Source organism: Hibiscus syriacus, unplaced genomic scaffold, assembly GCF_006381635.1.
Source record: "Hibiscus syriacus cultivar Baekdansim isolate YM2019G1 unplaced genomic scaffold, ASM638163v2 tig00111741_pilon, whole genome shotgun sequence".
NCBI lineage: Eukaryota > Viridiplantae > Streptophyta > Magnoliopsida > Malvales > Malvaceae > Hibiscus > Hibiscus syriacus.
The window spans coordinates 3,025,580-3,169,758 of NW_024063166.1; the positions used below are offsets into that span (position 1 = coordinate 3,025,580).

At 33.0% G+C, this 144,179-nt stretch overlaps 2 protein-coding genes and 1 long non-coding RNA gene across 3 annotated transcripts; all 3 read left to right on the forward strand.

Moving 5' to 3' along the window:
- Window positions 1-17,621: 17,621 nt before the first annotated feature.
- On the forward strand, window positions 17,622-96,524 carry LOC120168956. The gene is made up of 3 exons (XR_005520623.1): window positions 17,622-17,750; window positions 59,709-59,712; window positions 96,491-96,524. It is a non-coding gene; the product is annotated as an uncharacterized LOC120168956 (long non-coding RNA).
- Window positions 88,359-89,567, forward strand: LOC120168954 (F-box protein At3g07870-like). Its single transcript, XM_039177197.1, has one exon. The coding sequence runs from the start codon at window positions 88,383-88,385 to the stop codon at window positions 89,556-89,558; it is 1,176 nt and encodes a 391-aa protein (XP_039033128.1). The 5' UTR covers window positions 88,359-88,382; the 3' UTR covers window positions 89,559-89,567.
- Window positions 96,525-142,143: 45,619 nt separating the features above from the next.
- Window positions 142,144-143,347, forward strand: LOC120168946 (F-box protein At3g07870-like). Its single transcript, XM_039177193.1, has one exon. It carries the CDS (start codon window positions 142,166-142,168, stop codon window positions 143,333-143,335), a length of 1,170 nt encoding a protein of 389 aa, XP_039033124.1. The 5' UTR covers window positions 142,144-142,165; the 3' UTR covers window positions 143,336-143,347.
- The last annotated feature ends 832 nt before the right edge of the window (window positions 143,348-144,179 follow it).

The following is a 144,179-nucleotide window of genomic DNA, read 5'->3' on the forward strand; positions in this document are numbered from 1 at the left end:
AACGAGCAAAGATGTACAATTGTTGAAGGTTACTTAAATATATCTAGAGTTAATATATGTATGTTTGATATACATATGTTTTAATAATCCCGAATATTTATTTCCAATTAATTAAATAAAGATATAATTAATTTAAAATAATAAAAATCCCTAATATGATTAGGGTTAACTCGGATAATAAAGGATGTGTTAGGCCTAACATCCGTTTAGAACACAAAAAATCTTCTGTCGTTTTTCTCAAAAACAGTTTTTACAAAAAACAAATATTGCACTTAATCGGGTGAACTGGGTAGAGGCTGAGACGTGATTTCGTGGAGGCTTACGATTCGAACCAATCGACACCACCATTAGACGGTGTTGTCCTAGTTGTTTTTCAAGGAACCCACTATAAGTATTCACATCCCTTCCTCCCGATTTCGGTTTTACGTACTTGGATAGCTGGTGAGACCTTCGAGTTTTACTTCTGTTGCACCATGGGGTACATCGATGGTCCCAACAGTGGTATCAGAGCCACTTGTACGATATGAATTCGGGTTAAATTCTTGGTTGATGTGATATGTATGAGATGCATGTTCTACTTTTATCATTTTCGACAAATATGCATGATATCATTGTTCGATTCAATAACTAAAACGATAAATATATATTAACTTGTTAATATGTTTTTACAATCTATGTGTTGCTGCAAGGATTTTATGAAATATATATGCCAATTGTTGACATTATGATCCGTGGGTATGCGATAGCAGATCGTGTTTGGTAGTAGAACAATGGTTGTTCCGATATAGAAAACCTTCGAGATTGAAAATCCCAAAAACACACTTTTGTTGATATGTGTTATCAAATCGTGAGGTTTTTCTATAGAAACGAAAGTATTGTTTTTCAAAAATAATCTAACCATGTATATATATATATATATGATATTTTTGTTTTGCACGGTGTTTGACATGTATGGTTATAGCCCTTGTTCAATTTTACAATGGTTTAATTTGAATTACGGTATGCGAGCCGTGCCTTTTCTATATCTCATTTGTATTTCTCTTCTCATCTTACTCCCTAGAATGTAAAACGAGTTTCTTTTAAAATTGTAATCCTTTGAAGATTCACAAAGAGAAGAAGAATGGTGAGAAGATACCTAGATAGCAGTCTTAGGCTTTAGGGTTTTTGGTTCTCCCATTGGCTTGGGATGGGCCACCTTAGTCATTGATTTTGGGCTATAACCATTGCATCTTATTTATTGTTATATCTGTTATGTAGGCAATGCATCAAATGATAAAATAAGAATGAATATTAATGAGATCAATAAGGCCATAATATTAAAATGAACAATGATGAGATAATTATGCAAATCCCTCTTTATAATCTAAGTTAACTTAACTGTCCAATATTTACCCTCGTTAAAGTTTCAATCCATATTGTGTGGGCTTTGCGAAAGCATTGGTACATAAATCTATCTTGGTTAAACACGAAGGATAAGCAAGTGATATTCACCGGTTGAGATATTGGTAAAAACTTAGCTAGGTTATTCTAATAGAATTACAAACCTATAGATTTAATATTTGGATAAGTCATTAGATGACTTGAACAAGAGTTGTTCACCAAAAGAAGGCGTTACATGAGATATAACTAGTAAAGTGTTACTTACCTAAATAATCACTATCCAAAAAGAAAAGCCAAAGCTGATTTAGGAAATTGATGTATTATGGATCCTCACCCACTATAAAAAATTTCGTTGAATTTTTTCGAAATTAAAATAGAGAGGGTTTTTAATTTTGAATAAAATAGTGGGAGTAATTTGAAAATAAATACGTAATTATAAATTTTAATTCAGTAAATCGACTTACTTTAATATTTCCATTGTTGTAGATTTAGTGGAAAACAACACTTTATCACTACGATCACTCCTTGAGAAGGATAAACTTAATGGCCTAAACTTCCTTAACTGGTCAATTTAAAAATTGTTCTCAAAGAGGAAATAAAGGAATATGTCATTGAAGAACATGTTCCTGATGAACCGACAGCTACTGCTTCAAGATTTGATAAAGACAAATTCAAGAAACATATGGATGATATGTTAGATGTTGGATGTCTAATGCTTGCCACCATGATTCCTGTGCTTCAGAAGCAATACGAGGATATGAGACCTATAAAGCTCTATTTAAATGAAAAATGGTAGAGGGAACTCCTGTATGAGCTTATGTCATTAAGATGATGGGCTACATCCAAATGTTGGAAAAGTTAAGTTTTCCTCTCAAAGATAAATTAGCTACCGATGTTATCCTGTAATCGTTGCCAGATAGCTTTAGCCAATTTGTTCTTAATTTCAACATGAATGAAATTAACAAGACTTTGCCACAGTTACTTGGCATGTTATAAACTGTCGAAAGTAACATAAAAAAGGTTGGACCTAAGCCCATTCTGATGGTCCACAAGGACAAAGGAAAGGGAAACAAAAAGGTAGTGGCAAAGTCTAAAGGAAATGGCAAGGCCAAACCAAAAGGGAAAAATGAATTGAAACTCAAAGGGGGAGTTAGCAATGAAGGAAAATGTTTTCATTGCAATAAGATCGAACACTAGAAGAGAAACTGCCATGTTTACCTTGAAGAGGTCAAGAAGGAAAAAGCAAACAGAACGTTTTGTTTCAGTTGTTTATATTATTAATGTTAATTTATCAACATCTACTTCTTGGGATTAGATATCGGTTGTGGTTATCATATTTGTACTTTCGTACAGGGACTGAAAAAGAGAAGAAATCTGGCTAAAGGAGACGTAGACCTACGAGTTGGAAATGGAGCAAGAGTTGCTGCATTAGCTATAGGCACATATGTTTTATATTTTCCTAGTGGACTTGATTTAAATTTAGAGGATTGTTATTTTAGGCCTAGTTTGACTAAGAACATTATTTCTATTTCTTGTTTGGACAAGATTGGTTTTGAGATTATTATTAAGAATAATTGTTGTTCTTTTATCTCGATAGTGTTTTTTATGTTTGACACTATTGGTTAATGGTCTCTATATTTTAGATCAACAAAACACCATTTATAACATAAGTACTAAGAGATCAAAAACAAATGACTCAAATTAAACTTATCTTTGGCATTGTCGTTTAGGCCATATAAGTGAGAAACACATATAAAAACTCCATAAAGATGGATTTTTATATTCATTTGTTTTCGAACAATATGATGTATGCGAATCTTTCTTGTTGGGAAATATGACTAAAGCTCCTTTTAATAGTAAAGGTGAGCAAGAAAGTGATTTATTGGGGTTAATACATAATGATGTATGTGGACCGATGAATACACAAGTCAGAGGTGGATTTCATTACTTCATTACTTTCACTGATGACTTCAGTCGGTATGGGTATATTTATCTTATGCGCCATAAATCTAAAACCCTTGAAAAGTTTAAGGAATTTAAAATTGAAGTAAAAAATCAACTAGGCAAGAGTATTAAGGCACTTCGATTAGATCGAGGTAGAGAATACTTAAGCATAGAGTTTGATGAACTCCTGAAAGAATGTGGGACTGTGTCACAACTTACACAACCTGGTATACCACAGTGGAATGGAGTTTCTGAAAGAATGAATCAAACACTGTTAGACATGGTTTGATCTATATGATGAGTCATAGTGATCTTCTGACTTCTTTTTGGGGACATACACTTGAAACAACCGCTTTCACACTAAATCATGTTCTATCTAAATCGGTTCAAAAGACACCATACGAGATATGGATTGTAAAGAGTCCTAGTATGCCTTTTATGAAGATTTGGGGTTGTGAAGCTTATGTAAACTAGCATATGTTTACAAATATTGAACCTAAATATCATAAGTTTATATTTGTTGGATATCCTAAAGAAATTAAGAGATATTATTTCTTCAACCCTAATGAGAACAAAGTTTTTGTTGCTCGAACATGAGTTTTCTCGATAGAAAATTTCTCTCAAAGAATGGGAAGGGAAGAAATATTGAACTTGGAGAAGTTCAAGAACAACAGATCAATGAACCTGAAGTTGAGCATGTTTCACAAGTTATTGAGGAACAATTAACAAATTTAGAAACACAATTACTGCGCAGATCCACAAGAGAACGTTGTGTACCTGAGAGATTTGGATTTCTCGTTACTGCACATGGAGATGTTCTTCTTATGGCATTGCCCAAAGACCAAAGGCATTACCGCTATTATTTTCAATTATATGATGATTATAATAGTACTTTCATTTATCAAGTTTATTAACTAAAGGCATTGCCGCTATTATTTTCAATTATATATATGTGTTTAACATAAACTAAAAGATAATAAAATCCATATAATGACATAATTGAAATTATTAAAAGATCCATAGTCAAATATTTTTATGGGCATGGACAATAATAATATGCTTTAGACTAACATGTTATTGATTGATGACAATGAGTTGTCATTGACATAGAGATTTCAGAATTGATACACGATTACATTATTAGATAACAATGTATTGGATTGACCCACAGTGAGCATATGTCTTGGATTATTATGTGACAATCATAAAATTGCTCATGGTGATGACTATATGTATGATCCTCAGACTTGAGATCAATACTATCCCAACATATATTGTTGTATGTTTTGATGTAGTTAAACAAGCTCCGTAACTGGTTGCTATATAAAGACTGTTATTGAATATATCTCAATATATGTAGTGGGTGTGTATGATTAAGATAGGATTTATCATTCCTACATAATATGAAATATATCAGAGGCCACTTAATTGAGTGAGACTAGAAACGCATGACCATGCTCGAATAAGTTGTTATGAGATATCACAAACTATTTGTTAATTAAAGTCTACTCTAGATATCAAGAAACAATAGATGGACTATACAAGTGAGACTATTCCAAGACTTATGCTTATTATAGTTATAAAGGACATAATGATATAATACATAAAAGAGTTAATCACTAAGATCATATGTCGAATCATATTTTCTTGTAACTTAGGTGACAATGATATATTGCTAGATGTCACTCATTGTATGTATGATTAGAATTGTTCTAAAAATTATTTCTAACGTTACAAGAACCTACAGGGTCACACTCTAGGATTGAATCGAGCAAAGATGTACAATTGTTGTACGTTACTGAAATATATCTAGAGTTAATATATGTATGTTTGATATACATATGTTTTAATAATCTTGAATATTTAATTCTAATTAATTAAATAAAGATTTAATTAATTTAAAATAATAAAAATCCCTAATATGATTAGGGTAACACGGATAAAAAAGGATGTGTTAGGTCTAGCAGCCGTTTAGAACACAAAAAATCTTCTCCCGTTTTTCTCAAAATCAGTTTTTGCGAAAAACAAATATTGCTCCTAATAGGGTGAACTGAGTGGAGGTTGAGACGTGATTTCGTGGAGGCTTACGATTCAAACCAATCGACACCACCATTAGACGGTGTTGTCCTTGTTGTTTTTCAAGGAACACACTATAAGTATTCGCATCCCTTCCTCCCGATTTCGATTTTACGTACTTGGATCGCTGATGAGACCTTTGAGTTTTATTTCTGTTGTGCCATGGGGTACATAGACGGTCCCAACAGTGGTATCAGAGCCACTTGTACGATCTGAATTCGGGTTAAATTCCTGGTTGATGCGATATATATGAGATGCATGTTCTACTTTTATCATTTTTAACAAATATGCATGATATCATTGTTCGATTTGATAACCACAACGATAAATATATATTAACTTGTTAATCTATTTTTATAACCTATCTGTTGCTGCAAGGATTTTACGAAATATATATGCCAGTTGTTGATATTATGATCTGTGGGTGTGCGATAGCAGATCGCGTTTGGTAGTAGAACAATGGTTATTCCGATATAGAAAACCTTCGGGATTGAAAAATCCCAAAAACACTATTTTGTTGATATGTGTTATCAAATCCTAAGGTTTTTCTATAGAAACGAAAGTATTATTTTTCAAAAATAATCCCACCCTGTATATATATATGATATGTTTGTTTGGCATTGTGTTTGACATGCATGGTTATAGCCCTTGTTCAATTTTACAATGGTTTAATTTGAAATACGATATGCGAGACGAGCCTTTTCTATATCTCAGTTGTATTTTTATTCTCATATTACTCCCTAGAATGTAAAACGAGTTTCTTTTAAAATTGTAACCTTTGAAGATTCACAAAGAGAAGAAGAATGGTGAAAAGATACCTAGATAGCAGTCTTAGGCTTTAGGGTTTTTTGGTTCTCCCATTGGCTTGGGATGGGCCACCTTAGTCATTGATTTTGGGCTATAACCATTTCATCTTATTTATTGCTATATCTGTTATGTATGCAATGCATCAAATGATAAAAAAAGAATGAATATTAATGATATCAATAAGGGCATAATATTAAAACAAACAATGATGAGATAATTATGCAAATCCCTCTTTATAATCTAAGTTAACTTAACCGTCCAATATTTACCCTCATTAAAGCTTCAATCCATAATGTGTGGGCTTTGAGAAAGCATTGGTACATAAATCTATCTTGGTTAAATGCGAAGAATAAGCAAGCGATATTCACCCGTTGAGATATTGGTAATAACCTAGCTAGATTATTCTAATAGGATTAGAAACCTATAGGTTTAATATTTGGATAAGTCATGAGATGACTTGAACAAGAGTTGTTCACCAAAAGGAGGAGTTATATGAGAAATAACTAGTAAAGTGTTACTTACCTAAATAATCAGTACCCTAAAAGAAAATCCAAAGCTGATTTAGGAAATTGATGTATTATGGATCCTCACCCACTAGAAAAATTTTCGTTGAATTTTTCTGAAATTAAAATAGAGAGGGTTTTTAATTTTGAATAAAATAGTCAGAGTAATTTGTAAATAAATACCTAATTATAAATTTTAATTCAATAAATTTACTTACTTTAATATTTCCATTGTTGTAGATTTAGTGGAAAATAACACTTTATCACCACGATCACTCCTTGAGAAGGATAAACTTAATGGCATAAACTTCCTTAACTGGTCAATTTAAAAATTGTTCTCAAAGAGGAAATAAAGGAATATGTCATTGAAGAACATTTTCCTGATGAATCGAAATCTAATGCTTCAAGAGATGATAAAGACAAATTTAAGAAACATATGGATGATATGTTAGATGTTGGATGTCTAACGCTTACCACCATGATTCCTAAGCTTCAGAAGCAATATGAGGACATGGTTGCATATGAGATGATTCAAAATATCAAAGAAATATATGGAGGGCAAGCACGACAAGAGAGATATGAGACCTCTAAAGCTCTATTTCAATGAAAAATGTCAGAGGGAACTCCTGTAGGAGCTCATGTCATCAAGATGATGGGCTACATCCAAACGTTGGAAAAGTTAAGATTTCCTCTCAAAGATAAAATAGCTACTGATGTTATTCTGCAATCGTTGCCAGATAGCTTTAGCCAATTTGTTCTTAATTTCAACATGAATGAAATTAACAAGACTTTACCACAGTTACTTGGCATGTTATGAACTGTTGAAAGTAACATAAAAAAGGTTGGACCTTAGCCCATTCTGATGGTCCACAAGGATAAAGGAAAGGGAAACAAAAAGGTAGTGGCAAAGTCTAAGGGCAATGGTAAAGCCAAACCAAAAGGGAAAAATTCATTGAAACCCAAAGGGGGAGTTAGCAATGAAGGAAAATGTTTTCATTGCAATAAGATCGGGCACTGGAAGAGAAACTGCCCTGTTTACCTTGACGAGGTTAAGAAGGAAAAAGAAAACAGAACGCTTGTTTCAGTTATTTATGTTATTAATGTTAATTTATCAACATCTACTTCTTGGTTATTAGATATCGGTTATGGTTATCATATTTGTACTTCCGTACAGGGACTGAAAAAGAGAAGAAATCTGGCTAAAGGAGACGTAGACCTACGTGTAGGAAATGGAGCAAGAGTTGCTGCATTAGCTATAGGGACATATGTTTTATATTTTCCTAGTGGACTTGATTTAAATTTAGAGGATTGTTATTTTAGGCCTAGTTTGACTAAGAACATTATTTCTATTTCTTGTTTGGACAAGATTGGTTTTGAGATTATTATTAAGCATAATTGTTGTTCTTTTATCTCGATAGTGTTTTTCCTGTTCTGCACTATTGGTTAATGGTCTCTATATTTTAGATCAACAAAACACCAATTATAACATAAATACTAAGAGATCAAAAACAAATGACTCAAATTAAACTTATTTTTGGCATTGTCGTTTAGGCCATATAAGTGAGAAACACATATCAAAACTCCATAAAGATGGATTCTTAGATTCATTTGTTTTCGAACAATATGATGTATGTGAATCTTGCTTGTCGGAAAATATGACTAAAGCTCCTTTTAATAGTAAAGGTGAGCGAGAAAGTGATTTATTGGGGTTAATACATAATGATGTATGTGGACCGATGAATACACAAGTCAGAGGTGGATTTTATTACTTCATTACTTTCACTGATGACTTCAGTCACTATGGGTATATTTATCTTATGTGCCATAAATCTGAAGCCCTTGAAAAGTTTAAGGAATTTAAAAATGAAGTAAAAAATCAACTGGGAAAGAGTATTAAGGCACTTCTATTAGATCGAGGTGGAGAATACGTAAGTATAGAGTCTGATGAACTCCTGAAAGAATGTGGGAATGTCTCACAACTTACACAACCTGGTACACCACAGTGGAATGGAGTTTCTGAAAGAATGAATCAAACACTGTTAGATATGGTTTGATCTATGATGAGTCATTGTGATCTTCTAACTTCGTTTTAGGGATATACACTTGAAACAATCTATTTTACACTAAATCATGTTCTATCTAAGTCGGTTCAAAAGATACCATACGAGATATGGATTAGGAAGCGTCCTAGTATGCCTTTTATGAAGATTTAGGGTTGTTAAGCTTACGTAAAACATCAGATGTCTACAAATATCGAACCTAAATCTCATAAGTTTATTTGTTGGATGTCCTAAAGAAATTAAGGGATACTATTTATTCAACCCTAATGAGAACAAAGTTTTTATTGCTCGAACAGGAGTTTTTCTCGATAGAAAATTTCTCTCAAAGAATGGGAAGGGTAGAAATATTGAACTTGGAGAAGTTCAAGAACAACAGATCAATGAACCTGAAGTTGAGCATGTTTCACAAGTTGTTGAGGAACAATTAACAGATTTAGAAACACAACTACTGCGCAGATCCACAAGAGAACGTTGTGCACCTGAGAGATTTGGATTTCTTGTTACTGTACATGGAAATGTTCTTCTTATGGATCAAGATGAGCCTAGGACTTATCAAGACGTAGATTCTAGCCCATACCATGAGAAATGGCTTGAAGCCATGAGATCTGAGATGGATTCCATGTTAGTAAACCAAGTGTGGACTTTGGTTGAAACACCTGAAGGGGTTAAACCTATAGGGTGTAAATGGGTTTTCAAGAGGAAAACTGACATGGATGGTAATGTAAAAACATACAAGGGGCGATTAGTCGCTAAAGGTTTTCGACAAGTTCATGGTGTAGACTATAACAAAACATTCTCTCCTGTAGCTATCTTTAAGTCCATCTGGATCTTGCTAACAATAGTTGTATTCCATGATTATGAATTCTGAAAAATGGACGTCAAAACTATTTTGCTTAATGGAAAACTTGAAGAGGATGTGTATATGACACAACCAGAAGGTTTTGTCGCTCCAGGAAATACATGAAAGGTTTGTAAGTTATAGAGGTCTATTTATGGACTAAATAAAGCTTCTCGAAGTTGGAATCTTTATTTCAATGATGCAATCAAAGAATTTGGTTTTATCATAAATGAAGATAATCCTTGTGTTTATAAGAAGGCTAGTGGGAGCATTATTTTTTTCCTGATCTTGTATGTAGACGACATACTCATTATAGGAAATTATATACCTACTTTATAGTCTTTTAAGACTTGGTTAGGTAGTTGTTTCTCTATGAAATATTTGGGTATCTTAGTAGTTAAGATCTATAGTGATAGATCAAGACGACTTATAGGTCTGAGTTAAAGTACATATATAGACAAAGTGTTGAAAAGGTTCAGTTTGTAAGAATCCAAGAAAGGATTTTTGCATATAAGACATGTTATTTCACTTTCGAAGAAAATGTGTCCTTCAACTCCACAAGAATGAGAAAGGATGAATAAGATTCCATATACTTTGGCTATTGGTTCTATAATGTATGCCATAATATGTACTCGACTAGAAGTATTGTATGCTCTAAGCATGACAAGTCGATATCAAGCAAACCCTGGTGACAATCGCTGGGTTACTGCTAAAAATGTCCTTAAGTACTTAAGAATAACTAAGGATAAATTTCTTGTCTATGGAGGGGAGGAAGAGCTTAGTATAAAAGGTTATACTAATGCCAGCTTCCAAACTGATAAGGATGACTCATGGTCGCAATTGGGTTTTGTGTTTTGTCTTAATGGAGGTGTTGTGAGCTGGAAAAGTTCAAAGAAAGACACACTAGCTGATTCTACAACAGAGGCTGAATACATTGCAGCCAGTGAGGCAAGAAAAGAGGTTGTTTGGATCAAAAAGTTCATATTGGAATCAGGAGTTGTTCCTAGTATATCATATGTTGTAGAACTCCATTGTGACAATAATGGAGCCATTGCACAAGTAAAGGAACCCAGATCTCATCAACGATCCAAACATATTCTTAGGCACTTTCATTTCATTCGAGAGATCATAGATCAAGGAGATGTGGAAATATATAAAGTAAACATGGATGACAACATTGTTGATCCCTTGATGAAACCTTTTACATAGTAGAGGCATCATGGTCGCACTAAGTCACTTAGTATTAGATATGTGAGTGATTGGTCTTAGTGCTAGTGAGAGATTGTTAGAGTATGCCCAAAGACCAATCATATGATGATTATAATAATACTTTCATTTATTAAGTTTATAAAATAAAGATATTGTCGTTATTATTTTCAATTATATATATGTGTTTAACATAAACTAGAAGATAATAAAATCCATATAATGACATAATTGATATTATTAAAAGATCCATAGTCAAGTATTATTATGGGCATGGACAATAATAAAATGCTTTAGACTAACATGTTATTGATTGATGACAATGAGTTGACATTGACATAGAGATGTCAGAATTGATACACGATTACATTATTAGATAACAATGTATTGGATTGACCACCATGAGTATATGTCTTGGATTATTATGTGACAGTCATAACATTGCTCATGGTGATGACTATATGTATGATCCTCAGACTTGATATCAATACTATCCCAACATATATTGTTGTATGTTTTGATGGAGTTAAACAAGCTCCGTAACTGGTTGCTATATAAAGACTGTTATTGAATATATCTCAATATACGTAGTGGGTGTGTATGATTAAGATAGGATTTGTCCTTCCTACATAATATGAAATATATCACAAGCCACTTGATTGAGTGAGACTAGAAACGCATGGCCATGCTAGAATAAGTTGATATGAGTTATCACAAACAATTCGTTAATTAAAGTCTACTCTAGATACCAAGAAACAATAGATGGGATATACAAGTGTGACTATACAAGTGTGCCTATTCTATATATAAATGACATAAGGATGTAATACATAAAAGATTTAATCACCAAGATGATATGTCGAATCATATTTTCTTGTAACTTGGGTGACAATGATATATTGCTAGATGTCAGTCATTGTATGTAATATTAGAATTATTCTAATAATTACTGCTAACGTTCAAGAACCTATACACATCCTGGGATTGAAACGATCAAAGATGTATAATTGTTGTACGTTACTAAAATATATCTGGAGTTAATATATGTATCTTTGATATACATATGTTTTAATAATCTCAAATATTTAATTATAATTAATTAAATAAAGATATAATTAATTTAAAATAATAAAAATACCTAATAAGATTAGGGTAACTTGGATATAAAAGGATGTGTTAGTTATAGCAGTCGTTTAGAACACACACAAAATCTTCAATAGTTTTTCTCAAAAACAGTTTTGGGGAAAAATAAATATTGCTCTCAATCGGGTGGACTGAGTAGAGGCCGAGACGTGATTTCGTGGATGCTTACGATTCGAATCGATCGACACCACCATTAGCCGCTACTGTCCTTGCTGTTTTCAAGGAACCCACCGTAAGTATTCACATCCCTTCATCCCGATTTCAGTTTTACGTACTTGGATCGCTAGTGAGACCGTCGAGTTTTGTTTCCGTTGGGGTGCACCAACAGTCCCAACAATTACCACAAGACATGCTGCCAGAATTACACACAGCAAGAGGCCATTGGAGGCTGAGTTTATAAAAATGTATGGGGTTGGGCTGAAACTAGAACTATGAAACAAATCACCAAAACAACCACCAACTTATAATTCAACAACGTTGTTACAATCAATACTCTCACAATCAACATTCACGATGTGTATAATATTTATAAGGAGTGATCAGTTTGTTACAAATTAATAATGTTAGTGACTATTGTGTTACAAATAGATAATGTTAGTGACCAATTTGTTACTCTAGAAACTTTAGTGGAGAAATTTAAAACTTACTAAAACTTTAGTAACCATTGGTATAGTTTACCCGAAAATAAATCCATAGGAAAACAACAAAATGTTTGTTACAACAATAAATAGATCTGGAGCAAGCAAGAGTTAACATGGTTGATATTAAAAAAACGGGTAAACTATATATTTAGTATCTCAATTATCACTTTCGTTATGTTTCGGTTACCCAATTATTTCTTTCCAAAATCATACCTAATGTTACGTTTTGATTTTATTTTAGTCATCCATTGTAAAAATATTAAAAGAACTCAGTGGCAGAGCCACATAGTGTCTATCATGAAATATGGATTTTATTTTGTTAGTTATTTATTTGTACTAATAATGCCCACCCTGAAATTTTATTTGAGTTCATCCCCGTTCAAAATATTTGTGTTGTTAACATATGTGTGTTCACCCTAAAAAATATTTCTGGATCAACCACTAACAGAATTGTTGATGTGATATTTTTTTATTTTTTTATTTTTTCAATGATGATATGGTCAGGGGAGAAACCATGAAATTTTTAAGGCGGGGTTAAATTATTATTTTTTTCAAAAATACAATTTTTTAATTGAGGGGGTTAGGTAGGATTTTCTTTATTTATTTTTAAAAAATATATATTTTTCAATATTAATTAATAATTAAAAAATTGGTGGGGGCAAGGCTCCTGTTGGCTCCATGAAGTTCTGCCCATGGACGTGGTATTACCTTCTAGCGACACACAACATCACCATTAATACTTTTAACGATGGGTGACTAAAATGAAACCAAAACTGAATATTGGATATAACTTTAAAAAAAATAACTGAGTGACCAAAACAGAATAAAAGTCAGTTAGATAATAAACATGGTGCTTGCCCTAAAAAATGGAAAAACGACATCATTAAAGAGAAAATCTCGGATTTCAATATTGATAAAATTTTCTCCTATTATTTTATATGATTGTTGTCCAAATCAAATTTTCAAATTAATATAAACTACAATCTCGTTAAGAAAGCTAAATGTATACCTAAAATAATTTACATAAAGATAAAAAAGAGTTTGTTATAACAATAAGCACATGACAAAAATAATTTACATAAAGATAAAAAAGAGTTTGTTATAACAATAAGCACATGACAAAAACATAAAGGCAAAAAAAGAATTTGTTGCAACAATAAGAACATGACAAATAACATAAAGACAAAAAAGTTAGTTACAACAATAAGCAAATGAAGAATAAATAATGGAACTTATCATTCTGACATGTAAAGCTCCAATGGATTTTAAATTGAAGACCGTTAGAAATTTTAAAATGAGAATTGTTATACTTTTTCATTTTTGAAACTCGACATATCAACCTGACGAATTTCAACAGACATATTGGGTTGTTCTTTTTAATTTTTTTTTGCATATATATAAATAGGAGTTGTTGTTTATATGTATATATGAGCAGAGGAAAATAGATAGATATAGTGTTGAGATTGAAAAAATGCATACATGGGAAAAATTTGCGAATGATTTATATGGATTCTACTACTCGACAATTCTGATGATTCAAGCTCATCTTCAGTTTATGAATTGGTCTATAGCTCAATTATTTCAAAGCTTCGAGGGGAAAATAAATTTAAGGAAATTGAAGAAGAGTTTCAAAAATCGAAGGAACTTAACGAAAATCTTCAATTATCAAATAAAGTTGTAGAAAATCGTGAGAAATCGGTGAAGACAAAAGATTTTTGTAATAGGAATAGTAAAAGTTTGAAAAATTATTATTACGACGTAGCAAACGACTTATACATATAGGTGAAAAAAATAAAGAGAATTGTACGCAAAAAATATATTATCAGGTGTAGTGAAAGAATAAGCAGAAGAAAAGAGATTTGAAGGATTTGATGTTTAGGTCTTAATTAATGTATGAAATTGTCATATTTCTATCCAAGGCCTTAGTCATGTATCTACAAATAATGTTTGAAAATTAATTATATGTATGACGAAGTATTTTTGTTTATTTTATTTTATCAAAAAATTAAAAATTTTGATGCGAAAAAAAGAATTATATATTTTATTTTTATATGCATATTTTGAATTGAATTTCGACTAAAATAAAAGGTCAAATGAATGTGTTGCAATTTTAAGTAATTCAATTATTGTTATTTATATAGGTTATCCACACTTGAGGTTAAAAGTACAAGCTTAAATGATTAAGTTATATGATTAAATCTTTAAATTATCTCATGTGAAATTTAAATTGATAGCTGAAATAGTCGAAAGAAATTATTATGATAAATCTTTATATATATTGATATTGTTTCGTCACACAAACTCTTAACGATAAAATATAATAATTTAAAATTAGACTTATAATTCAAATAGATATTGTATTAGACTTTCTTAATGAAAATTTCACACCGAATATATTCAGAAAAGTGAGTTATTGAAACAAGGAGAAATTTGATTTAAATGAGGACAAGTTTTTAATTGGTAGAATAAATTATTAAGGATTTGAATGAAGGGATCAAATTGAATGGAACACAAAGATGAGAGATTAAATAATAAAAAAAAGCAATATTTGTTTTGGGAAGAAGATATTTCAAGGAGGTTAATAAGCATTGGATTCAAACATTATGTCATTGTGGTTATGTGTGTTCACACATCAAGTTTAGTAAAATTAATCGATTAAATCGAAATATTGGATCCACTGGTACTATATGAGACTCATATACTAGCAATACTTCAAATGTGATTTTCTTTATTATTTAAAATTTATTAACAATGCAAATATATTTAGATATGTTTTATGTATTTTCATTTGTTAAAATTTCTGATTTTTTTTAAATATTTGTTCGAATTATTTCTTATAAATATTGGAAAAGATATCAAGATAAAAAGTTAGTTACAATTGAGAGGCCAAATAATATGTTTCTCGTTAATTTAGCATTCAATGTCATCCCTTTGACGGCAATTAACGATGAACTGATCATTTTGTAATTGAATCAAAAGTTTAGTGGCTATTTTATAATTTTTGAAGGCTTAGTAGTAAAAATATTATTTTAACATAATTTAGTTATTATTTATACATTATATCTATCAGAAAAACACATATTTTTTTTAAAGAAAAGGTAAATGATATTTTGATACTAAAGTTGTATTTTATTATCACTTTGGTACATATTTTTTATTTAACACTTAACGTTTCAATCTTGGTACAAATTACTCCAATCTATTTTTATGTTACAAAAAAAAAACAAAATCATGACGACACTCTTAGAGCATGATACGATGCACAAAATACATATTAAATTTATAAACCTTCAATAAAATTATAAAATCCCAAAATATCCTTATTTTTAAAAAAAAATATACTAATATGATATATACTTTCATATTATTTTTTAACAAATTTAACATTTAATTTGATAGTATAATTGCATTCAACCTGTTTTCAATCAAGTCAATACATTTTTATATATAATTGATAGTTATTAAGCCAATAATTATTCATTTTTAATAATTTAATTCTAAGATTAAATTAGTTTTTCTTTATGCAAGAACATTGTGATTTGTCCATCCACACCTTTAACAAGAGCCCGTTGTCCTTTTCTTGTTAAACAAATAAACAAAAATGTGTGATTTGTCCTCTTCCTTGTTTTCTTTCATTTAAGTCCTCATTTATCTTCCCCAAGATAAAATCTTTGAACAAAAACCAAAGGAAACAGAGAAGGTAAAAAAGGAAAGGAAGAATATGCAAGGATTGAGAAAAACTAGAACCGAGTTACCAGAGATATTGGTGTTGGAGATACTATCGAAGCTTTTCGTTAAATCTTTGACATGTTTCAGGTGCGTTTGAAAGCCTTGGGCTTCATAATATTAAACACCTTATTTCATCGCCAAACTTCAGCAGAACAGCCTAAAAAACAACAACCTTAATCTCCTCATCAAACGCTGTCACTGTAACACCCATGATGATATCCATTATTTCTCTCAACTTTCGACCGAGAAAGGCCAAAACTTTATACTGGAACACAATATTCACTTACCCTTTTCCATTGGTATGCACCTTTAGTTGATGGTCCTTGTAATGGGATCTTGTGTTTACATTATGCTGAAAAGGGTGCCCTTTGGAAACCATCTACCAGAGAGTTCAAAATCCTTCCTCAATCCACAGTCCAGCATCCTCCTGAAGTAGATTCCACTAATTTTTACTACCTTGGTTTTGGGTATGATTATCAAACTGATGACTATAAAGTTTTTAGATTTGTTACTAATTACTTAGAAGAGAATCTGGATGAAGAGGAAGATTGGATCCACCAAGTTGAGTTATATTCCCTTAAAAGTGATTCATGGAAGGAAATTTCAGTTCCTAGCGTTCATGCTTATGGTTGTCCGTTGTTTAATAATTATATCAATGGGTTTTATTATTGGCAGACATTTGGGAATATTGATCACCTTATTCTTTCTTTTGATATGGTTACTGAAACTTTTTCAACTTTACCATCGCCTGAATTTGGTGGGACTTCAATGGACTGCTTGGTGCTATTTTTTATCCAAGGGAAGCAACTGATAAATCTTTTGATTTATGGGTTATGAATGGATCATGGACTAAACAATTCAGTGTTGAATATGTTCCTATTGTTTATAGGCTTTGGGGTTTTGAAAAAATGACGAATCGTTTCTTGAGAGCTCTAATGATGAACTGGTGTTGTTTGATCCCTCCACATGGGAGCTTAAAAATCTTGATATCCATGCTTATCGGGAAACAATGCAAACTATTGCTTATGTTGAGAGCTTGGTTCCAATAAATGGAAGACAAGAGCACGAGGGACAAATAATACATAGGCTAGCGAAGGTTCATCAAATTGATATTGAACACTAAGATAGATGGGGAGCTACAACAAAAGAGGTAATATTTAATGGGAGTTGGTCTCTTCCTATGCACTTCTTGTCAACCATATTGTCTATTGATGTTCTCAATTAATGTTGTTATTATTTGGATTGTATATGCATGTCCTAGATGTTGAATTGTTTAAGTTTCTATTTGCCTTTTGTTGTTTCAGTGGATGCGTGTAACTACCTCGTACGGATTTGCATAGTTGTTAACTCTTATCTGCAGTTCTATTGACCTGCATATCATGATTTGCAGGTGCATATATATGACAGACACGGAGTACTTTTCGTACTTGAATTTGTTTCAGAGAGCTCAACATCCCCAATAGTTGAATGTAATTTAAAGTCGAATGCATGAACTATTGTTATCATTATTGTTATAATCATGTCCTATTGTCTCTACTTTAGATCCAATGAAACAATGTCAATGGTTTGGACTTGTTTTCTTTGTGTAATATTTATGGAAATTGTTCTCTTTTTTCTGTATGAGACTTATACATATCATTAGTAATTCACATGAGTTTCTCTGTTTTCTTATAGAGATGGTTTGGTATTGTTTCTTTTAAATCTCTTATTCCTATAATTTGACAATGAATGTTTAAATGCCCTGATATATCTAGTGCTCGAATTTGAGACCTCTAGGAATTATAATTATTCCTTTAACCATTGAGGTCGTTTGGTTTATGCTTAAGGATGTTTATTTAGGGGATCTAAAAAATGATATTATTCATTAGTAATGTAGCCTGTTGTGATTCACTCACACTGACTCCTATATTGGCAATACATCAACTTTGATTTTTTATCATTTAAAATTTGTGATTCCCATAAATGGATGTTCATTCTACAACAATGACAACGAAATTGGATATTTAGTTGAATGGATGTTTGTCGATGGAAATGGTGGCAAAGAATGGCGGTTGATGTAGGCAAAAGGATTTGGAATTAGAGTTTTCAAAGTTTTGAGTTTTTTTAAGATTTGAGAAAAATTTCAGTTTTTTATTAAAAAATATAATTTTAAGTTTTTATTTTATTTTAAAAACAAGTTTAAAAAATATTAAAAATGCGAAAAAATTTAATAATGGATTTTTTAATGACCGAGAAGAATAAGACACCTAAATGATAACATTAAACATTTAAATTAATTCAAAAAAGTTTAAACAATTAAATAAAAATATATATAATTTTAATTATTTTTTCATATTAAGCATAATAAAATGCAAAGAAACAAATATTGATAAAATTATCTTGTTGTTTTATATAAATTTTGGTCAAGTAATAATTTTCAAATCATTATAATATATAGCCATGTTAAAAAAGCTAAATTTATACATAAAATAAGTTTACATAAAGACAAAAAGGTTAGATCCAACAGTTTGGCAGGGGACAACACTAATACTGATACTGATGTTGATCGTTGATCATTGGTATTATTTATTTTTTATCATATCTTTATTTTTTTTATTTCTTTATTTTTCTGTTGTTTCTTTATTTTTCAGTAATTCAGCCTTTATGACATACTTTTCCTTGCAATTTGTCACGTTTTCAGTCTTGTTTATCTATTGTTTGGTTGTTCTTTTTGTTTAATTTTCCAAGAGTTGAATTTGATGTAGTCTCGACTGATCAAGATGTCGTCTATTTGTTATTCGGCTGATGTCAGACTGATGCGGGTGACCCGATCCGATATGAGGTGTCACATTAGGGCCACCAAAGTGACCCACTATAAAAATCCGAGAAAAATTAAAATTTTTGTTAAAACGTGTAAAATCATAAAAGAATTTATAAATACATACAAGTTTCAAACTCAGTATAAAAATCAAATGTGACCTACACGCCCCCTAATTACACTTGTATCGTACTCTACAAATAAAGCTGAATTGAACTCCCAATATTGAAATTGATATTTGCATTGATCGATTCTTTTAACCTGAAATAGAGAATAAAAGAGTGAGCTTTAGAAAGCTCAGTTATACAGAACTACCAAGTGATGCTGAAGGACATGCATATAATAGGCAATCATAAAAATTTCCTTATCGATTCAGATATCTACAGGTTTTCGGGATGAGCTATGGTTCCACTGATATTTGTTCGAGTAAAAGACATGAAGATTTAAGTTCAGAGCAAACATTTAGAGGAGCAAGTTCAGGAGATAGGAATAGGATGTCTAGTGTGTTCCAACAAAACAGAGTAATGTATATAGATCCTTTAAAAATGTTAGTAGTTTAAAACATATTTTAAAACCTTAGTAATACCCTCCAACCGAACACCTTTATGTGGTTTCCCCAGAACTGTATTTGTAACCCCATCAGACCAATACGGGTGGCTCGATCCGATCCGGGGTGTCACATTAGGGCCATCGGAGTGACCCACCGTAAAAATCTCAGAAATTAATTTTTTTTTATTAAAACATGTAAAATCATAAAATGATTTATAAATACAAAAGTAAACTTTACCAGTATTCAGAAATAAACAAATTTCAGACTCATATGTAAAATAAATTTCAAACTCATATATAAAACAAATTACAACCTACATACCCCCTAATCACAAGCACCGTACTTCGCAAGAAATACTGGTGGAACTCCCCTACTGAAGTCTATAGCTGCACTGGTACACCTTAACCTGAAATGGTTAGTAGAAGAGAGTGAGCTTTAGGAAGTTCAGTAATACAATACTACTAGTTGATGCTACAAGACATGCAGATAAAAGTAGAACAATAAAATTTTCTTATTGAATAAGACGTATACAGGTTTTTAGAATAAGTTGGGGTTCCACTGGTAGTTCATCAAGTAGAAGCCATGAGTTCTCAGTTAATAGGAAACATTCCTAGTATCAAGAGATCGAATAGGATGTCTAGTGTGTTCCAACTAAAACCAGTGAAAATATATAAATATTTATAAAACATGAATTGTTTATAACATATTTTCAAAACCATAGTAGAACCCTCCAACCAAACACTGTTATGTAGTTCCCCAGAACTGCATCCATAAGGGCTTACCATAAGCACACAACAAAGGGAGTCAGTAAATCATTAAATCAGTTATTTCAGAAAATCACGTTCTAAAACAAGTAAAACATTTACATGTCACATAAGGAACACACTAGAGTATCCATAAATTCTTAAGAGCTACTTGAAGATCATGAAGGTATTCGTAATATTTTTATATCAGAGTTACTTAATATTTCAAGTATGACTTGAGTGATTCAATTACTCAACAATCAAAGGTATTCAGGACTATTAATTGAATTATCAGGATTTTAAGTCCAATTGAATCAAATGGGCTATTTAGGATCCTTTGCATCTGAGTAACTTATGTGCTCAGTTATGACCGGAGTGATTTGAGCTGAAAAGAGAGAAATAAAGGTTCATAACATTTATAATCTGTTTTGATCTATTGGATTATCGAAATAACTTGAGTTTAATAACCCCAAAACTATTACATGTCAACTTGTAAATGCATTGCCCTTCCAGGGTATTCCCCCTTTAATACCATAAGTTTTTATCCATAGTTCATCTTCAGGATCATCGCTAAAAATATCTTAAAGAGACGAACAGATATTCCAATGGTCTTTACTTTATTCCCAAGCTGCAACACTATAAGGAAATGCTGACATACTTGATTCGTACTTTACAACCCATTGGGATAATATATCATACAAGATCATTAGTGTTTCCAGATTTATCCAAGTTATTCACTTAATTCAAGATCATCAGAGTACTTAATTTAATTATTATTCAAATTTATCCTTGTCGCTTAGGAGTTTCCTGAGTAATTTGATCGTTTTCACAAATTCGAATACATACAATAATTTTATTCTGATTAACTTGGTCAAATAATATAGTCGTATAGGTATTCGAGGTTGATTTATTCAATTTGGAGCTTGAGGGCATTAATCATTCCAAGTCCTGTAAATACTTTAAGTCATTACACTTTAGGGGTATTTTGGTCATTTAAACTTTAGGGTAATTATATAATTCCAATATAGATCTGGAATTCAATTCAATGATTCCAGAGCTTAAGTAAATCAAGATATGCATTCTAGGTCTTCTCCATTATCATATCCATCCATTATGCTTAACACTTAAGCGTATCATCCTCATTTCCATCAAATATGTTAGTGACATAATTTCCGATAAACTAAGCTTGAATGCATTATAGTTCCTTTAGTGTTCAGGATATTTTTCTCCTTTGATCATTATAGTTATTAGGAAGCTAGAGGACATTTCAGTAATTACTTTCAATTTGATCATATGAAATTTTTCTCATAATTAGTCAAGTTTATCAATTCAAAGTTATTCTTCGCCATCCGAAGAATTCTTGTTCTTTTTCCATTATAATGGCATTTTCATAATTTTATTTCGTTTTGCTATTTTCAATAACTTCTTATCCAGTTAATCTCGATATTTAACCTTTTAAGATAATTTATTAAACTTCATGGATCTTGAAACTGATTCATTTATTATTGGATTACTGAACTTATTCTTACTTTTAATTAATCTTCCAATTTCTCTTTATCAAACCGTCTGAGTCTTATACCGTTTTCTGTCCTTATTCAAATTTTACATATGAGTCCACTAATAATTAAATACATCTAATTTATCAATCTATTCCATTTATGTAATTACTATCCATAAATGAGTCTGAGAAGCATACAAAAGGTAATAGAGTATTACCTCGATTTTTGTCCCATACTGATTGACCATTTAAACTCCATTCGATCACCCTCGAACTTGAATTCAACATCAAATAATTCCTCGGATACAAAGCAACCAAATTTAAGTCAGAAACTGGACTTAATTTAAAACCATATTGAATCTGAGGGTAAATCTCTGAAAGACGGCTTACCGGGCGTGAATTTGGTAAAACAGACTTCAGATTCAGACTCAGGATGTCGAAAAACATAAAATAGGTGTGTTTTTGAAAAAGTTAACTTTTTTGTCAAAGTTAACGGGTTGACTCAGACCAGACCAGACGGGTCAGGTTTAGCCGATTCTAGAAAATTCCTTGGACCCAAAACAAGCCCCACACGCACCCGGCTACACGTGTGGCAGCGACAAATGTCGTTTTGGACAGCCGATCACTCCCTGCTCATATACACACTTGAATTAATCAATACCAACCCAAAATCAGAACAAAGATACTCCAAATCTCACTAGAAATAAATCGAAAACTTACCCTAATCGACGATCAATGAAAACCATGATAACTCGGTAACTTTCCGATTGGGTTTTGAGCGCACGGCTAAAGGGAGGTTAGCTAAGGTGGCGGTGATGCAAAACGATCATCGTATCGGCTGAAATTTGCAATAACTCAAGGTATGACCCATTTTTCTCTATCGATCTTTGAATGGTTCTCCAAGGATAACATTGGCTCCCCTCGACAAATTGAAAGAAGGTTTTTCTCCTTGGCCGATGCTGCTCCAAACGGTGGTGCCGACTTGAGAAGAGGTGACCGGACGATGGGGAGTCATGGAGGGGTCGACGAAGATGGGGTTAGGGGAATTTAGGGATTACACTCCCTCTTTGACCATGAACTGGGGTAAAATAATCAGGTTAAACAAACCCAATAATAAAAAAGGTTAATTAGGGGTTGGGTTACTTAATTAACGACAAGTTTGCAATTAGCCATTATATTTCAAAATATTATAATTTGACCCTAAATTATGGTGTTACAATTCTTCCCTCCTTAAAAGAATTTTATCCTCGAAATTCATTAAAGTCAAAGAAATGCCGAAATGAGACATCAATCAGTTCTTCCATATCTTCAAGTAGCTTTTGCAGAAGTACGGGTCATCTACTAATCCTTAACCAGATGAGTGTACATTATCATCAAATTCTCCCTTATTCCTAATAAAAGAATCAGAATGGAATTATCCTTGTGAAATTAATTCAAACTTGGTTACGAAATTTGGTTAATAAAGTGGTAAAATATTTAATTTTATTTTTGGAGTCGGGTCAGAATTTCTCAAATGATTGACTCTCATATAACTCATGAGGCACCCTACATAATTTAGACAAATGTTACTGATATTCCTTTATGCATAGGTCAAGCCCTAACAAAAATAAAACTTAGGTTAGCTCGTTACAGAGAGGGACTCGACCTTGGAGTTCTGATTTAGAGAAGTACGGTTGTAGTCTAGGGGTATGTACTGACCATACATTTTTTGACATTCGACTGGCCGGTATATGTAGAACAATTTGACAAAACCTAGGCTCTGATATCACAAAATGTAACCACCTTAGACCGATGCAGGTGGCCCAATCCGATCCGGAGTGTCATATTAGGGCCACCGCAGCGACCAATCGTAAATATTTCAGAAAAATTAAAATTTTATTAAAACATGTAAAATCATAAAATCATTTATTAATAAAAAAGTAAACTTTACCAGTATTCAGAAATAAAATAAATTCCAGACTCATATGTAAAACAAATTACAACCTACATACCACCAACTCACAAGCACCGTACTTCGCAAGAAATACAGGTGGAACTCCCCTACTAAAGTCTATAGTTGCACTGGTACAATTCTTTAACCTGAAATGGTGAGTAGCAGAGAGTGAGCTTTGGGAAGCTCAGTAATACAATACTACCATTTGATGCTACAAGACATGCAGATAAAAGTAGAACAATAAATTTTCCTTATTGAATCAGACGTATACAGGTTTTCAGAATAAACTAGGGTTCCATTGGTAGTTCATCAAGTAGAAGCAATGAGATTTTATTTAATAGGAAACATTCATAGTATCAAGTTTTCAGGAGAATGAATAGGATGTATAGTGTGTTCCAACTAAAAACAGTGAAAAGATATAAATCATTTTAAAACAAGAATTATTTATAAATATTTTATAAACCATAGTAGAACCCTCCAACCGAACACCGTTATGCAGTTCCCCAGAACTACATCCATAAGGGCTTACCCTAAGCACATAATAAAATGATCTAACCTAAGGGAATGCCTTGGAGCCCGTGAGCCTACCCAAGGTTCACCTTAGGTCCATAAAGAATTACCAACTGGATCAGGGCTGAACCTCAACACACCAGAATCCTATCCTTTTAAAAATCAAGTAGAAATCAATTTTAATAGTACATCGTAATAACTGGATCGTGATCCAGTCATATGTCATAATCGTGATAATGAAATAAACCTTATAAGTGATCTCCACCTGTACACCATAAGTAGTCCCATGATTAACCCAAAGGAGTGTCTTGGTGCCTGAGAGCCTACACAGTGATCACCTTAGGTTCATAAGGATTTACCAGCTTGATCAGAGCTATACCTTAATACTCCAGTCTACCCATATAATATCCCAATAAAACAGTTCGAGTATAACCCGTGAAAACATGAAACCATAGTTCAGAAACTAATAAATTCCATGATTCCATAAATCAGGAGCAATTTATACCTTTCAATGAAAACAGATAACTAAAGAACAGATACCATGTAGTCATAGTTCATAAGCCAGTAAATCATTAAATCAGTGATTTCAGAAAATCATGTTCTAAAACAAGTAAAACATTTAAATGTCACATAAGGAACACATTATATGATCCAGATATTCTTAAGAGCTACTTGGAGATCTGGAAGGTATTCATAATGTTTTTATATCAGAGTTACTTAATATTTCATGTATGACATGAGTTATTCAATTACTCAATAATCAGAGGTATTTAGGATTATGAATTGAATTATTAGGATTTTAAGTCCAACTGAATCAAATGGGGTATTCATGATCTTTTGCATCTGAGTAACTTATGTGAACAATTGTGACCGGAATAATTTGAGCTGAAAAGAGAGAAATAAAGGTTCATAACATTTATAATCTGTTTCAATCTATCGGATTATTAAAATAACTTGAGTTGAATAACTCCCAAAATTGTTGCATTTCGACTTGTAAATTCATTGCCCTTCCAGGGTATTTCCCCTTTAATACATGAAATTCTTATCCATAGTTCATCTTCAAGATCATCCTTGAATATATCTTAATGAGACGAACAAATATTCCAATGGTCTTTACATCATTCCCACGTTGCAACACTATCAGGAAATGCTAACATACTTGATTCGTGCTTTAGAACCCATGGGGATAATATATCATATAAGATCATCAGTGTTTCCAGACTTCTCCAAGTTATTCACTTAATTCAAGTTTGGAGTACTTAATTCAATTATTATTCAAATTTATCTTGGTCACTTATGAGTTTCCTGAGTAATTCGGTTATTTCCGCAAATTCGAATACATACAATACTTCCATTCCGATTAACTTGGTCAAATAATATAGTCATATAAGTTTTTGAGATTGATTTATTGATTTCAGAGCATGAGGGCATTAATCATTCCAAGTCTTGGAAATACTTTAAGTCATTACACTTTAGGGGCATTTTAGTCATTTACACTTTAGGGGTAATTCTATAATTCCAATATAGATCCTGAATTTAATTCAATGATTCAATAGCTCAAGTAAATCAAGATATGCATTCTTAGGTCTTCTCCATTATCATAACCATCCATTATGCTTAATACTTATGCGTATCATCCTCATTTCCTTCAAAATTGTTAGTGACATAATTTTCGATAAACTAAGCTTCAATGCATTATAGTTCCTTTAGTGTTCAGGGTATTTTGCTCATTTGATCATTATTGTTATTACGAAGCTCGAGGACATTTCTGTAATTACTTTCAATTCAATCATATGAAATTTTTCTCATAAATAGTCAAGTTTATCCTTTCAGAGTTATTCTTTGCCATCCGGAGAAGTCTTGTTTTTTTTCTATTACAATGATATTTTCGTAATTTTATCATGTTTTGCTCTTTTCGATAACTTCTTATCCAGTTAATCTAGTATTTAACCTTTTAAGAGAATTTATCAAACTTCATGGATCTTGAAACTGATTAATTTATTAAGGAATCACTGAACTTATTATTATTTTCGATTGATCTTCTAATGAGTCTTATACCATTTTCTGTCCTTATTCAAATATTACGTCTGAGTCCACTGATAATTAAATACATCTAATGTATCAATCCATTCCATTCATGCAATTACTATCCATCAATGAGTCCGAGAAGCATACAAAAGGTAGTAGAGTATTACCTCAATTTTCATGCCATACCAATAGACTATTTAAACTCCATTCGATCACCTTGGAACGTGAATTCAACGTCAAATAATTCCTCAGATACAAAGCAACCTAATTTACATCAGAAATTAGACTTAATTTAAAAATCATATTGAATCCGAAGGTAAATCTCTGAAAAATAACTTACCGGGTGCGAATATGGTAAAACGAAATTCAGATTAGGACTCAGGACGTCGAAAAACATAAAATAGGGCTTCTTCGAAAAAAGTTAACTTTTTGCTCAATGTCAACGGGTTAACTCGGGCCAGACTAGATGAGTGGGGTATAGCCGGTTCTAGAAAATTCCTTGGACCCAAAACAAGCCCCACATGCACCCGATGGAAAGTGTGGCGGTGACAAATGTCGTTTTGGACGGGCAATCACTCCCTGCTCATATACACACTTGATTTAATCAATACCAACCCAAAATCACAACAAAGGTACTCCAAATCTCACAATAAATAAATTGAAAACTCACTCTAAGTGACGATCGGTGAAAACGATGATAACTCAGTGATCTTCCGATTGGGTTTTGACCTTATGGCAAAGGGGAGGTTAGCTAAGGTGGCGGTGATGTAGAACGATCGCTGTATCGGCCAAAATTTGTAATAACCAATGGAGTGACCTATTTTTCTATGGTGATCTTTGAATGGTTATCCAAGGTAACAGTGGCTCCTCTTGAGGAATTGAAAGAGGGGTTTTGCTCCTTGGTCGATGGCGCTTCAAACGGCGGTGGAGGCATGAGCTAAGGTGGTCGGACGGTGGGGAGTCATGGAAGAGCTGATGAAAATGGGGTTAGAGGAATTCAGGGATTTACTCTCCCTCTTTAAACCATGAATCAGGGTAAAATAATCAGGTTAAACAAACCCAATAATAAAAAATGGTTTAATTCGAGGTTGGGTCACTTAATTAATGACACATTTGCACATTAGCCATTATATTTAAAAATCTTATAATTTGACCCCTAAATTACGGTGTAATAGTATCCTTAAGGACTTACCCTAATGCTCAACAAACGAGCCACCCTAAGGGAGTACATTGGGGCCTATAGGTACACCTAAGGGTCTCATTAGGTTCGTAAGGAATTACCAGCTCGATCGGTCTGAATCTATATAAGAAATTACCAGTTTGATCGAGCTGAACCTGCATACTCTAGCATGAACATATAGTATCCAGTAGAAATCAAATTTAGCAGTACCCTATAGTATCAAAATCATGATCCATTAGTCTATTGAAAAAATGATCATATAGTTATTTAAAACACATGAATGCCCTCCACCCATACACTATATGTAGTCCCATGATTTACCCAACAAAGTGCCTTGGGGCTTGAGAGCCTACCCAAAAAAAGTTTCTCATGTCCTCAGAGCCTGCCCAAGGGTCACCTTAGGTCCGTAAAGAATTACCGACTCGATCAGTCTAAACCTATATAAGGAATTACTAGTTTGACCGAGCTAAACCTCCTAACTCCAACCTACCTAGATAATGTCCCAATAAAACAATTCAAGTGGTAACCAGTAGATCCCCTAATACATAAATCAGGAATGATTATATTTTCCAGTGAAAACAAGTAATCAAAGGACACATATCATGTAGCCATAGTTAATTTAAAAGTAAATCAAAACATCAGTAAATCCGAGATTTTGAAAAATAATGTTTTAAAACATGTAAAGCATTTACATGTCATATAAGGAACACACTAGAGGATCCAGATATTCTTCGGAGGTACTTGGTATTTATCTGGTGGGGGAAACATGAAACTTCTGCAAACTAATTAAATTTAGAAATGATATCCCTATAAAAAGGGGTTTGATAGCTGACATAATCATCAGTCAATCGGGAAGTGATATATCAAGATCATATAGTGTTGGAATTTTTTGGAAGCACTAACTAATCAGTAAGGTATTCAAAATATTTTGTATCAGAGTTACTTAAGATTTCAAGTATGTCAGGAGTGATTCCATTATTCAAACAAATAGGGGTATTTCAGACATTTTGATTCTTGGAGTATTCTCAGTAATTTAACTCAATAAGGGTAGAACAATAGTTTGTGATATTCAAGATTGTACATTGAATTATCTAGATTTCAAGTCCAATTGAACTACAGATCCTAACACTGCGATACTTGTCAATCATTCAGACCGTGATACTTCCCTATTATTCACTTCTTAATATCGGCTGCACTAGTTGAACTGATCAATATCATAATCATCATTGATCAGTTCTTGAGGAGACGAATAGGTATTTATTTCATTCTATATTGTAATAGCGTCCAAAATGTTCGACGACTTGGGTCATACTGCATAACCTTTAGGGGAATACATTATTTAGGTTCATCGGTGTTCCCATATTCTATCTAAAGACATTCACTTAATCCAAGTCATGAAGGTATTTAAGTCATCTCGATATTCAAGGTTATTTTAGTCATTTTGAGGTCATGCCCATTATTTATTTCAAAACATGAGGATAATCCATCATTTAAATACTTCAGTGACGTGTCGCACTTTGAGTAATCAAGACTTTAAATGATCATTCAAAAACAAGGAGATTGTCGTCTAAAGAATTCCAAAAATAGAAGTTTATTTTTGGGTTTTTCAAATAGATCGATAATTTAATCGGTGATTCCAAGGTTTAAGTGGATCAAAATATAAGTTCTCAGGTCGTCTCCATTATCATAGCCATCCATATAATCCTTTCTACACTTTAAGGGTATTATCGACATCCCATTCAAGTATTTCAATTGCATTTCTTCCGATAAATTAGGCTTCAAGTGTTTATTCAAGAATCATAATTTATAGCTCTTGTGTTTTCTCTGAAGTTTAAAATTGATTATTAGATATTTTCCAAATAAATTTGGAATTAACAGGATCGTCATAAATTTTTATCAGGTCAAAATATAGATTCTTGGGATAATTCCACTATCAGGGTCTATGCATACCATTTTTACAACTTAAGGGTATTTTTCATAATTTTTTAATCATGTATATCCGACATTTAACCTATAACGAAAATATTTAAATTTTAAGGATCTTGAATTTAATTTATTTTCTGATTAATTATTAAACTTGAATTTATTTCTTATCTATCTTTTAATTCCTTACTTGAGTCATTTGAGTCTTATACAGTTTACTACCTTCTTATTGTAATCATACCAGGTTTACCCTAATCAACGGTATCAATAAGATCAATCAAACTAATTCATGCATTTACCAACTATCAATGTGTACCATAAAGCATACAAAAGGTAGTAGAGTATTACCTCGATTTTTTTGTTCCACCGATCGAACATTCAAACACCATTTGATTCCTCTCGATCTTGAATCCAACATCCAATATTATCTAGGATACATGTAAACAAAAATTGCATCAAAAATGGGCCTTAATTGCAAAAAATGGATCGAATGAGAATGTAAAATACTAAAAACAACTTACCAGGTTTGAATTTGGGGAAACATACTTCAGATTCAGACGCAGGACGCTGGAAAACATAAAACATAACTTTTCCAAAAATTTGACTTTTTAGTCAAAGTCAATTATCAAAGTTAACGGTTAATGGGTCAGGTGAAAGTCAATGGGTTAGGTCAAAGTCAACAGGTCGGGTCAAAGTCAACAGGTCAGGTTAACTCAATTTGGGTCAAACAAACTCGTTTCAGGCAGGGTTGGGTCGGTTCAGACCGACTAGACCAGTCTAGAAGGCTCCTTGGAGCGTAGGAGAGTCCCATGTGCACACAATGGTGCATGGGGGCACGTGGCAACGATGAAGAGTTTCGCAGCGATTGTCGATTACTCCACAAAAGACCAAACACACCATATGATAACGGTGACCGGCGTGAGGCTCACCAGTGGCTGGAGTAACCGAATTGCATCCAAAATATGACGGTGTCGAAATGGGTTTTCCTCCCATAATTTACGATGATTGGAGATCAAATCGGGGTCGCCAATAGTTGGGTGGAGGTCACTGGAGGTTGCTGGTTCAATTGGTAGCGATAGAGCGTGACAAAGGAGGCCGGATTGAAGTGAATCGTGATGGAGAGGCGATGACTAGGGTTGGGGTATGAAATTTGGGGTTTTCTAATTTGGGATTTTGGGGGTTAACCTGGTTTTAACTTACCATGAAAATTTGGGAAAATTCATGGCTAATTTCCTAAACTTCCTACAGGTTCCAAAATGAGCTACAAACTTTTAAAATTTATAATTTGGTCCTCAACTATCTTTTAGTTAAATTTTGGGTTATTACAATTCTCCCTTCCTTAAAAGAAATTTCGTCCTCGAAATTTACTCAAGTCATAGAAATGTAGAAACTGAGCTTCCATCCAGTCTTCATTCTCTCAGGTATCCTTTACAGGTATATGATTCCTCTACTAGACCTTAACCAGTTGAATAAGAGATCTAGCCAAAACTTTTCCTTATCAAAATTCCAAAACTTGAATAGAATTCTCCTTGTAGAACCAAACATACCTTAATTACCAATCCTTAATTAGAATAACACTTGCTTACGTTCAATGCAACATGCAAACATAATTGTTTTCTTTTATACGAGCATCATCACCTCGAAATTTACACTTTTACCAAGTATTCGAACATTTATTTTAATCTCATACAGGTCAAATCATTGAGGTACATGACTTGACACCTATTGAGTTTCAATCTCATAAAATTAGAACAAGAATTATTCTATAAATTCTTCAATTAAGTTCATCAACAAAGAACTTTATGGAGAAAACACATTGTCAAAGCTTGGACCAAATACCTTACTCTTCAATCCACTTGGGTAATAGTTCTTAATCTCATAACTTCACTTATAAAGTTTGGCTACAAGCTTATCATCACAGAACATTTGAGAAGTAAAAAAACTCAAATTCACGTCAGAAATCATGTCAAAATTCTCGAATGAATAATCTCCCACGTTCCTCGCGAGGTAACTTCCAAGATTAGGATGAATGCTGACATTATTCCCTTTTTGCACAGATTGAGTCATAACAGATAAAATACTTTGGTATAATTATTATAAAATGATTTCTTAACAATAGAGTTTCAGCTCAGAGAGTACGACCATAATCTAGGGGCATGTACAGACTAGACATCCTATGACAGACGATTGGTCGATCTATCCAGAAGACTCGACTCAACCTAATCGTTGATACCACTAAATGTAACACCCTCAGACCGATGTAGGTGACCCAATATGATCTAAGGTGTCACATTAGGGCCACCGAAGTGACCCAAAATAAAAATTCGAGAAAAATTAAATTTGTTATTAAAACGTGTAAAATTATAAAACAATTTTTAAATATATACAAGTTCTAGACTCAATATAAAAATCAAATATGGCCTACATGCTCCTAATTACACTTGTACCATATTTTTCTAGAAAAGTTGAATGCAACGCCTAATATTGAAGTTGATAGCTGCACTGGATCGATTCGTTTAACCTGAAATAGAGAGTAAAAGAGTGAGATTTGGGAAACTCAATAATACATAACTACTAATTGATGGTGAAGGACATCCAGATAATAGGTAAGCATAAAAATTCCCTTATTGATTCAGAAATCTATAGGTTTTTGGGATAAGATTTGGTTCTACTGATATTTCTTCGAGTAAAAGACAAAAAGATTTCAGTTCAGAGGAAACATTCAAAGGACCAAGTTCAATAGATCAAAATAGGATGTCTAGTGTGTTCCAACGAAAAAGGGTAATGTATATAGATCCTTTAAAAATATTAGTAGTTCAAAACATATTTTAAAACCTCAGTAATACTCTCGAACCAAACATCGTTATACAGTTTCCCTAGAACTACATCCATAAGTACTTAACCTAAGCACACAACAAAGGAGCCACACTAATGGAGTACCTTGGGGCCTATGGGCATACCCAAGGGTCTCCTTAGGTCCATAAGGAATTAACTGCTATATTGGTCTGAACCTATATAAGGAATTACCAGTTTGATCGAGTTGAACCTACATACTCCAGCCTACCAATAGAGTACCCAGTAGAAATCAGATTTAGCAGTACCCTATAATATCAAAATCATGATCCAATAGTATATTGTAAAAATGATCATGTAGTTATTTAAAACTCTTGAATGCCCTCCACCCATACACCATATGTAGTCCCATGATTTACCCAATGGAGTGTCTTCGGGCCTTAGAGCCTACCCAAAAAGGTTTCTCGGGGCCTCAAAGCCTATTCAAGGGTCACCTTAGGTTCATTAGGAATTACCAGCTCGATTGGTTTGATCCTATATAAAGAACTACCAATTTGACCGAGCTGAACCACCATACTCCAGCCTACCAAGATAATGTCCCAATAAAACAGTTCAAGTGGTAACCAGTAGATCCCATGTTCCATAAATCATGAAAGATTATATTTTTAGTGAAAATAGATAATCAAAGGAAACATATCATGTAGCCATAATTACATTTAAAAGTAAATCAAAGCATCAGTGAATTCGAGATTTCAAAAAATAACATTTTAAAACATGTAAAACATTTACATGTCACATAAGGAACACATTAGAGGATCCAAATATTCTTCAGAGGTACTTGGTATTTATCAGGTGGGGCAAACATGAAACTTCTACAAACTGATTAAATTCATAAATGAGATCCCTATAAAAAAGGGTTTGATAGCTAACGGAATCATCATTCATTCGGGAAGTGATTTATCAAGATCATATAGTATCTAGATATTTTTCAGAGACCCTAAGTCATCAAGAAGATATTCAGAATCTTTTGTATCAGAGTTACTTAAATTTTCAAGTATGGAATGAGTGATTTCATTATTCAGACAAACAGGGGTATTCTAGACATTTTGATTCTTTGAGGATTCTTAGTAATTTAACTCAATAAGGGTAGAGTGATGATTTGTGGTATTTAAGATTATATAATGAATTACAAGGATTTCAAGTGCAATTGAACTATAGATCCCAACACTACGATACTTGTTAATCATTCAGACTGTGATACTTCGCTATTATTCACTTCTTAATACTGATTGTACTACCTGAACTAATCAATATTAGAATCATTATTGATCAGTTCTTGAGGATACAAATATTTATTACGTTGGTATTTATTTTATTCTATATTGTAACAGTATCCAAAATGTATGATGACTTGGGTCGTGCTCCATAACCTTTAGGGGCAGTTTACCATTTAGGTTCATTTGTGTTTCCATATTCTATCCAAATATATTCACTTAATCCAAGTCATATAGGTATTTAAGTCATCTTGGTATTCATGGTTATTTTAATCACTTTGGGGTCGAGGCACATTAGTTATTTCAAAGTTGAGGATAATCCATCATTTAAATACTTTAGTAACGTGTCGCACTTCTAGTAATCTAGTCTTCAAATGATCATTCAAAAACAAGGAAATCGTCGTATAAAGAATTCCAAATGTAGAAGTTTACTTTTAGGTTTTTCAAATAGATCTAGAATTTAATCGGTGATTCCAAGGTTGGGGTGGGTGAAAATATGAGTTCGCAGGTTGTCTCCATTATCATAGCCATCCATAGTCATTTTTACACTTTAAGGGTATTATCATCATTCCATTCAATTTTGTCAGTTTCATTACTTCTGATAAACTAGGCTTCAAGTGTTTATTTATGAATCATAATTTATAGGTCTTGTGCTTTCTCTGAGGTCTAAAATTTATTATATGATATTTTCCAAATAAATTAGAAATTAACAAGTGTGCCATAAATTTTATCAGGTTAAAATATAGATTCTCGGGGTAATTCCACTATCAAGGTCAATACATACCATTTTTCCAACTTAAGGGTATTTTCATAATTTTTTATGCATGTATATCTGACATTTAACCTTTAACGAAAATATTCAAAGTTTAAGTACCTTGAATTCAGTTGATTTAGTTATTAATCATTAGACTTGAATTTATTTCTTATTTATCTTCTAATTCCTTATGTGAGTCATTCGAGTCTAACACACTTTACTACCTTTTTATCGTAATCATACTGGGTTTACCTTAATCAATGATACATAAGATCAATCAAATTCATTGATGTATTTACCAACTAGCAATGTGTACCATGTGTTTACCAACTATCAATGTGTACCACACATTTACCAACTATCAATATGTACCATAATGCATACAAAAGGTAGTAGAGTATTACCTCAATTTTCATGCTCCACTGATCGAACATTCAAACTTCATTCGATTCCCCTCGATATTGAATCCAACATCCAATAATATATTGGATACATATAAAAAGAAATTACATCATAAACGGGGCTTAAATATGTAAAATGAATTGAATCAAAAGGTAAAATGTTGACAAAAAAAACTTCTCGGGTTTGAATTTGGAGAAATGAACTTCGGATTCAGACTCATGATGTCAAAAAACATAAAATATAACTTTTCAGAAAATTTGACTTTTTTGTCAAAGTTAACTGTCAATGGGTCAGGTTGACTCAGTTTTTGGTCAAACAGACCTAGTTCAGGGCAGATTGGGCAGGTCCAGACCGACTGGACTGGTCAAGAAGGCTCCCTAGAGTGTGGGAGAGCCTCATGTGCACACGACTGTGCGTGGTGGTGCATGGCAACGAGGACGAGGTCTGGGGCAACTGTCGATTACGCCACGAGAGACCAAACGCACCAAATGATCCAATTCATCATCAAATCAATCCAAAACCATGATAAAATTTAACCGAAAAACATTCAAAGCCTACCCCCAATGATGGATTATGACGGCGTAACACTGGGTGAAGGGCTCGATCAAGTTATGATAAAAATCTCACGGGGAAAGTTGTGGTGCCCGGCATGAGGCTTACTGACTGCTGGAACTACTGAATCGCACCGAAAATGCGGTGGTGTTGAAATGGGTTTTCTTCCCTCGATTTATGATGATCTACGATCGAATCAAGGTCTTCGAAAGTTGGGTGGAGGTCATCGGATGATGCGTGTTCGACTGGTGGCAACGAAGCGTGACAAAGGTGGCCAAAACTGAGTGAATCGCGGTGGAGAGGAGACGACTAGGGTTTGGATATGAAATTTAGGGTTTTTTAATTTAAGGTTTTAGAGGGTTAACCAGGTTTTAACTTATTAGGAAAAATAAAGAAAAATTAGGGCTAAGTCCCTGAAGTTACTAAATGTACCAAAACCAGTTGCAAACTTTTAAAAATTTATAATTTGATCCTCAACTTTCTTTTATTTAAATTTTGGGGTGTTACACTCCCTGCTTTGGACCCTTATATTGGATTTGAATATACAATTTGCGTTTAGAGATAGTTTTCTCACGACAATAAACTCTGATTCATAATTTTCGATGGTATTTAAATAGTTTGATCCCCTATTATGGTTCTTTTACGAATGCAATAAGTTATTTTCGTATCTATTTTTTTGTTTGAGTTTTTGGTTGAATTTTTAATCTTTTCTTTGTACGGTTGTTGTATGATTTAAGTGACTAATTTTTTTATGTCAAAGATTATAAGAATGTACCATAATTATATGTATAGTTTACGTTCATGTTTGTAAAGTTTTATTATAATTTTGAATATTCTTTTTTTAAATAATACTAATCGCTTTTATTTCCATAGAAAAATTAATTACAACGATAAGAAAATGACAAAAAAAGTAGCTACAAGAATAAGCCAATGAAAAAAAGCATGTTTATTATATATATAAAAAAAATTATATACACCATGGTACCTGCATGCAACATTTGTGAGAGTATTTGCAAGAGAGCTCCGTCACAGTATCCTTCACAAACTCATCTTTGAGTCGAGGACAAAGAATCGGCCGAATAAAATTAATTAATTTTAAAACAAGTGTTCTATCAACAGCCAAATTTCTTTGTTAACGTTGAGGGGGTTCGAATATAGTGGATGTGGTGGGATGTTAAGAAAAAAATTAGAAAGCTTTTGGAGATAAATTAGATATAAAATTATTTTTAAAGACCTATTTGATGTTTTAGCAGTAGTTTAGGAGTAAAACTAAATATCTTTCTATTAACGTTGCCACGTCATGAATTTAATGGGATGACAATGAAGTGATCATTTTTGTTACAAAATAATAATGTTAATGACTATTTTGTTACAAATCGATAACACTAGTGACCCGTACTTTAGAAATTTCAGTGCAGTAATAAAACACTTACTGAAACTATAGTTCCATTGGTATAGTTTACCCTAAAATAAATTCATAGGAAGACAAAAAAAGTTTGTTACAACAATAACCTTGACAAACTTCAATAGGCATATTGGTTTATTTTATTTTTTATTTTTGTGTGTGTATAAATAGTAATTGTTGTTAGATGTTTATATGAGAAGAGAAAAAACAGATAGATATAGTCTTAAGATTGAAAAAATGCATTCATGAGAAAATTTTGCAAATGATTTTAGGAATTGTTTATATGGATTCTACTACTCTGACGATTTCGATGATTCAAGCTCATCTTCAGATGATGATTTGGTCTATTTCTCGATTATTTTGAAGCTTTGAGAGAAAAAAATTGAAGAAAGTTGAAGAATAGCTTAAAAATCGAAGGAACTTGACGAGAATCTCCAGTTAATAAAGGAAGTAATAGAAGATCGTGAGAAATCAGAGAAGACAATATATTTGTAAAAGAAATAGTGAGAAGTTTGAAAACTTATTATAACGTAGCAGACAACTTATAGAGAGAAGAGAAATAAATAAAGACAAGCATACACGAAAAATATGCTACGGGTGTAGTGAAAAAATAAGTAGAAAAAAATAAATTTGAAGGATTTGACGTTTAGGTTTTAATTAATATCATAAGAAATTGTCATATTTCTATCCCAAGGACTTTGTGCCCGCATCTACAAATAATGTTTGAAAATGAATTCTATTTATGACAAATTATTTTTGTTTATTTTGCTTCATCAAAAAACTGAAAATTTTGATGAGAGAAAATAATTATATATATATTATGTTTTTATATGTATCTTTTGAATTAAATTTCGACAAAATTCAAAAGTCAAATGAATATTTTGTAATTTTAAACAATTCAATTATTGTCATTTATATAGGTTATCCACACTTGAGGTTAAAAGTATAAGTTAAAATGATTAAGTTATATGAATAAATATTAAAGTTATCTCATGTGAAATTTAAATTGATTGTAGAAATCGTCGAAATAAATTATTATGATAATTTTTTATGTTGATATTATTTCATCATACAAGCTCTTAATGATAAAATATAATGATAAAAAATTAGAGTTATAATTTGAAAAGATATTGTATTAGATTTTTTAATGAAAATTTCCTATAGATATATATTCAAAAAAGTGAATTCTTGAAACAATGAGAAATTTAATTTATATGAGGACAAGTTATTGAGTGGTAGAATATATTTTTAAGGATTTGAATCAAGGGATCAAACTGAATGGAACACAAAGATGAGAGATTAAATAATAAAAAAAGCAAAATTTGTTTTGGAAAAAAGGTATTTCAAGGAGGTTGATAAGCATTGGGTTCAAAATTTTTGTTATTGTGGTTATGTGTGTTCACACTTTAGTTTTAATCAAATTAATCGATCAAATCAAAATATTGGATTCACTCGCACTATATGAGACTCATATAATGGCAATACTTCAAATGTGATTTTCTTTATCATTTAAAATTTATTAACAATACAAATATATTTACGGTGATGGTTGAATTAAGATCTTAGTTGGTTAAGATTGTATCTTGTCCCCAAAAGGAAGAGAGGAGAAGAAAAACCCTTTCTCAATCTTGCATGAGGGATTTTATATTGATATTTAGTGTTTGTAAGAGATCTAATTTTATGATTATTATCCATAATTTTACAAGGCAGATAAATATATCGTCTAACAAAAATTTGGCTTTGATAGATCATGTGGGTCTATCAAAGGATTGTGATTGATATGAGCATATGAGTAGTCAAAATATTCTAACTGTCACACCCTAATTTAGGAGCTAAATGTTAGAAATTATACAGCATTGAATTTAAGTAGTATTTTGGAAGAAATTGAGGATTAAAGTGTAAAATTGAAAAGTTGGCAGGCCATTTTAGGAAGTGTAGGAAATTTAGGGACCCAATCTTGAATTTATTCATTTTTCTTATGTGTTGAAAATAAATTCCTCCCCGTGCTTAGTTTTCCCAGATTTTCCCCCAATTTCCTCTCCCCCTTCAATCCCTTTTGTAACTCTGATTTCTTCACCTTCTGGTCACCGTTCGTCAATCCGAAACCACCACTAGACTCACCATTGAACGGATAACAAAACCTAATATTTATCTCGTCGTTAATCAGCGTCGTTCACTGTAATTCTCAATCGAAAGCTTCGTCAGTTTTAACTCGATCGTCACTGGTTTTTCGTCGATTTTGGTCGATTCGGTCACCTGTGCTCGAAACCCGACCAAAATCATCTCGCCATTATTGTTTTGTCGTCGTCACTCACCGACCACCGTCCAATAAGTTGGTATGTTTTAAAATTCTACAATATATTATGTTTTGATTAAAAGTAACACTTGCACAAGACTCTCTAGGTCTCGGTCTACAAATCTGGAAACTTTCACGCCAAACCGATTACTGGAGTCGCCGCACGCGCCGCCCCTTGAGAGTGGGTGTCGTCAATCATCCAGGGGAGCCGTTTGAGCTGAGCCAAACTGCCTGGAATGAGCCATTGATTGTTTACTACCGTTTACCGTTGACTTTGACCAAAAATTCAAATTTTTTTAAAAGTAATATTTTTTGTTTTTTGACATCCTGAGTCCGATTCCGAAGTCCATTTCGCCAAATTCGGACCCAGTAAGTTGTTTTTCACTGATTAATCACCTGATTCGACCTATTTTTTACAATTAAGCTGCGTTTTTTATGAAATTTCTGTTGATATGTATTTGAGGGATTATTGGAAGTTGAATTAAAGATCGAGGGCGTTTGAATGGAATTTAAGTGGTCAATCAGTATGGCACAGAAATCGATGTAATACATTACTACCTTTTCATGCTTTATTGAACATGTTGGTATTGGTAAATGCAGGAATGGAAATGTTTGGTCTCATCTTTGTAGTTAATTAATTTCTACACTCGATCTGAATTCGGTAAAAATTCAATAACTGAATATGGCTCAGATGATTAATATAAAAAACTAGAGGATCGTTGGAATTAAATTACAATTTTTGTGATTAAGTGATAAATAAATCAGCCCCTGGATATGTAAATTATAATTTATATCTTTAAAGGTTAAATGCCAAAGGTACTTGGATGAGAAATTAAGAGAATACTTCAATTAGGTGAAATTAAGAAAATACCCTTATGTTGTAAAAAGGCAGGAATTGACCTTGGAAGTTGGATAAGAACTTTGTAAAGACATATTGACCTGATGAAACTACTGTTGTGCATAGAAAATGCTAGTTTTATTTATAAAATCTGGATAACCGATTTCTAAACCCAAGATGGCTTGTACAAGATACTAGAAGTTTGAATTAAATAATAAGATCGGACGGAAGGAAAAGATTGAAATACATTGGATTTATAAAATGACCAAAATACCCCTATAATGTAAATGACCCAAGAATATCACCAAGCCCAAGAATGAATGGATATCCTCAAGCTTTGAAATGACTGGAATAACATCGAGCACCAAAATGACCAAAATACCCTTATAGACTAGACTAAGTAAATGTCTTGGATTAATTAAGGAATCTAAATAAACATGGGTGTTGTACTACCCTTAAAAGTTATAGAACTCAACTTAAGTGAGTTGACCAACGTTAATACTATATGAGTACCTGAATAGCATAGATACCACTCGAATCCTTGTTCGTCTCTTCAAGTTTGGATCGATGATAATTTTGGAAGTACTCAGCTCAGCTCAACTCTAGATCGTATTCGGTACTAAGAAGTGGATATTCTTTAGACAAACCAACCATGAAGACCATATTGAACTGAACGGGAGTACAATATGTATCCAAAATTTAAAAACATTCGAATTACTTTGGAAAACTTTGAAGTAATCGGGATAGACTAGACTACTAAGTAAACTAAGTAAGCTCAATGACTGAGGATTAAATAAGTGATTTGGAAGAGTATGTGAATGTTAATGAACTTACATGAAATACTGTCCTTATGGGTCATTGACTACAAATCAAGCATGTCAGCATTTTCTAATATCTTTGAAACGTGGAAATGAAATGAAGAAAATTGGAAGATCTATTCAGCGATGATTCTGGAGATGATTTATGGATAAGAATTTTTTTGTATTTAAGAGTAAATACCCTAGAATGGCAATGAATTAACCAGTCAACAAGTATCAGTTCTGGGAGTTGTTCAACTCGAGTTGTTCGATAATCCGATCAATTGACATAGATTGAATCTTTGTTTCTTTCTTATCAGCTGAAATCATATTATGAATAACTGATAATTTTGTCAGTTAATGAACTTTTCAAATAGTGATTCTAACTTCTGGTATTTTATCGGTATACTGAAGATCTGTGTTTCTCTACCTGAAAAGATTATCCAATATCTCTAAATAATATATGGAAACTCTAATGTGTTCCCTAATCACATGAATATTTTATATTATTTCTGATTTGAATTCTGTTATGATACCTGTAACACCCCAATTTAAGGGCTAAATTTTTTGGAATTATAAAGAGGTGGATTTGATTGGTATTTTGGGATAGAAAAATGAGGATTAAATTTGAAATATTTCAAAGTTGTCAGACCATTTTAAGAAGTGCAGGAAATTTAGTGACTAAACTCATGGTTTACCTATTTTTTATAGGATGAATTATAAACCCCATTTCCCTGTATGTTCTGCAGATTATTTTCCCAGTTTTCCTCCCCTTCAACCTTCCTTTCAACTCCGATCTACTCGTCGTCCGACCTCCGTTAGATGAACCAAAACCACCATCGTGTTTGTTGTCGACCGATGAACAAATCCCCTCAAACCTCTCATCGTGAATCGTCGTCGATTGTCATTAATTTCAATTGGAAGTATCGTCGGTTTTAACTCAATTTCCGTTGGTTTTTCATCGATTCACGTCGATCTGGCCATCTATTTTTGACACCTCCCACACCATTGTGTTCCTTGTATCGTTCTGAGTCCACTGATGTCATGCGCGTCTCTGTCATCGCCTGGAGCATGGAGGGGTAAGAAAGTTAAAGTTTTTTATGTTCTAAATTGAGCTCTCTATCGTTCAAAATTGTGAACTAAGCTTGGTATGTGTCTTAAAATGCCTTAAAATAATTTTTAAGAATTTTTCTTGGAAGTTTTGGACACTCCACGGCATCGCACGTGCCCCACGCATCGTCCCTGCGCGTGGGGAAGTCATGGCAGCAGATAAAAAAAACTCGGGTGCTAGTTTTGTAAATATTTTTAGATGGATGCCTAATATGTAATTAATTTTTGTTAGGGTGATATTTGTATAAAGCTGTTGATTGTTGACCGTTGACCGGCGTTGACCACCGTTGACCAAAACTTTAGCCGACGTTGATTGGACATTGACTGTCTGTTTACTTTTTCTGGTACGCCTATCCTGACATTTTTCGACGTCCTGAGTTCTATTCTGCAGTCTGTTTTGCCAAATTTGGACCCAAAAGCCTCAAAATTGACAGTCAAACCCATTGACTTTGACTTTAACTTTGACTGAAAAGTAAATTTTTTTGAAAAGTTATATTTCATGTTTTTTGACGTCCTGAATCCGAATTCGAAGTCTGTTTCATCAAATTAGAATCCGATAAGGTGGTTTTCATTGATTTATCATTGATTCGATCCGTTTTTCGAAAATTAAGTCCCGTTTTTTATGAAATTTATATTGTTATGTATTTGAGGAATTATTAGAAGTTGAATTAAAGATCGAGGGTGTTAGAATGGAATTTAAATGGTCGATCAGTATGGAAAAAAAATCGAGATGATACATTACTACCTTTTCATGCGTTATGGAATATGTTGATATTGGTAAATGCATGAATAAGATAATATTGGTCTTATTTGTGTAGTTAATTAAATTCTACACTCGATCCGAATACGGTTTAAATTCAGTAACTGATTATGGTCCATATGACTTTTATAAGAAATTGAGTGATTGTTATAATTAAATTACAAGTTATGTGTTTAGTGATAAGGATTCAGGCTGGATCTGTAACTTATAAATTATATCATCAAAGGTTAAATGTTAAAGGTACAAGCATGAGAAATTATGAGAATACTCCGGTAGGGTAAAATTATGAAAATACCCTTATGTTGTAAGATGACAAGAATTGTCACTGGAAGTTGGTTAATAACTCTGAAAAGACTTATTGATCCGATAAAATTACAGATGTGCATAAAAAATGCTAGTTTTGCTTAGAAAATTTGGATAACTGGTTTTTAACACCAAGAGGGTTTGTGCAAGATACTAGAAGTCTGTTAAGAAATCATTTCAAGATCAAAGAATATTTGGCAAAGCAATTAACAATGGGATCTCTAAATTATAATTATTTTCGTTAAGAGTTAATATCGAAATTATATGGTTAAGAAATAACAAAAATGCCCTTAAGAGGTAAAAATAGTTTTAGTTTACCCTGAATGAGAAAGTATTTTGAGGATTCGTACTTAACTCGATAAATTACGGATTTAATTATTAAGATCCTGTCTTTGTACAGAAAGTTCCTGATAACCTGTTAGTCATTTCTGAGAAGACAATTGACCTGAAAATCTCTGAGTTAAGAATAAATTATCGAGGGTGCTATTTGGACAGAATTATTTGAAATGACTGAAATAAATGATAAGTTTAAATTCGATAATAAGGTCGGAATGAAGAAAATGATTGTAATACACTGGATCTATAAAATGACCAGAATAGCTCTAGAATGGAAATAACTCAATAATATCACCAAGCTCAGGAATGATTGGATATCCTCGAGCTCTAAAATGAATAGAATAAAACTGAACACCAAAATACCCTTATGGCCTAGACTAAGTAAATGTTTTGGATTAATTAAGGAGTCCAAGTAAATATGGGTGTTGTAATACCCTTAAAAGTTATGGAACACAACTTAAGTGAGCCGATCAACCTTAATGACATGTCAGTACCTGAATAACGTAGATATCACTTGAATGTGTGTTTGTCTCCTCAAGTTTGGATTGATGTTAATTTTGGAAGTACTCAGCTCAGCTCAACTCTAGATCACATCCGGTTCTAGGAAATAAATATTTGTTAGAGAAATCAAACACGAATATCGAATTGAATTGAACAAAAGTACAATATTTATCTGAAATTCAGAAACGTTTGTCTTACTATGGAAAATACTGAAGTAACTGGAATGGACTTGAATGCTAAATGAATTAAGTAATCTCAAGGACTGAGGATTAAGTAAGTGATTAGGATAAGCCTGGAAACTCAGATGAACTTACATTATGTATTATCCCTATGGATTATGAACCACAAATCAAGTACATCGGCATTTCCTACTATAGTGGAAACATGGAAATGAAATAAAGACATTAGAATATTTGTTCGTCTCCTTAAGATCTGTTCAGTGGTGACTCAGAAGATGATCTATGGACAAGAATATTTGGTATTAAAGTGTAAATACTCTGTAAGGACAATGAATTGACCAGTCGACAAGCATTAGTTCTGGGAGTTATTCATCTGGAGTTATTCGATAATCAATCAATCGACATAGATTGTAAAGGTTCTGAATCTTCGTTCTCCCTTTTCAGCTCAAACCACTCTGGGCATATCTGAAAAAAAACAACTCATTTGTAAAGTATTCTGAATACTCTTATGATTATGTTGAGCTTCCGAAAAATGTCCGAATAAGATATGATCCTGATAAATCATATTTTGATTACCTGATGATTCTGTCAGCTAATAAACTCTTCCAACATCGATTTTAACTTCTGACATACTATCGATAAACTGAAGATCCGGGTTTATCTGGCCGATATGATTATCCAGTGCCTCTAAATAATATATGTAAACTTTGGTGTGTTCCCTAATCACATGAATATTTTATCTGATTTCTGACTTGAATTCTGATATAATACATGACCTGGATTCTGATCTGATACTTGACCTAGATTCTGATTTGATGCTTGACTTGAATTATGTTTTGATTTTTGATATATCCATTTACGGACGGAACAAGTTTTATTTGGGGCGTAATGTTGGAGGAAGTATACCTGGAGGCTCCTCTGCTTTGTGCTCAGGGCCTTACTTACAGGCTGCTCGGCTTTGTTCTCAATGCCTTACTGGACTTGACGGTGGGTGTATGGTTCTAGGGAACCTACACATTTTGGACTTGCCAGATGGGGGTAGTGTTCATGTTTTTAAAACATGTTAAATAAACCGATTTTACTAAAATATTTTATCTGTATCTTTTTATCTGTATCTTTTCACTGGTTTTCCGGGAACACACTAGATAACATATTTCGATCTCCTAAACCTAGACATCGGAATTATTTCCATCTGAAATGAATATTATCTATTACTACCTGAGATATCAATGGGATCTTAGCTCAGCCAAAAAAAATATATAAATATCTGAACCAATAAAGAAATATATGTTTATCTGTATCTGCACGTTCTTCAGTATCATCTGGTAGTTATGTATTACTGAGCTTTCAAAGCTAATTCTATTACTCAACATTACAGGTTAAAAGAATTGTACCAGTGCAGTTATCGACTTCAGTAAGGGAGTTCTTTCGGCATTTTTTACAGAGTATGATACATGTGATTAGGGGCATGTAATTGCATTTTGTTTTATATATAAGTCTGAAAGTCTGTTTTATCTCTACGTACTGATAAATGATTTTATGAGTTACATGTTTTAAATAAAAGTTTTAAATTTCCGTTATTTTTACAATTGGTTGCTCTGTTGGCCCTAATGTGACACTCCATATCGGATCAGGTTATCCGCATCGGTCTGAGGGGGTTACAATACCTTACATGGATTCTGTTCTAATACCTGACCGGGATTCTATTATGATATCTGACATGTATTATGTTATGATTTTTGATACATCTGTTTACAGACGAAACATGTTTTACTTGGGGTATTGTTGGAGGAAGAATACTTGAAGGCTCGTCGGCTTTGTGCTCAGGGCCTTACTAGACTTGACGGTGGGTGTATGGTTCTGGGGAACCTACACATTTGGACTTGCCGGTTGGAGGGATTACTATAGTTTTTAAAAATATGTTTTAAAAAGATCTGTATCTTTTCACTAGTTTTGCGGGAACACACTAGATAACCTACCTTGATCTCCTGAACCCAGTCATCTGAAATATTTCCCTCTGAACTGGAAGCTTATTGTCTGTTACTACCTGAGATATTAGTGGGACCTCAGCTTAAACTAAAAATATGTAGATGTATGAACCAATAAGGAAATATATGCTTATTTGTTATCTACACGTTCTTCAGCATCATCTGGTAGTTCTATATTACTAAGCTTTCCAAAGCTCTCTAAGTTACTCACCTTTTCAGGTCACAAGAATCGTATTAGTGCATCTATCAACATCAGTAAGGGAATTCTTTCGGCGTTGCTTGCAGAGTATGAAACATGTGATTAGGGGGCAATTAGGTTGTATTTTATTTTATATACGAGTCTAAAAATCTGTTTTATTTCTGAATATTGATAAATCATTTTATGAGTTTACATTTTTTTAATAAAAGTTTTAAATTTTCCACTATTTTTACGGTGGGTCATTCAGGTGGCCTTAATGTGACTCCCTAGATCGGATCAAGTTAACCGCGTCAGTCTGAGAGGGTTACACAAACAATGGAGGAACTCTTCCGGAGGCATTGGTAGGCAGAGGAATGAAAATAAAGTTGCAACTAACAAAGAAGATTCAGATGAGGTATAAAACTTGTATAAAAGTTTGTTACGAGAATAAACTGATATGGAAGAAAGTAAACCCGATTGATAATAATAGTAATGATAATAAAAAAGTTTAATATTAAAAAATTATTCAAATTATATTTCTTTTTCTATTTATGTGTCAAACTTTTTTATCAGTCAATTAAAGCACCTAGCGTTACCAATGTTATTATTGAGATACTTCGGTCAAAACAAATGTTAAAGAAATTATTATCTTATATGTTTAGCGTTTATAAAATTTTTAAAGTTTTATTAAAAGAAACATAAAAATATTATTCTATTTTATAAAATTAAAAGAAGAAATATAAAATTAAAAGGGAAAAATAAAAGAAAAATCAACGAAAATTATGGATAATAAAATATGAAATATACGAAACCAAATTCTAATGACATAGCTAATTTTATGTAATAAATTATAGGAAAAAATTACATTATATTTAATACAAGAATATCAATATAGAGATCAAAACAAACATAATATATATATATATTAACACAGACACATGATAAAAAAGGAATAAAAGACACTTGTTATATATATATATATATTATTTAAATATTATAACATATATTTATAATGTAACGTATATGCACGTATATATACATACATAATGTATACTTATAAAAGACCTCAATCTAACAAGTGCAAACATAGCCACTAAAATGTAAAATACAACAAATAAAGGGACACAATGTAAATAATGAAAAATTAAAGTACATTAAATTGTAGGACTAAAACAAAATAAAACAGTAAGTAAAATGCATATATAAAACATAAGGGAAATTAAATTTTAGAATTTTAAAGATTAAAGGATCAAAATGAAATAAAACAAAATTGATATGCCGAATTCAAAATAAAAATAGAAAATTAGTGACCAAACAATAAATTAGGGAAAAGATAGGGGATCAAAGAGGAAATGACCCTTAAAAAGGGGAAAATTACAAAATCAGTCCACACAAATTAAAACAAAATTTAAAAAGTCACTACACATGACCAAAGTGTAAAAACACACTAAACTTAGAATGACCAAACAATAAATTTACCAAAAATATATATAACATACAAAGAATAGGGAAAATAACAGTTTTGGTCCCCTCAGGTGACCGAAATATAAAAAAGCTAAACTTAGAGGGACTAAAATACAAATAACCCAAAAATTACAAAGGACACAAGGAAAAGGAAAAATAGTAGTTTTGGTCCCTACAGATGACCAAGCTGTAAAAACATGCTAAAACTAGTGGGACCTAAGCGTGATTTTAACATAAACTTTCTCTATAAATAACACTTTTTTCTTCTTCTTTTTTTATTTGAAACCAAAAAAAAGCGGAGAGCGCTCTCCCCTATCTCCTGGGCTGGCCCATTGTCGGCCACCACGAACTCATTCTGGCCGCCGTTTCGACCACCCCAAAATATCTGAAAATCCTATATTTACTAATCTAGGTTCTTTTTAGGGGTAAAAACATGGAAAATACTCTAAAATCACTTGAAACTCCACCAAACCTTTTGGTTTCCCCTCATTTTGGCAACCTCCGACGAAGCCTCCCCGATTCAAGTAAAACCCCAATATATTATTCCATTTATTTTTTAGTGTTTTACTATTGAAAATGGTTTATTGTAAATATTAGACAAAAAAGACTATTTTTTGTTATTTGATGACCATACAAGTTATCATTCATTCATTTTTTGCACAACTAAACAACATTTTTTTCGAAAGCTAAATAAAAACAACTCCCCCTTTTACAGAGATTCATGTACAAAAGTAGTAAAAAAAGGCTATTCGAATATTAAAAACCGAAAATAAATAAACTTGAAGGGTTCAATTTATTGCTTCTGGAAAATGAAAATCGCCAGAGAGATTTACAGCATTTTTGTTCAGGTTTTATAAAATCATTGCTTTTTTCTGTCTTCTTTGTTGTTTTTTGTAGGTAACGTGGAGTGTTGGAGTGGCCCTCCTTTGGTTGGTGCATAGATCAGCAACAACTAATAAGGGATTGGGGGTGGCTACCCTAGGGTTTAGGTTTAGGTAAGGTTTAGGCTTGGTTTTGGCCCCAGGTCGGGTCTCGGTTTGTGTTCCGGTCAGGTTCAGTTTGGTCTTCGAGTTTTTCAGGTCTGGGTATTATTTTGTAAAGGGGTTGGTTTGGGTTGGGCTTGATGCCCGTTTTTAAATGATTTATTGGTTTAATAATAATTATATTTAAAATATAATATATTAATAATAATATATGTAGAAAAATGGTGATTACATTCATGGTTCGGAAGGGACCTATAATAGCACTATTTTTCACTGGCAATGTGAACAGTTTTGAATCATCTGAACCTGATTCGTAGGCGTTGGTCTAGCATAACATAAACATATCTCCCACAATTACATTGATCCATAGTTTTTATTTGTGTTGCAAGCAATCTCAGGTAAAGCTTGGGCAAGGTTTTGAACTTTACTTATATCCTATAGAACTAGGGTTGTAAAATCAGGTAACCGTTCAGGTTTCAGTCAGATCCTGTCAGGTCGAGTCTAGGTCAAATCTAGTCGAGTCATTTTCTGGTTGATTTGAAACTAGGTAAAGCTCGAGTTCAGGTCAGGTTACTTTCAGTTCTGATCGATGTTAGTTCAGGTCAAAATAGTTCAGGTCTGGAGCAGATAAAGACCAGGTTAATTAAGGTTTGGATGAACTTAAGGCGGATATCGTTCAGACTGGGTGACATCATTGGTATATAAAATTAAAGTCGGATCTTTATCAGATATGGATTGAGTTCAAATTGGGTCAATTTTTATTTTTGGATTAATTATTTTCGCCTTTCACGAACGTTGAATTGCAATTTGTAATTGTATATGATTTAGAGTAAATTACTAAGAATATAAATAATCATGGATCAATTTTATGAAAAATATAAAAATAAGGACTAAATTGAACAAATATGAAATTACAAGTAAAAATTTAAATAAATTAAACAACATGCATTGATGAGGGACCAAATCAAAATAATTTTAAAATGTGAGGTTGAAATTAATATAAAAAGTACAAAATTATACATATTTAAAAAGTTATGGGCCAATTAAAAAATATAAATAAGTAATAAGTATTGGTCAATTTTAGATGAAAATATAATTTTAAGGACTAAATTGAACAAATATGAAATTACAAATAAACATTTAAATAAATTAAACAACACAAAGGGATAAAATCAAAATAATTGTAAAATGTGAATAAAATCTATAAAATGGATTAAATCGCACTCATTTCAAAAATTGAAAAAAATTGAAACAATATATATATATATATATTACATATGAACTATATATATTATGTATAAATTATAGTTTATATATGAAGTATATATATTATATATATAAACTATATAGTTTATATTTATATTATTATATACTATATATAAATTATATATAAACTATATAGTGTATATATAAAGTATATAAACTATATATATAAACTATAAATTATATATATATAAAGAATAAGTATATTATATATATATATATATAAAGTATAATTATAAAGACTAAAGTATATAACCATATAATATAAAGTATATGAGTATATAACTTAAAGTATATATACATATAAAGTATAAGTATGTATGTAATACCCCAAAAATTTAGATATTGACCAAAATACAAATTTTGAAAGTTTGATGGTCAAAGTAGAAAATTGGGAAAAGTTTATGGAATTAAGTGGTGATTTTTACCAAAAAGAATTTTATTTCATAAATGGATTTATTTAATGACCAAATTATAAATTTGGTAAAGTTTGGTGATCAAAGTATAAACTTTGGAAAGTTTAGGGACCAAAATGTAATTTTGGAAAAATTACAAATAGGTCACGAAAATAAGGAATAAAAATATTATTTTCACATTTTAAAAATGTTGAAAAATAATATTTAATGGTTTAATTTCATATTTAAATTGAATTGTTTGATTAAAATTGATTGAATTGCAATGGCAAAACAGTAAAGTGGAAAACTAATTTGTTCATCTTTGACTATTAAAATATGACAAGGCTGATATTTATCTGATTTTGAAGATGATAATGATATGTATCTTGGTTTTATGGTAATTATAAAGTTATATTAAGGGTATATTGGTATTTTCTCAAGTTAATGATTTAAGTATGATTTTAAAAGATGATAAGCATGATATCAATCTAAAATATCATGCTAAATGTTCATCTTCTCCAGCATCTTCACGTGAGGAAGCTTGAAGGTAAGAAAATATTTTATTTTCAATTTTTAAGCTAATTCTTTTGGAATTGAAGTTATGTCGTGAGATAGGAAAGTGATCTAAGCGAAAAATGCTATCATTTGGTACCAATATTGCTTTCTAATTTTGCTGGATTTTAAAGATCCTAAATCTAAGGGTTTGTGTTCATAAAAGGGATCATGAAATTGATGATGAATCTTGATGTTTTAGAGGTTGTAGATTCATTTTCAAGTTTGATTGATGGTTATAACATGCTCAATCTTCCTAGAATTAATTCTTCAAAATTCGGCCAAATCATAAGTTGGAGAAATTTGTGTTTTGATGAGAGTTAATTAAAGACTTGATTGTAGAGATGTTAAATGATTAACTTCTTGTGTTTTATGTATTTTGAAGAGTTAAGTGATTTGAAATAATTGGTTGTAAGAATTGATGAAGAACCTAAGAATGAAATTAAAGAAAACAGTTTGGATTTTGAATCTGGCAGTAGGTTTGAAAATTCACCAGAAATTATATAAAAATAATTTCGAGTTTATTTTTATATATTTGTGTTCATATATTGATATAGTTTCGTTTAAAATAAACAGGGATCAATTTCAAGGTGTATACAAAAAGATATGAATTTTTAACCGAGGAAAGGTCAGAAAATTGGGACAGCAGATTCTGCAAAACAGATTCTTTTGATCAACTTTGAAAATTCACCATAAATTGTACAGAATGAATTAGAAGAATTTATTTATATGGATAGATTCGTATTCGAGTCTAGTTTTCAAAGGAATAAACGGAATTGAATTCCAGTGTGCATATCAATACAGAATACGGATTCTTTAAAGGTAGTACGAGTTGTCTGAATATGGAAAATTGATGGGTTATTGTGTAAGTGTTGTATAATTGATGTACTATGCTGGAATTATTGGTATTAAGAATATAAGTGGTAAAATAGTGAAGGAACATTTTGGGTAAATTGGAAAAATTGGTTACAAGGTTAAAAGGAATTATTACGAGTTAAATATTTTGATAGAGAATGAGTTTCAAATATAGTATGGAGTTATTATGGGATGTATTTATGTTAGTACAATACTAACATATGTATTGTTATGAAATTGTGATTTATACATATCCTGTTTGATTTGTGATCGAAGCAAATCAAATAGAAAAGGGTATACTGTGGATCACTAGTGAGGCTCATATATATTTTGAAAGACAAAGTGTCAAGGTGAGTGTAATACATGCATGAAATTATACATGGATGTTTATACATCATAAGGAAGACTTGCGATAAATCGACCTTGTTTATATCAGCATGATAGTATGTCCTTTTTATAAATAGACATGGCATTGAGATGTCATTGTATCAAATTATAATGCATTGATTATGAAAATGTGGTATTTTACCATGAATGTTTTTGGGTATGAACTGCCCGATTGTTAAAAATTCTGATAATATATTTTGCCATGGATGGATCAAATAAAATTGACTATATGCCCAAGTATGTTATTGAGGATCAGTTGTATTAATGGCGTGCCATAGAGTCTAGCAGCTGCAATATTAGGTTGTACTAGAGTGTCTAGAGAAGACACATAGTGCAGGCCTCAGTGTCTAATGAAGACACGGTATAAGCACTACGGTGCATTACTAGGTGAGCAATGTTCGACCTCAGCACTTCGGTGCAATATTTGACTCCTATATCGGGTTCCTCATACAGTTATACTATGGGCTATGAGTTATGGTTTAATGGTTAATAAATGGTAAGTATGCAAATAAGCTTACGAGCTTATGAATAATAGCAAGTATATTGATAAAATAAGCTTACGAGCTTATGAATAATGGCAAGTATATTGATAAAATAAGCTTACGAGCTTATGGAATTTAAATGGCAAGTATTTTGGTAAAATAAGCTTACGAGAGGTTATGGGATAAATAGTAAGAGATTTTATATTATTTTGATCATGGTAAAATATTTGATATGTCATAAAATGATTTTATGAAAATTTGATTTTTGACATTGAAAATCATGCATGAATTGTATTGCAATGTTAAATGTTTTAATTGCCTCACTAAGTTTATACTTAGCGTGTGATGATTTTCATGCATAGGTAAAAGGCCAATAGTGGAATAAAGAGTTCAAAGTGATTCAAACATCGAGGATAATATAGCAATATCAGTAAGACATCCTATGAGGGAATTTGAATTAGATAGTGGCATGTAATTAATAATATAGAATTTGTTTTGTTGAACAAATTTTGGGGGGGAAATGGTAATTTTAAGAGATTTGTATAATGTAGAAATTACTGTAGTAGTTACTGTAGCGTATCGATGCATGCACTATAGCAGTACTACGTATGGATGCATATTTTAGGTTCGATGTTTTACGCATCGATGCACTGTTTACGTCACTGTAGCAGTACATTGGTACAGTCACTATTCACGGGTACAATCTATCATTGTTCACGGTACTGTTCATCACTATTCATAAAAAATCTTTTGTTTTAAATTTGTTATAATGAAACATAATTTATATGATATGATATTTTTATAATATCAATTACCATTTTAAGAAAATAAATTTTAAATCACTTGTAAAAGTGGAAAATGGTTTTAGAAAATACGGTTGACATCCGTAATTTGTATAGGTATAAATATACGGGTTACAAGTGTTACAATGTATATATATATATATATATATAAACTATATAGTTTATATTTATATTATTATTATTATTATATATATATATATATATATATATTATGTAAAAACTATATATACCATGTATAAAATATAGATTTTTATATATGAACTATTGAACTATATATAAATTATATATACTATGTATAAATTATATAGTTTAATATAAAGTATATAAGTATATAAAGTATAATTATAAAGACTAAAATATATTTGCATATAATACAAAGTATATAAGTATATAATAGAAAACGTATAAGTATTAAATATAAAGTATAATTATAAAGACTAAAGTATATAATATAAAGTATATAAGTATATATATACTTATATACTTTATATTATATACTTATATACTTTACATTATATATATATGTATGTATGTATACATATGTATACTTTATATTTAATAATTATATACTTATATTTAATTCTTATATACTTCATATTATATATTTATATACTTTATATTATTATATACATATATATACATTATATTTATATACTTATATACTTTAGTCTTTATAATTATACTTTTCATATATATAATATACTTATGCTTATACTTTATACTAAAACTTTACATATATGCTTATACTTTATAGTTTATATATATATATATATATATATATATATACTTACTTTATATTATATGCTTATATACTTTAGTCTTTATAATTATACTTTATATATATATAATATACATACATATACTTTATATTTAATACTTATATACTTTATATTTAATACTTATATACTTATATTTAATGCTTATATACTTCATATTATATACTAAAATACTTTAGTCTTTATAATTATACATTTTATATATATAATATACATATACTTATACTTTATATTTAATACTTATATACCTATACTTAATACTTATATACTTTATATTATTATATACCTATATACAGTTTATACTAAAACTTTATATATATACACACACACACTTTTTCTGTATATATACTTTATATACTTATATACTTTAGTATTTATAATTATACTTTATCTATATAATATACTTATACTTTATATTATTATAAATGTATATATACTTTATACTAAAACTTTATATATATATATATATATATATATATATAAGTATATAAATATAAAGTATATAATATATATAAAGTTTTAATGTAAAGTATATATACTTTATAGTTTATATATATACATATAATATACTTATACTTTATAGTTTATATATATATATATATATATATATTACACTTTATTGTTTCACATCATATTTTACACTTTATACTTATACTTATACATTTTTATATATGTATATTTAAATAAGTGTATATATATTTATATACTTATATACTTATATGTATATACTTTTATATTAATTTATATACTTATATTTATATTTATATATATGTATATATATATATATTATAATTGTTTTAATTTTCCTCAACTTTTGAAATTAATGCAAATCAATCCATTTTACAATTTTTCCTCACATTTTATAATTTTTTTATTTGAACCTTTTATGTTGTTTATTGTATTTAAACTTTAATTTCCAATCTCATATTTTTTTCAATTTAGTCCTTCAAATTATATTTGTTTCTGAAATTGACCCATACTTATTTATATTTTTTTAATTTAGTTAAACCCTATAAAATGTAAATCACATAATAATTTTCTTTTCAAGTTTTGTTCACCAGGTTTTTAAATGTATGCAATTTAGGCCATTTTTATATTAATATCAACTTCACGTTTTATAATTTCAATTTCATCCCTCATCAATGTGTGTTGCTTAATTTATTCAATTTTTTATTTCCAATTTCATGTTTGTTCAATTTAGTACTTTATATACATATATAAATTATAAAGATAAGTATATATGTATATATATAAAGTATAATGTGCATTATATATACATGCATCATATTATCATAAAATTCATTATACATAATATATATATATATTATAATTGTTTTAATTTTCCCCAACTTTTGGAATTAATGCAATTCAGTCCATTTTACAAAATTTCCTCACATTTTACAATTTTTTGATTTGATCCTTTTATGTCATTTAATGTATTTAAATTTTAATTTGTAAGTTCATATTTGTTCAATTTAGTCCTTCAAATTATATTTGCATCTGAAATTGACCCATAGTTATTCATATTTTTTAATTCACTTAAAATAAACCCTATAAAATGTAAATCACATAATAAATTTCTTTTCTAATTATGTTCACCAACCTTTTAAATGTATGCAATTTAGTCCATTTTTATATTAATATCAGCTTCACATTTTATAATAAATTCAATTTCATCCCTCATCGATGCGAGTTGCTTAATTTATTCAAATTTTTATTTCCAATTTCATGTTTGTTCAATTTGGTACTTTATATACATATATAAACTATAAAGTATAAGTATAGATATATATATATATATATGTGTATATATATATAAAGTATAATGTACATTATATATACATGCATCGTATTATCATAACATTCATTATACATATTATATATATTATAATTATTTTAATTTTTCCCCAACTTTTGAAATTAATGAAATTCAGTCCATTTTACAATTTTCCTCACATTTTACAATTTTTTGATTTGATTATTTTATGTTTTTTATTTTATTTAAATTTTAATTTGTAATTTCATATTTGTGCAATTTAGTCATTCAAATTATATTTGTATTTGAAATTGACCCATACTTATTTATTGTAACCCCCTCAAACCGATGCGGATAACCCAATCTGATCTGGAGTGTCACATTAGGGCCACCGGAGTGACCCACTGTAAAAATAGCGAAAAATTTAAAACTTTTAATAAAACGTGTACTTATAAAATGATTTATCAGTATACAGAACTAAAACATATTTTTATTGTTTACTCGTATATAAAAACAAAATACAATTACATGCCCCTAATCACATGTACCATACTCTGCAAACAATGCCGGAAAAACTCCCTTACTGAAGTCGATAGCTGCACTGGTACAATTCTTTTAACCTGAAATGTTGAGTAATAGAGTGAGCTTCGGAAAGCTCAGTAATACAGAACTATTAGGTGATGCTAAAGAACGTGCAGATACAGATAAACATATATTTTATTATTGGTTCTGAACATCTATAAATTTCCATGCAGATCAGAGATTCTACTGATATTTCAGATAGTAACGAATAATGAGTTTTCAATTCATATGGAAATATTTCGGATGTCTAGGTTCAGGAGATCAGAATAGGTTATCTAGTGTGTTCCCATAAAACCAGTAAAGAGATACAAATCTTTTTCTTTTTAAACCGTAGTAGTTTAAAAACATATTTTTATTCAAAACCCATATTAATCCCTCCAACCAAACTCTCCATAATGTGTAGGTTCCCCAGAACCATACACCCACCAACACAACAAGTAAGGACTTACCCTAAGCACAAAGCAGAGGAGCCTGCAGTAACGATAACTTCCTCCAACAACACCCTCCCATAAAACGTTTATAAAATATCATATTATTCCCTCCAACCAACTGTCACACCCCGTAAATTGAATTATTATATAAAAAATAAAAATATCCTATATCACTATAAATAAATAATTAGCACTATAAATAAAATATTAGCACTAAGAATAAAATAAAATGAAGTGGGAGACAATGGCATTACCACTGTGCTATACTTTGTTTTTTTTTATTGGAAACAATAAAAGGTGGAGTTATTTTATATTCTGGGTGATAACCATTTTCCTACAAAACCCCCTACCTGTGCAGTGAATCAAAACTAAAATTTTTCATTAACCTCACTCTCGATATCATTCGACCTTTCTCCTCCGATCGGTGGTGTGGTGCACCGTCGTGTCCTTCAATCTCAAACAGCGACCATCGGTCCAACCTCGACTAACCCGGTTCCTAAATCGATCACAAATAGGCTGAATCGAGAAGGGAAATTGACACTTAAAACCCCGATCGTCGTTTTAAGTTTTGTAGATTCCGGCCATTCCAACAATCGTCTTGTTTCGTCCATCCACCGTAGGTAAAGTCAGATCGTTTAATTTGGATAATATTTCGGTGTTTAGATTGAAAACATATTATAGTTGGTGTTGGTTTAGATGGGTGATAAATACGTAATTAATTTTGGTTATGGTGTTATTCTAGGAATATTTTTAAAAGTGTGCTAGTTTCGTAAATATGTTTAAAATGATGTTAGTTTTGTAATTGATTTCGGTAAGTGTTATTTTCATAATTATTTTTAAAAGGGCACTATTTTCCTAATTATTTTTAAAAGGTGCTATTTTTGTAATTATTTTTAAAAGATTTTATTTTCATAATTATTTTTAAAATGTTATTTTGGGAATTATTTTTAAAACGGTGATATTTTGGGAATTATTTTTACAACAATGATATTTTGGTAATTATTTTTAAAACAGTGATATTTTGGTAATTATTTAAAAAAGGTGATATTTTTGTAATATTTGACTTTGGACTATTTGAACACCTTTGACCACAACTTTGACTGACGTTAACCGACCATTAAACGACCTTTGATTTTTTTCGATGATACCTATCCCGACATTTTTCGATGTGCCGAATCAGTGTCTGAAGTTCGTTTTGCCAAATTCAAACCAGAAGGCCTCTAAATTATTAGTCAAACCCATTGACTTTGACCTTGACCAAGAATTCGAATTTTTGAAAAGTCATATTTTATGTTTTTCGATGTCCTGATTCCGATTTCGCAATCGGTTTGGTCAAATTTAGACTCAAAAGCCTCCGAATTATCCCGTAAACCTGAAAAATTCATATTTATCTAAGTGTTTTAATTTAGTTAGTTGAACGGAATGGTGAAGAACTAATTATAGTTATGTTAAAGGTACTCGGAGATCTCCAGACTGTTTCACTACTCGACCCGGTTCCTCCCGATCCGTTCGTCTACGAGAAACCGTGAATACTCGTATATTTCTAAAACCCTGTTAGTTATTCTGTTTAGAATATTGTTCCGAATATAACCATGTTCTGATATGGCTTAGGTTCCCGTTCAATTGAAGAGCCTAATGAAGCTGGTGCTCGATAGATCTTTCAGACTGACCCTATTATCGAGGTGTGTTCCTTATGTGCATAATAAACATTTTAAATATCTATTTGAAATCTTATGTGCACATGATTGTTTTATATGATTTAAAATATAATGTTTGATCTGATTTGTCTACTGAATGATTTATCTGATTCTAGATTTACTGAAATGAAAAGCATGGTTGCCCGATTTCTGATTTCTGAACACTGGATTACTGAACTGATAATCTGTTTGAACTCTGAATTACTGTTACTACTGGTTACCGTCTGAAAAATGTTTTCTACGGGGTACTCTAGGTTCTGGTATGAAGACTCTGGCAGGTTCAATCGTTGTTGGTAATTCCTCTGATAGGTTCAGCGTCGGTTGGTAATTCCTTATGGACCTAAGTCGAGCCTTGGGTAGGCTCTGCGGCCCTGAGATTTTCTTGGGTAAGCCTTTGTGGCCCCGGGAATTATCTTGGGTAGGCTCGCAGGCCCCAAGGTACTCCCTTAGGTTGTGAATTTTTGGGGATCTGCACATCGCGTTCGGTTGGAGGACGATGCAGAGTATTTTAAATTAAAAACTCCAATGATGTTTTAATGATTGTGATCTGTACTGGTTTTGAAAATCATAACTGTATGTTTTTATTTCTACACTATTGGGACACACTGAGCATCTAGCTCACTTTTCAAATTGTTTTACCCCTTTTAGATACATTCGGATAGACACTCCGTATCAGGCACCTGGAGGATTGATACATTTAGTTCAAAGTATTTGGTTGTAATATTTTGTTTTCTGAACTGTTTTTAATTATGGTGACATGCACCTTAATTTTGAAGTATTTATCGTTTTATGACGTTTTCTGCTGTTGTTACTGGTATTTGATTTTCGATGCTCTGGATTTATTTTATGTAATATTTTACCTGGTATCTATTATGTTTTATATTTATAAATTTAGTTTTTATTGTTAATTATAATATACTTTTATATAAAGATCATTTGTAACATGATTTTAAATTATCGAATAATGTTTTTGGAAAAATGTCTTTAAGAATTTTTAATGTAATCCGCTAGACTTAGCCGAAACGTATAGGCCGGGTCTAGGGGGTTACATTTATTCGTATAAGAGCTTTTGGTTTTTAAACCTCAGACTGTGAATGAGTCCAAACTAAAAATACGGGTTTGAAATGTTTTACAAAATAAGTCAGTAAAGTCATGTCACAAAGTTTTTTTACGATTTTAATTGTGTTCGAGACACCAAGTGCCTATCTAGTTCTAGGTTTTATCTTTTGTAGTAAACTCGAGATCCACCAAGATGAGTAGTAGACGTGGTCGTCGAACTAGCCGTGGTCACGGCAAAGTGGCTAGATTTGCAGACCCGGTAGATGAGATACGTGTAGATCCCCCACCACCGATAGATGATCATGTTCCTACGACCCTGACGAATTTGCCTCCTGTCTCTGGTATTGGCATGACTGCTCCAATAAGAGGAGCTACTGGTACTGAGCCTGAGTCTACCAGAGTTGTATTATATGAGAATTTTTGAAGACAATTTCTTCAGATAATTCAGAGAGCTGTCAGAACTGCTGGCGTTGTACCCGAGGTTCCTATCTCTCAGACCCTTATTACAAATGGAGTCAGGACGTTTAGTGGCCTTACTGGTGGAGATCCGACTGAGGCCGAGGATTTTCTTAGTGATACTGAGCGATGCATGGATCAATTAGATTTAGATCTGCATGGACGTTATTTAGGAGCAATTTCTATGTTTGATGGGAATGCTCACACCTGGTGGGAGTCAGTGGTTAGTAGTGTTCAGACCGGTCGTTTGACTTGTGATTTCTTTAGAGAGCGCTTTAGGAGCCGCTTCTTGGGAGAGCGTTATTTAACTCAGAGACGACAACAGTTTCAGGACCTGGTTCAGGGAGATATGACCATTTCTGAGTACGAGATTGAGTTCTTGAAATTGCTGAAGTATGGATTCAGTCTGGTACCTACTGAGCGAGATAGATGTCGAAAGTTTGCTCAGGGACTTCGATTCGAGTTACGTCGCCAGGTAGTTACTCACCAGGACGAGATATTTGATATTGTAGTTAGGAGAGCAAAAGACGCAGAGAAAGTCAAGGCTTTTGCACCTGACAATGATAGAGTAGGTTTAGAATGATCTAGGAAGCCTTCTGGTCAGTCTGCACCTTTTTCATGCCCTGATAAAAGATCTCGTACTGTTCTTCATCAGATTAGTCGGTCTGATTCGAGACATGCATCTCCTCCACATACTGTAGCTAGTCGAGAGGATTGTGCGTATTTCACTCCGAAATTGAGTTGTGAGTTCTATGGAAATAAACACAGAGGAGAGTGTTATAAGAAGATGGGTACATGTTTTCATTGTGGATCTAGCAAGCATTTCTTGAGAAATTGTCCATTTCCAGCTCCAGTTGATCAGACACCTGTTCAGCCTCCTATATATTCTCAAACCTCTGTTCAGACTCCATATATGAGTCATAGTCAGGGTAGGACTTTCGGATCTGTTTCTAGGGTTGATAGTAGAGCCCGATCGCAGAGTATAGGAGCAAATGCTTCTCAGGCTTGACAACCTGCTCTTGTTTACGCTACCCGAAGTTCTAGTGATCGATTTGAGTCTAATACTTCTGTATGTATATTTATTATTAATTTTGTTTCATGATATACATTTCTAACAACACTCTTTATATACCTGAGTTTCGTAACACAAGACTCTAAGACCTTGGATTAAGGCACCAAGACCCTGTTTCTGCTCCGAGTTTATCAAGATATTCTAATATTATCAAATTAGTTTTGTCCACTTAAGGATCTATCATAGACCTAATCTCAGTTTTCTATCCGATTCTGATGAATTTAGAGGATAAAATTTCTTTTAGAGGGGAAGAATTTATCGTTTTATGACGTTTTCTGCTGTTGTTACTGGTATTTGATTTTCGATGCTCTGGATTTATTTCATGTAATATTTTATCTGGTATCTTTCATGTTTTATATTTACGAATTTAGTTTTTATCGTTAATTCAGGAAACAAAAACAATTCATATTTTCCAGTGAAAATAGGAAACCAGATAATACATTTCAGGTAACCATAATTCATAAACCAGTAAATTCCATTATTTCATAAATCATGTACAATTCATACTTTTCGATGAAAACCATAATCGGAGATCACATACCTTGTTGTCATGGTTCATAAACCAATAAATCAATACTTTCGTTAAACTCATTTGAAACATATAAAACTGTCATGTAGTACATGTGGAACACACTAGAGGATCAGAATATTTTATCAGATATTCTTCAGAGATACTGGATAATCTTATTATGCAGAGAAATAAGGATCTTCAGTTTACCGATAAAATGTTGGAATTTAGAATCACTAGAGGAATAGTTCAATAACTAACGGGATCATCAGTTATTCAGAATATAAGTTGAGCTGATAAGGAAGAAACGAAGCTTCACTACATTTACGGTTTGTGTCGATCTATTGGAATATCGAACAACTCGAGCTGAACAACTCCCATAACTGATACTAATCGACTGGTCAATCTATTACCCTTCCAGGGTATTTATTCTTTAATACCAAAAATTCTTGTCCAGAGATCATCTTCGGAATCATCGCTGAATAGATCTTTCAATATCTTTATTTCATTTTCACGCTTCCACAATATCACGAAATGCTGACGTGCTTGATTTGTAGTTCATGACCCAGAAGAACAATACACCGTGTATGTTCATTAATGTTTCTAGACTCATCCAAATCACTTATTAAATTCTTAGTCATCGAGGTTACTTATTTCACTTGGTAGTCAAATCCATTCCAGTTACTTAAGAGTTTTCCAGATTAATTTGGACGTCTTTAAATTTCAGATACATATTGTACTTCTATTTAGTTCGGTCTTCGTGGTTGATTTGTCAAACAAATATCCAATTCTTAGTTCTATTTAGTTCTTAATTTGGATATTCTTAGTTCTTAGTTCGGTCTTCGTGGTTGATTTGTCAAGTAATATCTGTGCAGATCATGTACTGACATATCATTAAGGTTGATCAACTCACTTAATTTGTGATCCATAACTTTTAAGGGTAGTACAACACCCATGTTTATTTGAATTCCTTAATTAATCCAAAACGTCAACTTAATCTAGGCCATAAGGGTATTTTGGTCATTTAGTGCTTAGTTTTTATTCCATTCATTTCAAAGCTCTAGAATATCCAATCATTCCTGAGCTTGGTGATATTCTTGGGTCATTTCCATTTTAGGGGTATTTTAGTCATTTTACAGATTTAGGATATTTAAATTCTTTCCTTCAGTCTGACCTTATCACTTAATTCAAACGTATCATCTTTTCCAGACCTTTCGAACAATTCTGACAAAAGAGCACCCTCGATAATTTATTCTTAACTTAGAGATTTTCAGATCAATAGACTTCTCAGAAGTTACCAACAGGTTATCTGGAATTTTTCTATACAAATTCAGGATATGAACAATTAAATCCATAATTTATCGAGTTAAGTACTAATCCTTAAAGTACTTTCTCATTCAGGGTTAACTCAGATTATTTTTACCTCTCAATGGCATTTTCGTAATTTCTTAAATTGATAATTTCGATATTAATTCTTAACGAAAATAATAATAATTTAGAGATCCTATGGTTTATTGCTTTCCCGAACATTCTTTGATCTTGAAATGATTCCTTAACGGACTTCTAGTAACTTGCATAAACCCTCTTGGGGTTAAAAATCAGTTATCCATATTTTCTAAGTAAAACTATAATTTCTTATACACATTTGTAGTTTTATCAGATCAATATGTCTTTTTAGAGTTATTAATCAACTTCTAGGGACAATTCTTGTCATTTTAGCACGTAAGGGTATTTTCATAATTTTACCAAACCGGAGTATTCTCATAATTCCTCATCCAAGTACCTTTAACATTAAACCTTTGATGATATAAATATAAGTCATATCCAGGGCTGATTCCTTTATCACAAATCACAAAACTTGTAATTTAATTCTAACAATCCCTTAATTTCTTATATTAGTCATCCGAGTCATATTTAGTTACCAACTTTTTACCACATTCATATCGAGTGTATGAATTTATTAAATACCCAAATGAGACCAAACATATTCATTCATGCATTTACCAATCCCAATATGTTCCATAAAGCATGAAAAGGTAGTAATGTATTACCTCGATTTTTGTATAATACTGATCGACCATTAAATTATATTCGAACGCCCTTGATCTTTAATTCAACTTCCAATAATTCCTCAAATATATATATATCAAAATAATTTTCATCAAAAAACGGAGCTTAATTCTAAAAAATGGATCGAATCGGGTGATTAATCAGTGAAAAACAACTTACCGGGTTCGAATTTGGCGAAACAGACTTCAGAATCAGAATCAGGACGTCAACAAAACCCAAAATATTACTATTGAATTCCAGCTCACCAACTTGATTTCTAGCTTCCAATCTTTTCTAACGAACACGAACAATCTATCGTACAAATACGACTTCAAATAATTTTTCTCGCCATAAAAAAAACTTATTAGAATCTAATTAATAATTTGGGGACCCAATTGTTAAAACTAAAAACTTTAAGAGTCAATATAATTTTTAATTAATAAAATTAGGGATTAATTCGATCTTAATAAAACCATTACACCATAATCATAACAATATGAAAGCTAAGAGACAAGGTTGAGCTTTTAACAACTTGGATGGCTTACCTTGTAATTTACCATTTGCCAAGAGTTGTGTTCCACCATCAAAATCTCTAAAATGCATTCATATCAAGCTCTCAAACTATTTCCAAAACTATGTAGTTTTGGTTAATATGCAAGTATCCATTTATAAGCCAAAATCTCCCTGCATTTCTCATTTATATAACATTTCATTTCCTTTTACTTTTTACCAACGAAAGACTTTGTAGGAAGGTAGAGAAGCTTTGTTGACCAGCCACCAAACTCCGGTAACCACCACGTTGGCCGTCGTCGTTGATCGTCGGTCTAAGCCCAAACTTTATCATCCAAAGCATCTTGGTCTCCACATCAAGAATCTAGCCTTCGTTAGTCGAAAAACCCCGTGGATAGCCGTAGATCTACAAAAGAAATTTTGATCTTCATGAGCTTCAACCACTCCGATCTTCTTCATCCATCGTTGGACGGTGTTGCTTTGGATGTATGTGCTTCTTGTCATCGGTCACTCGGCTTAATGGGGTTTTCATTGGAACATTAATCCAAGAATGATAAGATGGTTGGGTCGGGTTTACGAGTTTCAATTTATTTGTTTACTACCGAGCAGTTCCTCCTATGACGGTTCTGGTAGTTGATTTGCTGCCATAAGAAAGCAAGCAAGCTGCTCACGATGGTGAAGCTATCGAGCAAGGGATGTATGTGGCTTTGGTTGTTTATGAATGCTCTGTAATATAAAAGATTGGTATTACTATTTTATGAGATAACAAAGAAGATTACAGACAAAACAAATCTAATTTATAGGACCCACTAGGCCACTATGGTACCATAAGATATTAATTATTATTGGGTAGTTGAAATTATACTTCATAAATTGGGGTGTTACAATTCTCCTCTCCTTAAAAGAATTTCATTCTCAAAATTCATTAATGTCACATAATTGCAAAAATGAAACTTCTATCAGTTTTTTCGTATCTTTCATGTAGCTCTTTTAGAAATACGAATCCTCCACTAATCCTTAACCAGTTGAGTATATATTCTTATAATAACTCTCCCTCATTTCAATAAAAGAATCCGAATGAAAATTTCTTTGCGTAATCAATTCAGTCTTGGTTACGAGAATAGGCTTCATAGAGCGGTAACATATCCCAATTTTATTTCCGGAGTCAGGTCAGAATTCCTCAGATGAGTAACTCTCATATGGATCGTGAGGTACTTTACAAAATTCAAATAGACGTTACTGGTATTCTCTTATGCAAAGGTAGAGACTTAACGGATAAAGCTTAGATTTGCTCGTTACAGATATGGACTCAACCTTAGAGTTCCAGCTCAGAGAGGTACGATTGTAGTCTAGGAGCATGTACTAATCAGACATATTTTAACATTCGACCGGCCGGTCTATCTTGAAATTTTTTTACTCAAACCAAAGCTCTGATACCAATAAATGTAACCCCCTCAAACCGATACGAATAACCCGATTCGATCTGAAGTGTCACATTAGGGTCACGGGAGCGACCCACTGTAAAAATAGCAGAAATTTTAAAACTTTTAATAAAACATGTACTTATAAAATGATTTATCAGTATGCGAAACTAAAATAGATTTTTATTTTTTTACTCGTATATAAAACAGAATACAATTACATGCCCCCTAATCACCTGTACCATACTCTGCAAACAACGCCGGAAAAACTCCCTTACTGAAGTCGATAGCTGCACTGGTACAATTCTTTTAACCTTAAATATTGAGTAATAGAGTGAGCTTTGGAAAGCTCAGTAATATAGAACTACCAGGTGATGCTGAAGAACGTGCAGATACATATAAACATATATTTTCTTATTGGTTCTGAACATCTATGAATTTTCATGCAGATCAGAGATTCTACTGATATTTCAGATAGTAACGAATAATGAGTTTTCAATTCAAATGGAAATATTTTGGATCTCTAGGTTCAGGAGATCATAATAGGTTATCTAGTGTGTTCCCATAAAACCAGTGAAGAGTTACAAATATTTTCTTTTTAAACCGTAGAAGTTTAAAATCATATATTTATTCAAAACCCATATTAATACCTCCAACCAAACTCTCCATAATGTGTATGTTCCCCAGAACCATACACCCATCTACACACCAAGTAAGGACTTACCCTGAGCTCAAAGTAGAGGAGCCTACAGTAACGATAACTTCCTCCAACAACACCCTCCCATAAATCGTTTATAAAAAATCATATTATTCCCTCTAACTAACACTCCATAATGTGTAGGTTCCACAGAACCTTACACCCACCTGCACACCTACTAAATTCCATGATTCCATAAATTAGGAACAATTCATATTTTCCAGTAAAAATAGGAAACCAGATAATAAACCGTATAACTGATCCCCACCTGTACACCATAAGAAGTCTCATGATTAACCCAGGGAGTACAATGGGGACTGAGAGCCTACCCAAGGATCACCTTAGGTTCGTAACGATTTACTAGCTTGATCAGAGTTGTACCTCCATACTACAGTCTACCCATATAATATCCCAATAAAACAGTTCGAGTATAATTCATGAAAATAGGAAACCATAGTTCAGAAACCAGTAAATTCCATGATTCCTTAAATCAGGAACAATTCATATCTTTCAGTGAAAACAGGTAACCATAGAACATATTCAAAGCATAAATTGAACAATTTTGATATATTAGTAAATATGAAGGACCAAAACAAACTATGCTAAATCAACAACCAAGAGTTTAAACAAACTTATGAGGACTAAAATAAAACATAAAACAAATGAAGAGCTAAAACAGAAGGATAAAACTTTCATTAAGGTGATCAGATTGTGATTGTTACACTGTTTGAGGGACCTTGAGCGCTATTATCCCATGCGACTAATGTCTGGAACCCTAACCCCTCTATACGGTTTCATTTAAAGTTCCAAATATATGGCTAAAATCTAAAGAAAAAAATGGCTAGCCCTCTTTAGATGCCATATTTCCCTTCTTCCAAACTCAAAACAACTAAAGCTCTCTCTCCATTAACCCGCCCTCTCCCCACCGTCGAGGAAGATAACATCACAAACCACCTCTTCGACCACCATAAATCGGTGGCTATGGTGAGGGAACGGACCAATACTTATTATTTAGAACCTGAAGCCTAAAACGACCTCACTTTTGACTATTTTATGCCAAAAACTCAAAGAAGATATGTATTTACCTCCGACGAGGTGGCCTTTTCTACTCCGATGAGAGTACGAAGGTGGTTGCCGATGAAAAGGTGAGTCATTTTCGGTTCGAAATGGATCATTTCCTTCCATTTTTCCTTTATTCTTTTTTCATTTTTTTGTTTTCCTCTAAAAACCTCCCCGAAAATATTTCTTGTTCTATTGATGTATGGTGTTCTTCTGGGTGAAATCATGAGCTCCTTCTCGTAGGGGATGATTTTCCTATATTTGAGTAGGTGAAATCCTCAATTTTTTAGGATTTTTATTGGGTTTTTAGACTGATTTGGTTGATTGATTGTTTGGTCAGATTTGATGACGCGAACGGCTCAGGGAGTTTTTGATAGCGACTCACGCGACGAGGAAAAGAATAGTGGGGCATGTGTATCACACGCGCCGATCGGTGGCTGATCCTTTTTGATGGCGACAACAGCTGATAAGATGCATTAGGGTAAAACCCTATTTTGAAAACATATATGGGCCCTTGATCTCCATCTCGATTCGATGACTGAGATTTAGAGGCTTTCTCATCATTTGATAAACCCTAATATGTTTGGGCTTTTCATCCTTAGACTTCGGATTGGATGGGCTTGATTCTTGAAATGGGTTGCAAAATGTATGAACATTATATATTAGTATTTTAAATAATAATAATAATAAGCACTACTAACAATTAATAAATATAAGTAATAATAATTATAATTAATAATAATAAATATTGATAACAATTAATAATAATAATAATTAATATTTATTAATTATATAATTAATAAATAATAATAATAACTAATAATAACCACTAATAATAACAAGTTCCTGACAAAATTAGATGTGTACAATGTCCATGTCTTATTATATGTGAAGTCATTGTTATGAACCCTATTGTTAAGGGTTACACACACATAATAATTCATTTCTTTTCCTTGATGGAATGCTTTTGGAAATTTATGGTTCCCAGAATTGTAGTTGGAAATGCCATTAATACAACATTTTCAACCTTTGTTTCTAGTTATTATTTGAATTGTTAGAGTTCTATTTTATAATTTGACTCGAATTTGAAAATTTTTCGAATCGAAAAGATTGATTTTTCGAGTTCAAAGTTTTACTCACCCCTACATGAAATTCATACATGAGTTACATTTTAGAAACTCTAGAAAAAGTTTATGGTTCACATAATTTTAGTTCAAAATGCCATTAATACAACATTTTCAGCATTTGTTATTATTGTGTTAACTGATTTTAACCCTCAATGAACAAGCTAACATCTAGATTAGACGATTGTTAACAGAAAATGACGAATTTCGAACATATGAACAGTCGAATGATCATTTTGTAACTTATAATAGTTGAGAGACTCAACAAAACAACACCCTATAGTTGAAGGACCACTTTATAACTTTTAATAACCGAGGGACTCAACAAAGTAACACCCAATAATTGAGGGATCATTTGTATACTTTACAAAAAAGGTTCAACACTTTGTTTTAAAACCCTAGATCAAGTCGTATTTTCTTTAACATTTCACTTTATCTGGACGCCACACTCTCTTTGTCGCATACTGTCAACATGGAAGGCTCCGTCAAAGAAACGGTGAAAATTGTTTCCAATTTAGCATTGGATTCATCTGCTCCCGGTGAAACTCAGAGCAAAAAGTACATTTCCTTTCCTCTCTTCGTCTCTACTTGTTGATTTCATGAGATTAAACATGGCAATCGAAAGAGAATAAAAAGTATCGGGTAATTTGATTATCAAGCTAACTTTTTTTATTTACATTGAATGTGTTGCCAGTTCTCGTACAAAGGAATTTAAAAATAAACAGAGGGAAGAGGAACGTCGCCGTATGGAGGAAAAGGCAGCTAAGCAAGTGTACTCTATTTTATTTTTTATATCTTATCTTAATCCTATTCATTAAGTGAAATGTCAACACTGATACGAAAGTGAAGTAGATATTTGAATGCTAGAAATTAATGAAAAATATTTTCCTTTTGAATATACAAATACAGTTATAGTTTTGATAATTGATCAATTATTTAATTTCAAGTTACTTATAGCTATTTCTTTCCAACACAATAATGTGCTTTCATATTTACTAAAATCATGATAAGCAGAATTTTTAAAAATGTGTAAAAATACAACAAGTATTTCGATAAAAAAACAAATTTGTTGTTCCCTAAAGTTATATTTAAGATTTTTACTGTTTTTCTTTTATCCATATTTTAGGAAATAAAATGAAAAAAAGGTTCAAAAGCCAAATTTTTACTCGTAAATGAATAATTTATTATATTGGATATGGAAGAGTGCAGTCTGGTTCTGGGAGGAAATGTTTTGTGAAAATTTTACTTGATAAATTTGTAGAAAAGAAAACACATCTCTGCGCTTTTATTCTCTGTTATGATGGTAAGAGGAAGTTAAATGCATTGAATGTAGTGTGTATGTACCGATATATTGATGCATTCAAATGCAGTCTTCTATAAACAAAGCAAAACAACTATGGTTGTGCATTATAATGATCACTAAATTGGCAGATGTAAAATATAATCCATAATAATCGTGGGGTTTTAATTAATTTTAAATGTTGGAAGTGCATGACCAGTATTATCTTTCTTATTGCGTTATATTTGATTGTTCAAATCCTACGATTTCATTATGATATCTTTGGTGACTAAATTATATTTTTCTTCAGGCAGCAGCCAAGGCAAGCTCACAAAGTCATAAATATACAGCCACTGATGATGAAGATATGGATCCCACGATATAGTTTAATGTTTGCTATAGTGATGCTTTTCAAAAGTCACAATGCAAAATTCTTCATAAAGATTTAAGTGACCTCTTGGCAAAATGTTAAACTTAACCTTTTCTTATCAGCAATTCCATGAGAATAGGCTGAAATTTCTTGCAGCTCAAAAGGCAGAAGGAAAAAAAATCCATATCCTCGTAAATTCTTCACATCAATGTCTATAGTAGAATATATAGAGGGATATTGATGCAGGGGGATCCGAGACAGATGATGCTGAGCTGTCAGATTGCACGTTGATGGCGCTGAGATACCATGAGTTGGCAGATCAGCGCAAAGGCGGGAATTGATTGTGACATGTTCCTCATTGGGGTCGTTTTGAGTATGTTTCAGTCTTTTGGCCATAACTTTGGCTACAGGTGTCAGAATCGCGCATAAGACCCCAATCCGGAAAGATCTTTTCGACGCGCACGCTCTCCACATCGAGCTATGCTCCATGTGACCTTTTTTTCAACCTCAAATTCTGCCGTTTTCCCCTCCGGATCACTAGATATAGTTATTTTTTACTATTTATGGTAATATTTCGATTGTTAATTAGGAAGTCAATTTAAATCCGATTTAGGCCGGATTTTTGGGAGATTGCTTATTTTATTTCGAATTTCAATTTCGAGTGATTTTTGGGATTTTGCTATTTTTGGCAAAATTCGAATAAAGACGATTTTTGGCTATAACAGTCCGGCTTGTGGACTTCTTTTTGCATTGATTGATTTTATAATATTTTATTCAACCCTAGAGACTTTTTTCTCTGGTTTTGGGTGAATTTTCTCTTGTGAATCGTCTGTCGGAGCTAGCCTACAGGATAATCACTATTCTGTCTGGCGTCAGTTGGTGTCAGAGCTTCAACATCTTCTTGGGAAATTTCACAAGTTTCAATGGCTGGAGTTCGTGGTCGTGGTCGTCGTGAGCAGGTTCCGAATGAGGAAGCCCAACGCCGTGATCGCAGCGTTCAGGATGTGATGATTGCGGATTTGCAGAGGCAAGTCGCAGAATTAACCCAGCGCCTGGCGGCGCAGGATTTCGAGGATCGTGAGGCCTCTGATCACGATACCCATTCCACTTTCGAAAACCCATATCACAATCGCGCAGGATTCCGGGAGCACTGTGGTCGGGAGGAGCGTCATGGAGACCTCGATTTTCGGGTCGATCTCCCTGAGTTTTTTGGTACGTTACATGCCGAGGGATTCGTGGATTGGATTAATGAAGTGGAGCGTATTTTTGAATATAAGGAAGTCCCCGATCGTGTGAAAGTGAAACTGATCGCCATCAAACTCAAGGGCATAGCATCTGCGTGGTGGGAACAGTTACGACGTTCACGAGAAAGACAGGGCAAAGCCAAGATCACTGATTGGGAGAAGATGAAAAAGAAGATGAAGGGCCACTTCCTTCCATTCGGCTACACGCAAACCTTATTTAAGCAACTTCATGCGTTGAGGCAGGGCGCGCGATCAGTCGATGATTACACGGAGGAGTTTTACCAATTGGTCGCCCGGAACGATTTATCTGCGACAGAGGAGCAGATGGTGGCGCGATATTTGGGGGGTTTACGCCAGCCCTTGCAAGATGTCCTCAGCCTTCATTCATTGTGGAGTGTTTCGGAAGCATACCAGCGTGCACTTGCTGTTGAAAAACAGCAAAACAGGAGACCAGTGATCAGGAGCGATCACAACAGTCGACCAGTTCGCCCTCAGGAGTCCCGTCCTGCTCAGTAGCCACCGCAGGGTAATTCTAACCCTACTATTAGATGTTTTCGTTGTGGTGAACAAGGGCATAGCGCGACTGATTGCAGGAAGCCTGCTAGTCAAAAGGGCAAAAATTTGTTGATTGAGGAAAACGTGGAAGACGAGACTGAGGAGATTGGCGAACCCGTGTATGACGATGATGAGACTGATGATGTGCTGTATGGAGATGGTCATGAGACTCTGGTCGTTCATAAGAGTCTACTTACCCCCAAGGGCGATTCAGGGGACGATTAGTTGAGAACCAATATTTTCCACACGACTTGCACAGTTGCAGATAAAGTCTGCAAAATGATCATTGACAGTGGCAGTTGTGAGAATGTAGTGTCCGAGGAGGTTGTCCAGAAATTTCAGTTGAAGACGGACCGTCATCCTAAGCCATACAAGTTTTCATGGCTAAATAAAGACAGTGAGGTAACAGTTGATAGGCGATGCCTCGTGTCTTTTTCAATTGGTAGAAAATATTTTGATAATGCCTGGTGTGAAGTTGTGTCTATGGATACGTGTCATATATTGTTGGGTCGACCTTGGCAGTATGATCGTAGTGTCATTCATGATGGACGGAAGAATACATATTCCCTTAGCATCAAGGGAAAAAAGATTGTGTTGGCACCCCGGCGGGAAGGACTTACTCCTACCCCAGTAACCCATAATACTAATCTGCTTTCTATGTCCAGGTTTTTAGATGAGATTGAGCATGGCGGCGTGGTCTATGCCTTGCTACCTTGCGAGAACAATGCAGTAGACGTGGATACAGATTTACCAGTAGAGGTACAGCGGCTGCTAGCAGAATTCTCTAACTTGATGCCAGAGGATCTTCCTCCTGGACTACCACCTATGAGGGATATTCAGCATCAAATTGACCTTGTTCCTGGGTCAAGTTTTCCAAATCGACCAGCATATCACCTCAGTCCCAAGGAGGCTGAAGAGTTGCAGTGACAGGTGGAAGAGTTGTTGGAGAGGGGCTATATCCGAGAGAGTATGAGCCCATGTGCAGTCCCTGCTCTGTTAGTGCCAAAGAAAGATGGTTCTTAGCGTATGTGTGTTGACAGCCAAGCGATCAACAGAATTACAGTGAAGTACTGGTTTCCAATTCCCCGTCTAGATGATATGTTGGATCAACTATCTGGTTCTAAGGTCTTCTCAAAAATTGACCTTAAGAGCGGTTACCACCAAATCAGAATAAGGCCTGGAGATGAGTGGAAGACGGCATTTAAAACGCCACAAGGGTTGTATGAGTGGATGGTCATGCCTTTTGGGTTATCCAATGCGCCCAATACGTTCATGAGATTTATGCATCAGGTCTTGCGGCCTTTTATGGGGAAATTTGTTGTAGTTTACTTCGATGATATCCTCGTTTATAGTCCGACATGGACTTCACACTTCGATCACCTCCGTGCTGTTTTTGAGATGCTGAAAACGGAGTGCTTGTTTGTCAATCAAAAGAAGTGTTCTTTCTTCACTACTTCTGATTAAAAAAAACTTATTTTGTCAATTAAAAACGTACTGTAAAAAACTTATTTTGTATTTTAAAAACTCAGAGCCTGAACAAAAGCTTTACTCTGAAAAGATCGGACTCTAGGATATAACGAACTGAATGTTAAGTGGATCGTATGTAAACCATTTGACGGTTCATGAATAAGGTTTTATGTTTGTTTAATTAAATAAATGAATATGAATAAAATTTTATTCTCGTTTAATTAAATAAATGAATATGAATAAAATTTTATTCTCGTTTAATTAAATGAATGAACATAAACAATTGACTCATTCATTCATTTACATTTATTAACGTTTGCTAATTCGTTCATTTATGTTCATTTATATTTAGTAATACGTTCTTTTAGTTAAATTTATATTTATCTTTATATATTTATATTATTTTAAGAATTTTTGCTTGATTTAAATGAAAGTTGCATTTTATGTACGATCGTTTATGTTTATTTGCGTTCGTTTATCATTTTAGCGAATGAACACGAATAAGTTCTATTATTTAATGAACTAAAGCTAACAAAAAATTATTATTTTTTGATAGTAATGGAAAAACCAGAACTAGGCTATGGATTGCTCTCCATAACCACTAGTGCATCGATCCCACTAGGTGGGGAATGATAAAGAACAATCCCTATCGTATTGCCTCTTGTCAACGCAACCAACCTACCAGCAACAAGGTTTGCCTCTCGATGAACACGTTTAATCCTTAATTCCCAGTCACGTTGAAGGAGTTCCCGGAACAAGCTGACAACCGCACCACCCGCCACAGCTTTGTTGTTGTTGTTGAGAGTTTCGACCGCCTTTGCACAATCTGTTTCGACCTCAATTCTCCTGAATCTCAGGCGCTACGCATGACTTAACGAGTCATGAATAGCCCAAAACACCTCCATAAAAACCGAACATATACCCAAGCTTCGAGCAAACCCAAAGATCCATCCACCTTGATCGTCTCGCAGCACTCCCCCTGCAGCAGCTATCTTCATCAAACCCCTAACGGCTCCATCCGTGTTAGCCTTAGTCCAATTCATGGCAGGCCTACGCCACTGTTCATCAACTCGAACAACACCATTTTGTCGCAACTCAACAGCTTCACTCGCTACTATATTATTTTTTAGTCTTAACACAGTGCACCAGTATGTCCTCATACTCTACAAAATTGTCTTGGAAAAGTATATTACACCTGTGCTTCCAAATTTTCCAACATATGATTGCAAACGAAAGTGAAATGTCAAATTCTATCTAGAGGTAGGGAAAAGTGAGATTTTATTCATAATAATTATTCATACTAGTAACCTCACTATTAAAAGTAATAAAATGGTCATATGATTATTTATATGTTTTAAACTCATCCTTTTCCGCTAAAAAATTGACGACCGTCTGAGTTAGACATTAACCTGTTAAATGAGATATGATAAAATCTGATAACAAAACCGCTTTAGCTCTAATTTGTTGATCGACCCTCAATCAACGGGCTAACGTCTATATTAGACGACCGGCAATTTTTAACGGAAAATGATGAGTTTAGAACATATGAACAATCGAATGATCATTTTGTAACTTTTAATTGTCGGGAGACTCAACAAAGCAACACCCTAAAGTTGAAGGACCATTTTATAACTTTTAATAATTGAGGGACTTAATAATGTAACACTCTATAATTGAGAGACCATTTGTATACTTTACAAAAAAAGGTCAACACTTTGCTTTAAAACCCTAGCTCAGGTCGTCTTTTCTTTAACATTTCGCTTTATTTGGACGCCACACTCTCTTTGTCGCATACTGTCAACATGGAAGGCTCCGTCAAAGAAACGATGAAAGTTGTTTCCGATTTAGCATTGGATTCGCTTACTCCTGGTGAAACTCAGAGCAAAAAGTACATTTCCTTTCCTCTCTCCATCTCTACTTGTTTGTTTCGTGAGAAAATAAACTTGGAAATCGAAAGAAAATAAAAAGTATCAGGTAATTTGATATTCGATCTAACTTATTTTTACTTACATTGAATGTGTTGCCAGTGCTAATGATAAGCAGAATTTTTAAAAATTTGTAAAAATATAACAAGTATTTCGATAAAAAAAGAAAATTTGTTGTTCTCTAAAGTTACATTTTAGATTTTTACGGTTTCCCCTTTTATCCATATTTCAGGAAATAAAAGGAAAAGGGTTCAAAATACAAGCAGTGATAGTATCAACCGAAGGAAGCCATATTTTTAATCAGAAATGAATAATTTATTATATTGGATATGGAGGATTGCAGTCTGGTTCTGGGAGGAAATGTTTTGTGAAAATTTTTACTTGATAAATTTGAAGAAAAGAAAACACATCTTTGCGCTATTCTTCTCTGTTATGATGGTAAGAGGAAGTTAAATGCATCCAATGCAATGTGTATGTACTGATATATTAATACATTCAATTCTATATACAAAGCAGAACATCTATGGTTGTACATTGTACTGATCACTAAATTGGCAGATGCAAATTGGAATCCATAATAATCGTGGGGTTTTAAACTTTTAATTAATTCCAAATATTGGAAGTGCATGACCAGTATTATATTTCTCATTGAGTTATTTATGATTGCCCAAATCTTACGATTTATTCTCTATTATGATGGTAAGAGGAAGTTAAATGAATCCAGTGCAGTGTGTATGTACTGATATATTAATGCATTCAAATGCAGTGTTCTATACACAGAGCAGAACATCTATGGTTTTACATTGCGCTGATCACTAAATTGGCAGATACAAAATGGAATCCATAATAATCATGGGGTTTAATTAATTTAAAATATTGGAAGTGCATGACCAATATTATCTTTCTCATTGTGATATTTGTGATTGCCCAAATCCTACTTTTCATTATGATATCTTTGATAACTAAATTATATTTTTTCTTCAGGCAGCAGCCAAGGCAAGCTCACAAAGTCAGAAATCTGCAGCCGATGATGATGAAGATTGGATCTAATATAGTTTAATCTTTGCTATAGTGATGCTTTTCACAAATCACAATGCAAAATTCATAAATATTTAAGTGACCTATTGGCAAAATGTTAAAATTAACCCTTTCTTATAAGTAATTCCATGAGAGTAGGTTGAAATTTCTTGCAGCTCAAAAAGCGGAAGGAAAAATCCATATCCTCATAAATTCTTCACATCAATGTTTATAGTCGAATATATAGATGAATATGGAAGCTTAGGCAATGAGGAACATATTGAGGATGTTGCAGTGTCTTTTGCTGGTATTTAACGAGGCCCTCCCACTCCCATCATATACCATCTAATGTATCATGGTTGTGTTCTTTTATTTTGAAATGACACTATTGTGTTTAATTTATGATACGACAAATTATGAGAAAAAAGTGCATCCAGTTCAAAGCTCTTTTATGACTTGCATGGTGGCAGTAAGAAAGTGCAAGTTATGGATGATGCGAGGTATATGACCATTTTCATCATAATATGTTTTTTTTATTTATGTCCTAGAAATTTCTCTGGTTATATGAAGGTTTACGGGACATTCAAGGTAATACCAGTTTATGGGACATTCAAAATCAGGTTGGGATGAAGTTGAATTCTCTATTCCATTCCACTGTGAAGCGTGGTGATGAAGCAATCAGGTGAAGATTTTGGAATGTCAGAATCGGTAATCAGGTGATTATGAAGCAATGGCTTTGGATGAAACATTATGTATTGCACTTGAGTATGGATTGCGACTAACAGGTGGTTGGGGATTGGATATCGGTCGACTAGCTATGTTATTAGCAGATTCACAACATATCAAGGTTCTCTCTAATACGTTTGTGTATCTGTATTTAAATCACTCACAAATGAGATTCAATCAACTTTTAATCGGCCCTCATAATATGTTGCATGCTATGTTTGAACAGGAGGTTCTTCTCTTCGTAGAAATGAAACCTTATGATGAACCGTCGACTAAAGGTAATTAATTCAATTTTTGCACTATTTATCTCCTCATCTATTTTCAAATTCCATTTCGAACGTAGAACAACATACAGTATTATACCTGTAACAAACGTGCAATGTCTTCATGTTATGTTATATTAAATTTATAGCATAGCACTGGATTGTTTGGTTGTGTTAGCAGCTCCATCAACTCAGTGAGTTCGACCTGCTTAAATCTGACACTATGAAACCATATCCAAGGGACTGAAATAAAATGCAGAATAAAAAACAGGCTCAAAATAGAAAGATTAAAGCTTCATTTAGTGACTAAAATGGAAGATTGAAAATGTGGAGACCTTTCCCACATGAATAACCTATGCTCTAAATGCATGGACTCCACCTCTCAAGGCATGGCCGTTTTGTTTCTTAAATGTAAACCAAACTTATGCCCTAAATGGATAAAAAACACTTCGTATCTCTTTCATATTTTTCCTAAAAGTAGAAATCCCATGATATCTCCATCTCATCTTCTCTTTCATCAAGAAGCCGGCCACCAAGATTGTCGTCATAAATCTGTGTCGGTAGTAGAAAATTTCCCTAAAACTTGAAACCCAAATCTCACTGAGCCTCTCTTTAAACCAAAAACTCAAAGATTTGTAGCCTAAAACAAATTTTCAAAGATCCTAAACCCTAAAAACACCCACTTTTTAAGACCCCTAAACTACCCACACAAACCTCAATATCTTAAAAGTGAGGTTTTACCCTTGGGAACAATGAAGAAATGACAGCAACCTTCCTTCAAAGGTATTGTTTTCTAGGTTTCCTTCTTTTTTGTGGTTTTGTATCTGGTTCAAAAATGGTGTTTCTCCTTTCAATTTTTCTCCCTTGTTTGAAGATGGTGATTGGGTTGCATTTCTTTTTTCATTTTTTCTTACTCTCCAAAACTCACCCTTCTTCGAATATTCTTGCATGTTATATAATAAGAAAATACATCCTTTTCCACATTTTAGGGCTCTTTGACCTGACGAGGGGGACACACTGACGGGGAAAACACCTGGGTTCGACGGCTGTGATGGCATCAAATGAACGGGTTAGTAATAAAACTCTAGTTTTATTTTTAATATGGTCTGTTGGGTCAACCCTAGATCCAACGGTTGGGGCGATGCGGCGCCTACTGGAATATGAGGAAATCTTAATTTGACAGGTCTTCACTTGGGATCCTAGATGATGGGTTTAATTTGTTTGGGTTTAGATTTGTAAATGAGTTTTTAGTTTTGTAATATTTGGTTCTTGTAAATGGACTTTAATTTGATCCAGTGGTTTAAAAATGCGAGATTAATCACAACTGCTGCTAAACTGCATAACAGGTGATAATTAAATCTTATATTTTATTAAATTACATGTGATGTTTGGGTTTTAAAGGCTAAATAAACTATAACCTAAATAAACAATGTGTATGCGACCACTATAAACAGAATAAATAAACTAAAACACGTGTATCCCACTTAAAACAGATAGAAAAACATTTGATGCAACATTTTCAATATAACAGACTGAAATAGAAACAGAAATAAGTTTGATGTTACATTTGCAATATAAAAAGGAACTGACCATTGTAAATATGATACACATAGTGAATGTTGATTGTGAGAGTATCGATTGTAACAATGGTGTAAATATAATACAAAACTAGAACCTAATTTTTTATCTGCGGCCAGGACTTCCCCGCGCGCAGGAGCGGCGCGTGAGGCGCGTGCGACGCCATGGAGTGTTAAAAAATTCCCGAAAAATTCCTAAAAATTACTTTATCGCATTTTGAGATACTTACTAAGCTCAGTTCACAATTTTGAACAGCGAAGAGCTCGATTCTGGAACATCAAAAACTTTGACTTCCTCACCCCTCCATCTGCCGATGACGACGGAGAAACGAAAAACACTGGTAGATTCAGAACGATGTAAGGAACACAATGGTGCGAGAGGTGTCGAAAACGGATGGTCGGATTGACGTGAATCGACATAAAACCAACGAAAATTGAGTTAAAATCGATGATACTTCTGACTGAAATTAACAATTAACGACGACGATTCACGATAAAAGGTTTGAGGGTTTTTGTTCATCGGTCGACAAGGAACACGATGGTGGTTTCGGTTCATCAAACGTAGGTCGGACGATGAGTAGATCAGAGAGGAAATGAGGGTTGAAGGGGGAGAGAAACTGGGAAAATAATCTATAGAACATACGGGGAAATGGAGTTTATAATTCATCCATAAAAAAATGGGTAAACCATGTATTTAGTCATTAAATTTCCTGCACTTCTTAAAATGATCTAAAAACTTTGAAATATTTCAATTTAATCCTCAATTTTCTCCCCAAAATACCAATTAAATACACCACTTTATAATTCTAAAATTTAGCCTCTAAATTGGGGTGTTACAATTCTCCCCTCCTTAAAAGAATTTTATCCTCGAAATTCATTCATATCACAGAAATGCAGAAATGAAACTTTCATCTGTTCTTTCATACTTTCAAGTAAATTTTAAAAAAATGCAAGTTCTTTACTAATCCTTAACCAGCTGAACATACATTCTTATAATATCTTTTCCTCATTTCAATAAAAGAATTCGAACTAAAATTCCCTTGAAGAATCAATTCAGCCTTAGTTACAAAAATAGGCTCATGGAGTTGTAACATATCCAAATTTCATTTATGGAGTCGGATCGGAAATTCTCAGATGAGTAACTCTCACATGGTTCGTGAGGTACTTTATAGAATTCAAATAGACGTTATTGGTATTCTTTTATAAGACGATAGAGTCCTAACAGATGAAAACTAAAGTTTGCATATTACAGATAGGGATTTAACCTTAGAGTTCTAGCTTAGAGAGGTACGATTGTAGTCTAGGGGCATGTACTGATCATACATCTTTTTGAAATTTGACCTACCGGTCTATCTTGAAATTTTTTGACTCAAACCAAAGCTTTGATACCACTAAATGTAACCCTTTCAGACCGATATGGGTAACTCGATCCAATCTGGAGTGTCACATTAGGGCCACCGGAGCGACCCATTGTAAAAATAGCAAAAAATTTAAAACTGTTATTAAAACATGTAACTTATAAAATGATTTATCAGTATGCAGAAATAAAATAGATTTCCAGACTCGTATATAAAACAAAATACAATTACATGCCCCATAATCACATGTACCATACTCTGCAAACAACGCCAGAAGAACTCCCTTACTGAAGTCGATAGCTGCACTGATACAATTTTTTTAACCTGAAAAGATGAGTAACAGAGTGAGCTTTGGAAAGCTCAGTAATACAGAACTACCAGATGATGCTGAAGAACGTGCAGATACAGATAAACATATATTTCCTTATTGGTTCCGAACATCTACAAATTTTATGCTGAGCGAAAATCCTACTGATATTTCAGGGATAACAGGTTATGAGGTTTTAGTTCAGATAAGTATTTCGAATGACTAAGTTCAGGAGATCAGAATAGGTTATCTAGAATGTTCCCATAAAACCAATAAAAGATACTAATCTTTTTAAATATATATACCCCATCCTTTCACAATCTGTTTGTGTAGGTTCCCCGGAACCATACACCCCGCACAACCAGTAAGGCCCTGAGCATACAACTGAGAAGTCTGCAGATATACTTCCTCCAACAATAAACCCTCCATATAAAACATTTCTCTGTCAGTAAATGGAGATATCATAAATCAAAACAGAATTCAGATCAGATATCAGAACAAAATCCAGTTCAGAAATCAGAACAGAATTCAAGTAATGAATCAAAATAGAATTCAAGTCAGAAATCAGATAAAATATTTATGTGATTAGGGAACACACCAGAGTTTATGGATATTATTCAGAGGTACATGATAATCTTAATAGGCAGAGACACACGGATCTTCAGTATACCGATAAATTGTCAGAATTTAGAATCACTATTGGAAGAGTTCAATAACTGACGAAATCATCAGTTATTCAGAATGTGACTTGAGATGATAAGGAAGAAATAAAGGTTCATGACATTTACAGACTGTGTCTATTTATCGGATTATCGAAATAACTCAAGCTAAACAACTCCTAGAACTAATGTATGTTGATCGATCCATTAGTTGTCCTTCTAGGTATCCACTCTTTCATACCAACAATTATTATCCATAAATCATCTTTTGAGTCATTGCTAAATGGATCTTCCAATAGTCTTTAATTCATTTCCACGCTTCAACGATATCAGGAAATGCTGACGTACTTGATTTTTGGTTCATAACCTATAATAATGGTACACTATGTAAACTCGTCAGAGTTTCCCTGACTTATGCAAATCACTTACTTAATCCTAGTCATTGAGGTTACTTAATTCATTTATCAGTCAAGTCTATTCCAGTTACATCGAGATTTTCCAGAGTAATTTAGACGTTTTCTGAATTTCGGATACATATTGTACTTCCGTTCAAATCAATTTGGTCTTCATGGTTGATTTGTCTAACGAATATCCATATCTTAGTACCAAGTACGATCTACAGTTGAGCTGAGCTGAGTACTTCCAAAATTATCATCGAGCCAAACTTGAGAATACGAAAGCACATTCAAGGGATATATATGTCATTAAGGTACTAACATGTCAATAGGGTTGATCGGCTCACTTAAGCTGAGTTTCATAACTTTTAAGGGTAGTACAGCACTCATGTTTATTTAGATTCCTTAATTAATCCAAGACATTTACTTAGTAAAGACTATAAGGGTATTTTGATAATTTTGGTGTTCAATTTTATTCCATTCATTAGAGAGCTCGAGGATATCCCATCATTCTTGAGCTTAGTGATATTCTTGGGACATTTCCATTACAGGGGTATTTTGGTCATTTTATAGATCTGGTGTATTTCAATCATTTCCATCCATATGATCTTATTATTTAATTCAAATGCATTATCTTTTCCAGACTTTTTGAACAATTCTGACAAAAGAGCACCATCGATAATTTATTCTTAACTCGGAGATTTTCAGGTTAATTGACTTCTCAAATGTTACCAACAGGTTATTAGGAATTTTCTGTACAAAGACAAGATCTTAACAATTAAATCCGTACTTTATCGAGTTAAGTACAAATCCTCAAAGTATTTTCTCATTCAGGGTTAACTCGGACTATTTTTACCTTTTAGGGCATTTTCATAATTTCTTAACCAAATAATTTCGGTATTAACTCTTAAAGAAAATAATTGTTGTTTAAAGATTCTATGGTTAATTACTTTCCCGAACATTCTCTGATCTTGAAATGATTCCTTAACAGACTTCTAGTATCTTGCACAAACCCTCTTGAGTTTAAAAATCGGTTATCCGCATTTCCTAAGCAAAACTAGCATTTCTTATGCACATCAGTAATTTTTACCGGATCAATATGTCTTTTTAGAGTTATTAACCAACTTCCAGGGACAATTCTTGTCATATTACAACATAAGGGTATTTTCGTAATTTTACCCAACCAGAGTATTCTCATAATTTCTCATCCGAGTACCTTTAATATTTAACCTTTGTTGATATAAAATATAAGTTACAAATCCAGGGTTGATTCCTTTATCATTAATCACAAAACTTGTAATTTAATTTTAACAATCCCTCAATCTCTCGTATTAATCATTCGATCTGTATTCAGTTACCGAATTTCTACCGCATTCATATCGAGTGTATAAATTAATCAACTTCACAAAAGTGACCAACATTATCTTATTCATGCATTTACCAATATCAACATGTTCCATAAAGCATAAAGAGGTAGTAAAGTATTACCTCATTTTCTGTGCCATACTGATCGACCATATAATTTACATTCGAATGTCCTCAATCTCTAATTCAACTTCCAATAATTCCTCAGATGCATATCAACAGAAATTACATAAAAAACAGAGTTTAATTCCGAAAAACGAATCGAATCGGGTGATAAATCAATCAAAAATAACTTACTGGGTTTGAATTTGGCGAAACAGACCCCAAAAACGGATTCGAGACTTCAATAAATATAAAATATATATATTTTTTTAAAAATTTTTGACTTTTTCGATCAAAGTCAATGGTCAAAGTCAACGGTCAATGGCAGTCAACGATTTTACACAAATATCACCATAACATAAATTAATTACATATTAGGCACCATTCTAAAAATATTTACAAAACTAGTACCCAATTTTTTATCTACGACCAGGACTTCCCCATGCGCAGGGGGCGGCGCGTGAGGCGCGTGCGACGCCGTGGAGTGTCCAAAAATTCCTAAAAATTATTTTAAGGCATTTTGAGATACTTACTATGTTCGGTTCACAATTTTGAACGGCAAAGAGCTCGATTCCGGAACATCGAAAACTTTGACTTCCTCAACCCTCTACGTGTCAGGGACGACGGAGAAACGAAAAACACTGGTAGACTCGGAACGATGTAAGGAACACGATGGTGCGGGAGGTGTCGAAAACGGATGACCGGATTGACGTGAATCGACGGAAAACCAACGGAATTGAGTTAAAACCAACGATACTTCCGACTGAAATTAACGACGAACTACGATGATTCACGAAGGAAGGTTTAAGGGATTTTGTTCATCAGTCGACAACGAACACGATGATGGTTTCGGTTCGTCAAACAGAGGTCAGACGGTGAGTAGATCGGAGAGGAAAGGAGGGTTGAAGGGGGAGGGAAAGTGGGAAAATAATTTGCAGAACATAAGGGGAAATGGGGTTTATAATTCATCCCATAAAAAATGAGTAAACCATGAGTTTAGTCACTATATTTCCTATACTTCTTAAAATGGTCTGACAACTTTAAAATATTTCAATTTAATCCTCAATTTTCTTCCCAAAATATCAATTAAGGGTGTTACACAACGGCTGGGGTGATGCGGCACCTACTGAAATATGAGGAAATCCTAATTTGACGGGTCTTCATGTGGGGGACTGGATGATGGGTTTAATATGTTTGGGTTTAGATTTGTAAATGGGTTTTTAGTTTTGTAATATTTGGTTCTTGTAAATGGGCTTTAATTTGATCCAATGGTTTAAAAATGCGGGATTAATCACAACTGATGCCAAACTGCATAACAGATGATAATTAAATCTTATATTTTATTAAATTACATGTGATGTTTGGGTTTTAAAGGCTGGAAATTATTGCTACCCAACTTCCGAACTGAAAACAATGTGTATGCGACCACTACAAACAGACTGAATAAACTAAAACACATGTGCATCCCACTTAAAACAGACAGAAACACGTTTGATGCAACATTTTCAATATAACAGACTGAAATAGAAACAGAAACAGAAACAAGTTTGATGCTACATTTGCAATATAAAAAGGAACTGACCATTGTAAATATTATACACATAGTGAATGTTGATTGTGAGAGTATCGATTGTAACAATGTTGTTGAATTATAAGTTGGTGGTTGTTTTGGTGATATGTTTCTTAGTTCTAGTTACAGCTCAACCCCCATACATTTTATAAACTCAGTCTCCAATGGCCTCTTGATGTGTGTAATTCTGGCAGTATGGCTTGTGGTACTCCCATCCCTACTGTGTTAACCATCCATGGAATATGGCCTCAAGATGCCAACGACATTCCCATTCCCCCTTACAACGCAGCCACTAATCCCTGTTACTCCAAGGCACCCATTACTTTCCTACCAGATCTTCAGGTAAGCATCTCATCAACTTTTTTAATTTACTTCTTTTTGTATTTAAATTTATATATATGATCTAACATAAATTTCCCTAATTTAGAAAATTTCATTTAATCTAATTCAAAGGAACTTAATATCATTATGGCTGGACTTGAAGAACCTTACTCAACTGGGTACTGGCTTTTGGGAGCGTGAATAGTTAAAGCATGGAACATGTTTTGATTACCCTAATAACCATCTATATTACTTCAAATCTGCCGTAAATCTTAGACACGGCTTAACAAATCCAGGTGAGTATGTTTCCTTTGTACTTGCTTTTATATCTTCTGTTATTGAGTTTATGTAAAAGATAGTTGAAAAGTTGGAATGATGTAATATCTATGGGTTTCATTATCATATTATTATTAGTATTATTATATATATACAACAATTTTTAAGATTAAATAGTTGATAAATCATCTTCCTAACATATTTTCTAACTTACTTTGATTCAGCCACGGGACTTACACCAGGAAACATTTATATGATTCAAGATGTTATAAAATTAATTCAGGGCCCTACAAAAGATTCGCCTGAAATTGCTTGTAACATAAACAAAACTGGAGTATTGCAACTATGGGAGATTCGTTTATGTTACACTCGATTGGTTTCGTCTTCCCAAATGATTACGAAGATTCAAAACTATCCACATAAATTGCCATTTAAAATTGGTAAAACTACAATCCCATGCAAATTGACAGATTTTGTAGTTTTTCCTATATAAAAACTTTGAATAAAGGTTGCAATAAACCTTCAAAGGTATGATATTTGTAATAAATAATAAAATTAACTTTAAAAATATAAAAAGTGTTTAAATTATAAAAATAATATAATAAAATAATATATCGATTTAAATCAAATCCATTCCTTGATAGTTTTATTTAATTTTCCTCGTGTATCTTCATCAGCATGCACTAATGGAAAAAAAACATTAACCTAAAAGAATAGGAAGTAAAAGAAAAATAACGTTGATAATGACATATACTTTCTTATGTTAATTTAATCTTAATCAACTCAAAATTAGGAGACCTACTTTTATAAAGTAGTTTCTAAAATTAATCAAGGCTTTTATAATAAATTTATCGTATCAAATTAGACAATAATTAAATAAATCTTTGAATAAAATATTATTTTGATTAAATAACATATTTAATTTAGGTTCTATAAAATTAAAGTAAAATTTAGTACTTTAATAATTATATAAAAAAACCTAAATCAGGAACTCTCGATTATAAATGTAAAAAATAGAGATCATTAAAAACCTCAATGTTAGAAATTGAGAATGAGTAGAGATTGTAAAATTAATACTTATGTTATTTGCATTAGACATCCCTAAATTATGTATCATATTTTGAGTTGGTCCCTCAATTTTAAATGTTCTAATTTACTTCTCAAAGTACTAATATCGTTTCAATTAAGTCCTTCCATCATCCTAACCATCAACTTGAACATTAACATAACATATATAAAAACACGTGGATCTTGGTGACAAAGCAATTCACGTGGATCAAATTGACCATAGAAGGTTTGGAAAGAGAAAATGATGCAATTATGGGCTTTTGTCTTATAGATATTATGATTTCTCCATTAACTTTCATGAACGAAATTAATAGAATAAGTAACAATAGAAAAAATCTTAATTGCATTTATATATTTAATAAAATTTATTATTCACAAATGTTAACAGGTCATATCAAATTTGAATATGATTTAATAGAAAATTATATTTATTTAGTTTGTTCATGTTCAGTTAAAGTTAAACGAACAAACATGAACATATTTTTGTTCGTGTTCGTTTAGTTCATTTACAGACTTATTTAATTCTAATAAAATAAAATTTGAACTCGCTCAAATATGCATGATTATCGCATCTAATATGAATCTTAAACTGAAATTGATGATGATTGGTATTGTTTTATTAAATTGTTGACTAGGATTGAGAGTTAAATTGTTGACTAGTATTGTTATTGATTTCAATACTAAATTGAAGGGATTTTGAAATAAAAAAAACCGCATGAGGCTAGAGGTTTTGGATGATAGAATTTGTGATAATTTAGTTATCCTTCAACAACCCGATTAATCTTGAAATAAAAAATTAAGGGTTTGAAGTATATATATATATATATATATATATTAGGATCCATTTGTACAGTGTAAAATATTTTTAGTTATATATAGATTTAGGACTATTGGATGAGTAGAGATAGCTGAATGAGATTAATTCTTTATTTTTTCATTGAATATCTTCTCATTTTCTATTGTTAATCTCAGTCTTCTATTTTCACTCATCTAACAGTACTAAATCTGTGTAAAACTAAAAATATTACATTGTGTAATTGGACCCTATCTATATATAGACAAACACTTTAACCTATAACATTTCATTTGGGGAAAAAGAGTTCTTATGTGGATGAAAATCGTTAGTCAACAAACAATCAATGTATGAAGATGAAGTATCAAGCTTACATGGAATCACATTTTGACATGACAACTGATGACGATGACTGGTGATAAAAACTGATGGTGGGCGATGACGACGATGAGTGGCGAGTAGAGACATTAACTTTGACTGAATTTAGGGGTCAATTCATATTTTATATAGAGTTTAAGAGTTAGATTAGTATTTATGTAAATTTTAAGGTCAAATTAATATTGTGTCTAAATTCAGAGGTCAAATTAAAATTTAACCATTTTTACTAACAAAAATGACCAAAGATATAAGTGACCAAAACATAAAAATTTTTAAACCGGTGACAAAAACTAAACGGATCAAGTAAGATATCAATAGTATAATTTACCCTTAATAAAGTTCATAATAATATTTGATATTTCAACGATTTACAGAATGATATTGTACCAACCCTACATATGTTAAGCTCATGGATTTTAGAAGTTACCAAAGGCTCGGCCAACCCCATCAATGTAGCACCTATGATTATTTTCTTGTTACAAAAAAATTTTTTTTTTTAAATTTCAAGTTCAGGGGCATGATGTGGTATATAATAGATAACTACGAGTTGGGGTGAGACTATATTTCAGGTAAAAAATCATTGATCCAACCTGACCTTATATAAATTGTTAATTTACACATTATATTTATAATATATTTAAAGTTTTAGAGGTTTTTTTATCTGTGTAACAAATTATTATAAAATATATTATTTTAATCATTTCAAATATAATAAATGATTATAGATATATTATTTTTAAATATAATATTTAATTATTTTAAAATACTAATATATTGTATATAGTTAACATTGTGCAAACCCTGTCTATGATAAACTAATGGGTTTTAAAAGGGCTCGATCAGGTCCATCAAAGTAGTGTAACCAATGATCAGTTTCCATTGTAGTTTTCTTGTTACAGAAAAACAATTGATGTTACCTGTTATATGTTTTTTCTGTCTTCATTTTCTTTCATATTAGTTCTTAGTGTATTTCCCCAAACAAAATCACCTATTGAAAAACACAAAGGAAAAAGAGAAGATAAAGAGGGAAGATGAAAGGGTTGATCAAAACTAGAACCGAATTACCAGAGATGTTGGTGTTAGAGATTCTCTCAAAGCTTTCTGTTAAATCATTGACTCGTTTCAGGTGCGTTTGTAAGCCCTGGTCTTCATCTTTTGAAAACCCTCATTTTGTTACCAAACATCATCATAACAACCTCAAAAACAATAACCTTAATCTCATTCTCAAACGTTGTAATGGTGGCACCCGTGATGACATCCATTACTTCTCTCAACTTTCGACCGAGAAAGACCAAAACTTTAGAGTGGAACACAATATTCACTTACCATTTTTTGAGAATTTTGTGCATGGACCTTTCATTCATGGCCCTTGTAATGGAATATTGTGTTTAGCAGATCTAGATGCTTTTGGACATAATGTTTCCCTTTGGAACCCATCTACCAGAGAGTTTAAAATCCTTCCTCAATCCACAGTGCAGCGCCCTCCTGGACTACTGGATTTCTCTATTTTTAATTCCCTTGGTTTTGGGCATGATTCTCAAACTGATGACTTCAAAGTTGTAAGATTTGTTACTAACTACTTTGAAGAGAATCTAGATGAAGGGTTGATGGCAGATTGGAACAACCAAGTTGAGTTATATTCGCTTAAAAACGATTCATGGAAGGAAATTTCATTTCCTGGGGTTGATGGTTTTGCTTCTACTTTGTTTAATAATTATGTCAATGGGTTTATTTATTGCCAAGCAGCTACAATTGATGACCTTATTCTTTCGTTTGATATGGTTAATGAAAAGTTTTCAACTTCACCACTCCCTGAATTTGGTGGGACTTTAGAACAATATTATTTGGAACTTTTGGACTTCAATGGATTGCTTGGTGCTATTTTTTACCCAAGGGAAGGAACTAACAAGTCTTTTGATTTATGGGTTATGAATGAGTCATGGACTAAACAATTAAGTGTTGAACATGTTCTTGGAGTTGAGAGGCCTTTGGGGTTTTGGAAAAATAGTGAGTTATTTCTTGAGAGCTCGGATCAAGTAATAGTTTTATTTGACCCCTCCATACAAGAGCTTAGAAATCTTGGTATTCACGCTTATCAGGAAACAATGCACATTACTGCTTATGTTGAGAGCTTGGTTCCATTGAATGGAAGATCAGAGCATGAGGAATGTATAATACGACGGCCAGCTGGAGGAGAATCAAATTGATGTTGAACACTAAGACGGATGGGGAGCTATAACAAAAACGGTGAGATTTAATGGGATTTGGTCTCTTCCTATGCACTTTATGTCAACTATATTGTCTAGTGACATTCTCAGATATTGTTGTCATTGTTTGAATTGTATATACATGCCCTAAATATTGACTTGTTTAGGTTTCTGTTTGCTTTTAGTTGTTTTAGTGGATGCACAAAATTACGTCCTACAGATTTTCTTAGTTGTTAACTCTGATCTGCAGTTCTATTGACCTTCATATCATGATTGCAGGTGCATATATATGACATACACAGAGTGCTTTTTGTACTTTAATTTGCTTCTGAGAGCTCAACGTCCCCAATAATTGAATGTAATTTAAAGTTGAACATAGGAACTATTATTATTATTATTTGTACTTTAGATCCAATGAAACAGTGTCAATAGTTTGGTCTTGTTTTGTGTGAAGCCTTTGTTAAGGGTATTTGCAGGGGTAAATGGGTTAACACTACATTCTTGAAAGCATTTCCTTTGTGGAATATTTCTGGAAATTGTTGTCTTTTTTCTGCATATATATATGATAATTCACATGAGCTTTTGCGTGTGCTTATAAAGTGTTAGCTTGGTTTTGCATGTTTGTTTTTCCAGACCTTTTTGTGTGTGATGATTTTCATTCTTGGCCTCAGTTATTTTTTTAGAGGTAAATGGATTGCAGTCTTGCCGAGGTCTTGTTTTAGGTTGTTCGTGCTTGGATGTGAATGTCGAACATGAGTATTTCGATAGTTTTTTCCATGTCGTTGGAGGGTCCTTAGAGGATCATATTCTCGTACCTATATCCCAAAATGTACGAACACAGGATACGGGATACTTGCATAATCGAATAGCCCTCATAGGATACCTGTTGAGATTATGGACATATTGGTGCTTATTGGTTTAATAGTTTTGTTGATACGAGATATGCCTTGTATCATACATCACATGACTGCAGAATAAAAGAAGGTTTGGCATGATACCTAGATCTATATTTCTCTAAAAACATTCATATCTGATATTTATGTTACTTATAATCTCATTGCAAGTGAGTTAATTTATACTTCTTGATGAATCTTTAATAGAAAAACATAAAAAAAGTTGAAAACTATCGTCTCGAAGAAAAATATATGGATTGAAAGAGAACTTGTAGAACCTCCTGCAGACTATTCTACTAGATTTGGCTTCCTTGGTTTTGGGTATGATTCTCAAGCTGAAGACTTCAAAGTTGTAAGATTTGTTACTAATTACTTTGAAGAGAATCTAGTTGAAGGGTTGATGGTAGATTGGAAGAACCAAGTCGAGTTATATTCCCTTAAAAGTGATTCAAGTTGAGTTATAGGGAGGTAATTGGGGATTCTGAGGAGTGATGACCTTATTCTTTCGGCTGATATGGTTAATTAAAAGTTTTCAACTTTACCACTGCCTGAATTTTTGAGACTTTAGCACAATACTATTTGCAGCTTTTGGACTTCAATGGATTGCTTGGTGCTATTCTTTTATCCAAGGGAAGGAACTAATAAGTATTTTTGATTTATGGGTTATGAATGGATCATGGACTAAACAATTCATATTTGAATTTGTTCCTAGAGTTTATAGGCTTTTGGGGTTTTGGAGAAATTAAAAATTATTTCTTGAAAGCTCTGATCATGAATTGGTGTTGTTTGACCCCTCCGCACGAAAGCTTAAAATATCAGTATACATGCCTATCGAGAAACAACGCAGATTATTGCTTATGTTGAGAGCTTGGTTCCGATAAATGGAAGATAAGATCACGGGGAACGTATTATATGTCGGCCAGCTTGAGGTGCATTAAATTGATATTGAACACTATGATGGATGGGGAGCTACAACAAAAGAGGAAAGATTTAATGGGATTTGGTCTCTTGATATGCACTTTATCTCAACTATATTGTCTTGTGATGTTCTCAAATAATGTTGACTTATTTAGATTTCTGTTTTATTTTTGTTGTTTATAAATGCGCAAAATTACTCCCTACATATTTGCTTAGTTGTTAACTCTTATCTGCAGTTCTATTGACTTGCATATTATGATTTGTAGGTGCGTATATATGCTAGGCTCGGAGTGCTTTCCCTACTTGACTTTGCTTTATAGAAGTCAATGTCCCCGATTGTTTAATGCCATTTGAAGTTGAATCTAGGATCTATTATTGTTGGAATTGTTATGATCATGTGTTATTGTCCGTACTTTAGATCTAATGAAACAACGTCAATGGTTTGGTTTTGTTTCCTTTGTGGAATATTTCAGTAAATTGTTCTCTTTTTTTTTGCATATATATAATAGTTCACATGAGCTTCTGTGTGTGCATATAGAGAGTTTACTTGATTTTGCATGTTTGCTTTTCCAATTTAAGAGTAGAAATTCTAGACCTTTTTGTGTGATATGATTTTCATTCTGGAACTAAGTTATTTGTTTTAGAGGTAAATGGATTGCATTCTTACATAGGTATTGTTTTAGGTTGTTTGTGCTCATATACGAGTGTCAAACATGTCGAATATGGGTATTCCGATAGAATTTTAATGTTGTTTTAGGGTCCTTAAAGGATCGCATGCTCGTACGTATGTCCCACGGGATACATACGTTTATGAGTAGCCTGTACAAATTGGTTCTCATCCTTACATTGGTTTAATGGTTTTGCTGAAATGAGATATTGTGGGTAAAGGCCTTGTATCATTCATCACATGACTGCAAAAAAAAAAAAACAAAAAAAAATGGTTTGGCATTTGTATTTCCACCTAAAAAAATCTAATATTTATGTCTATTTGGTTTGGCACAAATGTAATCTATTTTTTGTTATTTAAACTTTATTACCAATACAAATATGTTTACGGAGATGATTGAATTAATGTAAGCACTTAATGTGTCCATCGAAACAACTACTATCTTAATTTTTCTTCCATCTGAATAGTTTACAAACCCATCGAGTATCATACAATATTTAAAAGAGGTTTATAATTCAAGAGCTCCATTATAAAGAAAAAATGATAATCAAAACCAACTATTATATCAGTGGGAATTTCTCCTGCTAGAATGATGAATTCCCCTTAATTAAAAAAAAAATTAAATGGTCATCTCAATGGCTATGTAGAGGAACTCATCCTATTGGAGTGCCTATTGGAGTGCCGTGTTCACTTTAAGTTTTTTAAATGAAAATATTGAAAAAAAATAAAAATTTATAAAGAAAATAAACTTAATGGCTAGTTTTTTTCTCTTCTTTTTTATTTATCCTTTGACTCCTTTGATAATATGATGGTGCCTCCATAGATATTTTTCCTTTATGTTTAGACACCAAATTGTCTATTCTTTTTATAGCTCTTTGAATAAGTTAATTGTTGCGTCAAAGTGATAAGGTTTTATAGTTCAAAATTTTCTTTTGACAACTTTTTGAAGTCTCGTACAATTTCTTGCAAATTTCTTTTACAACTTCTTTTTACGTTTAGAGAGTTTGACAGTCTGGAATCATCACATTCTCAATTGGTGTCAGATTTTTCTTTCTGACTGAAACTTGAAAATAATTAACGTAATATCCAACTCCTCAGAATCAGATGATTCCATTGCTTGAATCTCAATGTTTTCTCTCACAAAATTTCCTCTTCTATTCTAACAAATTCAACCCTACCGGTGAGAAGAAATCTTCAGTTTATGTGTTTTATCCTACTTGTGGTTATAGTCAAGTATCCCCAGGGTTGTTATTTCTCATAATTTCGGGGTTAATATGTTGTTTGGTGGTACTTCTTAGGTTAGTATTATGCCCTCAATAGTCGGGTTAGGTCTCTTGTTGTAGAATTAGTATAAACTCTGTGACGATTGTATTATCTATGGAGATTACTTTGTAGTGTTGTTTTGTTCTTTGTAGGAGTATTCTTTTCCTCCATCTAGGTTTAGGGAGGTTTTTAATAGAGCTTGCTAAGAAGATTCGAGGAAATTGAGGATGCTGAAAGAATGTGATTATATTTGTTAGTTTTGATTCCTTGTATGTGTTTTTTTTTTGTTTAATTGTTTGATATGATTTTTTTCACTTTTATCATGGAACGTAAGAGGGATGGATAAAAAGGAAAAAGTAAGGTCTATAACTCGTGTAATTTCAACGTGTAAAACACGATTTGTGTTCTTGCAAGCATGCGGGAGTGTTCGATCGAGTCAAATAAAAAAATTGAGTTAATCGAGTTCGCGTGTCCTATTTTATAAGTCGGAGTTGACTTGTCGAGTCTAGTCGAGTCAAATTTTGAAGTTTCTATTTTAATTTAATTCTAAATATTTACAATATCATGCCATTACTTTATTCAAATTTAAATGTTATTTTATAGCTATATATAATACATATATATTTTTTCGTATTTTTTATATTTAATTTACATATACCAAACAAAGTCGAGGGTCTCGATTCATACTTCGCTCAAACTCAAAAATTAATATACTAATTACTAAAAATTTTGAGTTATTCAAGTTGTATTTTATAACTCGATTAGAACTTGAAATTTTTTAGTCGAGTTTATGAAACTACAACTCGAAGTCAATTCGAGTCGAGCCGACTCGAAAAAATCGGTTTTTCGAGTCAAATCTACCTCATTGCAAGAAACAAAATTGTCAGTCATTAATACTTAGACATCAAGACATTTGATGGAAAGATATTTTGAAGAGTTAGCCTTCGCACCATTCATTGGGGCTTCGGGGGTTAATGTCATTATGGGATACAAACTTTTTTATTGCTAAACTGTGCAGAAAAGAACGGTGATCATAGTGGATTTATTTTCTCATGTTAATTTAGAAGCTGGAGTGGCGAATGTATATGTGCCGAACGATCTAGGGGAGCAGATATATTTCTTTTTGAACCTTACTAAGTTAATTGTTGAGATTAGTGGCCCCGTTATCGTCAAAGGGAATTTCAACATAGATAAATCAGATTCTGAAAGGATCAGAGTAAGCTTCCACAATAATGTAATGAGAAGTTTTGGGGAGTTTATTTCGAACAACAATCTAGTTAATCTACCACTAATTGGAAGCAAGTTCACATGGTTTAGAGGAAGTGGTGATGCTAATTCAAGCAGATTGGATATAATTATTGTATCCACTGAAGTTTTAAATAAGTTTCCCCAACTATTGGGGACCACGTTGCCTAGAAGCCTGTCTGATCACAAACCGGTGGTGTTGAAGGAAGAAATTGTGAAAAAGTGCATAGACCTTTGAAGTGGTTCATTCATTGGGCGGATGGCAGTGATTTCGTTTAAAGGGTAAAAAAATATGTGAGCTTAATCAAGGAAAAGGAGTATGTAATATCCTACAGGAGGTTAAGACAGTTTCAAAGGAATAAGTCGATTGTTGCGTCAAAATGATACCAGAGGAAGTAGAGAAGATAAAGAGGAGGGAAGAAGAAGATGCTAGGGTTGATAAAAAATTGAATCGAGTTACCAGAGATGTTGGTGTTGGAGATTCTCTCAAAGCTTCCTATTAAATCCTTAATCCATTTCAGATGTATTTGTAAGCCCTGGCCTTCATCTTTTGAAACCCCTCATTTCATTACCAAACATCATCAGAACAACCTCTAAAACAATAACCGTAATCTCCTCCTCAACCATTGTCACGGTGACACCCGTGATAACATCCATTATTTCCCTCAACTTTCGATCGAGATAGGCCAAAAATTTAGAGTAAAACACAATATTCACTTACCCTTTTTCGAGAATTTTGTGTATGCACCTGAAATTGATGGTCATCGTAATGGAATATTGTGTTTACCAGAGCCAGATATTAGACATAATGTTGCCCTTTGGAACCCATCTACGTGAGAGTCTAAAATCCTTCGTCAATCCATAGTCCAACGCCCTCCTGGACTAGATTACACTAGTTTTTATTGTCTTGGTTTTGGGTATGGTTCTCAAACTGATGACTTCAAAGTTGTAGTATTTGTTACTAATTGTTTTACATGGGAAAACGAAGAAGGTAGGAGCATTTATAGTCATTGGATCAATCAAGTTGATTTATATTCGCTTAAAGCTAATTCATGGAAGGAAATTTCAGTTCCTGGGGTTCATGCTTATGGTTCTACTTTGTTTAATAATTATATCAATGGGTTTTATTATTGGCAGGCAGATGTGGATTCTGGTGGTACACTTATTCTTTCATTTGATATGGTTAGTGAAAAGTTTTCAACTTTACCATTTCTTGAATTTGGTGGGACTCTAGCAAAAAACTATTTGCAACTTTTGGAATTCAATGGATTGCTTGGTGCTATTTTTTTTACCCAAGAGAAGGAATTGACTAGTCTTTTGATTTATGGGTTATGAAAGGGTCATGGACTAAACAATTTAGTGTTGAATCTGTTCTTGGAGTTGAGAGGCCTTTGGGGTTTTGGAAAAATGGAAAATTGTTTCTTGAGAGCTCTGATCATGAACTGGTGTTGTTTGATCCCTCCATACAAGAGCTTAGAAATCTTGGTATTCACGCTTATAAGGAAACAATGCACATTATTGCTTATGTTGAGAGTTTCATTTCATTGAATGAAAGATTAGAGCATGAGGAATGTATAATACGACGACCTCCAGAGTACGAAGGCACGTCAAATCAATATTGAAGACAAAGATGGATAAGGAACTACAAAAAAAGAAAGATTTAATGGGATTTGGTCTCTTGATATGAACTTTATCTCAACTATATTGTCTTGTGATATTCTCAGATAATGTTGACTTGTTTCGGTTTCTGTTTACTTTTTATTGTTTAAGTGGATGCGCAAAATTACTCCATACAGATTTGCTTAATTGTTAACTCCTATCTACAGTTCTATTTTCCTGCATATTATGATTTGCAGGTGCGTATATATGCTAGACTAGGAGTGTTTTTCCTACTTGACTTTGCTTCATAGAAGTCAATGTCCCCAATAGTTGAATGTCATTTCAAGTTGAATATAGGAACTATTATTGTTGGTATTGTTATGATCGTGTGTTATTGTCTGTACTTTAGATCCAATGAAACAACATCAATGGTTTGGTTTTGTTTCCTTTGTGGGATATTTCTAGAAATTGTTCTATTTTCTCTGCATATATATAATAATTCACATGAGCTTTTGTGTGTATATAGAGAATTTACATGGTTTTGAATGTTTGTTTTCCGTTGAAGAGTCAGAATTCCAGAGCTTTTTGTGTGAAATCATTTTCATTTTGGACCTCAATTATTTGTTTTAGAGGTAAATGGATTACATTCTTGCAGAGGTCTTGTTTTACGTTGTTCGTTCTCGTATGTGAGTGTCAAACATGTCGAATATGGGTATTCTGATAGTTTCTTAATGTAGTTGGAGGGTCCTTAGAGGATATTATGCTCATACGTATATCCTAAAATGCACGAACACGAGATACATACATATATAAGTAGCCTGGATAGATTGGTGTTCATTCTTACATTGGTTTGATGGTTTTGCTGAAATGAGATATTGTGGGTAAAGGCAATAAAATTTTGCGTGTGAGGAGACTTGAACATGTAATAACCCAGAACCAAACCAAAGCCTCAACATTTAGTCTAGGCTACAGTAGCTAAGATAAGATTTGAGAAATATCTCTTAAACCAAATAAAATAAGTTAACCCAAATACCAAAAAAAGGTATCAAATCAGTTCCCGCTCACTCGTGAAAAACCCAAACTCCCATAAATCTCCATCGCCTCAAAGTTGTTTCATTGTCATTTATCCCCGCTCCAGCCATCGTGGTGTGCACCGTCATCGTCTTCAACACCGGCGTCATTCCTTGACCAAACCCCAACCGTCAACTACCTCTAGCAGCCCACCATTCATCGCGAATAAGGGAGAGGCTTTTCGGCTTACACACCATTGATCTCGACCATCGTTCGTCGGTGGTTGTCACGGCCATCACCATCAGGCGCGTTAGACCGCCGCAAGCAAACCCGTACCAACCATCATTGTTGAATCGTCACGTCATTTATGGAGAACCGATCGAAGATCAACCCGAGAAAACCCAACGATTTGCTGTTTTTCCTTGATCCAAGCCACAACGGATGTCCAAGAGCCTCACCGCCCTCACCATTGTAATCTTTAACTGATTCCAACCAAAACCCAACCGGGTTCATCTCCTTACTATCAATCTTTCATCGTCGTAATTGGTTAAGAACTTCGACCACTTATTTTCTTTGTTTCACCTTGTTTTTGAGCTTGAATAAGAGTTGGTTTGGGTTCTTTTTGTTGAATGGATGCCCATGGAGTGACTGGACCGCCCCAAACACCATTCCTGTCGCCTCACGAGTTGTCACGTCAGGATAATGTGATGAGAGCAACCTTTTCTGGGATGGTCGTAGGTGGTAACATAGAATTAGCATTGCTGACAACAATTAAAAAAGCTTTGGAGATTTTCATTAATGCCAAGTGGTCAAGGAAGGGTACGATAATTATTATATTGCCTTCACAGACAGTGTAGAAGTGGTTAGTGGATGTGGGATCAAGGCTGTGGAATCGGTGGCAATGCTTAATTAAGATCGAGAGGTTGGTGAGTTCCATTGAAGATGTTCATTTCTCCACTTCCAGTTGGCAACTTTCTTCTTTGGCTCATCATCAAGCAATGGAAGGAATGTATCAGAGTATTATGTTTAAAACATGGTGGTAACTTATTCGAACGTTGCGGAATCCGGATTGACTTAGAGATTGTTATGCCTTTGCTTTTGGTGATTGTTTGATTTGTTTTTATTGTGATGATCTATAATGTTGTCCTATTTGTAGCAGCCTAGTTCTTCACTCTTTTCTGCATGGGAGGCGTCCTATTCCTACTGTGTGGACTCTTTTACTGCATTCTGCTATTATGTAGATAGGGAGTCTTTTCTTATTTGCTAGCGGGATCGAAGGACTTCATACAGGTTGTTGTGGTTTAGATTGAGATTATATTTCAATGCAACGTGATGTTAATAATATTGTGGTGGCCTACGTGTATCCCAACTTTATGTTTGTATGGTCACAGGGGATATGGTGCATTTGTGTGGCTGAAACTTTATTGTTGTTTGTTTCTCTGCCCCGAGTCAATAGTGTTATTTTCTCCCATTTATTTTTAGGGAGGTTTTTAACGAGCCTTTTGACTTAGGCTCGATTAATAAAAATCATTTTGCTGAGAAACAAATTAAAAAGTGAAAGAAAAAAACCTATAAAGTTTTAATACCACATTCTACTTTTTAGCATGTCAAATCCAATTTGTTCATGCATCACGTGAATACACATGATACAAGAGTTCATGTCAAACGGTGCAAATTTAAGTTCTATTAAGAACTTTGGGATGCGAAATTAGATAAATAATAGAAAATACAAAGAAAATATCTAAACCATATATGAATTTAAAAAATAATGGATCTCACCCCAACACCCCTCAGTCTATCTTAGTACATACATATTTATAATTTATATTTTAACAAATACAACAATGTTCAAGATTAAATAATTGAGAATTCATCTTTCTAACATAATCTCTAAATTTACTTTGATTAATTTAGTTATGAGACTTACACGAAGAAATAGTTATACGGTTGAACAGGTTATAAACAAAGTCCAGAGCCATACACAAGCTTTACCTGAGATTGCTTGCAAAACAAATTGAAACACTGGAGTAGTGCAATTATGGGAGATTCGTTTATGTTATAATAGGCCAACATCGCCTTCCCAACTGGTTAATACAATTCGAAATTGTCCACATCAATTTCCAGACAAAAATGGTACTATCATAGGCCCCTGCAAAACCATGTCAACTACGATATATTTTCCTTAATACTCCTCTCCCTCAATAAAAACATGGGTAAAGTACATAGATGGTCCCTCGACTATAAGGTGTTGCTTTGTTGAGTCATCTAACTATTAAAAGTTATAAAATAGTCCCCTAACTATAAGGGAACTTCTTTGTTGAGTCCCTTGACTACTAAAAGTTTCAAAATGATCACCTGACTATTCATATATTCCGAACTTGTCATTTTCTTTTAAAAATTGACAATCATCTAAGTTGAACGTAACCTACTGATTGAGATATGATAAAATGTGATACCAGAACCGTTTGAATTGTATAGTCGTTTGAGATTCTAGGGTCATATTTAATCATATCTTAATCAGGAAGTAAACATTTACCTCAAATGACCGTTAATTTTTAACAGAAAAGGGTGAGTTTGAAACATATGAATAATCGGGTGACGATTTTGTAACTTTTAATTGTCAAATGACTCAATAAAATAATATCATATAATTGGAGGATCATTTGTATACTTTACCCTAAAAACTTTGAATAATGGTTATTGTAAACCTTCCAAGTTAAAAGGCTTGTACTTATCTCTATATATTTTCCAATACGATCATTATGATATTTAAAATAAATAATTCATATCGTATTGTCGTAACCATCTTTCGGTTGGGCCCCGGAATTTGGCTTCGACTTGAAAAATATGGATTGGAGTCGCCACCGACCACTTTAAAACGAACTTAGGTGGGTTGGACACCATCTTACCTGATCTGCGTTGTACCAGAAACGTGTCGGGTTCGGAAGTCGGTTACGGTCAAGTAAGGATTAGAACCCTTGAACCGCCCTTTCGGTACCAATTAATTTATCAGTTGTCTTTAATTGCGAAAATTAGAATTTAAATTAAAATTTAAATTATTCGATCCGAATTACTTACCCTTGATTGGTTGAAATTATCACTGAAAATATCTAAAAGAACATTAGATGGTAAAATAAAAATAAATATAAAGGAAGAACAAAGAAAAATAAAATATATACATATATGTGTTTATTAATATGATAATGATAATGACAAAATAAATGTCAAAGATAAACAAGAGTTAGTAAAAATAATAATAATAGGAAATAATAAAATACCCACAAAATAAAGTAATAATAAAAAGGTTATTTTGAAAAAATAAATAAATAAAAAGTAATAAAATAAAATAGAAAGATTAAATTAAAACAGTGAAGAGAAAAATAGAAAAACAGAAAGGACTGAAATAGAAGAGTTATAAATATTACTTCCCAAATTCGAACCTTGATCAAATGGAATAATATATGTAATAGAGGACTAAAACGTGAACGAGAGAAATGAAATGACCAAAACAGAACATTAAAAATATCACTGGGTGATCAACCAATAAACTTACAAAGAAAGAGGGACTATATGTGATATTATACCCAAATAAGAAACACGCTGAGGGTAAAGGCCAAAACGACGTAGTTTCATTTTACATATATAGATACCTTTTAAAGACCAAAATGGACCAACATACCTCATTTGCTCCCTTTCAACTCTCTCTCTAAGAATGAGAGAAAAAATAATTCTCTCGCCCCTCTCTAGCCCCTCACCGGAGGGGGTGACCGACCACCGTCCGTCGCCGACGACCGCCGTTGCCGGCCGCCGTGGAAAAATCAAAACCTTCCAAAATGCTCACCTCCTCGCCCCTTTTTCGCCGGCGCCTCTTGGTCTTCCGGTAACCGTTGGTTTGGTCTAGCCCTTTGCGTGCTTTTGGTGAAAAAAAACCGAGTAACCCTCGATTTTTTTATTTATTTTTTTAGTGATTGTTGCTCTGACTTTTGATTTTGGTTATTTTTCGTGTTTGCGGTTTGTGGGTTTGGCTTGTGGTTGCGTTTTTGATTCACTGTGTACTCGATGATGCTCTCTCATTGTTGGTTCGATGTTTGCTTGAACTTGTTGTTCTGTTGATGTTCGGTATTGTGGATTCTCTATCTCGGTTTACAGTTTCTGTTGATGATCTTTGTTCTTTGTTTGGGTCTTGATGATGTCCTCCCCCTTTTTTCTATGTGACAGGCTTGGTGGGGTATTTATACCCCACCGTTGGTGGCTCATTTCCGGCGATCTCGGGGTCGAACCCGGATATTTCGGGGCCGTTCCCGATCTTGTTACGACCTGCGTTCTATTTAGCGTTGTGGAACGTGCTTGTTCCGATTTTGTTGCATGTTTGACCGTTTCATTTCCGGTGACGCTTGAGATTGCTCCTGGCCGTTGGATTGGGTCAGATCCAATGGTCCAGATCTGGCTGCACAAATGAGGTCTTAGGGTTTTCCCTTGTGCGCCGCCTGTGTTAAACGTGTGTAAACCCTATCTCCTTTGGATGTTGGCTACGGGCTGGTTCAGGCCCAATTTGGACTGTTGCTGGACCAAAACAATTGACCTAAAAAAACAAAAAAAAATAATAATTAAATAATTAAATAAAAACTGGTGAATAATAATAAATAAAAACAATAAATAAAAACTATATAATATATATTTTAAAACTGTTTCTTTTTAAAAACTATATACTATATATAAATTTTCAAAAATGTTTTTCAAAAAACTAATAATTTTTAAAAATGTTCTTTTAAAAATTATATAATTTTTTAAAAATGTTTTAAAAAATTATATATTATATATCAGTTTTCAAAAATGCTCTAAAAATTATATATTATATGTTTTCAAAATGTTTTTCAAAAATTATATATTATATTTTAAAAATGTTTTGAAAATATATATAATATATAGTTTTTAAAAGTGTTTTAAAAACCATATATTATATACGTATTTTCAAACCGCTTGCAAATTATATAATATATAGAAATTTTTGGAAAAAAATGAACGAAAATTAGTGTCTACAGCTGCCCCTCTTTTTCCTTTTTCGTAGAACAAAAAATATGACAAAGATAAAAAGACACAAATTTTTGTTCAGTGGAGTTGAAAAATTGACTCTGAAAGAATAACTCCCTGTCGAATTGAGTTGCGGATGGCCCCTCCGTCGCGAAGTCGAGTCCATCTTGAAATGATATGGAATTGAAGCTGTGGTCTGGAATTTGAATTGGAACGTGACTTTTCGTTACCCACTTGTAGTCAATCTCAGTCTTCTTCTCGGTTTAAAGACCTTGGTTTAGAAATCCGACTGGAAAGTAGTTCTTTGACTCCACCATGTGATTGATAGGCCCTTTAGCTGAATAAAACCGAACTCGAAAGGTCTTCGTCGACAGATGGTTTTTCTCGACTTAAGCTATGCTGTTGGAAAGCGATTTTTTTGTCACTAAGGCACGGTTAACCCAGGTGTTCTTCTTGACTTTGAAAACCTCGATTGCAGCCGGACAGTAGTGTGATTGAGGTATCATCGAGCTGATTGGAATCGAACTCGACAATTTTATTGACAGATAGCCCTTCTTGCCTTGAGCTATTCTGTAAGCTTGATTTGCCTCTAAGTTGAATATAATCGAACTCGAAGGTCTTTAGTAGATAGCCCTTCTCGACTTAAGCTATGCTGCAAATGATGTGCCTTGGAGCTGAGCGTAGTTGAACTCGAAGGTCTTTGATCACAGATAACCCTTCTAGCCTTGAGTTATGCTGTAAATGATGTGCCCTCGAAGCTGAGTGTAATCAAATTCGAAGGTTTTGTGTTTCAAGAGAAACATTTTCAAAGGGTTTTTTTTCAAGAGAAACAATTTTAAAGGTTTTTTTAAAAGAGAAACTGTCTCAAGGGAGACAGAATTTTGTTTCAAGGGAAACTGTTTCAAAGATTGACAAAAATTTGTTTCAAGGGAAACTGTCTCAAGGGAGACGAAATTTGTTTCAAGTGAAACTGTCTCAAGAGAGACAAAATATGTTTCAAGGGAAACTGTCTCAAGAGAGACGAAATTTGTTTCAAGGGAGACGAAATTTGTTTCAAGGGAAACTGTCTCAAGAGAGACAAAATTTGTTTCAAGAGAAACTGTCTCAAGAGAGACAAATTTTATTTCAAGAAAAACAATCTCAAAGGTTTTTGTTGACAGATAACTCCTCTAGCCTTGAGTTATGCTATAAATGATGTGCCCTCGGAGCTGAGTGGAATCGAACTCGGGGGTCTTTGGCAGATAGCCCTTCTCGACTTAAGCTATACTGCAAATGATGTGCCGTTGAGCTGAGCGTAGTCGAACTCAAAGGTCTTTTGTTGGCAGACAACCCTTCTAGGCTTAAGTTGTGCTGCAAATGATATGCCTTGGAGCTGAGCGTAGTCGAACTCAAAGGTCTTTTGTTGGCAGACAACCCTTCTAGGCTTAAGTTGTGCTGCAAATGATATGCCTTGGAGCTGAGCGTAGTCGAACTCGAAGGTCTTTGGTTGGCAGATAACCCTTCTCGACTTAAGTTATACTGCAAATAATGTGCCCTCGAAGCTGAGTGTAATCGAACTCGGGGGTCTTTGGCAGATAGCCCTTCTCGACTTAAGCTATACTGCAAATGATGTGCCGTTGAGCTGAGCGTAGTCGAACTCAAAGGTCTTTTGTTAGCAGACAACCCTTCTAGACTTAAGTTGTGCTACAAATGATATGCCTTGGAGCTGAGCGTAGTCAAACTCGAAGGTCTTTGGTTGGCAGATAACCCTTCTCGACTTAAGTTATACTGCAAATGATTTGTTTAAAAAATGGCTTCCCTTAATGGGTCGATGTCGGTCATGATTCTTCAGGTGGTTCCTCTGAGCGAGTCTGAACCAAGTGAGACGATATTTGAATGACTCCCCTTTTATGGGAAAGCCCACTGATGAATTCTGACAGCCGAATATCTTCCGTTGTGGAATTGTAATCTGGCTTGAAAGTGTTAACTAGAAGCATGTTGCTCATGGTTGAGTTGAGCTGAACTGGATTTGATCTAAATCGGTCCTCGAACCCATCTGAAATTGGTTCTGAGATTTGTAGATATGTAAAGTCGGTTGAGGTGTAGCTTCTTGCTGCTGAGTTACACCATCGTTCTTTAAAGGTGCTTGCAAGTCGAGTAGCCTTCATCCTGAAGTCGAAGCTTGACTCTGAAAGCTGCAAATTTATGTATGCTAAAATGATGAATGTGATGCACCTAAGTATGTCTAAGATGCATGCAACATGAATAAATTATGTGTTATTTCTTGGATGGAGTCTCGTGCTTTGTCTGCCAATCTGGTCCTTGGAATCGATCGTGCCCCATTCTCTTTTCCGGGCTTTAGCTTTACAGACCTTTCTTATCTGAGACTGTCCTGTTTGAAAATGTTTTTCTCCTTTTTTCTTGTTTTAGGAGGGAAAATGATGAAAATTCTGTAAAATATTGTTCGTAATTGAATCAAATTGTAAACATGAGTTCAAAGTATATCAAAGGAAGCAATAACTCTTTTTATGATTTCAGAGTTACAGCTCTTTGACAAATGTTCAAATGGATGAGTCGGCTTTAGGTTGGCCTTCTAAGGTTCTGGCAAAAAGAAAAAAATGTCATTTTTTTGGTCATTGTAACAGACTCTTTTCCTTGGATTGGCTTTTTAATTGGATGCGGACAAAATGACGCAACTAGCATTATCGATTACTAGACCTTCTATTTCGGTTCTCCAAAATCTTCCATTTGTTCAAGTTTTGTAGGCTCCTCTAACAAAGGTAGTGCAGAAATATCGGTCTAAAACTAAATCCTTGAGTGCTCGTGTGAAGTTGACTATAACAGGTGTTCCTTAACTCCCTTAGTCCATTTTTACCGAAACTCCTTATCTAATATTGCCATTATCTGGCTAGCTAAATCCATAAAGCCGGGGCGTTTAACCAATTGCTCTAGAGGGACAGCCCAATATGTAAACACCTTTATTAGGTTAGCTGAAATCTTATCCATAAAGTCGGGGCGTTTAACCAATTGCCTTAGAGGGACAGCTCAAGCTTTATTGTATAGTATAATCATCTTTATCAGGCTAGCTGAATATTATCCATAAAGCCAGGGCATTTAACCAATTGCTTTAGAGGGACAACTCAAGCTTTATTGTATATATAATAGTATAATCTGGGTATACGGATCCAATTTCTTAAGTTTGTTAAGAAGAACCTGTTATAGTCTAGGTGTTTTTGAAAGTCAAGGAATCTCATCTTTAGAGTTCAATTTCCAAGCAACTGGCCTAAACTAGATTCACTTACTCGACTATTCCGTCTGTGAAGATTATCATCACTGAATGTCTTAAATAAAAAGCATAGTAATGTCGTATGCAAACGATGCCCCATGTTGTCCGCACCTTCTGAAAGGAAAAGGTTATATTGGTTAATTGAAAAAGCAGGGTATGGTGTTTGAGTGTATATTCTGGGTAAGGTCAAAGTCCTCGTTTTTAAATCATGTTACTTCATCAAAGATCTGTAACTTCGAACCATTTACAGAGTTTCTTAATTCGGATGATATTCAAAGAATTGCGAGTTTGCAAATGTGATTCATTGCTTACAATCTTTAAAGTAGCATAAATTTATTCAAATATCCAAAGAAAGTTCAAAAACAAGTCCCAAACATGAAAAAAAAAATCAAAAACAAATTCAAACAAGATGTCTCAAAATTGAATAAGGCCTCATCAGGATGCCCCACTTGCCATGACTCTTTCTGCTTTAGGAGTGTCATTGTTTTCATCGTAAAATTCCAGCTCTTTCCTGTCCATCATTAGTTGGATCAAGGCTCTAAATTCGGCACATTCTTGTACATCATGTCCATCTTCATTGTGATAACAAAAATAACTGTCACTTTTGGAATCTGATGTGCTAAGATGTGGTGCAAGAAACCCCGCATTTATCATTTGCCTCCATACCCAAGCAAGAGGTGACTTCAATTCAAAAACTCTGGTTTTGGCCTTTTTACCCTTTTCCTCGGTGACTACACTTTCCTTATTCTCTTCATGATTTGGTTGGGGGTTCTGTGCAACGTGGGGTGATTCTGAATTATTAAAATGAATCCAACCCCTGTTGCGCATCCTTTGGATAACCCTATTAAAGGGGAGGCAATTTTCGATAGCATGCCCCGGAACACTGCCATGATATTCACAGTGTGCATTTTTGTCATACCACCTGGGGTATGGGGGCTTTAGAGGTGTCTCGGGATAGGGTGACACCACATGTGCATTAAACAGTTGTTGGTAGAGCTCCTTGTATGTCATGGGATTGGGATCAAAATTCTCTTTTTCCTTCCTTGGTTTTTGCCTACAAAAGGGTACGATTGGAAACGACTTTGAAATGTTGATGATCTCTCTTTCTTTCTTCTTCAGGGGAGGCTTTCCACCCTTTCTACCTCCTGGGTTAATGGCAATTTCTACCCTCGTTGTTTTGACCTCTTCTTCAAATTTCGGAATGCGATAACTATCTGAATTATCTTGAAGTCCTGGTAAGATTCTGGGTGAGACAACCACTTGCGGGGTAGGTGGCATGGTTACCCCTTCCGATGAGCCTGCCCCAGGCACACTTGTCTGACGTAAGCCAACTAACTTGGCAACGATTTGATCGATCAAGGACTCTTGGCCTTTCGTGATTGCATATAGGGTACTCTGGCTATTCTGATTTATCTTTTCTTCTAACTCTCTCTGGAGCTTCAACATGTTCTCTTCGATCTGAGTAATTCTGGCTTCCATCTTCTTTTCGGTTTGAATGAGGATGTCACGTGTCCGAAGCTTGTGGAGGTATGTCCAGTGTTTGTACCCTTCCGTTATGAAAATATCTTATTAGTTCATGAGAATGCAGTGAAAAAAAAGAAAAACTATGCGAAATATGCAAGAATGCATGATGCATGAAATGTTCGAGGCATTGATCCGAAAAATGTGTCTGTTATTATAAATAATCCTTATTGGGGACAAAAGTGTTTTATCTTTTAAGAGACAAAAATATCATGACAGCTTCTGACAAGTTGATTCGTCTTCCGCCTTTTTTCACCAGTTGAATATCCTGTCAAACCATTCCGGCTCCTTTGGCTAAACTTGTGCAAATGACGAGCTGCTTGCCCCAAAAAGGTCTCGAAGGACTGCATCCCCGTCTTTCACTCTATGTCGAGTTTGTTCCCTAACAGCAACACCATTTGATCCCTTTATCGATAGAGACTATCCGAAGCTTGCCTCTTGAATTCGTTAGCAATGCCATCTAGCTCAGCTAAAGTTTCACCATCTTGTTCTTGTAGTTTTCGAAAGGAGCGTCCGGGTCAGTAACCTTTTCCTCCTCTTGCCGCTGCAACCTTTGCCTCTGGGTATTCTTTGACCACGGCTGGACTTCTGAGCTTTTCATCTCTTTGTATTACAACCCCTTTATCTATTAATGCAGATTATTCATGTTTTAACAAACACATTTTTGGGGGATCAACACCTCTTTTAAATGATGCGAATGATAAAAAAAATGCCAAAGAACAAAAATGAAAGGAAGAAAAAAAGTTAATGAGATAAGGATAATAATAAAAAAATGATAAAAATGAAAAGTCCTACCCCACATGATATCTACCCCACATGCTTATTATTCCTACCCGGACATGATCTCTATCCCGCATGCTAATTTCAAACAAATCCTAACCGCATGTTTGTCTAGTTCGCATGCTTTGAGCAAAAAATAAAGTAGGAAATAAAAGCAGCCTAGGGTTTGGAATGAGGTTTTGGGGTGGGCTCTAATTCCCCGTACTCTTCGGTTTAGGTTCTAAAAAGGTACTCGACTTCTCCTTGCTGGTGCCCCCTTGGGCTTGCCAGGCCCTTAGTCCTAAGCCCATTATAAGCTTGTGTGGACTAAGTTAAACTCGAGAGGAAACATTCCCTTATGCCCATACGGAGAATAAATTCACACGAAGGCATAAGGTATATGAATCCCGAAGGTTACTTGCTAGGCCCATACGGTGAATAAATTCACACGAAGGCGTCACTTTCGCCCCCACTTAAAAGGGTTCGGAGCTCGGGTACAGAGCATGAGATAGAAACTTTTAAAAAATCTAAAATCATTGAAAAAATGTTAGTACAACTATTTATTTGAAAAATAATCAAATGTAAATAATTGGAATCCAATAAATAAATTAAAATTTAAATTTACAATTTTCGCATAAAAAGACGACCGGAAATTAATTCTGGCCTGACTCACTTACCTGTCCCTAGTGGAGTCGCCAAGCTGTCGTAACCATCTTTCGGTTGGGCCCCGGAATTTGGCTTCGACTTGAAAAATATGGATTGGAGTCGCCACCGACCACTTTAAAACGAACTTAGGTGGGTCGGACACCATCTTACCTGATCTGCGTTGTACCAGAAACGTGTCGGGTTCGGAAGTCGGTTACGGTCAAGTAAGGATTAGAACCCTTGAACCGCCCTTTCGGTACCAATTAATTTATCAGTTGTCTTTAATTGCGAAAATTAGAATTTAAATTAAAATTTAAATTATTCGATCCGAATTACTTACCCTTGATTGGTTGAAATTATCACTGAAAATATCTAAAAGAACATTAGATGGTAAAATAAAAATAAATATAAAGGAAGAACAAAGAAAAATAAAATATATACATATATGTGTTTATTAATATGATAATGATAATGACAAAATAAATGTCAAAGATAAACAAGAGTTAGTAAAAATAATAATAATAGGAAATAATAAAATACCCACAAAATAAAGTAATAATAAAAGGTTATTTTGAAAAAATAAATAAATAAAAAGTAATAAAATAAAATAGAAAGATTAAATTAAAACAGTGAAGAGAAAAAATAGAAAAACAGAAAGGACTGAAATAGAAGAGTTATAAATATTACTTCCCAAATTCGAACCTTGATCAAATGGCATAATATATGTAATAGAGGACTAAAACGTGAACGAGAGAAATGAAATGACCAAAACAGAACATTAAAAATATCACTGGGTGATCAATCAATAAACTTACAAAGAAAGAGGGACTATATGTGATATTATACCCAAATAAGAAACACGCTGAGGGTAAAGGCCAAAACGACGTAGTTTCATTTTACATATATAAATACCTTTTAAAGACCAAAATGGCCCAACATACCTCATTTGCTCCCTTTCAACTCTCTCTCTAAGAATGAGAGAAAAAATAATTCTCTCGCCCCTCTCTAGCCCCTCACCGGAGGGGGTGACCGGCCACCGTCCGTCGCCGACGACCGCCGCTGCCGGCCGCCGTGGAAAAATCAAAACCTTCCAAAATGCTCACCTCCTCGCCCCTTTTTCGCCGGCGCCTCTTGGTCTTCCGGTGACCGTTGGTTTGGTCTAGCCTCTTGCGTGCTTTTGGTGAAAAAAAAACCGAGTAACCCTCGATTTTTTTATTTATTTTTTTAGTGACTGTTGCTCTGACTTTTGATTTTGGTTATTTTTTGTGTTTGCGGTTTGTGGGTTTGGCTTGTGGTTACGTTTTTGATTCACTGTGTACTCGATGATGCTCTCTCGTTGTTGGTTCGATGTTTGCTTGAACTTGTTGTTCCATTGATGTTCGGTATTGTGGATTCTCTATCTCGGTTTACTGTTTCTGTTGATGATCTTTGTTCTCTGTTTGGGTCTTGATGATGTCCTCCCCCTTTTTTCTGTGTGACAGGCTTGGTGGGGTATTTATACCCCACCGTTGGTGGCTCATTTCCGGCGATCTCGGGGTCAAACCCGGATATTTCGGGGTCATTCCCGATCTTCTTACGACCTGCGTTCTATTTGGCGTTGTGGAACGTGCTTGTTCCGATTTTGTTGCCTGTTTGACCGTTTCATTTCCGGTGACGCTTGAGATTGCTCCTGGCTGTTGGATTGGGTCAGATCCAACGGTCCAGATCTGGCTGCACAAATGAGGTCTTAGGGTTTTCCCTTGTGCGCCGCCTGTGTTAAACGTGTGTAAACCCTATCTCCTTTGGATGTTGGCTACGGGCTGGTTCAGGCCCAATTTGGACTGTTGCTGGACCAAAACAATTGACCTAAAAAAACAAAAAAAATAATAATTAAATAATTAAATAAAAACGGTTGAATAATAATAAATAAAAACAATAAATAAAAACTATATAATATATATTTTAAAACTGTTTCTTTTTAAAAACTATATACTATATATAAATTTTCAAAAATGTTTTTCAAAAAACTAATAATTTTTAAAAAGGTTCTTTTAAAAATTATATAATTTTTTAAAAATGTTTTAAAAAATTATATATTATATATCAGTTTTCAAAAATGCTCTAAAAATTATATATTATATGTTTTCAAAATGTTTTTCAAAAATTATATATTATATATTTTTAAAAATGTTTTGAAAATATATATAATATATAGTTTTTAAAAGTGTTTTAAAAACCATATATTATATACGTATTTTCAAACCGCTTGCAAATTATATAATATATAGAAATATCCAGAAAAAAATGAACGAAAATTAGTGTCTACACGTATCTATTTTCATTATTTAAAGGTGTTTATAATTATATTTAATTTACCGATATTATAGTTACTCCGTTTGATTTTCTATCTAATTAAGAAAAAATAATAGGAGGATTAACGATAATAAAAGCTTTAAATTTTTTTTTATAAAAATAATGTATTTATAGATTTAATAAGATTTATTATTCAGAAATTTTTATAAGACGTCGGATATAGTTTGAACACGAGAATAACACAGATTGTGTTTGCTCAAGCTCAATCTTATTTTCAGTATGAGTCTCAAATTTTGTTTAAATTCATTCGTAAAAATGATTAATTCAAACTCGTTTTCAAGTCCTCATATACTACTTTATAATTTTCTTTATAAAAAATTGTTTTCATTTTGTTATACGTTAATAACATAATATTTTTCAGTACTTATATTATAGTATACTTAATTTTTACATGATATAAATTACATAATATATTAAAATAAACATAAACATAAAAAACATATCTAAACGAATCATACCTTGAACGTGAAACCTGAATTGCTTTATATTTTTTGAATTTATTTTTTTAATTTGTCAAGTAGCTTTAGTGGTAAAAGAGAATGTTGATCTCTTTAGAGGTCTTGAGTTTGAGCAGCGACGTCTGTAGGATGTGTATACATTATCAATAATTTAAGAAAATTTTGAATAGGTACTCTATTGTAATTATTAGAGACTATTTTAAAAAGTTTAATTTTTTTTCCAATCCCTCCCAATTTTTTTAAAGCTTCGGCGAACAAATCTGCCTTTAAATAGGTTTAAACCAATACCTTAAGAGGGAACAACATTAATTATGTAATGTTCATATTTCTACCCTAAGACCATTGTCCATGTACCTACAAGTAATGGCTGAGAATGGATTTCATGTAGTTGTTCAAACTCAATACCTTAAGAGAGAACAACATTCATTTTGACCACTGAGATTACTCAAAAGGTTTAGTTATTGTAATTCTAAGTAATCCAATTGTAGTCATTTATACAGATTATCCACACTTGAGTTGTATGATTAAATATTTAATTACCTCGTGGTGGAATTTGAATCAATTGTTAAAATTGTCGAAATAAATCACTATGATAAAATGTAATGATATGATATAGTGGTCATAATTCAAGTAGATATATATTTTTTAATTAAAACTCAATATTGAATAGGTTCAAAAGGTGAATTCTTGAAACAAAGGGAAATTAAAGTTAAATGAGGGCAAGTTTTAAATTGGTATAAGATTTTTTTAAGGATTTAAATTTAGAAACTAAGTTGAACTGAACACACAAAGATGATGGATTAAATAATAAAAAGAACAAAATTGCTTTTGAAATGAGGAGTTAAAGTTTTTTTTTTTCAATAGAGGTCGATAAGTATCGGATTCAAATTTGGCCAATAATTGACTGATTAATAAAGAAATTGAAGAATAATGACTAAAACACACAACTAATAAAATATGACCAAAAGTGTGGTATCAATACATGAGAGTGCGAAAGGTAATGGCAAACGGCCTGAAACTCGAGCTTTTGAATAATTTTGATTGATGATCAAATATATTTATGGAGATAAGTGGTCATTGGGGTTTTGAACGATGACATTTCAAAAAATATATTGATATTGTTTTAATTATTGTTAAATTTTTTTCTGATAAAGGAATAATAATTGAATAAATCATTTGGAAATTTGATTATATATCTATTAAAGTTTCTGAATTAAATTTTGGATCATTTTAGTGATTAATGTAATCTTTAAGATTTGGATGTAATGTCTAAGCCGAATTTAGAAGACTATAATAATGATCTAAATTAGTGTTGTTTGATTCCTCCACACGAGAGCTTAAAATGCTTATAGAAACACAATGCAAATTATTACTTATATTGAGAGCTTGGTCTCACTCAATGGAAAATCAGAGCGTGAGGACAAATAATTTGAATGTAACTTTTTTTGAACAAGTATTTTTTAATAGTATGAAGTAATTATAAGGTAATATTTGTTCAGGATTTTTTTAGATTATTTACTTAATTGTTTAAACTCGAATCCTTTAAGGAGAACAACATTATCAAGGGTCGTTTAATTTGAATGTCATTTGGAGTTGAATGTTCCTATTCTTTTATGAAAAAATCTTTGATAATTGAAGATCTTGATCAAGTTCCTTCAACTTTTGAAGGGTTTTTTTTTCAATTTTCTTCAATTTCTTTTCCACGAAGCTTTGAAATAATTGAGCAATAGACCAACTCAACATTTGAAGATGAGCTTGAATCTTCAGAATGATTGGAGTCATAGAATCTATATAAATTCATTCACAAATTTTTCTCATGGATACATTTCGTCAATCTCAATTCTTTTTTTTCTCTTCTCATTTAAATTCTTAAACAACACCTATTTATATATAAAAAAAATTCAAAAATAACTTAATATACATGTTGTAACTCATCATGTCAAAATGAAAATTTTCAATTTAAAAAATATATGCATCAACAGTCAGATGTCAATGATTTTTTTTTAAATCCAACGATCATGTTGGAAGTAACTTGCCATTTTAACATGATGAATTCCTTCAAATTTTTTATTTTTAAAACTAAATATAATAAAATATTAACAATTATAAAAAAATATTTAAAATTAATCATATAAGACTCATCAAATTAACAAAACGAATTCTTTAAAAAAACATATAAAAATATGAGTCATGAAATTCGTTAAATCCACTTAACGATGTAACTTTTTAGGTATTCTATCTTGAAGCTTGTGAGTCAGGAACTATCTTTGAGGGTGTCCTTCCCAAAGGTTTGAATATTTATGCAACTACAGCATCAAATGCCCAAGAGAATAGCTGGGGAACCTATTGTCCCCGAGAGTACCCAACTTCTCGACAAATGCATTACAATAGTACCACCTTTCACTTGAGTTCGGCATCTGACATGGAAGTTGTACACTTTAGCTTCTAATCACAAAAGATGAAGAAAAAATGAGGAAAGTTTAAGAATCTTAGAACGATGGACTTGGAGAAAGAAAAAAATGATGAGTTGAAGAAGAGGAGTTGGTGAGGGCCAGTCAAAATGATCACACGTGGTTAAATAATGTCAAAAGAAGTCATATTAACATGCCACGTCAAATTCTTTTACTTCAATAAGGATAACAGTTGAGTGACCAATTTATTATAAATCGATAACGTTAGCAATCAATTAATTATAAATCGATAATATTAATAACCAATTTGTTACTTTTGAAATTTTGTGGTGAAAACGAAAATTTACTCAAACATTAATTGTGTAGTTTACCCTAAATAAAAACGTGTGATGTTGCATTTTATTGTTTTTGTTTGTCGTCTTCTTTGTTTTCTTTCATTTAAGTTTTTCGAGCAGATTTTTTCTTAAAAAATAACCAAATTTAATTTTAAAAGTGACTTTTTAAAAAGATCTCGTCTCGAATAAGGTTGTGTTTCCTTTTAATAATAAAACATGGTTCGAGGAGTCGCAACCAATTTTTGATTAGGGTGTGATTGAGCACCCAAAAACATATTTTTCATTTTAATAAAAATATTAATTTTATTTAAAACAACAAATTTATGATCAGCGTTACCAAAAATTTGAGTTCGGGAGTCAATTACACATGGGAAATGATTAGCACCCTCACAACACCCTAAATTGGTACCTAGTCGATTAATTAGTTGTCTTTGCAATGAAATTTATGATTTCGAGTTTAATTTAATTCAAGATCCCATACAAATAATATTTTTTGAATTTTAGGACAAAACACAATAATATTTAATTATTTCCTATCGAGAAGAATAGACATCTCATGCCTTAAAGCAGTCTATTCTTACACCAATTGAAATAAAGAAATATTACTATTTCATCCTAAAATTCAATATTAATTCGAGTGTTATTAGTTTTTTGAAATCATATTAAAACATATTCAAAAATAAAATTAAAGATACATACATACATCAAACGAATATGATTAATAAATTATTTTACCAATCTTTAATGAGAAAAAGGATATTCAATTATTTTAATACATCGAGACGAGACCTTATATTCAATCTAACAGTCTTTTCTTAGTGAATTTAATTAAAAGAGCGTAATCTTTTTCTCAGTCTCAAATTTTAAATGTAATAAATTTTATCCGTGTCACTTAATGGGATAAACTTTCATTTTAAAATTATTGAAAGTAACTTTTTTATATGTTAAGACACTCACTTCACAACAATCTTAAAATGAACAGATATTACCCTGAATCAAATTATTTCGATTCGAGTCAAATAATTCTTATGAGGTTTCCATGCAAACTAATTAAAATAGAACCTAGACCAATATGCACCAAATAAGACATTTAGATACATATCATGCATTAAAAAATAATAACATTATATATATATATATATATATATATATATATATATATATATTATCTATTAAAGTATACTTCTCTTAGTAAGCAAATATTAATAATATAGCATATATGTATGTATAGACATGTGTTTTCATCCTAGAGTTTCCTATTGTGTAGTTTAAGTTTGTTTCGTATTATTTTGGTTATGTATATAGTTTTGAAAAATATATATATAGTATAATTTTGAAAATAGTTTTAAAAAATACATATAGTATAATTTTGAAAATAGTTTTGAAAAATATATATAATATAGTTTTATAAAATAAAAGTTTAGAATATATATATATAATATAGTTTTAAAAAAATAGTTTTGAAAACAAATATAAATATAAGTTATAAATAATTGGTTTTTGAAATATAAATAAATATATTATAATATGAGTTTATATTATGATATATATATATATACGCTTTTAATAATAATAATAATATTATTATTATTATTATTATTATTATTATTATTATTATTATTATTATTATTATTATTATTATTATTATTATTGTAAAGTCCAAGTCCAGAAGTTCGGTTGGCATCCAGGCTGAGTCAGGCTCACCAGCCAAAATACTACAACCCAAAATGGAGAAACCCGTTAGGGTTTCATATTTTTATCCAGCGCCTCCAGAAGTGGAGTCATCAGATCTGAACCAATATGATGGTCCAAATAAAATAATAATTAGAGTTTGAGAAACCCTCTATACGTCGCCTCAACCTGAGCCACCGACGTTGATGTCACCGGCCAGATACCAATAGATCTAGGTTCATTAAATGCACCCAACCACCTCATCGGCCAACCTTGGTGAGTCACTGGCCGCCCCTAGTTTCTCACCGCCATAGCACCGGTGACTTAGAGGGAACCCCCTCAAACCGATCCAAGGAGTGAACCTTGGGGCTTATAAAAAGAACTCAAACCTACAAGAGAAAAAAGAGGAAGCATCAACAAAAAGGCAACCAAACAAAGGAGGAAAAAAATAAACACATCAACCAACAACCACGAAAAAAAGAGAAGAAAAAGAAGAGAAAAGAAGGACTTACCCTGGTTAGTTGAAGCCTCCGAACGTCATTGGGCAACATCCGTTTCGAAGGTGTTGAGACGTTTATCTGCCCGACGACAGAGAGTGAAAATAGTACACCCCAAAAGTGTAATTAGTCTCGAAAAAGTAAGTGTTTATCCTCCATGAATTAGATAAAACACCAAATTGTAGGGTCGCCACCAATCTTTTAATTCGGTGAGATTGGTCACCAAAATGTCATATTATTTTAATAAAAATTCCTAAGAATAATATTAAAATAGTACAACTCGGATCTGCTTACCAGAAAAATGAGTTCAGGAGTCGGTTACGTATGGGAAGTATTAACACCCCCAAAACACCCAAAATTGATACTGATATTTATTAATTAAATGTCTTTGCAGTAAAATTATAAATTTGCTCTTTTAATTTAAATTTATAAATAATTTAATTTAGATAAATACTAAATGATAAAAATATTATTAATAGTATTATTATAATCACATAAATTACATTATATAAAAATAGTAACAATCCTAAAATATAAATTTTAATAATAATTAATTATATACTAATGATTAATAATTTAAAATATAAAATTAATTAATCATAATTCGAAATAATATTAAAATTATATACCAATTATGTAATTTACCCTAATTTATTAATACGGGATTAAAATATAAACTTATTAATATTTAGGGACTAATCATGATATTTAACCTAAATATACGCATATATATTTAATGACTATAATGAAAATACATAATACTTGAAAACAAAATTAAAATATAAAAAAACTGATTTAGTGACTAAAACCGAATATTACAAAATTAAAGGATCACGGGTACAATTTCCTTCTACCCATTACACACAGGCCCCTCCCAAAATGATGCCGTTCGGGGAGGGGTATAAATAGCCCTAAGCAGGCCCAAAGAGAGTTAGCTCTCTCATTTCTCTCATTTCCTTCTCTCTCTAACCCTAGAAAACCCTCTCGATTCTCTCTAAATTCCTCACCTGAGGTACGTGAGTCACCGACCGACCTTTGAATGTCGTCGTCAACCGCCATCGCTGGCCACCACCTATGGTGGCCGAAAAACACTAAATTTATCCAAAATAAAGATTTGAACACCCTCATCTCAAATCCAGCCTCCTTTCACCTAAAAATCCCTAAAAATTTAACTTCTAAGACCGCACATGGAGGCGCGTGAATACTCTGATGGTGGTAAGATTTCCTTCACTCTATTCTCTCAATATTTTACTAGTTTGGGTGGCTGCCTTCTTGCCTTCTCCTTGTTGTTCTTTGCAGGTACATCCCTATTTATAGGGAGTTCTAATGCTCCCTTTGGACCGGTTAATGGAGTGTACCCCGGTGAGTCACCGGAGCTGTTGGTTGGAATGTTCGACGTCGGAGTTATCATATCACTATGATTGCGCTAGAATAGCCCTAGGGTTACAATGAGTACCCTAGGGTTTGGCTGATTCGCTCCTGGCTATTGATTTGCTTCTGATTGAGTGGCTGAGGAAGCCTGCGGCGCTGGAACATGTGTAAAAATCCTAGCAGCACTTGGGTTTGCTTCAGGTCCTATTGGGCTGTTCGGGTCAAGTCTAGGCCTGAACCAGGTCTGGATCTGCTCGGGTCTGGTTATAATCGGGCTTCGAGTTGTAATTTAGGCTTCATACTTGGGCCTGTAAAATTGTAATAATTAATATAATAATATATAATAATATTTATAACGTATAAAATAAATGTCACTCGGACGAAAACTAATGTCGACAGTTGCCCATCTTTGCTTATTTTTGTGTTAACAAGAATAAAGAAAATATAAAAAAGACAAGAAGTTTTCGTCGATTGGCTTTTTATTTGATAAAAAATTCATTCCACTACTCTTCCGTGGAGATCGAACTTTTGATCTGATCTTGTTTCACTACTCTTTTTGTGAAGGCTAAATTTGCATTGCTTGTTTCCATTACTCTTCCATAGAGATTGGGTTGATTTGGAAAGAACATGTTTCACTACTCTTACGTGAAGATTAGATTCGAGGTTGATTTGCTTTCACTACTCTTCTGTGGGGATCAAATCTGCAATATTGAAAAGAACTTGTTCCACTACTCTTCCGTGGATACTAAGCTCATGTAATCTTTTGATATCCCTCTTTTTAGGTATTTTGAGTTGATTACTCATATTTCAAAATTCCAATATCTTGAATCTTCTAATTTCTTTTGAAAAACCTAAAAATGTGACATTGTATTTGCTATCATGCACTTATGAATGTCATGATCCTATTTATGCCTATAATGTGTGCAATGACAGAAATTTGGGATATCTTCTTTTCTTTGAACAAGGACCCCTTTTTGTTGTGCATTCTTGACTCAAGCTTATCATGAGTGCAGCAATCATAATCATTTTATCTCAACCGATCATCTTGATCCTTTTTGGCTGAACCAAAACTTGTCTTTGCTTTTCTTGAATTCCACCAGTACAAATGGCAACCATTCAATTGATAACAAATATTTCAGAGCATCATCAAATATCTGAAACCTCCTATGTACTTCAATGTTTCATGTATCATGTCATCATATGTTAACACATTGCTAGCCTCAGAATGTCTACATTTTTCAAAGACTTTTTGTACAATAATACACCATGATTTTATATACTTCAAATTAAATTACATGTTTTAAAATTTTCAAATCAAGATGCTTCGTAAAAAGAAAAATATTTTTATTTATACAAAGAATTTACATGGCAAACTTTTACATGTAAAGGACAAAGTAGGTATCTTCTAACACCAATAGAATAAATGCTCTTGAACTGGCACACTGTAAAGAAATTTGAGTGTAGCTTTTGTCAAAAGGATCTCGACATCATGATGAAGGTATGGAATTCTTCAAATCATCCCTTCTTTCTATGAAAAATATCTTTTAAATGCGTTTAAATTTACTAGGTAAGGTAATTCAGGTCCATCCATTTTAGTAAAGACTAAAGCTCCTCCAGAAAAAAACCTTTTTTACAACATAAAGTCCTTCCCAATTTGGCATCCACTTTCCTCGGTGATCTTTTTGAAAAGGTAAAATCCTTCTGAGCACAAGATCCCCTTCATAGAAATATCAGAGGTGAACTTTCTTATCATGTGCTCGTATCATCCTCTTTTGGCACATTTGACCATGAAAATTTGCTTTCATTCTTTTTTCTTCAATCAAATTTAATTGGTCATATTTGGTTTGTACCCAGTCTACCTCGTCTAGCTTTACTTCTGATAGAACCCGTAATGAAGGAATTTCTACCTCAATTGGTAAGACTGCTTCCATTCCATAAGTTAATGAAAATGAAGTTGCCCTAGTCGATGTTCGTACTGAAGTTCAATAGGCTAACAGAGTAAATGGTAGTTTTTCATGGCAATCCTTATAAGTTTCAGTCATGTTATCTCTAAGCTTCTTGATATTCTTATTAGCTTCCTTAACCGATCCATTCATCTTTGGGCGATAGGTGGTGGAATTATGATGCTTTATCTGGAATTGTTCACAGACTGATTTCATTATTTTGTTGTTCAGATTCAAAGCATTGTTTGTAATAATTCTCTTCGGCAGACCATATAGACAAATGATTTATTTTTTCAAGAATTTATAAACTGTGGCCTGAGTAATGTTCGCACAAGAAGTTGTTTATACCCATTTGGTAAAATAATCTATCGCTACCAAAATAAAGCGATGACCATTTGAAGCTTTGGGAAAAATTTGTCCAATAACATCTATGCCCCACATAGACAATGGCCAATGAACTATCATTACATACAATGGATAAGGAGGAATATGCTTCCTATCTCCATAAATTTGTCACTTGTGACACTTTCTGTCATAATTAACACAGTTTGTTTCCATAGTTGACCAGTAGTATCCAAATCTCATAATTTGTCTAACCATTGTATGCCCATTAGCATGAGTACCACATACTACTTCATGTACTTCTTCAAGAATTGATTTAGATTCTTTGGTATCCACACATATCAATAGGACTTGATCTAGGATCTTTTTGTACAAGACTTCCCCATCGAGTACATACCCTGATGACATTCTTCGGATAATTCTCTTATCATTTTCAATTGTTTGTTTAAGATAACTTTGACATCTGATATATTGCAAAATATCATAATACCAAGGTTTCTCTTCTTCTTCTTCTTCTTCAATGTTAAGACAATGAGTTGGATATTCATAAGCCTGCATTTTAATAGGCATTATACTTGAATTCTCATTTACCTTAAATGCAGCTGCCAAAGTTGCCAAGGCATCTGCCATTTGGTTTTCTTATCTAGGGATGTAATCAAAAGTTTATTCTTCAAATTCTTTGATGAGTTTCAGAACCATTTTCTGATATTTTACAAGCTTAAAATCTTTTGTCTCTCATTCTCCTTTCATTTGGTAAATTACTAGATCTGAATCCCTACAAACCCTAAGCAGTTTTACTTTACATTCAATTACTTCTCTAAGACCCAAAATGCATGCCTCATACTCAGCCGTAGTGTTTGTATAGTCAAAATTTAGTCGGCTAGTAAACGGATGATTCTCTCCTTCTGGTGAAACTAATATTACCACAATTCCATGTCCCAAAGAATTTGAAGCACCATCAAAAGTCAACTTTCGATATTTATTGATGGATGTAACCGATTCCCTTATTGATATTGCCATCAAATCCTCATCAGGAAAATCAAAATCTATTGGTTCATATTCTTGAGAAGTTCTACTCGTAATAAATTCAACTATTGCACTCCCTTTTACTGCTTTTCGAGTGACATATTGGATGTCGAATTCTGACAACAAAATTTGCCACCGAGCTAATCTTCCAGATAATGCAGGAACATCATTAGATATTTCAAAGGATCAAATTTGGATATGAGCCATGTAGTGTGGTACAACATATACTGCCTAAGCCTTCGAGTGGTCTATACCAGAGCACAACACAATTTCTCAATTGAAGAATAACTGGTTTCACATTCAGTGAACTTCTTACTGATATAATAAATAGCTCTTTCCTTCTTCTTAGTTTAATCATACTGTCTTAATACACATCCCATTGAATTATCCCAAACCAATAAATAAATAATTAAAGGTTTGTATGAAATAGGTGGTACCAATATTGGAGTACTTGATAGATATTTCTTAACTGTCTCGACTTCTTCACATTCTTTATTCCATGTCCCAAAATCATTCTTTCTAAGGAGGAGAAAAATAGGATCACATTTCTCAGTTAGCTGTGAAATAAATCAAGTTATATAATTAAGTATTCCTAAGAATCCTCAAACCTCCTTTTATGTTTATGGGGGTAAAAAATCTTGAATAGCTTTGACTTTATCTGGATCTATTTTATTTCCTTTTTGGCTTACAACAAATCCCAAAAGTTTACCAGAGGTTACCCCAAATGTGCAGTTATTTGGGTTGAGCTTTAACTGACATTCCCTTAATCTTTGGAAAAGCTTCCTTAAATTCCCAACATGCTCTTCTTCAGATTTGGATTTGAGAATCATATCATCGACATAAACTTCTATTTCTTTGTGCATCATGTCGTGAAATAATGTTACCATATCCCTTTGATAAGTTGCTCTCGTATTCTTAAGTCCAAATGGCATCACTTTATAACAAAACGTTCCCCATAAGGTGATAAACGTTGTGTTCTCCATATCATCAGGGTACATTCTGATTAGTTTATAGCCAGAGAAACCATCCATAAATGAGAATAAAGAATTCTTAGCAGTATTGTCCACTAATGTGTCTATGTGTTGCAAAGGGAAATTATCATTTGGGACTGGCTCTATTAAGATCTCAGTAATCAATACACATACGACTCTACCATCGTTTTTTGTTACAAGGACAATATTTTCTACCCACTGAGGGTACTTGTCCACCTTAAGAAATCCAGCATCAAATTGTTTTTTTACTTCTTCCTTGATCTTGAATAGAATTTCGGGTTTCATTCTTCTAAGCTTTTGTTGCACAGGTTTACATTCTGATCTTATTGGCAACTTATGTACTCAAATTCTGTATTTAATCCTGGGATGTCCTCGTATGACGAAGCAAATACATCCTTGTATTCTTAAAATAATTCAATTAAATCCCGTCGCCCTTTATTAGATAAAGTGGTACCAATTTTTACCTCATTCTTATCTATATTAGACCCTAAATTTAAGATCTCAATAGGTTCCTTATGAGGTAGAATTTGTTTATCCTTTTTTTCTACCATTTTTAACAGCTCAGAGGGTAAATCATACCTTCACCATAATCCTCGACTTCCTCAAGACAAACAGGCTGCTTAAAATCAATTTACGGGCTAACGTTATTAGCATCTATGTGATTGATATTTGAGTTCTTGAAAGAAAAATAAACAAGAGTACATACATATAATCATGAAAATGCATTTAAAAATCATTTCCATTTAGAACTAATGCATCTTTTATTGAAAAAGAAAAACACATAGTTTAACCCTTTACACAAAATCAAACTATTGCCCTAGGGTATAGGCAACAATGAAAGTTTTAGTTTAATACTCTGAAAAAGACTTGAAAATTACAGGTAATTCTTTCACAGTCCAATTATTTAACTCAAAATCTAATGATGCAGGGTAAATGCCTAGAGCATCTTTTTCTGTATGTTCATCATCTGATATGACATTGATACTTATTTCTTTCAAAGTATTTTTAACAATCACCCTTTCGCTCTACTGATTCCCTTGAAAAGTATGTCCTCTAGACACAAAAGTATCATTTAATAGTGGAAAGGTCATGGGTTCCCATGTGAGATCTTTTCCAGCTAACTTTGCTCTTCTCAGTTCTTGATTCTTTCTAATGCCCTTTTGTCTCTCTTTTATTGTCATCTAATATCCCAAACCAAATCGATCTTTCTTGGAAATAGGAAAAACTAGATTCAATGGTCCTTGCAAACAACTTCCTAATCCTTTTCCAATTTTTGCCCCTTTTCTAGGGTCAATCGGAGTCCCATTTTTGTGCAATTGAAAATTTTGGGTTTAGCTATCCTTTTCCCCTCATCCACAAATGTTGCATTGACAAATTCCAAGGATATTAAAGAGCATTCAATAGCTTCTTCATCCAATTTAATAAATGGAACAGTAGTAGAGACTGAAGTGATGATGTCTTCTTCAACATTAAGACATATCATCCTGCCATCTAGTACAAATTTTATCATTTGGTGTAGTGTAGATGGAACTTCCCCTGCCTGATGAATCCAGGGTCTTCCCAACAAACAATTATAAATGGGTATAATATCCATTACAAGGAATTATATCTCATATGTAGCCGGACCAATAGTTAAGGGAATATTGATTTTTCCTAATACCTCCTTTTTGGTTCCATCAAAAGCTCGAACAATACTCTGACTACTTCTCATAAGTGTGCTATCAATTGGCAATTTATTCAGAGTCACTAATGGCATTACATACAAAGCTGAGCCATTATCTACTAACACTCGAGATAAAATATATCCTTTGCACTTAACTGTAATATGTAGATCTTTAGGGCTACTATTCATTTCAGAAGGAATTTCATCTTCGGAAAAAGAAAGGAAATTATCTGCCTATATATTTGTAATCAGCCTATCCAATTTGTTTACAGGCAATTCCTTTGGTACAAAAGTTTGACTTAACACTTTTAACAAAGCATTACGATGTGCTTCAGAGATTAATAAAAGTGCTAAAACTGATATACGAGCTGGAAATTTATGCAACTGTTCAACAATAGTGTATTCGCTATGCTTGAGAAACTTCAAGAATTCTATAGCTTTATTTTCATTTATTGGTTCATTGTTGACAGTTTCATCCTCTTTTAACTGTAGCTCAACATTTTTCTCTTTATCAACTGGACCTTGTTTCTCTGATTCCTTAGAATAAAATCTCCCACTTTTGATAAAGTGTCTAACTTCATCTACCTCTTCATTTCCTCCCATTGTTTCCTTCATTTGGCATTCATAATTCCATTGACTTGCTTGTCATCTTTATAAGGAAACGGAGATGGTAAAGTGATAACCACATTTGGAGCTTTCTTATCTGGTATCTGAGTCCTCTGTGTGATAATTAGAGGATGATTAGAGTTATAAAACTCTTTAGATGACCCCTCAGATGTGCAAATATCCATTTCTTCTTATGATATTTCCTTGAAAAATTCCATCACTTTTTCATCCATCATTTTTGTACCAATGCCCGAAAATCTAAAAATTGTTATATAACATGTCCTTTATAACCATGATAATGACATATATTTCCAGAGCTTAATTGTTCTACTGACATATTAGATTTTAACAAACCAACTTTGATCATTTGAGTTCATACCCATAACATAGGTGATTTCACTTCACTGACTTGCCTTATCACTTGCTTTTCTTTTTCTTCAATAAATGCATTGATCCTTATTTCTGTATGATTTGGCAATGGATTTTGAGCCACATTTGGTTGTTCTTTATCACCAAAATTTATGATATTCTTTGTTCTTAGGCTTTGAACAATTCTTTTGAATGCAATGCAGTTTTCGATAGAATGCCCACAAGCTCTTGTATGATATTCGCACTGTAAATTATGATTGTACCACTAAGGATATGGAGGTTTTATAGGTGATACATGATAGGGTGATATTATATGTTTATCATATAATATATGGTATAACTCTCTGTAGGTCATCGAAATTGGGTCAAACTGAAATTTCTCTCTTTCCACCCTTGGTTCCCTAGTTCCTTATTTGGTGAAGTTTTGTGTAGAAGATCCAATATCATGAGGTCGAGACACTGTGATATTATTGGACTCATATTTCCTTGCATCATTTACCTCACTTTCTTTCTTTTTCATAAATGATTTTTTAATAGATTCACCACTTTCAAGTTTCCCGCTTTTAACAGCCATTTCAATCATCTTACCTACTGTAACTATGTCAGTAAAGCTTTTAAAAGAATTCCCTATGAGGTGAGTAAAGAAAGGAGCTTTCAAAGTGTTCACAAAGAGTACATTTTTTTGTTCTTCTTCCATAGGTAGATGTACCTGTATAGCTATAACCCTTCATCTCTGGGCATATTGCCTGAAATTTTCATTGAATTTCTTTTCCATGTTCTGCAGTACCATTCGATTAAGCCTTATATCCTTTACATGCTTATATTGTTCCAAAAAGGATTTAGCCAAATCTTTCCAGGATTTAATATGAGCTCTATTTAATTGGTTATACCATTGGATAGTCGAACCAGTTAAGCTTTCTTGGAAACAATGGATCAATAGTTGATCATTCCCTATATAATCCGTCATTTGCTTACAAAAAATCGTGATATGGGTAGAAAGACATTTCATACCATCAAAGTTTTCAAAGTCTGGGATTTTGAACTTTGGTGGTAATACTAAATCAGGTACAAAACTCAATTCCTTAGCTTCGATTCCATATACATTAGAGCATTCCTTTATTACCCTAACTTCTTCCATTAGTTGTTCAAATTGTTTGTTTGAGTCTTTCTTTTCTTCCTGATCAAAATCTTGAACATTCTCAACTTGTTGTTGGTTTATAGAAGCACTAGGTAAAATTAATTTAGCTTTTAGGCGATCTGCTTTTGGAGTAAAGCCTGGAGGATATAAAGTCTCTTCAGTGAAAGTACCAACAGTTGGGGTATTTATTTGATCCATACTTTTCCTTTGTAACATACATGCAAATTTTTCCATCATCTCATTATGGGATTTCATCAACTATTCATGCATTTCTTCGTGAATTTTCTTGAAATTTTCTTGCATCTCAAGTTAATTCCTTCCAATTTAAGCGATCTTATCATCCATTGTCCTTTTTATGGTATTATATGGATGCTTAGGGGGTCAATTATTCTTCGATAAAGAAGAAAAACCTTTTTAATAAATATGGATGAAAAATATAATGTCAAAATGTTCATGCTCAATATGTAAATGCAAGGTGTTGATATCAAGATGATTTCTTTAGAACAACTTTTATATTAAACCAAAGTTTTATTACAAAGCTTTAAAACATAGTACAGATTACAATTACACCTGAGAAGTTTCTCCTAACTGCTGTATATGTTAAAGTAACTCAAAGTGGTATCTTCATATGCCAAGTCCACTAAATATTGTGCCACTCCCTGAGCTTGCTCCAGATACTTTGCAATGAGGTCGTCTCTTTGTTTGACTTTCCATTGAGCACATTCCCAAAGGTAGCGCCATTGCAAAATTCCTTCATACGGGATAATAGGGAGTTGATTCGCCTTTCTCTGAAGATCTTGGACTTTGGTTTCCAACTCATTCACTTGTTTCCTTAGATTTTTAGCTTTCGAGTTACTTTCTTGACTTTGTAGTGCAGTTTCCAACCATTCGATCTTCCTTTTTAATCTTTGGTTTTGAGCTTGATTTTCCAATAATCTTTGCTCTAATGCCTCCTTTTCTTTAGCAAGCATCTTGGTCTGGTGTTTACTTTATTTGAGCTCCTCTTTACCTTCTTCAGCTTTTCTCTTCAGACCTGTTAACTCTTGTTTGCTTAATCTTTCGACAATCTGAGTCTTTAACACTCATTGATAGGTTGATTGGAGATCATTGAAATCTATCTTGAGCTGCTTTTCAACTCTGCTAACTTGATATGCTCTCACTTTATGGATATCTAACTCAATTTCTTTGTGATAGACTTTTTCTTCCAACTTTTGCATAGTCTTTGTCCATTGCTTTCTTTCGATCTCTAAATCTTGTTTTGCCAGATCTAATGGAGATGGTATAATTCTCAAATGTTCTTTGATGGGTTGAACATTCTCGAAATTAACAACTAGAATGTTGTAGTTGACACAGGTGATTATCCATTGCTCATATTCGGGTGAGAGCTTTTGATTGAATGTAAATAAATTTACTCGATAATTCAATTTCCAGGCCTCAACAACCCTTCTGATTTTTTGCTTGTACTGATCACTTCTGAACATAAATTCTGATTTGAATAAACCTGATGCAGCAGGAATAAACTGTCTTGATCAGTATTGTTTGGAGACCATCAAAGGTGCATATCCTACGGAACCCCATATGCCAAGCAAGGGAAACCAATCGTGCCTCCACACTTATATGTTATGTTTGAAGAAGTATTCCATGAGCCTCGCCATAATAAGTCTTTATCTTCGAGATTTTGAAAGATGTTCATCCATTTTTCTTCATTATAACCTCCAGTCTATTTACGGGAAAGGAAATCTTGTAGATGTGAGAAGCCTTCTAGAAATACCCGTCCAGGAGCTCTTTCTTCATATTTAAAATGATTCAGAATCCATACCAATAATAGGGGTGCATAGCCTATAAAACGTCCCTCTCCCTCGCGTCTACAGGAATTGAAGAAACATAATGTTTCAGCTAATATGTTAGGAACATGATCTGGATTCTTGTTCAATCTTTCAAACAAGTCTACAGTTGATATATCCACATGCCCCAGAATCTTCGGGAAAATGATTAATCCATAAAATCCTAAAGCCAGCATATCAATCTACTTTCTTTAGTTTAGATGGCGGTAGATTACTTCTTTCATGGCAGTCCAAGTAATGCATTCACTATTACCATTTTTCTTGATATTTCTTATAGCACATTCTTCACTCATCCAGGTCAATATAAGCACTTTCTTCTTGAAAGGAGTAGTATTAGGTGACTTGATATATACCATCTCTTCGTAAATTCTTGGACAACGAATAAGAGCTAGATATTCTTTTATAGTGGGTTTCAAATCTACTTTGCCAAAGGTGAAGCAATTGTAGACAGGGTTCCAAAACTGTGATAGAGATCTGAACAGATGTCGGTCAATAGAAATGTCCAAAAGATAAGCAATGTCGCCATATAACTGATGAAATAGCTACTTGTCCGCTGCTTCCCACCTTTCCCAGATTTCTTTTAACTCACCCAGGTTATTTTGGCGAACGTTGATATGTGTATATTTGACCAAATCTGGCACGTATCTAGGTGATAGACTATTTCCCTTAATAAGTTGAGACTGCTCAGACAATCTTAAGATAACTGCATTGTCTTCTACTTCATATTAGACTCTTTGTTCATTATTTCCAGCTCTCTATATGAAATCAGTCATGAATCAACACCATGATATGAAAATGCAAAATGCAGAAATGAAAATGAAGCATAAAAAAATTAAGAGTAAATAATGAACCTAATTTCATGCTATCTAGTTTCATGCTTTATGTTGAAACATTTTGATATTTCGATATAACAAATTAAGTTAAATGGATTTTAAGATTTTCCAAATGATTTTCTAAGTATATTCGATATAACTATTCGAATATCAAAACATTACTCCAAATATTTAAAAAATCATTTTTAATCCTTACTTAAGTGTAAAATTAAGTTTTAATCATAAAACAATTTCAAAATAATCTTACAAAGTATTTCGAACCAATTCAAAGCCAAAAATTACAGATTGCTCAGAGGGAACCGATTCCCCCCCATAGGAGGAACCGATCCCCCCTAAATGGTTTTGACCCCGAGATTTCCAGAATGCTCGGAGGGAACCGATTCCCCCCATAGGAGGAACCGATTCCCCCTAAACAGTTTTGCTCCGAGAATTCCAGTATGCTCGGAGGGAACCGATCCCCCCCAAGGGGGTACCGATTCCCCCCTTGTACAACGGTCGAAATATTTGAATTTTACACTTAGGAACCGATTCCCTTCAAGGGGGAACCGATTCCCCCCACGCTCCAAGTTGTTTTATTAAATGTTTTCACACTAAAACGGCTATAATATCTTCTCTAATCATCCCCAACGTTCAGAAGTGATCCAAGGTGTATTTAAGCAAGCTTAGAAGCCATTGATCAATAACAAGAAACATCAAGCAACTAGAATCAAGAGAGAATCAAAGAGAAAGCATCAAACCTCAAGTTTGAGCATTTCAAGCCTATTTTCATTCAATATTCATTTTGCTTTCAAGAACACTTTTTGTGCTCAATTGTATTCATCTTTGAGTGTTCTTTTCTTTGTTCTAGAATTGTGCAAACATCTTACCTTGTGAGGTTTTCTTGTAAGTTTGCAAATTTGTAATCTTCTCTTTGGGAAAAAGAGTGTTCTTAAGAGTTGGGGTATACTCTTGAGGGAATTGTAAGGTTATCTCTTTGGCCTCAAAAGAAAGAACAAACTAGTGAATTTGTTGGAAAATCCTTAGTGTGGATAGCTAAGGTAGTGGACGTAGACTTTATTTGAGAAAGTCGAACCACTGTAAATCGCTGTGCAATTACTTTCAATTTTCTGTAAAGGCTTCCACAAAAATTTTAATTGCCAATTCACCCCCCTCTTGGCCGATTTCGTCAATCGATTAACTCAACAATTGGCATCAGAGCCTAACTCATTTAAAGGTTTTATCGCCTCTTGAGTCGATTCGGGAAGAGTTATATCGATTATTAAAGTCATCAATGGCCTCCGCTTCAAACTTCGACTCCGGTCTTGATTCGATGCCCGTCAACAAGCCTCCTTTCTTCAATGGAGCTAATTACGCCTATTGGAAGAATAGAATGATGTACTTCATTCAAGCAAGTGACATGGGAGCATGGAATGCCGTAGAAGAAGGATACATCAAGCCTATCACTCATCCAAGGTTGTGGAGTGAAGGAGAGACAAGAATGTTCCAGCTCAACTCCAAAGCCATCCATATTATTTTTTGTGCTCTTGGACCAGATGAATACGGAAGAGTTTCATCGTGTACAACCGCCAAAGAAATATGGGACAAGCTTCAAGTCACACATGAAGGTACATATGAGGTAAAGAAATCAAAAATTAGTATTCTAACGCATAGCTATGAAAATTTCAGGATGAAACCAAATGAAGACATCAAAGCTATGACGGATAGATTTTCAACGATTGTCAATGGTCTCAAATCATATGGAGAGATCATCTCAAATGAAAAGCTTGTGAGGAAGTTAGTCTACTCCCTCCCAAAATCATGGCAATCAAAGAAGACGGCAATCATCGAGTCTAAGGATCTATCGTCCTTAACTCTTGAAGAACTTATCGGTTCACTCCTCACTCATGAGATGATGCTCGAAGATGAGGTGGACCTTGATAAAGTTGAAGAGACACCAAAGGAAAAGGAGAAGAAGAAAAATATTGGAGTTGCTCTCAAATCCACAAAAGATGAGAGTGATTCTAATAATGATGATGATGACGAGGAAATGGCATTGTTTGCCAAACGGTTCAGAAAAATGATGAGACCTTACCAAGGAAGAAAATTCAAACGAAACGAAGGCCTCAAAATGAACCAAAAGAGAAGGACCCAATCATTTGCTATGAATGCAAAAAGTCGGGGCATGTCAAATATGATTGCCCACAATTGAAGAAAAAGGGTCAATCAAAGAATAAGCACAAGGCTCATGTGGCTACATGGAGCGATGAAGAAGGTTCCGATGAAGAGGAACAAGAAGTAGCAAACTTGTTCTTGATGGCATTCGGGGAAGATTCTAAGGTAACCTCTAACTCATCCGATTTTGATGATTTATCTTATGATGATTATTGAGGAATACAATGGGTTGGCTTCGGATTATGAGAAATTGTTTTTAAAATATAAAAATGATGTTTCAAAATTGAAAAATGAAAACAAACTCATATCCAAAACCAACAACGATCTTGAAAGTAAAATCAAAGATTTGCAAATCAAACTAGAAGAGTTTGAAAAGAAAAATTTAGATTTGAAAAATTTACTTTCAAAGATCAATGATGATCATCAAAAGAAAATTGATGATCTTAAAACTTCTTTTGATAAAGTTGGAACAAAAAATTTTGAAAAAGGTGGAAATTCAAAATCCAACTTTGTTAGAAAAAGTTTTAGAAACTACAATCATAGAGGTCCCCAAAGAACCTCTAATGGAAAAATCATTAGAAGTATGTGGGTTCCTAAAGAACTCATTACTACTAAAGATAAAAATATCCTACACAAATGGATACCTAAGGGGACTAGGATTTTGGAAACTAATGAATATGGACCCAAAAGAATTTGGGTACCAAAAATCAAAAATTAATCTATGTTTATAGGGAAAGGAGCATTGCTACAAGGCACGGGAAACAAATTCAAACTCATGGTACCTTGATAGTGGATGCTCAAGACATATGACCGGAGACAAAAGCCGGTTCATTAAGCTTAACGCCAAAAATGGAGGAGAAGTGACTTTTGGAGACAATTCAAAAGGTCACATTGAAGGTATTGGTATAATAGGTAATACCTCTTCCATACAAATTAAGAATGTTTTATATGTGAATGGATTAAAGCATAATCTATTGAGTATTAGTCAATTATGCGATAAAGGATTCAATGTCTTATTTGAAATAATGGTTGTAAAGTCATTGACATTGCATCTAATTGGATTATGCTTGTTGGTCATAGAATAGGAAACATTTACATGGTACATTTAGATTCTATTGATATGACTAATTTATGCCTAGTTGCTAAGGATGAGCATGATAGTTGGTTATGGCATAGGAGACTAGGTCATGCTAGTATGAGTGTTTTGCAACGGTTAATTCAAGGAGACTTAGTAAGAGGGTTGCCTAAGCTTAAATTTGATAATAATAAAATCTGTGATGCTTGTGCTAAAGGAAAACAAAAACGAGTTTCTTTTAAATCTATTAATGATGTATCAACTAGTAGAGTATTACAATTGATCCATTTAGATCTTTTTGGGCCAACTAGAACTACTAGCTTGGGAGGAAAACAATATGCATTTGTCTTGGTAGATGACTATTCTAGATACACTTGGGTTCTATTCTTAAGTACTAAAGATGAAGCATTAGAAAATTTCATCACATTTTCAAAAATAATCCAAAATGAAAAAGGTTACTCTATCACTAGTGTTAGAAGTGATCATGGAACTGAATTTGAAAATCTTGGATTTATTGAGTTTTGTAATTCTAATGGTATTAGCCATAATTTTTCAGCACCTAGAACCCCTCAACAAAATGGAGTTGTTGAGAGGAAAAATCGAACTTTAGAAGAAATGGCTAGAACCATGCTTTGTGAAAATAATTTGCCAAAATATTTTTGGGCGGAAGCCACAAATACCACCGCTTGTTATGTTGTAAATCGAGTAATGATTAGGCCAATTTTAAAGAAAACTCCATATGAAATTCTCAAAAATAAAAAGCCTAACATTAGTTATTTTCATCCTTTTGGATGTAAATGTTTTGTTTTAAACAACGGTAAAGAAAATCTTGGCAAATTTGATGCTAAAAGTGATGAAGGAATTTTTCTGGGTTATTCCTTAAATTCTAAAGATTATCGTGTATTTAATAAAAGAACTTTAGTTGTAGAAGAGTTTATACATGTTGTTTTCGATGATAATCCCCTTCCAAGGAAGGATTCTTCTGTTAATGATGATGTAGGTATTGTACAAGCAAATGACGTTAGACATGATGTTGGAGAGTCATCATCAAAGGAAGAAACAAAAGATGAAGAAACTCATGATCCCCTCGAGAATCCAACCATTGAAGAAAGGGAAGTATCTTTTCCAAGAGAGTACAACTATGTCAAGGATGGTGAAATTATAGGTGATCCATCAAAAGGGGTAACTACTCGATCTTCTCTTAGAAATATATGTAATTATGTTGCATTTATTTCATGCATAGAACCTAAGAACATCAAAGAAGCATTAAAAGATGAACATTGGATTATGGCTATGCAAGAAGAATTAAATCAATTTGAGAGAAGTAAAGTATGGACATTAGTTGAAAGGCCTAGTAATAAATCTACTGTAGGTACTAGATGGGTTTTTAGAAATAAACTTGATGAAAATGGTAATATAGTGAGGAACAAGGCTAGACTTGTTGCTCAAGGCTATACTCAAGAAGAAGGCATAGACTATGATGAAACATACGCTCCCGTAGCTAGGATGGAAGCAATTAGAATGTTATTGGCATTTGCATGTTTCAATGAATTTAAATTATATCAAATGGATGTTAAAAGTGCATTTTTAAATGGTTTTATAAAAGAAGAAGTGTATGTGGAACAACCTCCAGGTTTTGAAGATTCAAATTTTCCGGATCATGTTTTAAAATTGACAAAAGCTCTTTATGGTTTAAAACAAGCTCCTAGAGCTTGGTATGAAAGATTGTCAAATTTTTTAATTGAAAAAGATTTTTTAAAAGGAAAGGTTGACACTACATTGTTTTTAAAGAGAAAAGGTAAAGATTTATTAGTAGTTCAAATTTATGTTGATGATATAATATTTGGTTCTACTAATGATGTTCTTTGCCAAGAATTTTCTAAGCTAATGCAAAGTGAGTTTGAGAAGAGCATGATGGGGGAGCTCTCATTTTTCTGGGGACTCCAAATCAAGCAAAGAAAAGATGGCATCTTCATTAATCAAGCTAAGTACGTCAAAGATATGCTCAAGAAGTTTGGACTGGAAAATGGGAAACCTCATAACACTCCAATGAGCTCTTCAACAAAGCTTGAATTAGATGAAGGAGGTAAATGTGTAGATGTTAAATTATATAGGTCAATGATTGGCTCTTTGCTTTATCTAACTGCAAGTAGACCGGACATTATGTTTAGTGTTTGCTTATGTGCTAGATTTCAATCATGTCCTAAGGAATCACATTTACTAGCTGTTAAGAGAATCTTTAGATACCTTAAGGACACTTCTAGTTTAGGACTTTGGTATCCTAGGGACTCTAGCTTTAGCTTGCATGCCTTTTCTGATGCGGATTATGGAGGATGCAAATTAGATAGGAAAAGCACCTCCGGTACTTGTCAATTCCTTGGAAATATGTTGATTTCTTGGTTTTCAAAGAAACAAAATTGTGTTGCATTATCCACCACTGAAGCGGAATACATTTCAGCCGGTAGTTGCTGTGCACAAGTTTTATGGATGAAACAACAACTTTTTGATTATGGAATTGAAGTAGGTACCATTCCTATCAAGTGTGACAATACTAGTGCTATTTGTCTCACTAAAAATCCCATCCAACACTCTAGAACTAAGCACATTGAAATAAGACATCACTTCATTAGAGACCATGTCACTAAGGAAGATGTAGTTCTAGAATTTGTTGATACTTTGCACCAATTAGCGGATATCTTTACAAAACCCTTAGACAAGGAAAGATTTTGGACACTTAGGAGAGAATTAGGTTTGACCAACCTATCTTCACTTAGTGTTTAAAATAATTTTAGCACTTTTAATAAATCTTGAAAAATGCTTATAATAATAATTTTTGATTGCATTCTTGCTATTAGTTAGGGGGAGTTTGTGATTCTTAGTGAAAATTAATTTTATGTTCAAAAATCGATTAAAGATTAATTTAATTGTTTGAACATAATTAATTTTTGATATATGAGTTGCCAATACCACTAGAAAAGATTAATTTAGCATTTTGTGCTTAAAAAAATCGGATTTTAGCATTTTGGTGCAGAGGGAATCGATCCCCCCCTAAGGGAACCGATTCCCCCTTTGAAGGGGAACCGATTCCCCCCATAGGGGAATCGATACCCCCCTGGGGTTCTATTAAAATCGGACAGAACCTTCAAAACACCCAAAACCCTCCTTTGTTTTTTCTCTTCCGTCGTTTCCTCTCAACTCTTCTCAAATCTCCATTTTTGCCTCAAATCAACGATATCAATCGGAAATCACTTCAAATATCATCTCCTAAACTTGCAATCATCATTAAAATCGTGCAAACAACATCTAAATCCCCTCAATCTTCATCTTTCAAGGTAAATTTTTCTAAACTCTCTATTTCATTATTTTTGAACATAGGATTAGTTTCAATTAGTTCTAGGTTGAAATAGTGATCGGGCATTGATTATTTAGGGATTAGAAACTAGATGTTACAACTAATTTCATCAAAAACACAAAAAAATTTCAAAAAATTTTTAAATTTTCGAAATAAAAAAAATGTTATTTTTCAAATTATTGTGTTTTGATTAAATTATGTTGTTGTTATGAAAAACTATACATATATTGTTTCTCAAAACCATATTTTTCAAAAGTTTTTTAAAAAACTTTGCCCATTAGGATTGATTTAGAGAATCTTGAAATATTGAGGACTCATTTGAGTTTTGGGATTAATTGAATTGCATACATTTGTTTTAAAATTGCAGGTTATTCTATCTATTCCGATTTCCTTCACCATGTCAAATCCTAAACGTCCTAGGTCTTCATCTAGTCGTTCTAGTCGTCAACCAAATCCTCCTCCTATTCCTCAAAATCCTATTCCAAATCTTGATCCTAACTTGACTATCCAAAATTCTTGTTTCAATCAACCGGGTCCTAAAGATTATCGTTATTGGTTTTACCAATATTTTGACTCGTATAAGATTAAGGAAGAACGTATCCCATCTCTTCAAACTATGGTTGATATTAACTTTAAATATCTCCCTATCTTGCACGAATGGAAATTTGATAAACTTTTCGAACTTGAACCCATTGTCTATCATCAACTTGTTCGTATCTTCTACTGTAATGCCGTTTGTATCAAAAATCGTGACAAAACCAAAACCATAGGAGTGCGTTCCTACCTCCTAGGTCAATATTTCCATCTTGATCCGGATTACATAGCCAATGCCTTAGGCTTGGACAATGAAGGTTTATCAAACGAAAAACAAGTTTTAGGCTCTCGCTATAAACGAAATGATAGTGCAAGTGTTTTAGATCTCCATGAGCGTTTCCTTCATCTCATGATCACTTGGTGGTTTCGACCATCCGGGGGTCGATATTCAACTCTTAGAGCTTTAGATATTTGGTGGTTGCACTGTTTTGAAAACAATATAAAAATAAACCTCTCCGAGATTATCTTTGCTGAAATTGTTGAAACCGTTAACCTAGTGCCAAATAAGAAACTCTGTTCTTCACTAGTTTACGGTTGTATCCTTAGTAATCTCTTCTCTAAAGCTGAACTCCGAGTTGGTCTAGATGCCTCATTTCCTCTTAAGAAACAAATCAATCTTCTTTCTTTAACAAGAGCGGGATGGGTCAAAAATAAGGAAACCGGTGCATGGGTTCGATCTTCTACTCCCGGAGCTAGTTCTTCACAAGCTCCACCCGAAGCTGACGAAGATCCCGAGTTTGAACAATTAATGAGGGATATTGATGAAGCTGAAGAAGAACCTGAACAACCCGAGGAGCACGCACAACAATCGACTCAAATGCCTCCATATTTTCAATCCTTTATGGAGACATTTGATTTCCGTTATGCGACAATGGATTCGCGCTTTTCCTCTATAGAGTCTCATTTATCCACAATGGGAGCTCAACAATTAGAGATTCTTCAAGAGATGCGTGCAAACAATAAAGCAACCAATGCTCGTATTAATGAACTAACTCATGAAATGGTTGCTATGCGAGCCCGTTTTCCTCCTACCGATCCGGATGCTTGATTTTGTGTTTAGCTTTAAGACTTTGAACTAAAAGAATATTGTTTCAACATTGTTTGATTTTGTGGATTGTTGGATTTTGGATTTATGAATAGTGTGAACTTATATGTTTTATTCATTTTTGCATCATCATTAGCAATATGACCAATTTTTCCATTTCACATTATTTATGAATATTGATTTATGAAACTAAAGGCTAACCTCTCTTTTGATTGTGATCTTAGCAGCTTATAATTAATAAATCAATTGGCTAAATGATTTCAAAACCTTGTTTTACACTGTCTTTTTGATTTAACAAAAAGGGGGAGAAGAATAGGTGTTAAATGATTTACATAATAAATTGAAGAAGTGTTAAAGTAAGGGGTTAAAGTAAGGGGGAGTAATTTCAAAACTTGATTTCAAAAATCTTAAAATTACTAAAAATGTTTTGTTATATCAAAAAGGGGGAGATTGTTGAAACATTTTGATATTTCGATATAACAAATTAAGTTAAATGGATTTTAAGATTTTCCAAATGAATTTCTAAGTATATTCGATATAACTATTTGAATATCAAAACATTACTCCAAATATTTCAAAAATCATTTTTAATCCTTACTTAAGTGTAAAATTAAGTTTTAATCATAAAACAATTTCAAAATAATCTTACAAAGTATTTCGAACCAATTCAAAGCCAAAAATTACAGATTGCTCAGAGGGAACCAATTCCCCCCATAGGAGGAACCGATCCCCCCTAAATGGTTTTGGCCCCGAGATTTCCAGAATGCTCGGAGGGAACCGATTCCCCCCATAGGAGGAACTGATTCCCCCCTAAACAGTTTTGCTCCGAGAATTCCAGTATGCTCGGAGGGAACCGATCCCCCCCAAGGGGGTACCGATTCCCCCCTTGTACAACGGTCAAAATATTTGAATTTTACACTTAGGAACCGATTCCCTTCAAGGGGGAACCGATTCCCCCCACGCTCCAAGATGTTTTATTAAATGTTTTCACACTAAAACGCCTATAATATCTTCTCTAATCATCCCCAACGTTCAGAAGTGATCCAAGGTGTATTTAAGCAAGCTTAGAAGCCATTGATCAATAACAAGAAACATCAAGCAACTAGAATCAAGAGAGAATCAAAGAGAAAGCATCAAACCTCAAGTTTGAGCATTTCAAGCCTATTTTCATTCAATATTCATTTTGCTTTCAAGAACACTTTTTGTGCTCAATTGTATTCATCTTTGAGTGTTCTTTTCTTTGTTCTAGAATTGTGCAAACATCTTACCTTGTGAGGTTTTCTTGTAAGTTTGCAAATTTGTAATCTTCTCTTTGGGAAAAAGAGTGTTCTCAAGAGTTGGGGTATACTCTTGAGGGAATTGTAAGGTTATCTCTTTGGCCTCAAAAGAAAGAACAAATTAGTGAATTTGTTGGAAAATCCTTAGTGTGGATAGCTAAGGTAGTGGACGTAGACTTTATTTGAGAAAGTCGAACCACTGTAAATCGCTGTGCAATTACTTTCAATTTTCTGCAAAGGCTTCCACAAAAATTTTAATTGCCAATTCACCCCCCTCTTGGCCGATTTCGTCAATCGATTAACTCAACACTTTATTTAGAATAACAAACCTAACCACGTGATTTATAGTTCACATGCGTTTATTCAATAATAATAATAATATTAAATAAAATAAAAAGACTCAACATGCTTTTCCCTGTGTGCTCATTTAAAAGGATTAATCGGGTTAGGTTCTTCCTGAACTTAAGTTCTAAGTTTTACTATATACTGGGTTTTGGCTCTAGAGTAAGAGGGTCAACGAATTGTCCTTTGTTGGTGTCCCCTTTGACTGCCAAGCCCTTAATCCTAGTCCATTACAAACTTTTAGATTAACTTCAATTCGAAGGAACACACTTCCTTAAGTTCATACGGAGGTGAAAACCACATGAGGAACATAAGGTGTGAGCTCAAAGAATGGTCCCCTATCCCATACGGAGGTGAAAATCACATAGGGAATAGTTTCTCATTCACTTAAACAGGATAAAAGCGGGGTTTTAGCTCATGTCATGAATGCAGTACATAGTGTGTGAGAAAAAGCATAAAATGAAAATAATATACAACTTATTATTTTATTCTAATGACCCAAAATTAAATCTGTTTACAAAAAAAAAGTTAGTAAAATAATAAAAATAATTAAAACAAAATTAAAACAAATTTATTATTTACTGCAAAGACATCTAATTAATAAATTGGTTGCTGGACTCTCATCTTAAAAAAATCCCCAGCAGAGTCGCCAATCTGTCGAGATGTTTCTCTGCCTGACGACGGAGAGTGCAAATAGTACACCCCAAACGGTGTAACTATTCTCAAAAAAGGGTTTATCCTCCATGAATCAGATAAAACACCAAATTATAGAGTCGCCACCAATCTTTTAATTCGGTGAGATTGGTCACCAAAATGTCATATTATTTTAATTAAAATTCCTAAGAATAATATTAAAATAAAACAACTCAGGTATGCTTACCAGAAAAATGAGTTTGGGAGTCGGTTACGTATGGGGAAGGATTAGCACCGCTAAAACGCCCAAAATTTATACCAATATTTATTAATTAAATGTCTTTGCAATAAAATTATAAATTTGCTCTTTTAATTTAAATTTATAAATAATTTAATTTAGATAAATATTAAATGATAAAAAATATTATTAATAGTATTATTATAATCACATAAATTACATTATATAAAAAATAGTAATAATCCTAAAATATAAATTTTCATAATAATTAATTATATACTAATGATTAATAATTTAAAATATAAAATTAATTAATCCTAATTCGAAATAATATTATAATTATATACCAATTATGTAATTTACCCTAGTTTATTAATACAGGATTAAAATATAATCTTATTAATATTTAGGGATTAATCATGATATTTAACCTAAATATATGCATATATATTTAATGACTATAATGAAAATACATAATACTTGAAAACAAAATTAAAATATAAAAAACTGATTTAGTGACTAAAATCGAAGATTACAAAATTATAGGATCATGAGTAAAATTTCCCCATACCCATAATTACACACGGGCCCCTCCCCAAAACGAACCCGTTTGGGGAGGGGTATAAATAACCCTAAATAGGCCCAGAGAGAGTTAGCTCTCTTATTTCTCTCGTTTTCTTCTCTCTCTAACCTGAGAGAACCCTCTCGGTTCTATCTAAATTCCTCACATGAGGTACGTCGGTCACCGACTGACCATCGAATGCCACCATCAACCGCAATCGTCAGCCACCGCCCATAGTGGTTGAAAAACACTAAATTTACCCAAAATAAAGATATGAACAACCTCGTCCCAAATCCAACCTCCTTTTCACCTAAATTTACATTTTAGTGGCTATGTTTGCACTTGTTACATCGAGGTCTTTTATAAGTATACCCTATGTATGTATATATACGTGCATATATGTTTCATTATAAATATATGTTATAATATTTAAATAATATATATATATATATATATATATAACAATTGTCTTTTCCTTTTTTATCATAATTTATTACGTAAAATTAGATATGTCATTAGAATTTGGTTTCATATATTTAATATTTTATTATCCATAATTTTCGTTTATTTTATTATATGAGTTTATATCGATTCATTTATCTATCTTGATTTGCATAATAAAATTTTAATTTTTTTATTTATTCAATCGTAATATATAATTTTATGCTTGTTAATTTAATATTGGAATAAATATCTCAATTTTAATCTAAAACCATTAGATTGAATTTTCTATTAGTTCAAGTCTTTAATTTTATAATTAAATGAATTCTTAATTTGGTCTTCGCTTTTGCTCAAGGTTCCAATTCAATTATTAGAGTCTCGAAATTAGTTTAAATTAATATTAGAGCCTCCATTTTAGATTAGATTTCAAACTAGTCTTTTAATTTAGGGAGTAATCTGAGTTGGCACTTGCCTAAATGCTCAAGGGACCATATTGATTATTCGACTCAAAAATTGGCTAAAATCAAATAATGTTAATATTAGAACCCACATTTCTAGGTTTGTGCCTTTAGGTTCTTTAATTTTCATAATTCTCAACACTTTAAGCTAGAAAAAGCCTGAATTTACCATTAGCTTAATTAAGATGAATAAAAATTTGTTTGAATACATTTTATTTTCAAACCTAAGGCAATGTTCACTTATTAGGGAATTAATGGTATATCTCCCGCAAGTATCCTCAGGGGGTGACTACTGGTGATTCCCGAAATAGGTCGACATCCTTTTCAAAATCACATCATGATTTCTAAAATTAAGGCAATATCTAGTTATTAGGCACAATAGTTGATCTCCCGCATTTGTGCTAGGGGCTATCGACCTTAATAAACGAATACCCTTTTCAACATTGCATCCGTAATAAAGTTTGAACTCAAAATATTTTATTCTAAATATAGGGTAATCAACTAGGTACCAATTTTTGGGCACTTGTGGGGGCGCTAATCCTTCCCCATGTGTAACCAACTCCAGAGCATGATTTATGGATTTTCACATACTCTAAAACTTGCTATTTTGATAAAAAATAAATAAATTTTTTTATTAAAATCACCCAGTTTTTTATGGTGTCACGATCACACCTTAAATGATTGGTGGCGACTCATCACATTTCAAAATTCTTTTCAAAGAAAAACCCCAAAGTCAGAACTGGTATTTTCCCCGTCCGGGCGAAAAATGATGTCGACAATGAACACTAGTGTTATTTTTTATATTAATATAATTTGGGGAACCCTTTTCTCCTCCCGCTATCTTGATCGAGTTCTGGCTTAATTGAGGTATACAGGATTTTTAATGAGACCCTCTTTACTTTTCAAGGAAAAAAACAATAACAAGAGGATATAGTTGAAGACTTTGTCCAACACAAAAATTTCTTAAGACAACACTCAAGAAAGGGAGAAATCGTTTTGTGATCTTACTGCATTTCATTCAGGGTGTTCTGTTGTGTATTTACCTGGAGATCAAAATAGATTAACATGTTAAGTGAAATAGCCAATTTGGAAGTTGAGACATTTAAATGTTCCTATAGCGTGTATGGTCTTGGTTATCTTAATCTTGATGAGTTTCATACATAGGGATGGTCAAAATACTTTAGCCCGACGGGTCTCAACACGATCTTATATGGCCTTTTTTCTAAATTTTGAGTTCGGGGTAGGAAGAGTTATATAAATGATAACTTCGAGTCAGGTGAGACTATATTTCAGGTGAAAAATCACTGATCCGACCCGACCTTCATTTATATGTATACCATATTTAAAGTATTAGAGGTTTTTTTATTTTTATAATGTTAAAATATATTCTTTAATAGTAAAAAATATAGTAAATTATTATAAAATATATTATTTTAATCATTTAAAATATAATAAATTATTATAGATATATTATTATTATTAAATATATTATTTTAATTATTTTAAAATACTAATATATTGTATATAGTTAATATTGTGAAAACCCTGTCTATGACAAGCTAATGGGTTTTAAAAGGGCTCAACTAGGCCCATCAAGGTAGTGCAACCAATAATCAATTTCCATTGTAGTTTTCTTGTTACAGAATAACGTTTGATGTTACCTATTACAAGTTTTTTCTATCTTCGTTTTCTTTCATATTAGTTCTCATCGTCTTTCCCCAGACAAAATCATCTATTAAAAACACAAGGGAAATAGAGAATATAAAGAGGGATGATGCAAGGGTTGATCAAAACTAGAACTGAATTACCAGAGATGTTGGTGTTGGAGATTCTCTCTAAGCTTCCTGTTAAATCCTTGACCCGTTTCAGGTGCGTTTGTAAGCCCTGGTCTTCATCTTTTGAAACTCCTCATTTCATTACCAAACATCATCATAACAATATCAAAAACAATTACCTTAATCTCCTTCTCAAACGTTGTCATGGTGGCACCCGTGATGACATCCATTATTTCTCTCAACTTTCGACTGAGAAAGACCAAAACTTTAGAGTAAATCACAATATTCACTTACCCTTTTTTGAGAATTTTGTGCATGGACCTTTCATTCATGGCCCTTGTAATGGAATATTGTGTTTAGCAGATCTAGGTGGTCTTGGACATAATGTTGCCCTTTGGAACCCATCTACCAGAGAGTTTAAAATCATTCCTCAAACCACAGTCCAACGCCCTCCTGGACTACTGGATTTCTCTACCTTTAATTCCCTTGGTTTTGGGTATGATTCTCAAACTGATGACTTCAAAATTGTAAGATCTGTTACTAATTACTTTGAAGAGAATCTAGATGAAGGGTTGATGGAAGATTGGAACAGCCAAGTTGAGTTATATTCGCTTAAAAGTGATTCATGGAAGGAAATTTCATTTACTGGGTTTTATGCTTTTGCTTCTATTTTGTTTAATAATTATGTCAATGGGTTTATTTATTGCCAGGCAGTTGGGGTTGATCACCATATTCTTTCGTTTGATATGGTTAATGAAAAATTTTCAACTTCACCACTGCCTGAATTTGGCTGGAGTTTAGAACAATATTATTTGGAACTTTTGGACTTCAATGGATTGCTTGGGGCTATTTTTTACCCAAGGGAAGGAACTGACAAGTCTTTTGATTTATGGGTTATGAATGGGTCATGGACTAAACAATTCAGTGCTGAATCTGTTCTTGGAGTTGAGAGGCCTTTAGGGTTTTGGAAAAATGGTGAGTTATTTCTCGAGAGCTCGGATCAAGAACTAGTTTTATTTGATCCCTCCGTAAAAGAGCTTAGAAATCTTGGTATTCACGCTTATAAGTCAACGATGCAGATTACTGCTTATGTTGAGAGCTTGGTTCCATTGAATGGAAGATCAGAGTATGAGGAATGTATAATACGACGGCCAGTCGGAGGATAATCAAATTGATGTTGAACGCTAAAATGGATGTGGAGCTACAACAAAAGATGTAAGATTTAATGGGATTTGGTCTCTTCCTACGCACTTTATGTCAACTATATTGTCTAGTGACATTCTCAAATATTGTTGTTATGGTCTGAATTGTATATACATGCCCTAGATATTTGAATTGTTTAGGTTTCTGTTTGCTTTCGGTTGTTTTAGTGGGTCCACGAAATTACGTCCTACAGATTTTATTAGTTGTTAACTCTGATTTTTAGTTCTATTGACCTGTATATCATGATTGTAGGTGCATATATATGCCACACACGGAGTGCTTTTCGTACTTGAATTTGCTTCTGAGAGCTCAACGTCCCCAATAGTTGAATGTAATTTGAAGTTGAACATAAGAACTATTATTATTATTATTTTTTGTACTTTAGATCCAATGAAATAGTGTCAATGGTTTGGTCTTGTTTTGTGTGAAGCCATTATTAAGGGTATTTGCAGGGAATGGATTAGCATTACTTTCTTGAAAGTGTTTCCTTTGTGGAATATTTCTGGAAATTGTTGTATTTTTTCTGCATATATATGATAATTCACATGATCTTCTGTTTGTGCTTATAAAGAGTTAGCTTGGTTTTGCATGTTTGTTTTTCCAAATTAAGAGTTGGAATTCGATACCTTTTTGTGTGATGATTTTCATTCTTGACCTCAGTTATTTGTTTTAGAGGTAAATGGATTGCAGTCTTGCAGAGGTCTTGTTTTAGGTTGTTCGTGCTTAGATGTGAATGTCAAATATTAGTATTTTGATAGTTTTTTCATGTTGTTTGAGGGTCCTTAGAGGATCATATTCTCGTACCTA

What these genes read in the sequence shown, in the direction of transcription:
- LOC120168954 (XM_039177197.1), top strand. Translation starts at nt 88,383, where the DNA reads ATGAAAGGGTTGATCAAAACTAGAACCGAATTACCAGAGATGTTGGTG.
- LOC120168946 (XM_039177193.1), top strand. Translation starts at nt 142,166, where the DNA reads ATGATGCAAGGGTTGATCAAAACTAGAACTGAATTACCAGAGATGTTG.